At 43.2% G+C, this 136025-nt stretch overlaps 20 protein-coding genes across 26 annotated transcripts; 8 read left to right on the forward strand and 12 right to left on the reverse strand.

Annotated features, from left to right (window-relative positions):
• Positions 1–8174: 8174 nt before the first annotated feature.
• On the reverse strand, positions 8175–11034 carry LOC129595694 (centrosome-associated protein CEP250-like). The gene is made up of 2 exons (XM_055492773.1): positions 9348–11034; positions 8175–8242 (listed from the first exon to the last, which is right to left on the reverse strand). Exons 1-2 carry the CDS (start codon positions 11032–11034, stop codon positions 8175–8177), a joined length of 1755 nt encoding a protein of 584 aa, XP_055348748.1.
• Positions 11035–13689: 2655 nt separating this feature from the next.
• Positions 13690–15200, reverse strand: LOC129595665 (uncharacterized). The gene is made up of 2 exons (XM_055492744.1): positions 15056–15200; positions 13690–14867 (listed from the first exon to the last, which is right to left on the reverse strand). The coding sequence occupies exons 1-2, from the start codon at positions 15108–15110 to the stop codon at positions 13891–13893; spliced, it is 1032 nt and encodes a 343-aa protein (XP_055348719.1). The 5' UTR covers positions 15111–15200; the 3' UTR covers positions 13690–13890.
• Positions 15201–19407: 4207 nt separating this feature from the next.
• LOC129595666 (uncharacterized) lies at positions 19408–21890 on the reverse strand. The gene is made up of 4 exons (XM_055492745.1): positions 21818–21890; positions 20919–20993; positions 20549–20812; positions 19408–20466 (listed from the first exon to the last, which is right to left on the reverse strand). The coding sequence occupies exons 1-4, from the start codon at positions 21861–21863 to the stop codon at positions 20276–20278; spliced, it is 576 nt and encodes a 191-aa protein (XP_055348720.1). The 5' UTR covers positions 21864–21890; the 3' UTR covers positions 19408–20275.
• A 432-nt stretch (positions 21891–22322) lies between these two features.
• LOC129595669 (uncharacterized) lies at positions 22323–24110 on the forward strand. The gene is made up of 2 exons (XM_055492748.1): positions 22323–22497; positions 22650–24110. The coding sequence occupies exons 1-2, from the start codon at positions 22419–22421 to the stop codon at positions 23669–23671; spliced, it is 1101 nt and encodes a 366-aa protein (XP_055348723.1). The 5' UTR covers positions 22323–22418; the 3' UTR covers positions 23672–24110.
• A 3596-nt stretch (positions 24111–27706) lies between these two features.
• LOC129595695 (uncharacterized) lies at positions 27707–29625 on the reverse strand. Its single transcript, XM_055492774.1, has 3 exons — positions 29076–29625; positions 28035–28399; positions 27707–27715 (listed from the first exon to the last, which is right to left on the reverse strand). The coding sequence occupies exons 1-3, from the start codon at positions 29623–29625 to the stop codon at positions 27707–27709; spliced, it is 924 nt and encodes a 307-aa protein (XP_055348749.1).
• Positions 29626–32219: 2594 nt separating this feature from the next.
• Positions 32220–34042, forward strand: LOC129595711 (uncharacterized). The gene is made up of 2 exons (XM_055492793.1): positions 32220–32471; positions 32951–34042. Exons 1-2 carry the CDS (start codon positions 32408–32410, stop codon positions 33910–33912), a joined length of 1026 nt encoding a protein of 341 aa, XP_055348768.1. The 5' UTR covers positions 32220–32407; the 3' UTR covers positions 33913–34042.
• Positions 34043–36680: 2638 nt separating this feature from the next.
• Positions 36681–38214, forward strand: LOC129595678 (uncharacterized). Its single transcript, XM_055492759.1, has 2 exons — positions 36681–36859; positions 37041–38214. The coding sequence occupies exons 1-2, from the start codon at positions 36796–36798 to the stop codon at positions 38000–38002; spliced, it is 1026 nt and encodes a 341-aa protein (XP_055348734.1). The 5' UTR covers positions 36681–36795; the 3' UTR covers positions 38003–38214.
• A 3493-nt stretch (positions 38215–41707) lies between these two features.
• LOC129595696 (uncharacterized) lies at positions 41708–42601 on the reverse strand. Its single transcript, XM_055492775.1, has one exon. The coding sequence runs from the start codon at positions 42599–42601 to the stop codon at positions 41708–41710; it is 894 nt and encodes a 297-aa protein (XP_055348750.1).
• Positions 42602–44061: 1460 nt separating this feature from the next.
• Positions 44062–45633, reverse strand: LOC129595677 (uncharacterized). Of its 2 annotated transcripts, XM_055492758.1 has the most exons (3): positions 45433–45633; positions 44672–45376; positions 44062–44610 (listed from the first exon to the last, which is right to left on the reverse strand). In XM_055492758.1, coding segments are annotated over exons 1-3 (768 nt in total). In that variant the 5' UTR covers positions 45494–45633; the 3' UTR covers positions 44062–44608. The 2 variants fall into 2 exon arrangements, with proteins under 2 accessions (XP_055348733.1, XP_055348732.1); XM_055492757.1 differs by having other exon boundaries at positions 44062–45376.
• A 2253-nt stretch (positions 45634–47886) lies between these two features.
• On the reverse strand, positions 47887–49860 carry LOC129595671 (uncharacterized). The gene is made up of 3 exons (XM_055492750.1): positions 49410–49860; positions 48431–48492; positions 47887–48362 (listed from the first exon to the last, which is right to left on the reverse strand). The coding sequence occupies exons 1-3, from the start codon at positions 49636–49638 to the stop codon at positions 48189–48191; spliced, it is 465 nt and encodes a 154-aa protein (XP_055348725.1). The 5' UTR covers positions 49639–49860; the 3' UTR covers positions 47887–48188.
• Positions 49861–52056: 2196 nt separating this feature from the next.
• On the forward strand, positions 52057–57467 carry LOC129595697 (atrial natriuretic peptide receptor 1-like). The gene is made up of 20 exons (XM_055492777.1): positions 52057–52378; positions 53109–53483; positions 53844–53887; positions 53952–53990; positions 54046–54123; positions 54335–54478; positions 54552–54602; positions 54663–54836; positions 54894–55032; positions 55106–55178; positions 55254–55476; positions 55538–55714; positions 55847–56053; positions 56117–56400; positions 56459–56678; positions 56733–56880; positions 56943–56991; positions 57067–57116; positions 57199–57296; positions 57375–57467. The coding sequence occupies exons 1-20, from the start codon at positions 52057–52059 to the stop codon at positions 57438–57440; spliced, it is 2961 nt and encodes a 986-aa protein (XP_055348752.1). The 3' UTR covers positions 57441–57467.
• Positions 57468–64654: 7187 nt separating this feature from the next.
• On the reverse strand, positions 64655–67878 carry LOC129595698 (protein LSM14 homolog car-1-like). The gene is made up of 3 exons (XM_055492778.1): positions 67628–67878; positions 64967–65116; positions 64655–64845 (listed from the first exon to the last, which is right to left on the reverse strand). The coding sequence occupies exons 1-3, from the start codon at positions 67755–67757 to the stop codon at positions 64655–64657; spliced, it is 471 nt and encodes a 156-aa protein (XP_055348753.1). The 5' UTR covers positions 67758–67878.
• A 3490-nt stretch (positions 67879–71368) lies between these two features.
• Positions 71369–77113, forward strand: LOC129595699 (atrial natriuretic peptide receptor 1-like). Its single transcript, XM_055492779.1, has 19 exons — positions 71369–71768; positions 72214–72255; positions 72349–72690; positions 72751–72794; positions 72881–72919; positions 73057–73140; positions 73217–73360; positions 73607–73657; positions 73723–73896; positions 74005–74143; positions 74234–74306; positions 74500–74692; positions 74776–74952; positions 75031–75240; positions 75712–75995; positions 76079–76298; positions 76398–76545; positions 76611–76659; positions 77029–77113. Exons 1-19 carry the CDS (start codon positions 71468–71470, stop codon positions 77081–77083), a joined length of 2769 nt encoding a protein of 922 aa, XP_055348754.1. The 5' UTR covers positions 71369–71467; the 3' UTR covers positions 77084–77113.
• Positions 77114–77145: 32 nt separating this feature from the next.
• On the forward strand, positions 77146–87052 carry LOC129595668 (atrial natriuretic peptide receptor 1-like). Its single transcript, XM_055492747.1, has 21 exons — positions 77146–77239; positions 77628–78290; positions 78491–78561; positions 78778–79664; positions 79829–80071; positions 80458–80580; positions 80672–80815; positions 80881–81036; positions 81122–81259; positions 81347–81435; positions 82047–82203; positions 82570–82826; positions 82926–83141; positions 83705–84080; positions 84361–84529; positions 84606–84758; positions 84816–85008; positions 85274–85448; positions 86464–86512; positions 86577–86626; positions 86694–87052. The coding sequence occupies exons 4-21, from the start codon at positions 79388–79390 to the stop codon at positions 86834–86836; spliced, it is 3108 nt and encodes a 1035-aa protein (XP_055348722.1). The 5' UTR covers positions 77146–77239; positions 77628–78290; positions 78491–78561; positions 78778–79387; the 3' UTR covers positions 86837–87052.
• Positions 87053–88604: 1552 nt separating this feature from the next.
• On the forward strand, positions 88605–93906 carry LOC129595675 (atrial natriuretic peptide receptor 1-like). The gene is made up of 17 exons (XM_055492754.1): positions 88605–88810; positions 88891–89013; positions 89475–89618; positions 89687–89842; positions 89911–90048; positions 90160–90248; positions 90341–90497; positions 90560–90813; positions 90875–91090; positions 91472–91850; positions 92015–92183; positions 92262–92414; positions 92699–92891; positions 92953–93127; positions 93381–93429; positions 93500–93549; positions 93626–93906. The coding sequence occupies exons 1-17, from the start codon at positions 88624–88626 to the stop codon at positions 93766–93768; spliced, it is 2775 nt and encodes a 924-aa protein (XP_055348729.1). The 5' UTR covers positions 88605–88623; the 3' UTR covers positions 93769–93906.
• Positions 93907–97788: 3882 nt separating this feature from the next.
• On the forward strand, positions 97789–103016 carry LOC129595661 (uncharacterized). 4 transcript variants are annotated; one of them, XM_055492739.1, is made up of 4 exons: positions 97789–99539; positions 99666–99759; positions 101553–102374; positions 102519–103016. In XM_055492739.1, the coding sequence occupies exons 2-4, from the start codon at positions 99677–99679 to the stop codon at positions 102640–102642; spliced, it is 1029 nt and encodes a 342-aa protein (XP_055348714.1). In that variant the 5' UTR covers positions 97789–99539; positions 99666–99676; the 3' UTR covers positions 102643–103016. The 4 variants fall into 4 exon arrangements, 3 of the variants coding, with proteins under 3 accessions (XP_055348714.1, XP_055348713.1, XP_055348712.1); XM_055492738.1 differs by having other exon boundaries at positions 97789–99503; XM_055492737.1 differs by having other exon boundaries at positions 97789–98953.
• Positions 103017–103270: 254 nt separating this feature from the next.
• LOC129595704 (uncharacterized) lies at positions 103271–107483 on the reverse strand. Its single transcript, XM_055492785.1, has 7 exons — positions 107015–107483; positions 106626–106844; positions 106071–106192; positions 105644–105905; positions 104673–104786; positions 104252–104601; positions 103271–103735 (listed from the first exon to the last, which is right to left on the reverse strand). Exons 1-7 carry the CDS (start codon positions 107201–107203, stop codon positions 103426–103428), a joined length of 1566 nt encoding a protein of 521 aa, XP_055348760.1. The 5' UTR covers positions 107204–107483; the 3' UTR covers positions 103271–103425.
• Positions 107484–112121: 4638 nt separating this feature from the next.
• On the reverse strand, positions 112122–117320 carry LOC129595659 (mitochondrial chaperone BCS1-like). Of its 3 annotated transcripts, none has more exons than XM_055492732.1 (4): positions 117174–117320; positions 115786–116255; positions 113046–113660; positions 112122–112599 (listed from the first exon to the last, which is right to left on the reverse strand). In XM_055492732.1, the coding sequence occupies exons 2-4, from the start codon at positions 115998–116000 to the stop codon at positions 112305–112307; spliced, it is 1125 nt and encodes a 374-aa protein (XP_055348707.1). In that variant the 5' UTR covers positions 116001–116255; positions 117174–117320; the 3' UTR covers positions 112122–112304. The 3 variants fall into 3 exon arrangements, with proteins under 3 accessions (XP_055348707.1, XP_055348705.1, XP_055348706.1); XM_055492730.1 differs by lacking the exon at positions 117174–117320 and adding an exon at positions 116776–117109; XM_055492731.1 differs by lacking the exon at positions 117174–117320 and having other exon boundaries at positions 115786–116752.
• Positions 117321–120415: 3095 nt separating this feature from the next.
• Positions 120416–124360, reverse strand: LOC129595674 (uncharacterized). Its single transcript, XM_055492753.1, has 7 exons — positions 123890–124360; positions 123522–123743; positions 122873–122994; positions 122556–122817; positions 121809–121922; positions 121392–121741; positions 120416–120852 (listed from the first exon to the last, which is right to left on the reverse strand). The coding sequence occupies exons 1-7, from the start codon at positions 124076–124078 to the stop codon at positions 120543–120545; spliced, it is 1569 nt and encodes a 522-aa protein (XP_055348728.1). The 5' UTR covers positions 124079–124360; the 3' UTR covers positions 120416–120542.
• Positions 124361–125744: 1384 nt separating this feature from the next.
• LOC129595700 (mitochondrial chaperone BCS1-like) lies at positions 125745–127049 on the reverse strand. The gene is made up of 3 exons (XM_055492780.1): positions 126751–127049; positions 126302–126691; positions 125745–126031 (listed from the first exon to the last, which is right to left on the reverse strand). The coding sequence occupies exons 1-3, from the start codon at positions 127047–127049 to the stop codon at positions 125770–125772; spliced, it is 951 nt and encodes a 316-aa protein (XP_055348755.1). The 3' UTR covers positions 125745–125769.
• Between the last annotated feature and the right edge of the window lie 8976 nt (positions 127050–136025).

A 136025-nucleotide genomic window follows, 5' to 3' on the forward strand; every position in this document is an offset into this window, starting at 1 on the left:
TTTTGTGACCACATCCTCCGGCATTGTCATTTCTCTGCCGTGTAGCATATAGTATGCTGAATATCCTGTTGTGGCGTGCACGACTCTGTTCATCGCCGAAATAACATATGGAAGGTACTTATTGAACTTTCTTTCGTTTCCCGCTTTCAGGTATTGCGCCAAGCCATCAGCAATCGTCTGCATCTGTCTTTCAACTTGGCCTTGACCTTCTGGATGATATGCCGTTCCGAATGTGTGTTTAATCTTAAACACATTGGTGACCTTTGCCAATACTTCAGCTGTAAAGTGTCGTCCGCGATCCGTATGTAGGATGTGCGGTGCTCCGTGTACCAATATCACGTGCTTTACGAACACTTTAGCGAATTCTTTAGCCGTTGCTGTTTTCATCGGTACCGCGATCACGTATTTCGTCAACTGATCGATGAACACCGCTATATACTTATATCCCCGTTTCTTGGTCGGTAACAAAGGTCCTTTCAAGTCAGCGTATACTCGGAAGAACGGATGTCCGACCTTTATCTCCTGCAGTTTTCCCGGCGGGCATTTTCTGGGTGTTTTGCGGAACTGGCAACCTTGGCACGCAAGTATGTAGTTCTTCACATCTGTACTCATTCTATCCCAGTAATATCGTAGTCGGATTGCAGATAATGTCTTTTCGAATCCCAGATGTCCTGCCGCTTTCTCGTCGTGTAATGCGTGGATTATCGCTCTTCGCATTGACAACGGTACGACATATGACCTTTCAAGTTTCCCATTCTTATCCTTTACTCGGTACAATATACCGTTCCATAACTGGTAGTGCACTTCGAATTTCGATCTTGTTTCCGCGTCTGGTAGATGTTCAGATTCATCTATAATCATTGCCAGATGAGGATCTTTCAATTGTTTGTTTCGCAGCTGCAGATTGGAGTCATCTTCTTCGTCTTCGTCACCTTGCAGGTTAACGATGCGCACTGTTGCTGTACTGAGTTCGTTCCAATCTCTGATGACCTTGCATCGTGGTAGCGGTTTGTACCTCTTTTTCGTCTGTTTTGGGAATCTCAGCAACTTAATCGGACACTCGTTTAACGCTTGTGTAACTTTGTCCATTTCCCAAAGGTCATCTCCCTATTCCGCTCCTTTATCAAGTCCAGTGACCTTTCCGTTATGAACTTCGGCTTCTACTTCAAGTCCGGTGACCTTTAAGTAACTAACGGTGGGCAACCAACTTTTTACGCGGTTCACATTCGCTTCGTTTTCAGCCGACTCATTCGCCGTAGCTGAAGTGACCTTTAATCGCTTCTCTCTCTGTTCCACCATCTGCAGGAACAGCTGTCCAATTTCAATTGCTGGTTCCTTCGTGTCAAATTCCTTCTTATAATCCTCGAAGTTTGGAATCTCATCAAATTCCTCTTCTTGACACGTCGGACCTTCAACTGGCGCTCATGATAACGCGTCCGCGTTGTCACAGTACTTTCCAGGTTTATATTCAATTTTGAACTGATGACCTTGTAATGCCATCGCCCATCTTGTCAAACGCGGGTTCATTCCAACTTTATTCGTTTGTGACCTCAAAAGGTTGGTCAGTGCCTGATGATCCGTCCTTACGGTGAATTCTGCGTAATCAATGTACGGCTTGAATTTCCTGACAGCGAACACGACTGCCAGACATTCCCATTCCGTTACGCCGTAATTTTTCTCGGCTCCATGCAGGACGCGGCTCGCATATGCGATTGGATGTCCATCTTGTGACAGTACGGCTCCAATTCCTTCCTTGCTCGCGTCGCATTCAATGACGGTCGGTTTTGCTGGGTCAAACTTTGCCAGTACTGGACCTTCACACAACAACTTTTTCAAGCTATTGAACTCTTCCTCAAGTACTGCTGTCCAGTCCTTTTTCACGTGTTTATCTTGTCTCAGCAACTCATACAAGTGGCAAGTCTTCTGTGCGTATCCCATTATGAACTTGCGATAATAATTCGCCATTCCAAGGAATGACCTTAACTGCCTTTCTGTTTGAGGCCGTTTAAATTCTGAGACCGCGGTGACCTTTTCCGGATCCATACGAATTCCGTCTTCGCTGAGTATATGACCCAGAAATCCCATTTGTCTCATTCCAAATTCGCACTTGGTTGGTTTAATCGTGAATCCCGGTTCAACCAGACTCATTAAAACATTTCGCAGATTCTGCATGAAGATCGCCCAAGTTTTTCCGGCGAAGATTACGTCGTCAATGTACCCGAAAACGCAACCCTTTCTTTTCGCTTTCGAAAGTACTTTATCCATACACAATTGGAATGTTGCTGGTCCGTTGCATACGCCGAATGGCATTCTTTTAAATCGGTACATTCCATCTTGCGTTACAAAGGTCGTCTTGTTGATTGACGCTGGATCCATTGGGATCTGCCAAAATCCACTTTGTAAGTCCATTTTTCCGTAATATTTGTTGCCTGCACACGCGTCAAGCAATTCATCTGGGTTCGGTAGCGGATAATTGTTCTTTCTTGTTAACTTGTTGAGCATGATATAGTTGACACAAAATCTTGTCCCCATCGTTCCGTCGCCATTTTTCTTTACTGCCAGCACGACTGGAAAACTCCACTCGGCATCTGACGGTTCGATCACATCTTGTGCCAACATCTCCTCGATATGCTTCGTTATAAACTCACGGCCTGTCCAACTCGTTCTGGCCGGGTTACACTTAACTGCTTTCGCATCTCCCGTATCAATTACGTGAGTGACCCCTTTCACATCTCCATACGGTTTCTTTGATGTGGGTAGGACCTTCCAGAATTCCCAGAGCGCGTTATACACGTCGTTTTTCTGCTCTTGGGTAAGGTCAGGTCCCAATTTCAAGTTTTCGATTATCTTTTTCAGTTCAGCTTTCGTTGTATCGTCCACCTCAGGGTCTTCGAGTACGTTTTTTACTGTCCCTGCGTTGACCTTTACATTCTCCATATGTTCATACGGCTCCACATAGCCGAGTAGCTGATTTTTCTTCACGATCGGTATTTGCTACTATGATTCGCAATGACGATTTCGAAGTATTTTCCTCTATGGTCCGTCACTCCTGCCAACGGTTGAACTTCAGTTTCCATTTGTGGGACCGGTGTAAACATCAACTTGTTTTGGGCCGGTGCATATTTTCCCATCTTGACCTTTACACGTGTGCAGTTTGACGGTTTCAATTTGATTCTCTGGTCACTGTAGACTTTAATCACATCTTTCGACATTCTGGCTTTTTCCACTTTCAACCTTCTGACTTTAATATCCTTTTCTTTTTCCTCATCTACTTCGTCATCTTCATCCAAGTCCATTAAATCTTCTTGTTCTGAAAGGTCACTTACACCTGAATCTTCCGAAGTTGTTGAGTTATCACTTGAACTCGTCCACTCTGAATCCGAGTTACTGCTCTCATATTCTTGTGCAGTAGTTTGACCTTTGTTAGCTTTTTCAAGTGGGCGTTCGTCAACTCCTTCGTCTTCTGATGAAAGGTCACTTTCGTTTTCTCGCGAATCGCTAAGTTTTTTCACTTTTGAATTTTTGAGCAGGGGTTTGTCCCCTTCTTTTGCCTTTCGCCCATTTCGTCCGGCGACTCTCGGGTGACTCCTTGCTACTCGAATTCTCGTTGGTGACCTTTCTGACTGATCGGAGTTTGACCTTTCTTCGTTCGATTTTGACTTTTCTAATTCATTTATTTCTTCCAGACTCGACAGTGGCTTTTCGGTCGACTCGACCGGCGGACATTCCTCACCGTAATCGGGTGACCTTTCCCCGTTTTTTGCCTCCGTTACTGGGTTTTGCTGTTCATTCGATATTCGTTCAACTTCTTCTTTAAACTTCTTCCACATTTCACCTCTGTCCGTTAACATCTGTGCAATGTCGAATGCCGACTCTGAACTTTCTTTCGTTTCGTTCGATCATCCTTCAACTATCTCAACTGTTCCTCCTTCTCTGTTTCTTTTGCTGTCCCCTTATCAACTTCATCCTGTTGAACTGTTTCGTAACCTTTAGGTCGTTTAGGACCAACAAAGATGCAGTTTGCCATCAGTTCTTCCGTGACCCATTCATCATTTGGAATCGTTTCATACATGCACCATGTATCACCGCCTCGTTCGGGGTAGTCCACTCCATCTGGATCTGGTGCAAAGGTCACCTTTTTCTTTTGCATTAATCCCGGTAACCTTCTTTTCCGGGTAACCTGTAGTTCTCGCATCTCTTTCACATCAAATCTGGGGATTTCCTCTTCAAATTCATTCCAATATTTTTGGAATACTTCTTCGTTCCCCTCCTTTAACGCGTTGTAATATACTTCAAGTGATTCGTAGACAGGGGTACCAAGTCTTGCCGGGAAGATGATCGTTCTCCCTTCACCTTTATACATGTGGTTCACACGGAAGTCAAAGAAGAGGTCAACTCTCGCTTCTTCCCACATTTCTCCTTCCTCGTTCATCTCTTCTATCTCTCTTTCGAATCTCCTTTCGGTTGCTACCGGATCAAGAGGATCCTGGATTCCTTTCTCGACACGTTGTAACCAATGGTTTAGCCATCTTCCTCTCCCGATAATGAAGCTCTTCACGCATGACAACCAAGTCCGGTATCTGTTACAGTGATACCGCTCAATGTGTGGCTTCCACATTTCGTTTGTCCGCATGATACTTTTTACTTCCTTTTGAACGTGACCTTTAGGATCTGCTATTGCGGCACTACATTTCGGCCATTGTGAAAGGTCATCTTGGGAGGCATTTTCGCGACATTCAGCACATTCCCATTGTGGTTGTATTCTGCACGGGTCTTCAAAGTAGCCGTGATGACAACTACTAGCTCGTTCATCTGGGGTTAGTGTCCTTTCACTCGCTCGGGGTTTAACTTCTTCCTGTGCTTTAGTATCTTCCTCACATTCAATTTGGGTCACGCTTTTATCCTCAGAGGATATTTCGATAACCTCTGGTTCTTTTTGTGTTCGGTGGCCTCTCAACTGTTCGAGCGCCTTGTTACGGATTTCACTTGTAAACATCTGTTCCTCTTCGGCTATTCGTTTCAAGACTCGTAACCTTTCACTCTTTTTATCCTTCCATACTTTGGCCGTCTTTACTCCCAGTGCCTCTGGTACTGGGATAGGCTTTGCCCACTCCATGCCTGGCACAAGCGATTGTTTCGCCGCAGCTGCCGCTTCTTTCTGTGTGGCAGCTATCTCTTCAAGTGTTGGTGACCTTTGATTTTCGGTAGCAGATCGTGGTTCGAAAAGGTTCGAAGTGCGCTCTGGTTCCAAGTTCTCAGTCATTGGTGACCTTTCGCCTTCCCGTCCCAGTGCCTCTGGTACTGGGATAACTTTTTCAACATTTCCATTTTCTGTGGCTCCTTGTTCACAGTCATCTGCGATCATACTTCTCCCGTCCGGGAGAAATATGATCGCCTCATCCATGTCTGGCGCGAGCGATTCCCTTTTCCTTTCGTTGACTTTTTTGACATTTACGCTTTCGCTTTTCTTCTCCGGTGCCTCTGGTACCGGGATTATCCGTTGGCTGATCTCGTTCTGCTGCACTCTCGTCATTCCCGGTGCCTCTGATACTGGGATGACCTTTTCTCTTCCCTTTTGTGTCAGCATTGTCCGGTTTAACGTGTTTTCAATCTCCTGTTGAATCATTTGCAACTGTTGAAATGGTGACAATTCTTTTGGAGCCATCTTTTTCTTTTTGTTTCCCGGTGCCTCTGGTACTGGGATTAGCGTTTTATTAACCGTTTGAGCATTTCCCGTCTGTTTTACAAGTTCGGTGACCTTTCCGACTTGAATTTTGGCGACTGGTTTGGGGTCATCTTTTTTTTCTTCTTCCCCTTCATTATCCATCAGTATAAATTTCTTTTCTAAGAAGTCAAATCCCAGTAACACCTGTGCGTCGTCGCACTTCGGTCGGACGTAGAATGAATGTTCGCTAGTCTTTTTCCTTAAGGTCACTGGTGCTACGCAGTAGTGTGTCACCATGAATCCTGACGTTCCGCTAATTCCGTTTATTTTCACCAGTCTATCAGGTGGCAATGGGAGCATGTGGAGTCCATTCTTTTCGCAAAACGGTTTGCTGATCAGCGACGTCTCAGCGCCGGTGTCCAACATTGCGTTGACCTTTATGTCTCCCACTTTCACTTCGTGAGTGTATGCTTCAATTCTCTTGGGCAATTTTCCATTTTGAATCTTCAAGGTATGAATCTTACATTTCACAGGGATGAGCGATACTGGTCCCGGATCCATATCGGGAAGCACTTGCCCTTTAGCTGGAGTGCTGTGACCTTTCAGTATTTCACTCAACTTGTCAATCCTGTGTGGCACGTCAGTTTGGACATCGTAAAATTTTCGCGGCTTTTCTTTATTTGTTTGCTTTTCTACCGTCGTTTTGACACTGGTGACCTTTTCAGCATTCCGCACTTGCTCATTTGCTTTTGTGCTAGCTGTGTGACCTTTTGTCACTTCGTTTATCGCCTGATGAATCAGCTCCTCTTTACGGTTTTCATTTCGCTTATCTCGCAGCTTCTCAATGACTTCGCTTGTTATTTTGTCCGCTCGCTTAAGTTCGTCTTCTTCATTATCTTTCGTCTCATCTGATGACCTTTCATATGTAACCATATCGTATCCCTTTTCGGTCATCCACTGCATCACCTTTGCAGATACTTCATTGTTCGTTTTCGTTGGGTCAATTTGTGAAGACATTCCATCTGTTCGGGCTGGTGACCTGTCGTTAGCATCCTTCTGTAGTGCTTGCGATAAGTCCCGTGACCTTTCAACTGTGCTACTCTGTTGCGTTTGCGCCATCTCATTTGACCGTCCTTTTTGTTCATTTTGCGCTAAGTCCTGTTGCCTTTCGTTGCGCTTCATGACAAATCCGCCACCTGTCAACTTTTGTATGGGGACTTTTTCTCCATAATTCAGCGGTTTGTCCTTTGGCGGTGCATTTCGTCGATAATTCGCGTCGGTGAATGCCTTCTTATATTCAGCAGGATCAAATGCTGGGACTGGGTTCGGTGACCTTTGCGCTGGTTTCCCGGTAACCAACTCTTCTAATCGCTTTCTTTCGCATTGCGTTCGCAACTGTTGCATGTCCCAGTAGTCCTCTTGTGACATTCTCGCTTCCTGCTTTGCTTTCGGCGTTACAGGTATCCACATCCCGTGATTGCCATTCGGTCTGTAAGCCACTTTTCGCCAGGTTTCCTTCCGTTGCAACGTTACTGCATCGACAAGTGAGTCATCGGAGTTCTGTTGTGCCAATTCGCTATTCTTTTGCTGCGCTGTTCGCAGTGTCAAGTCTGTTTCTTGACCTTTTAACACGGCGCTTTCACCGTGACCTTTAGCGTTTGCACTTGCTCCTTGACCTTTCACTTGAACTTTTCCAACAGAAGGTGACCTTTCATCTCTACTAATAACGGTGATATTCTGCTTAATCCATTCTTGCCTTGCCAGCTTCTCTTCTTCGTCTTCTGAACAATTCCAAAACTTTGGCTTTGGCTCCCCGTAACAATCGCAACTTGGCTCATTCGCCTTATCGTTTTCTGCCAAAAATTTTCGGAATTTCGCATGCTGCTCGTTTCCTTCTTGCGCAGTGTCGTTCTGCGGTTTCTGCTGATTCAGCAGCGCCTGTTTAATCTTTGCGTTCCGTTGTGCGCGTCGTTGCGCTAACACTTCTTCGCTGCAGTACGGTGACCTTTCGTTTAGCTGCACTTTTTGCAGTGTCGCGCTACCGTCACGACAATTTCCACTCGCAGTACCATTCTGCGGTGACCCTTGGTCCCGTTGCGCGTTTCCACTCGCAGTACCATTCTGCGGTGACCTTTTATCCACTTGGACGTTTCCACTCGCAGTACCATTCTGCGGTGACCTTTGATTCTGTAACGGTATCCTTATAACCGTTCTATTTCCTTTTTGCGATGACGGCATCCATATAGCCGTTTCTCTTTGCTGTGGCGGCATCCATCTAGCCGTTTCCTTTTGCGCTGACGGCATCCATATAGCCGTTGCAGTGGTCACATTCACTGCAGTACCATTCTGCAGTGGTGACCTTTCCGTTCCCTCTTTATCCGGTGGTTTAGGGTCGGGTCGATCAGTAGGCTCACCGGTGCCTACTGATCTTGCCCGTTTCCCTGAACCGGCGCCCCTCCTTGTTGTACGCCTTGCACATTTCCTTGCACATTTCCTTGCACTTGCTCGTTTACTGGGCCCCCTCCGTTATTCTGGCCACCACCCTGTTGGTAGTTTCCGCCTCCATTTCCGCCGCCTCTATAATTTCCGCGGCCATAGCCTCTGTTCCTTCCTCTGAAGCCGCCGCGGCCGTAGCCACCACGGCCGAAGCCGCCGTTCTGGCCACCGCCATTTCCATTTCCATAGTTCCCGTTACCTTGCTGATTCTGAAAGTTCGCTTTCACCTGGTACCATTGCGTGATCAGGTCGTATCCATTTGCGACCGCTTGGCGCCAACCGCCAAGCCCGCGTAATCGTTGCCACTCGTTAAAGGCAAACAGGTTCGGGTTCTGTTCTGGTGGTGTATTGGCGAATTTGCACCCCTGTGTCTGATGGTTGCCATACATACAGTACTGGCACATCTGCACATTGTTCGCCACCCATCCGTCTATCATCTGGAACTTGAACTCTGTTCGTGACCCTTGATTCTGCTGAAAGTTATTTTGATTTTCTCTGTTTGGCTGGAAGTTGCCTTGACCTTGACCTTGACCTTGATTCTGGAAGTTTCCTTGACCTCTGTTCCAATTTCCATTTCCGTATCCGTTTCCGCCAAAATTTCCTTGTTGCGGTGCCCCTATGTTCGGGGGAGGCATATTCTGAGGTACAAGTGGGGCTATGTTCTGGGGGGCCGCATTCTGGGCTATTGGCCTCACTTGGGCCGCTGCCTGTATTGCAGCCACCATCGCATAAGTCATCGGTTGTCCTGACTGGCTGTCGATAAAGGTCACTCTTTCGGTGACCTCTCTGACTGGAGTTTCCACACGGTATTCCACTGGCAGTTGGACTGGTGCAGCCGCCATCCTCTGTTGCGGTACATTTTCAACTTGGCCTTGCCGGATGGTCACGTATTCCTGATTACGTTGACCTTTCGGCGCCTTGTACTTTTCTTCGCCCGTTGCCCAGTGTCGGAAGAAGTCCTTCGCGTCAGTTGGCGTTCTGCACTTTTGTGTACGCAAAGCCTTGTAGAGTTCATTGTCCACTCTGCATCCTTCGATTAAGAAGCCCACTGCCTGTTTTTCCGTAATGATCCGTTTTGCTTTGAACCGCATCATTGCCTGATAGTACTGATCAAGTGATTCTTTCCCGAGTTCAAATTTTCTTGCGTAGGCCTCTCGTAAGCCTAAGACTTCTTCATCTCGGTCACCGTATTCATCTTTGAATTTCTCCATCCACTCCGTTACCGAATATTCAATTCCGTCTTTTGATGCGATATCCTTTTCTCCTTCAAACCAGGTTTTAGCGGGACCTTTCAGTGCGCTGGCTATCTCGATCATGATTTGATCGTCGGTGAGCTGGTAGGTTTTCTGCGTTTCTTTTACCAATCTTGTCCAGCCATTCACGGTGTCGCGACTGCCGTCAAAGGTCACGAGTGTGTTTTTTCGAGCCATCGAGTTAAGCGCTTTTGTCAATTGCACCGCTGTATTTTCTGCTCTCTGGTCATCCTCCTCTTCGCTACTTTCATCATCGTTTTGATTTCGTTTCGCCTTTCCATAACGGGATTTCCTTGGACGCTTCTGCCGGCTGGAGGGTCTGTCCCGTCGTCCTTCGTCAATGAACACATTTGTTTCAATGTGCGGAGGAAATTGTGAAGGGTCACCTCGACTCATATGCGGGTAACTTTCCGAAGGTGGCTCTTTGTCTTCTTTGTCCTTTTCACCTTCCCGTTCCGTTTTCACGCTTCCTTTACCGGTACCAGTTCGTAATGGCATTTCAAAGTGAAAGCTTTTGCCTGTGCCCGTTTCGTGCGCCTTGCTGTAACCGGGCGGCGGTGATTCCACTGTTGTTGCCCTGACTCCATATTGTAACAGCTGTTCATCTTTATGTTTGTTCGACATGTTGAGCGCCTTATTTTCGTCTTCGTGGCGTCGGACTTTCAACTGGAATTCCTCTTTTTCCATTTTCAAATTCTGATTCTCTTCGTTGACCTTTAGCATGTGCTGATGGAGTTGGAAGGTCTTCTCCTGGATGACCTTTTCAGTGTCATTCTCCACCCTTTTAATGTGTTCCGCCAACTGGGTCACATCTCTTTCCAGTTTAGTGTATTCATCTGCTGCTACTCTTAGCTGGATTTTTGTTTGGGTGACCTCGTCCTCTCTCGTCATTGCCGTTTGGGTCATATCAATCAACTCCGTGTTGAGTCTGATGATGTCCTGTGTCTTCTGGTGTACCGTCTGTTGCCATTCTTTATCTTTCAGTTCAAGTGCCGTAACCTTTACGTCCAAGAGGTGTGCTTCATGCTCCCACCTCATGCCCTGTTCGGCAATTGTCTTAGCGGTTCCTTTCAACTCGTTGATCTCTTCGGTGACCTTTCTGTTATCCTCTTTCAACACCGTGTTCTCTTCTTGCTGTTCCTTTGCCACCCTGGCGGCTTCATTGGCCCTTCTCTGGTGATCATATGATTCCTTCTGGAGGATCCCGATATTCTCATCACGCAGCTTCAGGTCATTCCTGAGCTTAAACACTTCGGTAGTGTTTGTCAGTAGTCGCTGGGTAGCCTCGGCGAGTTTAGTCGCATAGTCATCTCTCTTGGCTTCTGCTTCAGTGACCTTTTGTTTCAGGGAGTCGCATTCGTCCTTCAATTCTGCCAAGTGCCGTGACCTTTCCGCTGTTTCCTCGGACATACTCTCGTTAAGGTCACTGACTGCAAGATGACCTTCCATTTCTCTGTCATCTACCATTTTCAGGTACTCCTCAGCGAGTTCTTTTTGGCGCTCGTATTTGATCTTCCATTCGTCCGCCGTGTTCTCCAAATAAGCCTGTTGTTGCTCCAATTCATAAATACGAGCATTGAGGGATCCCATCTGGTTTTGGTATTCCTGTCTCTTTTTCATCACCTGACCTTCCTTCACTTCGAGTTCTTCTTCCAATTCCTTTACACGTCTTTTCAGAGTTGACGTCGGACTGTTCGGTGATGGCGGTCGTACGTTGATGACCTTTCAAGTTTGTGTTCGTTCGATAAGGTGTTCCGGTATGTCCTTGAAAGGTGTCATTCCTTCAGCACGGTCAGCTAGTCTCATCGCAGATTGGAAGGACATATTCATCGTCGTTTCATCATCCGTGAAATACGATTCATTCGATTCATCTGAAACCATCGGAGTTGCAAAAAGGTCATCGTCTGCCGCTTTATCGTTCAGCGAAAGGTCATCCAGACCCAGTTGAGCGAGTTCCTCTTCGGTGACCTTTGTCTTATCAACTTCCATTTGAGTCAGGTTCACGTTTTTATCCTGCTCATTCATTCCGCTAGTGGTAGCATCCGACTGTGATGCCCCAACTAGGTCCGCTCCTCTTTCTGTGGCTTTTTCCTCCCCAGTGACCTTTGTCTGGTTCATCGGTTGACTTCCCGCCGCAGATGCGGGAGTATCCTTTCCGTCACCGCTGGAGCTCTCTTCATTCTGTATAGCTCCGAGCGCCGCTTGGTATTATGCTGTCACTGCCTTTGCTGTCCTTTCTTGCAAAGGTCACAGCCGCTCGGGTCTGTCTATCATGTCCGACTGGACGCGCGAGCGACTTGCATTCCTTCTTATAAGGATCAACTGTGCCTTGTTGTGATCCTCGGGAGCTCCTGCTTCCCTGACTGCTGGTGGATGTCAGTTCCTCTTTGTCCATGTTGATCGGATAACTTGGACGCTCCTGCCAATTGTTCTCACACAAACGTTATTGTATGGTTTATTCAATTATCCTAAAGGTCACTTTATACTTCCGAAATTTTTCTAAGTCCTTGTTAAAGGTCACTTTTCGGTTGAAAAATTTCGATTAAGTCCCGTGTAAAGGTCACTTTTTCGTTAAAAAGTTCGAGAGATTTGCCCTAAAGGTCACTTTTTGGACAAAACTTTCGAAACCGCTTTTACAGTTCAGAATTCGTTAGCGAATGAAATCCTACAGCTGCTGATATCGCTGTACTACTAATCAACTCAATTTCGACTTCGTTAAAGGTCACTGTTGGTTGCTTTCAGATCATAAAGGTCACTTAAATCAGTTTATCTCCTCAATTCCGACTTTTTAGTAAAGGTCACTTTTCGAAGTAAAAGATCACGTTCTAATCTTAAAGGTCACTTTCAAGCTCAGTTCAACTCAAAAGGTCACTTTCTAACTCAATTTCTGTTAAAAGGTCACTTTCCAGCTCAATTTCAAGTTAAGGGTCGCTTTCCAGCTCAATTCGATCAAAGGTCACTTTTCCTTTGTCTGAACTCAAAAAGTCACTTTCCGTCTCACTTATCTCATCTCAAATCAAATTTCCCATTACCGCTCAAGTTCAGCGGAAAATCCCCATTCGGGTTGTTTACTTCGATCCTATTGGTCAGCTAACTCGAATTATTCAGTTCAAATTTCAACCAATCACAGCTCAGATAACCGACCAATCACGTTGCTCCTCTAAAAATCTATATCTGCCTGACGTCACGGTCAACGGCCAGACATGCACGCCGTGTGCAAAACTCCGCCTACTTTTACGCTCAGCTCAGTACGGGCCAATAGAATTTGCCAAATTTACCAACTAGCTAATCCCGTAATTAATAACGGTTTTTCTACCTGTTAACCGTCCGTCCGTTCTACGTCCGTCCGTTCCACGGGGAGAATGATCCAGATGATCCAATTCTTCTTCCAACTCCGCTCCCGCGTCGCCGCTGTTCCGTAGCGTGCCTCGCGCTATTAGTCGGTTACTGTGCCGGCTGTGCCGTAGCAACAGTAATAGTGCTCTACTGCCAATTTGGAGGAGTCTGATCTGGCAAATCCGTCCGCCCCTTTCGGCGCTTCGTCGCTTGTGACCCACGGCTTAGGATTCGCTGAATCCTTGCCGAGTAGCAGTGACACCAGTGTAGGTCTTCGCTGAAGACTCTACACCGAGGAACACTGCCGCCTGAACTCTTGAACTCTTGCTCAGTCCTTGCAACAGTACAGGTCTTCGCTGAAGACTCTGCACCGAAAACAAGGCTGGAAATCCGATGGGAAACTTGCACCGCCTGTGGTGTTGCGCTTTGCTGTTGGACAGACCTGTGCCTTACTGGTCGGGTTTCACATCAAATAACAGGCCAACTTTGCCTGACACAAATCAATTCGAATCAGAGAACCGCTGTCGGCTCTGCTACCATCTAATGCTAGATCCAGAATGGGTCCAGAGACAGAGACAGAAACAGAATCTATCCTGTGGAAGCGAGCGATACGATATGGATCGCGAGCTATGCGGAAACACAAACGTCGCACCGTAAATCGCTGACTTTTAATAATATTGAAAGTCTGGAAAACCAAAAATCAACACTGATCGGCGCAGCTCGATCGTAAAGCGTAGAGCCAATTCAACAGTGTGCATCACTGTGCAGCACGTGCTATGCCGCGCCCACTAACACAACTCAAGCCAATCAGAAGCGAGACACAACACAGACACGTAATCCAGTGGCGTAGCGTTGCGGACGTGAACGCTAGTGAACCCCCGCTCACAGTTTTTTAATTGTTTTTAAGCAATTTTACTTCAGGTTTCGGAGTTACTGGAATCTCTGTTGCTTGTTTCACTTTTATTTCAATATTTTCTTTCAAGTGTGTAATTAAGCTACATTTTTAACATTGCACACGTAAGAAGTCAAACAACTGTAAAGCGTGCGCATATTGTTAAGTTAATTTTGTAATTGACGTCAGCTCCTTGATCTCCGAAACAAAGCCCGAAATTAATCGAATGCACGAATCAGCATGTCACATTACATTGGGTTACATTGGGTTACATTGTACGAAAACTCGCTCCCTATCAAAATGTTTTCCAGAGTGATATTTCGGGAACAGTCTACACTGAAGACATCCGTGGTATTTCTGTTTCTTTCGACACCTGCGGATAAGTAGTTCCCGATGATGAACACTTCTCCTGGTTCTTTTTCCCCGATTATAAACGGTTTTTGCTCTAAAAAGTTGCGCAGCCAAGCAAACGAGCAGTCGCAGTGCAGATTATACAGATAGTTGAGTTTGTCGTCGGTGGCGAAATAACTGTAGGCGCTTTCAGGATGCCCTTTAGTCTCCAGTGCGATGGTGAAATCTCTCTCCAGTGTTAAGCTGCGCAAATGGATCAAATCCGTGAACGTGCCCGGCTCCAGCGCGCTGATTGATGTTATATAGAAGGCAATCATTCGCAGCTGCGGCATCCGGCTGAAGTGCTTCTTCTGGATGGTCATATTGGTACAACCATTAAGCGTGAAACTGTACACATTAGGCAATAATCCCAGTTCGTGCACTTTGGCGGTAGTATTCGGCGTTTGACAATCAAAAACGCCCAGGTGTATGGTCTGATCCCGCACGGGATCGACTATATCAACGGTAACCGGGTCTTCTTCTGCCTTCCATTCGTACAAATTCAATAGTACGGCACGCTGCGGGCTGATTTGCCGTACTAGCTTGGTGGTTTTGGCTAGAAACGCGTGCGGCTTGTACACACAAGATATATCCACGTACGTGACTCCCATCTCGTACTGGCGAGGGTTTTCATCGTTAACGTCGCACAAATTGTGAATCCATACCGCCATAATCATGCATACGGATTTCTTATCTATGTGCTTTATATAGAGATTGCATTCCTCTACTGTAAGTAAATCCGTCCGGAAAGGATATGTCGCAGGCGGAGAAATTTCATCGTTTGAGGCTGTGGAATTCTTCTCACTGCAACCCGAATCGCTTTCAGCCTGCACACCTAGAAAAAAAACCTTTCATAAAAGTAAAAAAAATTGTAATTATGCAAATGCAGTACGTAGTGATAGCACATGATGCATTTTATCACATTGAGGACGTTTTAAGATGAATGTTTTGCGAATTTCCGGGTGTGTCTGGGAATGTGGCACATCTTGCAGACCTACGCTAATTCAGAGTCGCGTGACTTACCGTAGGTGTTGCAGACGAAACACAAAATTATTATTCCGTAACTCAGTTTTTCCATATTGGAAAAAATCTAATCGTGTAATACTGTATAGCAAAGCACGGCAGCATCAGCACTGACAATTGTTGGTGAAAAGTTTGCGCATGCTGATGCGTCCATTACCGTATAAATTTTCCGAACCTGCAATTATACCCTGCAGCATCACATGCAGCATGTGGGATTGATTAATGAGCTATTGAAAACTGATGACAGTGCACAAATTTCCGCCTGGTGCGAATGCAGTATATCCAGCTGATCAACCAACAGTTCTGCTTGACCAATCTTTTAATACAAAACCGAACAAAGTAATGGAGCAACTTACACAGCAATCCTGTAACGAATTGGCCGTACCGGTATTTCTGGGTCTTGAGGAAAATGTACCCTGAAGTTCTCTCAACCACAAATTTTACCGTATGTATTTTTCGTAGTGCAAAGCAGCATATCACAGCACCATAAGATGATAATATTTATTATTATTAAAGTCAGCAGGTCATATTATCGCAAATCGCATTGTACGAGAACTCAGCGCCTGCCGAAATATTTTCAAGAGTGAGATTTTTTGAACAGTCCACGCTATAACTCTCCGTATAGTTTTCGCCTTTGTTAACAGCCGGTGACATATGGTTCCCAATTACAAACACTTCTCCCTCGTCTTTCGCTTCAATCAGGTGCGGTTGTTTCTTGGAAAAACAGACGCAACCAGGCAAACGAGCAATCGTAATGCAAACGGCGAATATACTCGAGGTCCAGATTTCTATCAAAGATACTGACGTAGTACCTCTCTTTGGTAGAATTCATTAACGCCCAGAAGAATTCCTTCTCCAGTGACAAACTGCGCAACTGGATAATATCCGTAAAGTCCCCGGTTCTAACATGGAAATAGTTGACCCGATAAACTCGATCATGCGTAATTGGGGCATCCTGCTAAAGTCCCTTTTCCGCACGGTAAGATTGTAGCAACTGCGAGTGTTGAAATGGAATAGGTTGGGTGAGATTCCGAGTTCGTATACCTTGGCAGTAATATTTTTCGAATGACATTGAAATATATCTGCAAGTGTACGGTTTGATCCCAAAGCGGTTCGATGATATCTACGCTAAGCATATCTTCCCGGTTTTCTCCGCCTGGGAAGAGCAGCAAAACCGCGCGGAAAGGACTAATTTCCCGGACAAGTTCTGCAATTTCTTTTGCTGTTGATTGATTGTTGCAGCGATACGATATGTCAGTGAAGGTTTTCTTATCTGGCCCGAAGGGCGGGTTACGAAAGCACGAGGCAACGGTGGGAGTATCCAGGCATATCTTGCGTTCCCGTACGACTGTCCGGAAGAAACCACATTCGTCGTCCGTAAGAAGGTCTGTGCGAAACGGATACGTCACGTTTGAGGAAAAAACTTTTTCTGGTGCGGTTTGATTTTGGGCGTCGCTGCAGATTGTATCCACATCAGTGGCATCACCTAGAACTTAGAGAATAAAAGCCTGTCTCAGATTAGCAGTAACACGCATTTCGTGTTTAGAATGCGTTACCATTCATGATGTGGAAATAACAAAACGTTAATAATCCGAAAGTCAGGGAATTCTTCATGTTGCTGGCTCTACTCATCCTGCTCTTGTTATACATGCCTTTTTGAATATATTTCAGTAAATAACGTATCACCAGCTAATTCGGCACTGTTAAAAGTGTTATGCATGCCACCACAGTAATCATCAATAATTAGAAGTGTTATACTTGCTGATCGGTGGATAACTTTTGCCGAACCAGCAATACCTATTTTCCTGAGGCTACAGGTAGACTATTACCATTTTTGATTGTGAGTCCATATCCTTATGGTTGGGGACTTGTAATTCCGGTTTGGAAATCGCTTCAAACTGAAGTTTTTTTATTCCGTTTTCTTGTAATTGTTGATCGGTGGATAACTTTTGCTGAACCAGCAATATTTTCCTGAGGCTACAGGTAGACTATTACCATCGTTGATTGGAAGTCCATATCCTTATGGTTAGTGACTTGTAATTCCGTTTTGGAAATTGCTTCAAACTGAAGTTTTTTATTCCGTTTTCTTGTAATAAATTCCGCATGAATGCGCAGCTCATAAAATTTAATGAATGTTCTACTCTCACCTGTATCAGCAGTGAATGCTGTTTGCTATACCCTTTCCAAGCCGAAAATCTGTATTTTTCGCCCACCTCCACATTTGGAATCCGGCTTCCACTAAGGGCACTGAATGTGTTTAGTGTGAGTTTTATTGGTGCGCACGTGTAATGCGACCTCAAACATCATTTGTAGAAATTCAATGATAAATCGAAACACATAACAGTTGTTACATACTGATATAACAATATGTTTTCCGAATCTGGTAAGTGCTCATGAAACACAAAGTGGCCACCTTTATTCTCTCACTTCTAATAAATAAACGCTGCCGGAAATAGTCAAATCTTGAACTGCATCTGCATTAACTTAAGTTTTAGCTCCATTTTGGTCCTCTCATCCAACATGCAGCGTGCTAGCTGCGGTTTACTGTATTGTCTGTTGTTCTAAACAGATACTGAGCCCTTGCACAAAAGCTTTAAATCCTTATTATATGTTTACAGTAAGTCGTCAATATAATTAATGTTTATCCCGGATATCACACGACGACCGGCAAGCAACTGTGCAACGGCAACCAAAAGCGCGAACTTATAAAGCCAGATTTATCAGTTACAAATTTGTACCAAAATCTACAAACTTTAATGCTGAAATTACAGTTTCCGGTTGCCTGACAATGATAATTCCCGTTAGGTTATTGTGGGCTAAAAAAGAAAAATAAATTCAGATAAAACATGAGTATCAGCTTCGTTACCGCTGCCAGCAGAGGTGACAGTTAAACTGCTTCAAACAACATAATAAATGAAACAACTAACAGGAACATTTGTGATAACAACCAGTCAGATATGCTCAGCACAGCAAAACGATAGAAAGCCATCGATTTGTGGCCACATTATTGCTTTATGTATCAACCCGGAACTACGGCCAGTTAATGATGTGCAGCGGAAGCAGTCGCGTGCTTCAGGCAGTGACGGACCATCTTGACCGTCTGGCTGCTCCTAAACCGGCAATCGGCGCACACCAGCTGAGCGTTGCGAGCAAGACATTGATGTCCTGGGCTGAAAAGATGGGTGACCAGCTGCTGTTCGACATCCGCCGCGAACTGACAGGCGTCGCAGCGATACTTGTGCCGTTCTGTTAAACCATGGCAACCGATGGTGATCTTTTTGAGTGTCGATTCTGAGGGCTCGGTCGAGTGCTTATCTGCTTCGCAGTATTTCGGCACTTCTGTCTGTAGTTGAAAATGAACTATTTTCGAGTCGGTTTCATAATCGTATAAAAGAAACTGGATTTAGAAGAAATCTCGTCAGATCCCGCTATTTTGTTCGTTTAAAATATTCGTTTCAGATGAATTTACTTATATTCTGTACGTAAAACATTCAGTATTTCCATCCTAAATGCTAATAACTTTAAGCGCACGAAATTCTGTTTGATTTTGAGATGATTCAATCTGACACTGAAATTTTAAAAGCTGATTTGAAATTTCGAATCTCACCTCTGTCGAATCATCGGCGACACTAATGTCCTCTATTTCCGTAACGGGTTTCAAATGGTCATGAGGCTGAATCTCAGGGTCAATTGGAAGCGCCTCGGCAGAAGCATCCTCATCTACGACCGGGGATCGGTACCTGCGTGGTGTTGGGCGAGTTTCTGCCATGGTGCCCGTGTGCTGGCGTGATTGACGATGCCTGGCCGCTCGCTTCGCACCGCTGGCTTTCCACGCAATCCGTAGTTCTAAAACACAATGGCAACGCACTATTGGGAAATTCTTTCAAGAAGACAATATAGTTTATTACCATGTTCGTGGCCCTTGCGGCAGGATCGCTTATGGGCAAAGCGTTCGTATCAAAATCGTTACGACTCATCACAGTCAAAGTAGTCCAACTACACATTTGTTGTGAGGTGAGTGAAAAAAATTCCTGTTCTTTGGAAGCAAAAACACTTATTACTGAATTTAACGTGAAAAAATTATTTTTTTAGCAATGGTTTCGGGATTCGAAAAAATTCGCTGATTTTTAATACGGATCAGATTTGGCTTAAAAAAATGACTACATGGCCAATAGGAGTTGCACATAGCCTCTGTTCACTGGAAATTAGCACTTGGGATATATTCACTATGATGCGGCAGTGCCGCATCGGCTAAACTTACGGGCAGTATAAACACTGCAAATGCCGATATTTGCTACTTCGACGTTGTTCTCATTCCGGACGGTTTCACAATATGGATTCGCGTAACGGACACCGCATTCTCCGTGTTGTTCCACACGACAAAATTTTTCAAAAAGTGACAATCATGAAAGTTGGTGTCGTTTTACAAGCTTCTGAACGATATTACTAAACATTATCAAGTACGCTTATGGGAGCAACGAAGAAAATAACCCAGCTCTGGTGTGGGGTACGAGAATCCGTATCACGAAAGGTCCGCAGTTCGGTAAACGTCGAAAAACACAAACTCTGGTATAAATTTTGGACCGCAACAGCAGTAGGCATAGCCTAAGTATCCACAAACGCTTCCCAAGAGGAACAGCCATACTTCCTACGCGTAAAATCTGGGTTCGAACAAAGAAGCGTCGGCTTGCACAATTCGCTCACAACAAAGCTCTACATTTTTAGTCGTACGTTGTAGCTGGTTATAAAACTGAATTAGGGTTCTCACTCTGAATATGGCGTTGCAAAGACTGAAATAGTGTCCATTAATGGACACAGTGTCCATCATTGAAAATAGTTTGTCCATCATTGCTGCCAAAGGTGTCCATTTTTGTAAAATTCAAATAAATTGTAAAATTTAAATGGGGGTCTATTAATTTTAAATTAAATTTCTCGGTAATTGGGTTTTCTTTGTTCTTGCTGTTTGATCAGTTGAAATAATTTGTTTGGTGCATATCTAAGCTCATACTCTCCATACTCGTAGTACAGATACTGTCAGATCACCTTGTCGCTGTTTGCTAACTTGCCGGTCAAGGCGTATTTCGGCAGCCATCGGTCGGTCGGTCTGTCTTCTAAAGTACTAACACATACAGAGTACAGTCTGAGTACTTACCTATTTCTTCTTGCAAATCGCAACTGGTTAGAGTGAAGGTAAGAAGAAAAAAGCGCTGGGAATTGCGGTTATACCGCGGAACTGCGGTTATTATATATGTGCGGTTGCGGGTAGAAAGATGGATACAGTACTTTAGACACCGTCCGAGAGTGCAGGTCGACGCGACGAGCAATCTTGTCCAGGTCCATGTTCTCGTCAAACAGCTGGATGATCAGCTCTTCCTGTGCATGTGAAACTCTAGAACTGCTTCGGCTGCCACCTAATACAGAGGAATAATGCATCAGGGTTCCGTGGTTCCTGTTTTCTGCTAATTGTTAGGTTTGCGAGAATGATAAGAGTACCTCGCTGCGATAGTGTTTTACCGAGCAGCACCAGCTCCCTCTGTAGATCATATTGTGAGACCCCAGCGCCTGTGGCGATGGCCTTCCCCCTGAAACCCTGCTGGAAAAGGTCGCAGATCATCTGGCGCTGATGGTGCGTGATCTTACGCGGAACGCGTTGACGCTCAGCTGGACGCGGGTCGGTCATGTTTCCTTTTGGTACGGGAAATTCCGGAGACCCACGATCGTCAATCGCTCTTTCCGCTGCATCTGGGTTCCCGATAGCTGCAAATAACATAACGAAGTCATTAAATCGTTGCGATTAATCGCATGGGGTAAACATTCTCAAATTTGTTAGCAGCTATGGTTTAAGAGCCAATTATGGTCCTACCCTTTTGTGCCAGGCGACTGGAGCGCCGTCGCGAAATTCCCGATTCCATAATTTTACACTGCTTGTCTGTCAGCTCTATCAAAGTTCAAGCCAGATACAGGTACAATTGTTTTACGTCAGAATACATCAGTAGTTTTGTCGAATCGGTTACATGTAGTAAACGTTTGAAATAATCATCAAAATATAGCGCTGCTATATTTTGATGATTATTTATTATTAATTGACAGGCTAGAGTTACGACTGGGGAGAAATTCTAAATGAAACTGAATGTGTAGACAGGGCGCCTGCGCTATGCTATTCTACGAGAAAACGAAAAAAACCTTAACAAAGGCGCACTCTCGAGAAAGCAGATTGGGGCAGCGTTGCTGCACCGGTCTCTATCTTATGCTTGCTGAGCCGCTGACCCAGCCGGCTCACGAGAAAGAACGCTAAAGAAAGAAAACTGACAGCAGTCAAAAAGCTGTCAAACAAATGACAGAAGCCACAAATAAAAGCCGGATCAGTGTCCAAAGCGCTATTCGCTGACTGCAAAACCTGTGGTACGAAGTAGCGGTTTACTAAGTAGAGCATCCGGTAAAGTAAATTCTCATGAACATTTCACGCAACTGCTAACGCTGCTGAGCTTCATCCTACATCCGCCATGTTCGGGTGTTTTGTACAGTTACGATAGTTTACCTATTTTAATTTGTGCTTAAAAAGTTTCTAAAAATGTGTTGACATTAATAGTAACCGTCTTGGCATCAAAGAAGACTTTAGGAAGATATCAGCCGCTGTAGAATAATAGCACAACCGCCACAACGGGTTGAAATGTGTTAAAAGTTTTGTATCGCCATTGTGAACTTATAACAATAATGTTTATAAAAAAGGTAATATACCATATTTAACGGAAACTCGCTTACCGGCACGCTGTAAAATTGTAAAAAATGAAGTTTCAGCAATCTGCATCTTAGCTCAAGCTTAAACATAACGGCGTACAGACGCCCTCTTTAATGGCCGTATTGTTAAACTGCACGACCCGTCCCGGCGATATTACAAGGAAGCGTTGTAACTTGTAACACGATACGGTATTTCCTTTCTCCTTGGTATACAAATATGGGTTTTGTAATTCGGTGCTACTAGCAGTACCGCATTATAGCAAAAACTGAATCAGGAGGAAATCGCCTGACATGGTCCTAACAAAGCAGACACGTTTGTGACATGACAATACCGTACCTATAGACTGTAGCTATAGGTTTACAAATGACAGTCAAATAATTCAGGTAACATTAGCTTACCCAGTACCATCATTTATTACCGGAATCACGATCAGAATTCTCATCGTACTCAGACGACTCATAGTAGCTGTGGGGCAGCTCGTGCAAACAAGTTTGCACTTTGCACAATCTGCAGAGAACAAACGTAAAACTACAATTTTCTTAGTATACTTGACTTCACTAAGTCTTATACAGAAAACGCAGCTGAATATTAATAAGTTTTTTAAATTGGCAAGGTCTGATCTAAATGAATAGAATAAACCAGAAGGTTCTCATCTACACTTTTATAAGCTTCGTCACAAATGCGTTTTGTGAGAACAATCTCGGTATGTAAAGATTGCAAAGGAAGCAATTTCATTTTCTTGCAGAGAAGTGCAAATTCTATTAAAAACTCTAAGCATATAGCCATAATTCGGATGTACTCTGCCCCAAATATTCGCTCTACAGATAGTTTGTTTAATTTATTGATTTGCTACAGGCCGGACTGCCGATTTGGAAGCCGACTGCAGTGTGCGCAACCAATCGGTAACGAGCATTCCGTTTTCGTTACAAACTGTTCCATCTTTCCGCAACGACACATTAACAATGGACGAATGTATTGCGTACCATGCTCGGCAAGCCGATGCCCTCATGTGTGCTATCGTCTGGGAGCTGGAGATGTGCGCGTTGATCGGTGATGTCCGCCGGCAGTATACGCCGATGCTGAATACGTACATCCAGCCGGGATGCAAGTTTCAAGAGCGTATGGCGGTGGAAACCACCACCCGGGCAATAAGCTTGATTAGTCCGGATCGTGCGGTGGCGCTGGCATTGTGGGACTGGAACGGCCCCGACGATCCGGTTACATCGGAAGTTGTCGAACCGGTGCGCCAGCAAATCATTGCGTTGGACGTTCATCAGTGTTATACATACAACGGCACCAGCAACGTTACCAGCAAGATTCACAGCCTCGGGCTGCTTCCCAATCTACACAGTTTAGAAATTGTTCTATGCTTTAATATGACCGTTAAAAGAGACCATTTTAGCCGCATGCCGCGCGTGCGGATGATCACGTTTACTATGTCCACGATGGTGGCATTGGAAGCCGGAACATTTACCGATTTGCCATTCCTGTGGAGTTTAGTGTTGGAGAAAGATTTTGTCTCTCAACTCCAACATCCATTTCCGAAGCCTAAAGAGGGGGCGAGTGACAACGATGTCGCGTTTTATCGGTGGAAGAAATCTGAAGAAGACTGCGAACGGGATTATTTGCAACGTCTGCATTGTGACTGCTCATTCGCGTGGCTGCGCAATCTGTTTCGAAAGAAGCCATATCTCATATTCGAGAAGAACGCAGGAGAAGTTTTCGCTATTGGCAATTATCTATCACCGGTTGTTTCGAGACAGAAAGACTCTGCGGACGTTCTAAGTGTTGATTGTTCACAAAATCTGACCGTGGATAATTATTTTATGGGCCACGAGTTTTCCTACAACACTGTCTGCAGTAACCGGGCCTGTTGAGTAACAGTTTTCTCTGTAGGTGTTCAACGGAAACGAAAAACATTTGATGTTACGTTTGCTGGATTCGATCACATTTGCCATTTGCGTATTTTCCGACCATCAAGTGACAAAACACGATCGTTTTAACACGTGACTCACAATTGTTGACTCACAAATTATTTTCTTGTTTAGTTTGTTAGCTGCGTTACTGAATTCCATAGTCTATGTGTTATTATGTCATTTGTATGATGTCATCGGGAATGCCTTCACGCCCGTAGGAGTGTTCTTCCCATGAGTTTTGATTGCATAACCTGTTGTTTATGTTTTGCTATCTTTTTTGAAGCCTTTGATGTTTGGTATTTGCCGCCAATATAAGCGCGACTGCATCGCGAGTTTTAGGAACTGCTTTTTAGTTGAGAGTTTTGAGTCGAGAGAGTAACCAATAAAGTCCATCGCAGTACCCGCTGCAAGAGTCCCCCTTGTAACATATGCGTTTATTTATCATAACGAATGCTACCGCTTAATAAACTGCGACAGAAAGCTGAACAGCTTTTGTCCGGATGCAATATCCGAAAATAACATTTCTTCGTAACCGCAGACGCGGAGCATTGTATTGGTATTAGAGATGTTTTAAATGTACTGTATGTGCATGTTGAAGCATAAGCATAAACTCATGAATGCATGTATTGGTGTATATTTAATAAAAGCCGGAGTTAAATAAATGCAGTAATAAATGGGCGTTACAATTCTCGAAGCGTTACAATTGGCGGTGCTGGGTTTATCGTTTACGCGTACTGTTTGTGGCTGACTGTGACTCGGGTGTCACCGGCGAACTGCACGGGTTCAGCAGCCGACGAAAGAAGTCTTTCAATCCAATTCGATATTCTTCTCCAATTAGAAAAAATATCACCTACAGATAGGGAAACGGGAGAACACATAATTTCACCAACTTGCTAGAAACAATACTGCGTTCTTAACACTCGCACAATTGCGTTATTACGATGTGTGTTTCTGGGCAAATCGGCTGGTTCTGCGTAAACCTACTTGGGAACCGCGCTTTGTGCGGTTCCCAAGTAGGCGGTTTGTGCGGTGCGCTTTGTCATTGACCATGAAAATTCGTGTACTAATTTATCTTTAATTTCCAAACCATCGTTTTGCAAAATACGTCAGGTTTGGATACGATGCAAACCGGAAGTGGGCGATAATCGCTGCGTCACGTGCAGTAAATTAAAAAATTTTCTAAAAATTTTGTACCGGTAATGGAAATTGTGCGAGTGCTAATTAACGGCAAAGGTTAATTTACCGGTGTCCCCAGATAGCCGGAATAATACAGCGCCCGCAACCATATCTGCAGATATGGATTTCTAACAAGAAGATGATAATGAAAGCTCGTAACCACAATTATCGGTAAGTTGCAGGCCAAATACCACAACGACGACGCAAACAGCATTCTTCCTAGTAAAACTCTCCGTTGTAATTTTAAAAGGATTGTCCGGTCTGCGGGGTCGCGGTTGCGATGTTTCGATAGTTTGACTCGGAGTTGCGACAATAAAATCACCAAATAGCAGCAGTTCGTCCCGGTTAGCGGCAAATATACGCCCAGTATTCCGCCGGCATTAAAGATTCGCCGGTTGAAATATGTTGCAGGGCGAACCACGCAGATATTCCACGGGTGAACCAGTGCCGTCTCCCAGCCACTGTTCAGCACCATCGGCAGCGTGCACGCCAGCAGAATAATCCATCCTATCAGAGTTGCCACAATGGTGGCGCTGCGTTTGTTGAATTTTGCGTAGTGATGCGGGAAAACAATCGCAATTAGTCGGTTAATGGATAGCATAAACGCCGCCCACCGTTCGCTGTCGGCGCAGATGAGGTAGACGACTTAAAAATTACGACAGCTGGTCAACGATTGCGTAATCGAAGGGAAATAGACAGGCAGCGTTAGAGCCGGATTAATGATGGTTGTTATCAGCAGACTGACGATGAGTATCAGGAGAATTTGGGCTTGGGATTCCGATGGCGTCCGACGCCGGTACAGGATGGCGATAATGAGAAGAATTATCAATAAGGACGTGAGAAACTCAATGAAGGTTGTCACGATGAACCAAGCAGTGAGTGTAGCGGTGCCGGCTTCCACTGATTTATTGAAATATACGAGCACTGTTTGGTTAAACGAAATGTTCATCGTGTCAGATAAATACCGGCAATATCAGACACCAATAAATTATTCAGGAATGTCCCCAGCCGCAGTCAATTGTGTAAATTCAGCAGATAGACAGCATATGAATTCTTCAAGACGGACCTAGAGTAGGTGAAGCAGAAGTTGTGCGAGGTAATGGAAATAAACAAATCCAGGCACGACTAGCACGAAACCCGTGCGACCGAGGTCGATTTTTATGGGTTACCTTATAGATAAAGCTGTCTTTGCCAAGTAAAATAGCTTTCTCCAAATGCATTTGGCAGTGAATGCTCAAATGTTCTGTGAATGCCACACATGGCTGCCTTTCAGAAAGCAAGTTTGACTCGGCCGTTAAAGTGACAACGGTTTAGACGATTCATTGATCTGCATATTTTACATAATTACCATCCCGAGAGGTAGTGCACTACATAAAGAACAGACACAATCAGTTAATGCTACCAGCGTCGAGGCGCAGCCGCGCATTCTGGAGCACTGTCAATTGGTCGTAAATAACGATTTTACTGCACACCAGGCCACTGATAGCGGCTTATTATTTTGAGCAATGCAAAACGGGACTGGTATGATCGAAGAAACTTGACAGTGCATGTTCTGTTTCTTCTGTTTCTCGGCGCTCCCAATACGGGGGCGGAAGATTATGTAGTCGTGCGGCAGATAAAATGGGTAAGGAAGGATAATTGCGCAACGAGAGATTACATCATGGTAACTTGCTGATAATTTGCTTTTCTTGCTGATAAAGAATAATGTGCTTACGAAAATGTTTTTTTGCTGATTATTTGCTTACAAGTGAAGAATGTAGTAACCCAGAAAATACATCTGGAAAAGGTTTTCATCATTGCAGGCGATCTTATTGAAGTGTTTTTACGGCAAACAATGTATTCATCTAAGTTTTGTTTTTCTAGAAAGGTACAACTAAAGTATTCATATCATAAAAGGCAGTGCTTCTAAACGGTGAATCGTGTTGTCAGAATTCAAGTGGAAGCAGTTTGATTTATTGTTTCCGCAAGGTTTAAAATTCTAGACACGCAGTCAAAAGTTTACATTATGTGTACGTGGACTGTGTCTTGAATTCTTTGTATTAACTCCCTGGTCGAAAATCGATTACGTTCAGTGTGAGTGGCAAGGGGAGCACCTGGAAACCGTCTACGCTGTGCATGACCATCCAGAGTTCCGCGATGACGGCCAACATGCAGGCCATCAACATCATTAGTCCGGACCACCTTGTGGGAATGTAGGTATTCTCTTCACCTCTAGCATCCACTTCCGGAACCGAAAATCCGGCAGGACAAAATGGTATCGCGATCTATCAGTCAAAGAAATCCGATCAAATTATGAGTGGGATTAATTTCGGCACCCGAACTGATCACCCGAACTGCGCAATTGGGATTTACCACAAATGTTATTTCTGATCGCCGAAAAGAGCGAAGGTGCATTGTCTGGGCCTCAGGCATTGGAAATAACACCATTATCACGCAATGCGGGGTTATCAGATAAGCACACTCTAGAGATGTTAATATGGACTATTCACGGGACTTTAGTCCGAATAATTAACGGGCCGCTCGTAAGAATTCCTGCAACATCGTTTGCTACCCAACGATGTAACGAGCGTATTGATAATGGTAGCTTTCACTGCAAAAACGCGAAGGTTTCGCCACAGCTCATTCTGCCTGCACAAAAGTTTTTTAATCAACGGGAACGCAGTTGTAACAGGAGTCAGGAAAAACGCGCAGACAATGCTACTGAAGAAAAATCTATTAAAAAATTCAAGTGTGTGCTTGTTTTTGCAAAATCCTGCTGATGCCCTGCATACGTAATTAGAATAAGGTTTACGATGATAACAAGCCAAAAAAACATTTGTTTCAATGAAACTACAATTGACACAAAAGAATATCCACGAATCACGAAAAAAATAATCGAAAAAATGTCCAAGTGACAGAATGCATGAACGGTTTGAAAATGGCAATAAAAAGGTTTTCTAATTGACAAGGCTACCGGCTACGTATGAACTTCGTAATAAATGCTTGAATGACGAATTTCACAACAGTGTCATTTTGGCTTTTACGCAGTTTGGTGATTCGGGGATGCTTTACGACGGCCACAATACTGCATATGGCAGCAATGACATATCCACACCAATGGATCCAGTACGAGCTGCAGACTGAACAGTATCCGACCAATATTCCATACCGGCAGAGGAACCGTTATGGCGAAGAATGCGGAAAGAAAATAACAGATATCCAACGGCGCCCAGCAGAGAATCATGGAGATCGTAACCCAACTGAGAATCAGGAAGGGCTTAATCACAATGGGATGGCTGCGAACATTGTGCGCACTGGCCGCGACTGTCTGTTTGCTAGTCGATGCCATCGGGATGTCCCTGCTGGCCACCCCAGGGCGTTGTTGGACGGTCGTCCTGGTTCGTCGGCTGCGCAGTCGCTCCACAAACACGCAAATATAAATACCCACTATAAGACATAAAGGTAAGACGCGATTGATGATGTTATCCGCGCGCGTCCAGTGATAGATGGCCTTCAGGTTGTCCTCACATACACCTGCAACTGTAAACCTGCTTTGACATTCGTTTCTTTGGTCTTTGGGTACTTGCACGTAAGCGGTCATGCAGTTTAAAAAAATAGTGATGGAGACGCTAAATGTATTCGGCCCGGCCTAGAGCGAAATGTTGTTACATTTTATGTGCCGAAAAATTGGCGAGAAAACTTTTTTTACGCAGCGGTTTAATTTGCCAGTTATTAGGCTGTGATACGTACGTTACATTGCGACGGCTGTGATAGGTACTCATGGAAAGATAAGATTCTGGGTTTTTTCAGTGTTTGAATCTCAGCTACAGAGTATACCGTAATGTGCCCACGCTTGCGCATTGCTTTTGCACCGGGCATGCTGCGGTATCACTAGAACACGGGAAATACTGGGCTAGTGAAACTTGAAAAATTTTCCGCTACGCTAGCTAAACAGATGCCGTCCTGGTGAAGGCTTGACGGTTGCATTCGCAGGGTTTGATGCTGGCAAAAAAATTAAAAACTGAAATTTAATTAAAACCCGGTTAAATAGAGCAAAACTTTGGCTCAAGTCATTGTTGTGTGGCAACTATGTCAGTTATTTTTATAGTTTAAGGTTTCTCTTGCGGTTTTCCACTAAAACTATTAAAAAGACCCTTATAAAAAGTTTAAAACAGACGTTGTGAAAAATGAATTCTTTTCCTATACACACCGTAATGCGCCGTGATTGGCCGGTAACGGTGCGGGATGGTGGTGATAAATCCCGGTAGGCAGATCACATGCACAAGAACAATCGTGCCACAGCAGATCAGCAGCGCCATTTTACGGGTATGGTGGTCACGGTAATAGAACGGTGTGATGACGGCGAACAGCCGATTGGCCGCCATCTGCAGATGGGCCCATGTCGGGACCACACTAATCACCAGTTGGCAGTAGCGGTGGAGCAGACACACCGACACGCCATACATGCCCATATTAATGGCGTACAGTTCTGTGTACAGCAGCCAAGCCTGGAAACCGATCATGTACACACAGTTGAATACGAAAAGCGCTAAAATATACACGGTGAAATTAGTAATCAGTGATGGTTGGATGGCGTGGAAGATGAGGACGGCTACGTTGAGGACAAGGGCGGTTGTTGTGATGGCGATGCGGGCGGCAAGGTAGGGTGTCCAGTGTTCGCTCCATGACAGTGTTGCATTGGGCAACGGTGTTGTGATATTGCAAAGTGAAGAGGGATAAGAGTGGTTAATCGAGCACATTTGCTAATACTATCGAGCATGTACTGCTCCGCTTGTAACGCACGGCAACAAGAGGATTTTCACATAAATGCAAACCAGGAGCAAAATCGATTGCAGAGTCACGAACATTCGCTTATTAGGTCTGATGCGCCGAGCTAAAGAACAGGAGTAATTAGTAAATGCGAAAATAGCTTCACTTACGAAAGACGCTTGATCAACGCGGGATGAAGGAAATGCCACAATACTAAGAGAGACACCGGTCTTTCGCAAGAAGCACAAGCAATCCAAAAACGCTATCGTAGTGCGAAAAGCGAACATACCGTAGATTCAACATATAGGAAGGAAGTTCACGGAATAACATGAATCCTTTTATTGCGAAAGCCGTTACGAACTTACGCTTTGGAAACTGTTGTACAGAAAAATGATGCTGAAGTTTGCGACTTATGCGGAAATTAAATACGGAAATCTTCCGAAATTTGAAAAGGGGTTTAATTATTCTAATAACTCATTACTCAGTGAATTACTGTGAATGTTCTGGTTGACAATCTTTACTATCTAGCCGTGGAACATTGTTCAGTCTAATTCCCAGAAACAGCATTAGATCACGCTCCTATTTAAATTAAACATTTTTAGGCAAAATCATATGTGTCCTTCCCAGAAACTGCTTGGTAATAGTAGCCGGTATATTAATGGAAATGATGATTAATTTAAATATCCCGTTACATTTAATTACTGATGACAGAGCAGCTGTTGGCTCTGTTTGTCCCGTCGGTAGACTCATCTACGTACTACACGCTCTTGATGGCGAAGCAATCTTGCCTGGCTCCAGTTTTTATTCCAGGGAAAACCCGGATAACCAGGTGTACCGGTAATTTGCGTTGTTCAGACGCGGTAATACGTACCGTGGATACAGTACAGTTTCTTCCTTGACTTCGGGTAGACGCTGCAAATCCGCCTGTTCTTTAACTAATAACGAGACCAGCTTCCGATTTAATTACTTTCAAGCTACGGCTTAACTGATGTTATTCGTTGTCTCTGCACTGCGACAGTTTCTCTTTCCGCTTGTTGACTCGGCATTGCAATCTTTCGCCTTTTTCATATGATTGTAATTTGCACAGGTGTTTCTTTTTATGCAACCGGCAGAATCTTCATACAACGTCAAGTGCGAGTCATTGATCAAAATAATGACTGGATGTTTTCTCTTATAAAAAAAGCGAAGCAAAAGAATATTTTTTAACACAGCATAGGCATTTACCACCACAACAAGAAAGAATTTCGTATCTAGATGTTTCCGTGCGTAATTTGACGATGTTGAGCAAGAATAACAAGAAATAATGGACTAAGACAGCAACTTATTTGTGCGCGAGAATAAATTTCTAAACAAATTTATTCGTTGCAGCCTGCAGCCACATTCATACGGTTGTTATTTCCGGTTTGACTGTAACGATGCATTTTCTACAGGTACACACTTCATGTCGCTTCATGTGAATGATCATGAACTAACCGCTTATACCATGAAAATTCGTCTTTATCTGAATTACCTTAACCTGAAGAAATCTTTTTCTCCAGAATAGACCAGAATCGTTTGTTATTTCTCATACTAGCTGTTATTATTCGTATTTATTTCGCGATGGAAGCTGTCGCTAAACTTTAAAATACAATTTTAATCGATGATTAATTGTTTCAATACTTCATAAAAAATTGGCTTATGTAAAATGTAAATAAGCTAGCAGAATAGAAGATATTTAGTACTCGATTTGGATCCGCATAAACAAGTGTGATACGTTTGTTCGTATCGCATTCGTACCACAGAAACGCAAAAGCAAGCACACGTCTTGACCGATAACTTTTAACAAATCGTCATAAAAAGCGTATGTCGATCGTTGATTATCATTTATGGAAAGTTGTCGATTTATCATTTATGAAAGGTAACACAGGCAAGATAAACCAAAAATATGCCCCAGCAGGGCACAATATAAAGTGCGCAAATCCGGAAACCCATCGGCGGAACGATGACGAGGTAGATCCCGCACTTCTGTGCACTGTGTTAATCGACCAGTCGAGTACTGTACTGTACTAAACATTCGGCTCTGCCAAGACACACAATACCGGTATCTATAATGCAGCGTGGCGTATCAAGCCAAAACTGAGTGACATACCCACCCTCCTGACGAGAGACCTCGCCTCCTTAGTCTCGATTAAAGATTATTTACAACTAGTGTAAGGTTGGCGGTCGCGGCTGCGCAAAATTACCGTTGAATAACTGCGCGTGTCTCCGGCGACCTCTGATTGTCCGATGAATCAATGCCCCGTTAGAACGCTAGTTCTGAACTTTTGGGCGCATTATTCCAAAAATAGTCCATAAATCTTTATCAATCACTGTAGCTATAGCATAGAGAACATACCAAAGTCTTGGAGAGATTAAAGCAATCTTTTACTACAAAACTGGATTATGAACATTGGCCATCTGTGATTTACGACTCTGTTTACTTGTTGGTTGTTCTGTAGTGCCGTTATCTGTGCCATGAGAGCGTCTCGGTAAAGTGCGATTCGTTCGTTCAATCCCTAAATACCAGCTGGGCGAGCATTGTCCGAACTGCTGACTGGGTGTCGTATATTTGTCGTGGCAAATAAACGTAAAACCGGCTTATTGAAGTAAAATGCGCCTACAAATTTTTCTGCTACGGCATTTAGCGATAATACCCCATATAGCGGTGTAAGTTGTATAACGAACCGCACTAGGTGAACGATTTCAGCGCAAATCTCACCATTGACCTTTTTTAACAATCGCGATTTTTCTGTAATGGCTTCGCGATGGATTAGCGTAGCCCTGTGCGGCTGTCTGTACTTTGTTGTTACAGCGTTTGGTAAGTCTGGTTGTTTTGCAGATATCTAGATTTTTCGCTACTACCTGTTATTGAATTAAGTACAGTGCTAGTGAATTCTTTATAATATAAAATACTGGAAAACAGTACAGAAAATATAAAATATTTTAGAACCATCCGTTGGAGTCAAACAAGCAAAAAATATTAAAAAAGACACAAATTTAAACATTTTATTATATAAATACATTATATATTGCTATATTATTATTTAAGAAATAATTAATTGTAAAAACCGTTACAAAAATAAAACAGTGTTTAAAACGCAATTGGCACAAATTATTATTGCCGAACGTCGACGTACGTATGCACGTTGATGCACGTTGTTCACAAAGAAAATGTGTGCACGTTGTACAGATATTTTTCGTGAAAGTGAGATTGCATTGAGATTGCACAAATTACATAAATTAGAGTGATTGCCGTAAAACGATCGCATTAAAACTATTGTTATTCACTTATTCTAGACCTGGAAATGGACTGCAACTCGTACAACACATCCCAACCAGTCAACGTTACCCCGTTGACGGATGCAGTTCCATTCCGTCGCGATCGACTCAGGCTCGAAGAATGTATCGTTTATGCTAATAAAGGGTCGTCAATCTGCATGATAGTACCAGGCATCGAAGCCTGGATGATGATCGGCACCGATCCGCACGAGAATAATCCCACGCGAAGAAACTACCTCGCCGCGGAATGCCGCTTTCAAAAGCGTCCAGTGGTCGCCGAGACCACCAGGACCATCCGTCTCAACAATCCCACGGTAGCCGTAACACTGTCGCTCACGGACGGAACAGGGAACAACAATTCGTTGACCTTTGATGTGATTGATCCGGTTAGGAATCAAACAATTGACTTGGGGGTGGAGTCATGTGTGACCACTGACGTAAACCGGCGAATCTACGACGTGGGCGTGTTACCGAATTTGTTCGTTCTGACGGTTTCGTGGTGTCGGAACTTGACGGTGATGAAGGAGGATTTTAGTCGTATGCCGCGCATTCGGATGATACTGTTCACGATGTCAACAATTACGTCTTTGGAAGCTGGGACATTCATGGATCTGCCGGATCTGCACAGTCTCATCTTGGAGCGGAATCTGTTCATGATGGTGCCGGAAATGCTCACCAACATTACCAACCACCGCCAGGAGCAGAAGCTCTCCAGTATTGGCGATACCAGGGATTTTGTGCGCCGTCTACACTGCGATTGCTCATTGGGTTGGCTGCGAAACCTGCAGAAGAAAAAGCCCTATCTGATTGGTAACCGTGATGAAGGGGAAGTGATTACCGTTGGTGACTATAAATCTCCCGAGGTGTGGAAGAGCAGAGACGCTCTCAGTGTGGACTGCTCCAGAGAGGTGGATGCAGATAATATTTTCAATGGAAAGGGGTTTTCTTACAATACAACGTGTTATACATTGGTGTGCTAACAGCGGTAATGGAAATGACTCAGTTCATGGAGCCAACTTTTTGTATACAAGGAGTCCACTAAAACGCGCTGTAGTTTGGAATTGGGCGTAACCAGTGAATTTGTATTTATCGTTGTGTTGGTGCGTTAGAAATTACGGGACAAGCTTGAACACACAGTTAGAGACAAAGAGATTCCCGACGAAATTAACGATATGGACTGGTGTGGTCGGTCTCTTGATTAGCAGCTCATCTAGCTTCCGGTTAACTGCGGAAGGCTATGACTCAATAAGTGATGATTATTGTTCATACATTATTCATACATTGTTCATACAGATATGACTTTACGCTAAAGTACGTTCATTTTCCGGTCTTTTTTTCGGCATTATTCTTTTCTGCTATATCACCACCATTGCTCACATAATCAGATCATGCGCTTTTTAACGTAAGACCGTCGCAAATCGTTGCCTTTATTTTCGCTGATAACCACAGAACACAGAAGAAACGCTTAAACCACAAAGTGGAAGTGGTTATTATCAAGTACTGTCAAATTGATCTCATTCTTTTCCAGTCACAGCCCGAGAACTGGTTTCTGCCATGGCACCATCCAGAACGCGAATTCTCAGCTAAAGACGACGTTTATCTGAAAATGTTAGCCTTTTCTCGTGCGTTTTCGAAGCTCACGGCGAATTTCAAGTTATATGTAACTCAAAAAAGCGGTAAACGTATAAAACTTAAATACATCGTAAGTGATCCTGGTTGATTATTTTGATGTAAAATGATAATCCGGCCTTGTCTGGTGTCTATGTAGACACATATCAAGCCGCATTCGCTAGCAAGGCAATTTCTTTTAGAATAGACGGAATCGTTTACGATTATTTTGCTTATTGTGGTTCTTAATTCTCTTGCAGTGGATGCTGCCGATAAGTTCTAGCCATGTAATTTATGACGTAGCTTTACCGTAGGTCATAAAAATTGTTTCGCTATATAAACTTGAAAATACCTTTCCATTTCCTATTCCGAAATGGAAATACCGTAATTATCGAATTTGCAGCTCTCCCCATAATTAGGCCCCCCTCCGTAATAAGCCCCCCTCCCTTAACCAGTTCGAAAAATAGCGCCTCCCCCCGAATTTACCGCCCAGGGGGCGTTATTAAATGTCAAGCGCCACAAAATGATAGATATACCGCAGATTACTTCATAATGATAGTTATAATAAACGGTCAACAGTCACAAAAATAATGTGGTGCGATGCTTCAGAATGCTGCTCGTAGGGTAATGAAATTGCAAATACCGGCATCTACTGCTCAATATCAATAGAACAGGATTCGCAGTTATTCGAAGAATAACGGCCCCCTCCACAAAAATTGTGTTTGAAAAATAGTACCACCCCCAAAATAACGGCCCCTCCCCGAAATAAGCCCCCATCCTCCAGGACGTTTGAAATATTTGCACCCCAGGGGTGCAAATTCGATAATTACGGTACCTATTCAGTTCTAGATTCAGTCCCGCTTAAAACATGGCGATACGAGAATTATAAATGTACATTCATGAAAATCGGTAATATTGTTGAAATCTTTATCTTTATCATGATAGACATTAGACAGATACGTAATGTCATTCGGAAGATGACATTACAAGTCCAAGAACACCAAGTCCTCTTCAGCACACCGAAACCACTTCCGAAAGTTTTAAAATATAAAACCAACAAACAGTTTACGGCAGGAGCACGTACATTTAGTGCTCACAAATCGCAATTCGAACAAAAAAGCGGTTGTTTGTGCAGCTAGTCTTGAAATTGTTGAGTGATAAACACTTTTCTTAATCATACACTGTAGAATACACGATAGATCTGTTTACAGCTGCATATTGTATGCTTTGCTTTGAAACTTTTGCAATTACAAAAAAAAAATGAGTGCAGCCGAATGATGTACTGGAGAAAGAAGCATTAACGGCGCCTGTTTTCGGTATGCAGCCTAAAAACCAAAAAATATATATTAAGGAGTGATATGTGTATAATTCAGTACCGACTTGCATTTGATAGACATTTGTTGTTTACAGTAATTGCCCTAACTACATAATAGGCACCCAAGCGAGTTAAACACAAAGTAATAAATCAAATCCTATGTCACTTATCGCGGCATAAGTTTGCAAACTTTCATTAAAACACAGTCTGAACGGATCGTGGCGCTGTTAATAATCTGTAATCATGGCGATCGTAGATGAATCAGTCCCCTGTGGAACTGGTAGGTGGTTCCGGGTTGTTTGTATCGTTCGGAGGACAATGAATGCTTCTACTGAACTTTGCAAGCTAACAAAGTCATGCATACTTTCTAGTAGGGAAAGCAAAATGCGCACCGACGGTAATCTTGAAGATTAGGTAAACAAATCTGCCCAAAATCAGAGCGCTCCGTATCTTTTTCCAAAAACGTCTATTAAAAAAATGTCCTGGCAGAAATGGCGAAAATAAGATCAGTCGAAGCATGTTTAATTTCTTGTCTAATTAGTTAAACTCTGTTTCTGAATGCCAATGCAAAATATCAGACTCTGAAAATGCTTCTAGTTTAGAAGTAATTTTTCGACAGCCACTTTAAATTACCAACACTGACCGCAAAAATGCTCTTCTGTAATAATACTTGTCAGTTAATCTATCACAGCGATGTGAGCCGTGAGCGCTTTTCAGTTACGCGTGGCGTTCACTTAACCTGTGCTAGCTTAAGGAGCAATGTCCGAACTGCTGACTGCCTCTCCTGCCTGCAGTTTACAATCAGCGGCAAACGTTTCCGAAAAAACACGGCATTCAGCTGCATATAAAAGTGTAGATTACTGTATAAAGAAGCGCAGTTGGTGAACGAGTTTGACGAGAATACCAGTGGTGAATTTTTTGCCAATAAAATTTCTTACAAATGGCTTTTAAATGGACTGCCGTTGTCCTTACGGGATTCTTATGCTGTACCGTGAAAGCGTTTGGTAAGGTTATTTCTTCTTTGTGATATCTGCTGTATTCTAGGATCTGTTGTTGCTTATTGTTTATTTAGCGCAGTTGTTTATTGCGGCGCTTTCGTTCCTGTTGCCAGTATAAGTCAATTACTAATCAGTCGCGCGTTGTGCAGAGTCCATAGTCGATTGCTTACCCAAATTATGTTGCCAGATCTGGAAACGGACTGTAACTCGTACAACACATCCCAGCCAGCCAGCACCATCCCGTTAAACGATCCCGTTGAATTCCGTCGCGATCGGCTGCGTCTGGAGGAATGTATCATCTATGCTAAGAAGGAGTCGACGATATGCGCGATGGTCCCGGGCATCGATTCCTGCATGGCGATCGGCTTCAATCCGCGCCGGTACAATCCCATACGGCAGAACTACCTTGCAGCGGAATGCCGGTTTCAGAATAGCTCAGTGGTCGCCGAGACCACCAAGACCATCCGTCTGACCAGCCCCAAGCGGGCCGTAACCTTATCGCTGATGGACGGAATAGACAGCAATAATTCCCTGATGTACGATGTGATTGATCCGATTCGTAATCAGACAATTGATTTATGGATGGAAAGTTGTATAGCGACGGACCTCACCCGGCGAATCTACAACGTCGGCGTGTTACCGAATTTATTCGTCCTTGGTATTTCGTGGTGTCGTAACATGACCGTGTTGAAAGAGGATTTCAGTCGCATGCCCCGCATACGAATGATAATTTTCACGATGTCCACCATGTTATCCCTGGAGCCGGGAACATTCACGGACCTGCCGCATCTGCACAGTTTAATTCTGGAGCGGGATCTATTCATGTTGGTGCCAGAAATGCTGCCCAACAACAGAGGCCATACTCCGAATGAAAAGCTCATCAGGATGCTCGATACGCGTGATTATGTGTGGCGTTTACACTGTGGTTGCGCGTTGGCTTGGCTGCGGAATTCGTTGAGGAACAGGCCCTATCTGATCAAAGACCGTGAAGAAGGCGAAGGGCTAACCATAGGGGACTATAAGTCTCCGCAGGTCTGGAAAAACATGGACGCGCTTAGTGTCGACTGCTCCCAAGAGGTTGACGCTGGAAATATCTTCAACAGAAACGGTTTTTCTTACAATACATCCTGTTATAACTTGGTGTGCTAACTGGGTCACGGGAAGTGGCCCGGTACTGCCGGTACATACAACAAATTTCTTTTATCTGGCACATCCACTGAGATTTTTGCTCCCCTCAGAAGCCTGTTCGATATGTTGTATGTTCACCGCAAAATTACAAGTATATAATGGCCAAAATAGCGTGAGTGCAAAAAAAGTTGGTACTTAGGTATTGTGAATTTTTATTGACAAAAACTGTCGGGCACCGGAACGCATTATGTATTATTCGATCTTCTTGAAACTTTCCTTGGCGCACAAGTAACTACAGTGTAAGAAACGCAGCTCTACCGCTACTGCAGATGTATCTGCAGGCTGTAATTCAACAAGAGTGACTGGCACTTATTTATATCGAACTCGGTCAAAGTAGTTTATGAAGCCTCAACCCCCACCTTGTGATTTCTATGTCTCCTGCCGAAGAAGTTATCGGTAAATTGTTTACTACGTAAATTATTTAATAAATCTACAATGATCATAAACCCGTGGAGCGGCAATTCATTTATTTCGCCTATGGCGTGGTTAGTACACGGCAAATTTGTTCTTGCATGTGTTTTGACTTATACCCTGGTAAATTTGGAGGCACCATGAAGGAGAGGATGCTGTAGGATAATGTGGATACATCTTTAATTACTGTTGTATCCCCACCCACCGTGTCTGTGCAGTATCTTTTTTGTCTGTGCAGTATCTCCACTAGGAAACCAAAGGGATACTCGAAAGGTCAACGGTTACTGCAAGGTTCCGTTAATACACATTCGGATACTGCATTTACTGATATTCCTCAAAGCTGTATTCGGCCGGATACTTAGAGGATACTGCGTGAGGGATACTTCGATAAACCTCTTACTCCGGCACCCCTTTAACTTTTGTACTAGTATATTCCAGCAGCCAGCTAGCTGAAAATGCAGCATTAATTTTAACATCGGCATAGCATAGTTGAAAATTCAGCGTAGCATCTGTACCGACTGTACGTACAGATGGTACGCCGACCAATAGAAAAATTCGAAAAGCAATTGAATCGAGTGCAGATGATAAACGTGCAGTCGCCAAGGAGGGCGGTTGCTCATGCTGCATTTTCAACTAGCCGGCTGCCGGAAGGTAGTACAGAAGTCTAAAGGGTGCCGGAATAAGAGGCTTATCGAAGTATTAATATTGTAGGACATTCGGCGGCGATACAGATGCAAACATCACTTTGTATTTGCACATATTGCGAATATTGTTAATCTGGTCATTCTTTTCAGTTAGCGTATCCCACAGTATGCTTATAGTATCTTTCCTGTATCCCCCATGTATCTCATTAAATTTTTTTACAGTTGTAAGGTTTCTTTGGTTTTCTTTTGTTATTTTAATGGGACAAATGTGCGTTACGTAAAGGAGACTCCAGAGATACAATGGGATACGGCAATAAACCCAAAGAAGCCAGAAAAATTGTGAACATACATTAAGCCAGATACATTAGGGAAACGTAGAAGGTACCGTGAGATACGACGGGATAACTAGGGTACAAGTAAAGAAAATCATGTCTCGAAAAAGTTTCGTTCATGTCTAATTTATTTCTTTTTGTGTTTTATTGTGTTTTATCTAGGTTGTTTATACAGACAGTGGTTTACCGCGTGCACGCTAATGCAACTTTGCGGCAGCGATGATCTCCCGAAATTGTACGAATACTATTCCTTAAAGCTGTTGTGGTATTCCTGCTTAACAAATTTGCTTTTTGATATACCAAGTTCAATTTTTAGACCACTAACCAGGGCACATTTCGTGGCTTTCAAATCAGAAACGTAATATTTTTGTCGACGAGTATGCCATGGGTTTGCCATTAGATCGAAAATTAAAATTTACGCCGCTTTTCTGTGTGCGGAACTTCATTAAATTAAACGTTGCATCTAAAGCAACGAGTTTGGCGCTAACTAAAACCAATTTTATCATCTACAGAATTTGCATTTACGTAATTTGCTTTAATAATAAAATCAATAATCAACACTTCTGTTGCTTTTCAAGGCACGAATTTGCAGAGGTTTTACTAGTGAAATACTACTTCGTTGTAACATAAATCACTGCCTCACAGAGCAGGATTTCCGGCTTATTCGCTTTTTATCACTGCAAATAAAACCAGTACGATACCAATGGTAAAAGGAAGGCAAAATGTTTACCGGTTGTTACAGTCTATGTAGTCGGGGCCGGAAGTCTAGACATAGCAGCTTAAATGCCACGCTTAAACGAGCTTTCGCCTCAGCCACCATTGAGACTGAACTCGAGCCTTTGGGATTATCGCGAACCAACGGCCTACGCCCTGACGGCGTCACCTTAGTACCGTGGGAGCGAGGCAAAATGTTAACATGGGATGTGACATGCGTGTGTACGATGGCTCTCTCCCATATCGCTGGAACATCCACGCAAGCCGGCGCAGCAGCGGCTCAAGCCGAACGGAAAAAAGCCGAGAAGTACCAGGAAATCACTCACGATTACTTGTTCCGAGCGGTCGGCGTAGAGACAGTGGGGCCACTCGGACCGGAAGCCTCCCGGCTGATTAGCGAAGTGGGCAAGATGATTTGGCAGGAAACAGGCGAGAAACGTGCAACGGAGTTTTTGCGCCAGAGGTTCAGCATCGAAATTCAACGTGGAAACGCGGCATCCATCCTGGGAACGGCACCGGCCTCGGCTAATTTAGATCAAATGTTCTCTGTAATCCGGCCGCATGTTTCTGCTGTTTGTTAATATTAGGATGTGATGTTTCTGTTGTGAATTGTAAGCTTATCTTTGTATTCGATCAATAAAATAACTAGTTGTTACAGTGTACATTCGAAATTAAATTAACCATACAATACTCAAAAATTAAAGCGTTTGGCACCAATTTAATCTCACTTCTTCCTACAAAGGTCCTGTTAGAACTCTGAAAACATCAACAACCCCTATCCGTAATTTAAGGCTAATAAGACTGGAATCTGTGTTCGAATATCAATGCGAAATTCGTAGTTCAAATATAGAAATACGTGGCATTGGTAAGACCATTAAACTTTTGCTGGTAAACTTGGCTACGAGTATCATATTTTTTCGCTGCTGCAAATACCGGTTTTTTCATCATTGTGATGTAGGTCGTAAGCGCTCCTTGGTTTGTGGGTTGTGGGTTAAGCGCATAAGCTTTGAGAGCATTGTCGGACAAGACAGTATGTGTGTGCTGCAGTTTGTCATAGCACATGAACAAAAACCGGTATTTCAAGAGTAAATAAAACTGACTACCATTGTCCGAAAAAAGGCTTGAAATTCAACGGTGGACATAATAATTATTAACATAAAAGTAATGAACGGTTCATCGTTTTCGCGAAATATACAGGGCAAGACAAAAATACAGATAATTCGTTTTAAAGGCGTGTTGCGCAAATAACTGCTGTGTGTTGCGCAAATAACTGCTGTAATGTTCAACCGTATGATGGTGATATTAATTTATGTGCACTCGATGTGTTTCTGCTGCGCACTGTTTGTTGATTTGACTGAACTTTTGAACCGCGTACCAATTGGTCGACTTCCACTATTATTTTGCCCCGGCTTGTATGTGGCTGACCACGGCTCGGGTGTCACCGACCCGTTGCCGCGGCACAGGAGACGGCGAAAGAAGCCTTTCAATCTCAACCGATAGTCTTTTCCAATAAGGAAAAAAATAACCTAGAAACAGGTAGATATGGCTTAAAAAATAGCCCGCTTTTAAGAAAAGAACGGTGTGTTCTTAAAGCATACCGGTGTTCCAAGATAGCCGGAATAATACATCGTCCGCATCCACAACTGCAGATGTGGGTTCTTCACGTACAGGTAATAATAAAAGTGGGTAACAACAATCAGTGGTACGTGACAGACCAAATGCCACAACGATGACGCAAACAACATCTTGCCAATGAAAATTCGGCGCTGTATTTTCAGATCCATTGTGCGGTCAATGGTTGGTTTGGAGAACCTGAAGCGGAGCTGCGACAATAAGATCACCAAATAGCAAAAGTTCGTCCCCGCTATCGGTAAGTATATGCCTAGAATGCCGGTAACCCGAAAGATCTCAATGCTGACGGGCGTCACAGGACGGACCACGCAGATATTCAACGGTGGAGCCAGCGCCGTATCAAAGCCGCTAGCCACCGCGATCGGCAGCCCAATCGCCAGATGTGTGAGCCAACCAAGAAAGATCGTCGCAAAGGTCACGCCGCGTTTGTTGAACTTCGTATAATGAGACGGGAAAACAACGGCAACAAGCCGGTTAATGGATAGCATAAATGCCGCCCACTGCTCGCTGCTGGGGCAAATGATGTAGGCGACGTAAAAAAAGCGACAGTTGGTTAACGATAGTGTCAAAGAGGGAAAATAGAGGGGCAGCGTTAAAGCCGGATTGATTACGGCTGTGATCAGCAGGCTGACGCTGAGCATAAGGATGATTTGCACATGAGATTCCGATGGTTTCCCGTGCCGGTACAGAATGGCAATGATGAGGAGAATAATGAGTAAGGAGGTGAGAATCTCGACAAATGTTGTCACAATGAACCAACCAGTTAACGACGTGGTGCCGGTTTGCACCGTTTTATTTGCTAACGTATAGTTCAGCGATACATTCATCGTGCCAGGGAAAATATCGGCAAATTAATCAGGGCAATGAAATTGATAAAATGCCAGCAGCATCACTGATTAGACCAGAAACCAAATATTAGGCCATTGTGAGGTGGTTAAGAGTGCAATCGATGAATACACACTATGCACGACAAGCAGCAATTTTCTTGTTTTAGACTTTTATTTTGCGAGGTGGCCCTTTCTGGATAAAGTAATCGTCCTCAAGAATAATATCTTCCCTTATGTCGCCATTCGTGGTGCCTGCACGTTGTCGCATATTCAATAATGGATTGCCGCACCTGTCTGTTTTTCGGTGCCAAGAAGGATAATAAAGTATTCAGGTCTCGAATTATCATGGGAATTATTACTTTCCGCTTACTGGCGTAGCTGTTTCGCACGTTATTTCATTATTTACAGTCCCTAGTGGGTCCAGCGACTCCAGCGGTAGTTTTATTTACGAAAATGCGTTCCCGAGGCAGTGCCTGCGATCCACGCCGACATGGTTTCCTTATCATTCCTAAAATTGTATCCGTGAATAACGTACTGGACACGAAGGAACCATTGATGCCGACTTATTATGCAATACAGAATGTACATAAAACAGTACAATAATGAATAATTAAACTAATGAATGATAATGGATAAGTTGTCTTCTCGGTTTCTCAGCGATCTGTCGCACACGTGGGCGCACATATGAGTAGCCGCATGACTGGCAAATGGGAGCAGCTTTAGTCTCACCTTTATTCTGAACGCCCAAAGGGCACGTGGCATTGGCCAGGAACTGGGTGTCTCTTGCATTACATCGCACAATCACTGTGCAAAGATCATCCACGAATTTTCCCGCTCATCATCAGGGCAAAGCCAAATACGAATACCACAATACGGAGCATAATGTTGGACAAAATTCGAGAAACTATTATTTTCTAGAAAACACAGCATATTTAACCTACTTTCATTGGAAAAGTTTGGTACATCGCCTGGAATAACAAAAAGAAATGGTTCTGTTATTTTAATTAAGTGGAGGACTGCAGGAAATTTTCCTGGTTGACGCCTACTGCATATTTCAGATGTTACCGGTATTGCAGTAGCCGTAATTCCTTCCAGCTGTCGAGGATTGACATAAAATTATTGGAACGCGCGGGCGGTGTTAATATATACCCAATCTGTACGTAAATTGTTGAGAGTTAGCCGCTTAAGAGCTTGCAAAATGTTCCCTAATAAGTAATAACGAAAGTCTCACTAAGTAGGCTAATGTTTTTCCGGATAACTGATTTTGCAGAAGTTAACGAAGCCGGAGCTGGTATGATTGGATACCAGTACCGGTACCGATTGTCATTTAAAAACTAAAATTCGAAAATGATGCACTATGTTTGCGACCACTTTCGCCATCTCAATGATTCTGCCTTTTCTGTTGTGGTATTTTTGTACGGCGCTCCACCAAGTGTGGATGATTAATTTGCAGAACTAATTTTATCCATCGGCGCCGATGTTAGCAAATGGCAAAAGAAAATAAAGGATATAGGTACACGAATCATTTACTGGCAATTTTGGCACGTTTTTCCCAGCCGGCGAAACCGAACACACCATAATTATGGATTCGTGTCCAATTTTCACGTATCATTTTTGCTTCAGTAACAATCAGCGCCATTGGGTGGAAGTTCCAAGTGCAGAATTCGTCAAGGCGGTGAAGCAAACTCATTCTGACGCGGTGTCTTGGGCGACCTACCAGGTAGTATGCTACATGATGAACCATTTCAAACAAATAGGTAAGTACAAAACGAAAATGATGCCGCGCCAACTACCAATTATTCCTTTGAAATTAGCAAGCTGCGCTATAACAGGATGTATTATACGAGAATTCTCTCCCGATGCTATAGTTCTCCAGCGACAGTTTTCGTGAGCAGTCCACGCTTAAAACATCCGTATAGTTCGCCTTTCTCTGAACAACCGGTGACATAAAGTTTCCAATGACAAACACTTCGCCCTCATCCCTCTCCGCAATAAGGTACGGCTTGGTCCTGAAAAGATCGCGGAGCCATGCATATTCGCAGTCACAGTGCAAACGCTGAAAATACGCACAGTTATCTTCGGTGGCAAAATCACCGTTAGCGCTGTCCGGGTTTCCCTTCTCCTGCAACGCCAGCATAAAATCTTTCTCCAATATCAGAATTCGCAGATGCGGCAAATCCGTAAAGGTGCCCGGCTCCAGCGACGCAATGGTGGTAAAATACAACGTTATCGCTCGTAATTGCGGCAGGCGGCTGAAATCGTTCTTCCTCACCGTCAAGTTAAAACAGTCAACCGTTTCAAAACTGAACAGATTCGGAAATTCTCCAAGTTCGTATAACTTGGCGGTGACATTCTTGGAATAGCAAGTGAAGAGCGCGAGATGGACGAGTTGGTTGCGCAGAGGGTCCAAGACATCCACGGTGATTGGATCTTCCGTATCATCTCGCTCAAATAAACTCAGCATGACAGCGCGGTGCGGACTGATTTGGCGGATACGTTTCGTCGTTTTCGCCGCCAGTGTGTGGTTTTCCCATACGCACGCTATCTCGAGATAGGTACCTAGCATCTGGTGCTGACGGGGATTTTTATCACTGATATAACAGTCTTCTTCTTTCATAATAATGGGACAAATCCCTTTGTCAATCGTTGGCGCGGCGTAGGCTAAGCATTCTTCGGTCGTTAACAAGTCGCTTCGAAACAGATATGTTGGAGGGGCAAGCGTTTTGTCCGGTGCGGTCTGGTTCAGCTGGATACACGACGTTTCCAGTTTAATTCCTGAAATATGCTGTTTTGAATTATAAACGGGAAACAGTTATGCTGAAAAGTTTTACCGGAATTCTTCTCGATAATGCCCGCAATAAACACTGCAATATTAAGACAGGCAAGTCTCATGGCTTGATGGTGTTTTTTAAATGGTACAAAAATTAGCAAAATTAAGACCGTCAAGTCTCATGGCTTGATGATGTTTTTAAATGTTACAAAAATTATTTCTTGCACTCGCAGTTGTGAAAAAGATAAATGTGATCGTGCACTATTAGGTACGGTACAGTGAACGTACAGTGTACATAGATTCCGAATGTGTGCTTTTTGTGCACATAGGATGACATGAAGTGGTTATGCCAGATAGATATTGACACTGCCTCGAAGCGATCGTTTTCTGCTGCATACTTCCGCCTTCCTTGCACTGCTTTCTCATGCGACTAGATGACTGTTGCTGGCTTGTCTGCAATCTGGCTGCTAATTGCATTTATCATTTATTTCTTGTCAGCTCACACTATTAACGGATGTCACATTTACTAAATATGCATAAAACGTGGCTGCATGAAGTCTATTCCAAAAGTGCCTCCGATCAGAATTATAACGGCTGACATGTCCCGGGCAGAGATCTCGGGGCGAATTTCGGAATCCGGGCTCTTTTTAGTAATTAAACGTGCGCAATAAAAATACGGTAACTTGGTTTTCCCGACGGCAACATCGCGAACTTATTATTTTTCGTGACGACAAGAAATGAAACCGATGCGCCTTGAGTTGTGTTGTCTCGTTTCCTATCGCTCGCGCGCGGGAGCGATAATAATTGTATTTGCTCATATTACTTTGGCTTCACCAAATAATTAACGCAGTCAGATTTTATTTTATGTACATTATAATCATAGTACAGCCTCGGCAAAGCGAATATATTATTCGTAGCGACACCTTTTCGTCGATAGTCCTGTGTGTTACAAACGTGGCTTACCGGTATTCCTGACCGCCACGAACCAAATTAAAAAATAACATTGGCTAGCTTACGCTGTTACATTGAGCACCGTATGAGAACTCGCTTCCGGTAAGTTAGTTGCCAAGCGAATGTCCTCGTGAACAATCCACACTGAACACATCCGTATGCTTTACGTTTCTCTGAACAATCTTTGATTTGAGAGCCCCAAATACGAATACTTCGCCTGCGTCCCTTTCTGCGATAAGGTCTGGGTATTACTATTTCGCGGGACATGGACGGACGTGAACGGACGGATGGCTGGACAGGACGGACCCGGGATGGATACGGAAACGGATTGTAAGCATTTAGTGGATAGAAAGTACCAGTTCCAGTTTCCTGCCTTTCGATTTTGTTATTGTTGCCTGTTCAAATAAACATTTGAAAAATGTACCGTGCTGCTATAGGTGCATAAAAACTTGTGTGTAGCGAAATGCGGTGTACAAGCAACATTCAAATTTTTTTGGCTGTTTAGCTGGAGATACGCTAGCCTCGCGGATCACAGACGAACGTCGATCTCTTAAATCTCAATTCACTGTACATAATTAAAGGTTATTATTGGGTGCTTATATAACCGCCCCTCGGGAAAAATTGCCAACCGAGTGCTTGTCAAATTTTTATGAAGGAAAAAATAACTAAGCTATTGCTACTCGTAATAATCAACAACGCTGATCGTGTAAAGTTACTGCAAACCCAGTGGCATAGTCTGCGACAGCGTTGGAATCGCCGCTCGGTTAGAATGTATAATAATTAAGATGGCAAACGGACAACAGTCTACAAACACTTCCCGCTCTGAAAGGATCGTTTTGTATTTTAAAGCAGCAAAACTGGATGAGCAGAAGCAGAGATCATGGGTTTAGGCCGAAATCGTGGCACCTATAATTAGACCGCCTGCTTCCATCAGCTGTCGTTGCTCAAATAACCCCTGGCCCGAACGGCTGGGTTCGCAGGTAAGTGTGTCTTGTACAGAATAACTTATTACTGCAAAAAACATTGAAGTGTCACAGATACAAGCAGCCAGCAGGCACAATAAACTGGCGCGGCTTAACAAAAGATTCTAACAATTGTACAGCCTTTTAATAACTTTTTATTATTGTGACATTCCAGGCGTTGTAAATTGAACATGCTTTGGAAAAACCACTGCTCAGTTCATTTATTCACTGTGTGTGAAGGGGTTCAACGTCAGTATTTGTTTGAATCGCTTTACCGACCTACGTTGTGGCATATATGCAGAGTATCTATAACTTGTCAACTTTCCCTTTCTTTTCCCGTTTCCCGCTGCGCCATTGGCATCCCTGCTGTGTGTGTGAGGACGTCGTAACAGTGCCTTACAGTTATGCTAACTAACCAGCTCCCATTAATTCATTGAGCCATTGCTTCCGCACAGGGCGCACTAATCAATAATCACGGCGGTCGGCATCTTGACCGGCTATTGAGATTAACCGGCACTGCCACACATTTCTTGCAATTGTTTTTCCCTGTCGCAACCCGACCGCCCATCGCGCCCACTGGATACACAACATGAAACCGCACTCTCCCGTATTTTTTCACCATATTGCTTTTATAATGAGGACTGCACCAGAAACGTCAATCAAATAACAGGAGGTCATTTAAACAGGAACTCAGAACACGTTTAAATACTATTTTGATGCAAAGTAAAATAGCGCGTAGTGTAAATATTACACATTCTGCGATATAATTATTATAGTGTACATAATCTGTATGCCAAGTATCGCCAACAAACGGCCTCCAACGCCATCTGTACAATAATAACGTCTGTGCAATAAAGTGCCTGTTTTGCGCTGCCTGCCGAGAAGGATAATTCTCTTGCGTATTTTATCTTCCATCGCTGAAACGCAGCATGTCACGGTTGAGGGCGTCGTTGCGGTTGGAGAAACTGTCAGGATACATGGCGGCCCCGCGTACAGCGCGCTGATGGATGAAGGGAAGCGGGGCGATGATGGCGTCACGCGCGGAGAGCGGCTGCTGCTGTGCCGCATCGACAGCGCGCTGTAAACATCCGTTATGTAATATCGGGATATTTCGGGAAAGTTTATTTGCTAAAACACATGACTGACCTTTAATCGGTTATTAGTCATCGCGTCCACGGAGCGTCCCACACGCAGAAGCCGCGCGATATCTACAAAGTCGGTCAAGAAAGTGTGTCGGTTAACATGTACTAATACCGGACGTTGCATCTTATAACAGCTGTTATTGGTAAATCCAGATCATTTGCATGTGAATAACGCCGATGACGATAAAAGTTTGTGTGTCTGCGTGATAATGGAATATTGAGTGGTTAATTTTGTGCGTTGACGCGTGTGCAGTGTTATTATTGTGTTAAACAATAAAAACGGTTAAATGCAGCACGCTGTTTACTGTGCCTTTACGCAATTATAAAACGCCGGTTGATAGATACAGATACAGCTGTGACCGATTCCCGTGAGGCGATCGGCATATGTTCTCGAACGGATAGTGCCAACAAATGGGGGTAGCTGCAGTCCTTTGACTCTACCGTTGCTCTAATTGGGCACACTCAGCAAAGTTCATTCAAAGGTGGATTGGTTTCATCATTGAGCATATTCGGGGCGTGAGGTAATTACTGACCACACGAAGCCCATGCAGATGTACTTTTGCGATTTGGCGAAGCTCAAGCGAGACACAGTTATTCTCTTACTCTTAGCCGAAAAATAAAAATTCGAAAAAATCAATATTTTATTATAAATATTACGAGCTCTTGTAACTACATGAGCATAAGCAGTTTTTTCATCATTATGACTTTAATGTGGAACAGGGAAAAACATCGTACTTCGTAAATCAGTGCATCGCCATGCAGTTTGATTAAAACCGACTGCTTAACCAATCCGAATGTGAAAAGTCATTACCAACAAACAATTAAAAACAGCAACAATAATAGATGAAAAATATGGATGGTTGGATTTGTCAGTACACAAAAACGGGTCACCGGAGCGGGAAACCGTTATAAGGTCATCGAACATTAGGAATAAAATAAATATACGCGTCTTTGTTTCATTATGTAAAAGCAGTCACACCTACCTTTATAACGCGGTCGCTCCTCATCGGATGCATTATTCAGCAGAATCTCACTCAGCCGGTCCACGTCCTCGCGTGTCCGATACGGTACCTGTTCACGCCGGGCCCGCATCCCGTACGCCCCGTACAGTGACTCGGGATAGCCGTAGTACTGTTGCGCATTCAGCATCTTTACCACGCACACTTCCAGCAGCAACACCCCGGTCATGAAACACACACATTTTGTCGCCATTTTTTCACCATCCACACTAAATCCTTGACTGACCGAGAACACAAGGCACACCAGGAGAAAAAACTATACTTGTCGCCTGCGGCGTATACGCGTTGCCAGTGACAGCTGGATGGTTGCAATGGAGTGTCGGCCCAGGGGAAAGCACAGTGCTAACTGAGCGGGAGGATTAGCGCTGATTGTCCGTCACATTAGCCGGGAGAATGTTGGCATATTATACCGCCTTATAGGCCTATATATACCCGCGTTTTATTGAACTGGGTGGAGACAGCCCTATCCATTGGATGGCGGGCGCTAATGAGAGTGGATCAGGGTGACGTCATGCCCAGTGTGTGCAGTGGAGGGGAAAATGCCCGGCTGGGGATTTGCGTCGTTATTATAGTGCGTTATAGCGATCGCGGCGCTGATTATATTGTGCTGCCTGCTTTTGACGCACAACTGCCGGCTTATCGAAGGGAATTGGCAATGGGCACCCAGGCGTACAATAGGCGGATATACATATGGTATTGTGGGAAATTGAAAGTGTCGCTGGTATGGAAATAAGGGAATTGAGTTTTCTCTTAAGCGGAAAATGAGTTAAGACATTGTCGGTCAGGGTCAGCGTTCCAATCAGAAAAGGGTAAGTTATGGAATTATCCATGATTGGGTGATTAAACGTGGCATGAAATTGCCAACGCCTTTTTCCTGCCGGTGAAACTCATGCGACAAATTGCACCAAAATTCAATAAAAAATAGTTATTCTGCCATTATTCATAAAAGAACCTTTTTTAACAATTGCGTTTTATCCAGAAATATGTTATCGTATAGTTTATGCAACTGGAAACTTACAGCTGGTTTGTGGACGCAACTTCCAGCGCCTGTTTATTCTGCTAATGTAATTAATGCGCTAAATTGCCCGAAAAACAATAATTAATTAAAATATTTTATTTCACGCTTGTCGAAGAAGAAGCATAATAATTTCTAAGTTTCATGCAAATATTTATCGTATGTATGTTTATGCAAATCGACATGTCGGGGCGGTGGACAGACGTCAGCAGCTCACACGATGGCAATCTCGTCCAACACGCGGCTGATTAAGTTTGCCGAATAATCGATACTTTCCGCATACAGATACAGTTGACAAATAAACATAACTTCCGCATGACAGCAGCTGCAACTTGCTTCTATTTTCCTAACCGACTTGTGGAATTTAGCACATCAGCCACTCTGGTAATCGGACCCGATAATTGCATCATCGTTATCATGTCTAATGCGCATGTTCGGCGATTTGCGTCGGTAACCAAAATAACCACAACATCGCTTAGTTTTGGGAGAGAAAATTCCGGTTGCCAGTCATGATGAGTAGTTTGACCTTTCTGATCTTCCGATTTATAGCGCGTCACGGGTCTGAATTAATTAATCCAGGAGCAACGTGATAATGAATGTCATGTGAGGTGTGTATTGTTCGTTATTCCGTTCCTATAAAAATCTGCAGCACCTTCAGGATGTGCACGTGTCAACCGGAATTTCCTTGTTAACCCCGCTGCGCGCAAGTGCATGTCCTGCCCAGTGTGCAGCAGCGGTGACTAATTTGATAACTAAAGTAACTGTTAAGAAAAAAATGCAAGGGTGTGGTTACTTGCTAATAACAGAATATATTCACTAACGTTTAAGTTTCTATCGTCACGTATTTCTGTAGTGCAAACTGTGAATAACAGCTGAGCCTTTCAAATTAAGCAAAATATTTTCCAATTGGGCACAATAAAATTATTTTTATTATGTCTACATATGTTGTTAAACTTGTTTGCAAATAATCAGTACGAAACTATTTTCCTGAAAAAATATTATGCAAGGTCTGATCACGTTCCAGTGGTTAGCTGCTTTTTTGCAATATCAGAGAATGAATTGTGGCTTATTAAGACCCGTATATATTGCTCAAAGCGGGAAAATTAGTAAGTAACTGGAAACTGAAACGATATTAAGCCTTGCAAATAAATTTACAGTTAATCGTGTATAAAAATTTAACGTGTTCTTGTCTCGCTTGTCCGTATCGTTGACGCCACGCATAGATCAGCTGATCAATTCCTGTCTAATCGATCACCGTCACAACTTTAAGCGAGTTTATTGCTACCACAAAATACATCCTCTGTAAACCAAGACTAACGAAAAAACCCGTCAACTGACACATACACCTGGCTTATTTGCATAAGTATCCATCAGCTAAAAACTACAACGGATCCGGTTACGTTTAGACAAGCAGTTCTGTCCCGTTTGTAATGTCTCTAGAGCCGGTAGAAATATATACTCCACACAACAGTTTTTTAATAGAAACTTTTTGTAGAATACCGGAAAACCATCATGCAGTATTTTCCTGTAATTTTTTTCCTGTCTACTAATATTATTTCTAGCGACGCAGTGCGCATTAATTTCGTCTCGCTGGTTATGGAAGCCGATGGCCGTAATGGCTACCTGGAACGTGTACCGACGATGGATTTATTAGTGGAGCATTTGCGCCAACAGTATGATGTGTTTATCAATACAACACACATCCCGCTGAATTATAACAAAGCCCTTGAAGGGAACAAATCGCTAGTGCCGGCGTATTATAAAGAAACCGGCAATGATGGACGCTGTGATGGGCCGAAATCCAATATCCAGAGCGTATTTTGGCCGTTCTATTACACCCATCAGGATATGTTCGAGGCGCCGTGGGACGAGCAAGTGACGATCGTCATGACGTCAGGTGGTTACAGGGAGCTCAGAGGTTTGCGATGGCAATTAGACAGCGATCACAGTACACTAGCGAGAAACACCAGCAAAGCCATTATTAACCGTAATCACCGCCTTGTGTTGAACCGAATCTGTGTTTCGAGCGTAGATTGGATATAGAACGATGGGAGAATACATTTATCTGAAGGGCTTTATTTTTAAAGCGATCATAGTGACGTAAATTTATCAAAAGAAAGTTTCATAAAAATATACGTGTTAATCTTATTTGAATGTACGAGTACTTCATTGATCAAAATTTTTCGTATAAATTTATCATGATTATATTCAATTTATTGAATAAAAATTTCTGAACTGAACCATAATGTTTAACAAACCACGAATCGCTGTCTAAATGCCAACAGAACATAAAGTAAATTTTTAAATAATTGTTCACATGGACGAAGGTGTGTTTCGCCGAACTGAACAGTACGGGTAAACGCTAAAGATATTATTTTAAAAACAATAGTACTTCATTGAAAATGATTACATCCCAGCTGATCGTTAATTACAGCGATCCCCCTCGAAAACTGGCGGATTTTAGAAACTGAATCGCACTGCTCTGAGTGGTACAAACCGATTTTCGAAAACGTTAAACATAACAGCGCCTCACAATTTTTATCCTAATACGTAGTAGAAACAGAGTAGAGACGACTCACATTACAACTTTCTAGCAATCGTAGGATTGGTGCAAAGTTGTTATGTGTTTTGTTAACACCATGTTGCAGCATGCGAAGAAGCGGTAATGGAACTAGCGTATGCCACTACCGGCGTCAATGTACCGATGATGGTCACCGCACCGGATACGCGCCTGGCTGACGTCAAGCGTTTTCCCACGGTGCTGAACATGTTCTCCATGCCGGATTTTCTCTTTGTCGCCACCCTGACCACCATGGCTGATAAGTACAGCTGGATGGAGATGACGGTGCTGTGTACGCCGGAGCGTTCCTTCCAGAACAAAATGTGTCACGAGATATCCGGGCATCTGGCACGGATGAAAAGCGGACTGGAATTGTTTACCACGTATCTGGCGGTTGACAGCAGCAATGCCACCAGTGCCGGGATTTATGAAGCGGGACTGAAACTGGTTAAAGAACGTCGTGGTAATATCACCTTAATAGCCTTTTATTAAATGACTAAAAATTATTAGTAATATTTAAAATAATAATACGCTGTTACGTAATAATAGTTTGCAATAATAACAGAATAAAATAATAAATTTCATGGGAGCATTATTTTTGAAGTGGTATAACTTTTACATTGTTCACTTTCCCTTGAACCGCATGACCAATAACCAGTTGAACAAAACTCCAGTGGTAGCGTCCACTTAGCGGCCACAGGAAAAGACCGGTTTTTTTCGACATTCGTTCAAGGAATATTGTACCAAATTTTATACATATGCATAAATTTTCCCTTGCATTACCGTTTATGACATTAATCTTCTTCGTTTCGGTCCTTTGTAGTTACGTTGCTGTTACTGCCTCCTAACATTATCCGGCATTTCCTGGTAAGCGGCTTTATAACCGCCGTTCGGCCTTGGTAAAAACGAAAAGAAATTTTGGGATTTATAGATCGCAGCATTGGAAAATGGTCTCATCAACGGTGACTATGTATGCATTTATTATATTTGATTGCGTAAACAACGATTTAAATACTTTTTTTAAGGTGTTCATTGCCTTTCAAATTGTTGGAATTCCTGCCAACGACGATTTGTACCGACAAGATGACCACACCGTGAATGACGTCAGTTGCTTTAAGCCGTTTAGTCATCCTGCCATATTTCATTGAAGTTTAACTTCGCTACTGATTAAGGCTGGCAATTTAGTAATGGAATTGCAACTTGCTTTTTTGTGCAATTATTTTTGAAGTGAATGTGGATTTCCTTCCGTAGTTCTACGTAATATGTAGTTATGATTAGTTATGATTGGTGTAACGGTGCTTTTGCAATTGTCAGACGTTGCTGAGAGCAACCTTTAAATCCTTATTGATGGTGGCGGATGGATCGGCTGGCGCGGACAGCGGTATCAGTTCGTTTTTCCACAAATTAATTGAGGAATTCCGCAAGCGATACAACTGGACGCTGGATGTCGGCCACATGGTACTTTGTCAACTGTCTGCAGTACTCGTATATCAGTTATCGGGTTAAGTGAACACGTTGCAGCATGTTACAGAATGTCGCCGACCCTCTCTGGCTGTATGAGCAACTCCAAGTGTTTGCGCAGGTGCCACACTTCAAATAACTTGCATTATAAAAAATTTCAAGGTATTCCCGGGTGATGCAGGTTTTCCTAGAAATACAAGACGAGTTGCCGTACCTCCGCGGGAAAGACTTCATCAGAAAATTCCTGGATCGAACTTACACAGTGGCTAGCAAAATTATGACCTTGAGTCAGGAGGGACAGATGCTCAGTTTGGTTTCTATTCGACGATTCAACAACGAATTAAACCGATTCGAAGTAAAACAGTGATCAAGTAAAGTAGTCAATTCTGTTGTTGAAATTGAGTTTTTTTAGACGCAACTGACCTATGATCCGCAAAGTGGCTACCTTAACGACACGCAGTTGTCGTGGTACACTCTAGGCAACAAGCTGCCTGCGGATTTTCCCCTGTGTGGTCTGCACGGCGAAAACTGTTGGTACACTCGATCACCGGGTTCGTTGTGAGGATGTATATTCTAATTAAAAAAATATTCAAACGGAGTTTTGTAATTTTGTTTTCCGAATAGAAATTCCGATTATTCTGCCTGCATTAACTGTTGCCATCGTCATAACGGCGGTGTTGATTGCTCTGGTGATGCGGTAAGTTAGACAACGCCTGGATTGAATTGCCAACAATAAATATTTTTTAAAGACAACGTTGAAACATATTTGCAGCCAGAAGGCGCACCAAAAACAATTAGCCAAACTGTTCATCCCCCGCGATGACGTGACCTTTGATGGCACAACAGAGCCTGGCTACACGATGCAGATCAGCGAAGACTCACCGCTGGGAATTCTCACACAAATTCGCACGCATAAAGCGTTCTGCAAACTGCTAATCAATACACAGAAGCGTTATCTAATTCGAAACACAAAATTCTGCCAAACGCTGGCGACAGTAAGAAACGACATATTCGCTATGCTCGTACACGTAAATGTGACGGTCTCTGATTTTACAGGTTTCAGAGCTGCATAATCGATACATTGCACAATTTTACGGAATTCTTGTCGAGAGCACAACGTGTTATTTAGCATACGAAGCGACAGAAAAGGCGACCCTGCGCCACGTCATTCAACGAAGCAGTCATTTTCTCGACGCTGATTTGAAGACCTACTGGATTACCAATTTAATTGAAGTATCCGCAAAAACTGAAGCTTTAACTAAAAGTGCATGTACAGTATCATAAATAATTTTCCGAACCAGCTAACTTTGATACCATTTAAAAGTAACACAAGTTGACACGCATTGATTTTGATTTGAATTTTAGGGAGTCGTTTTTGTACATAAATCCCCACTGAAAAGCCACGGGATGTTGTCCATCGACGTCTGCCTCATCGATTCGCGCTATACTATCAAGATCTCCCTAACCGGATACAAGCAGTTATATGAAACTCTGTGCAAAGATTCTCCAACCGATGCCTGTGATACGCGTCAACTGGGATTGATATTCGCTCAGCTCTTTGGAAGTGCTAACGTATGTGTTGCTGCGTTATTTGCTCACGGTTGCATAGTACTGATGCAAAATATTTTTCAGCAGATTTCGGGCGAGGTAATACCACGTCCCAATGCAACCATTCCGCCACATGTGCAGAACCTAATCAATGAGTGCCTTGCCGAAGAAACCGACGAGAAATTGCGCAAGGGTGTTTTATTCAAACGCCTGAAATCACTGACGCAATCGAAAAATAACATAGTAGAATTGTTACTCCGCCGTCTGGATGAGTACGCGCAGTCGCTGGAAGGCTCGGTGATGGACCGCACCGAGATGCTCATCAAAGAAACACAGAAAGTCGACATCTTACTGCGGGAAATGTTTCCCAGGTAACGGAAATACAGAAACTCCTGAATTTTAGAAAGTTACCTGCATTACCGTCTTTAGCGCGATTGTATCGCGGCTGCGTAACCGGGACCTGGTCTTACCGGAACTGTTCGACTCTGCTACAGTTCTCTTCAGTGATATCCCGGCGTTTGCTGGTCTGGTGACGGTGCTGCATCCTATGCGCATCGTGGAACTGCTCAACACGATGCATAGTCGGTACGATGAGATTGTCGGACGGTTCGATGTGTATAAAGTGGAAACTATCAGCGATTCCTACGTGGTAAGTTGTTGCTAGTCTTTCCTTTATTGTCTTAACGCGCTGTTCACTAATCAGGTTGTCAGCGGCGTTCCGCAGCGAAACGGCATCGCTCACGCCACGGAGCAGTGCGCGTTCGCGTTGAATCTCGTATTAGTTGGTCAGAGTGTCAAGGAGCTGTTGCACGATATGGACTTCTTGGCTGTGCGCATCGGCATCAACTCCGGTAAGTGGGCCCATTCATTTCGGTTTAAACCTATTAAATTTTTTGTATTTGATATTTTATAGGTCCAGTTGTGGCAGCGATAGTTGGTTTGCGGATGCCACGCTACTGCTTGTAAGTTGTAAGAAACTACGAACCGTTTACTGTCATAAGGACAAATATACAGCTTCAATAAACACAATTTGTTAGGTTCGGAGATGCGATGAATACTGCAAGTCGCATGGAATCACATGGAGCTGGTAAAACTTCGTTGAATTTTCTCGAACTTTAAAGTGGATCTATTCGGAAAAATCAATATTAAATGTCCATTCACCATGGCAGCAAATATGGTGCACGTCACTACAACGACCAAACGCCTGGTGGAATCAGTGGATTCGCAGCGCTTTCTGTTCGAACCTCGTGGCTCAGTACTGATAAAGGTCAGTTCACCACGCTGTTGTTAAAACAGATGCATGTACTGAAGTGCAGGATTGAAACACCGCAGTGTGCATTTTCAGGGAAAAGGGCTATTGGAAACGTTTTGGCTGATTCATGATTCCGGCGCCCTGACAAGAACAAATTGACGGTTGTCATCTCTAATCTAATCTGTAGCGATATCTAATTTATTAGATTCTCTATCACCCCAAGAGATTTGAATAGTAATATCCGCAAAATAATGCATGGGATTCATATGGTAACGTCCTTGGCTTTTATAATCTGTGCTATGGAGCGAAACAAGTTTTGCAAAGGTTGAATTTAAGGTTCATCGTTCTTTCCACACAAATCAGTCAGTTTTCCAGTTTTTGGCAGACTCGTCGTGTTTTCAAAATCTTTCCCTGTGACCGTAGCACTTGCGTTAAGGTATATTCATACTTCGCGTATGCGCATACAAAATACAGAAACTTGCGGGAGACAAACTTCTGAAATATACTCGTATATTCATAAACCTGTATGCGGGACACATGTTGAAAGTCTGCTTTGTCGAATGTCTGCGCATACTTCGCGAAGTCTGTTGTTATCATTCACACTTCCACATAATTATATCAAGATACTAGAGGCGGTGCCGCGATGACGTAACATCGGTCATCGAAATTAGAAATTGAAACATTTAACAACAAAAATTGGGAACATTTCCTTTTCGACAACAACGTTAATTGGTGCGCTTAAAACCAAGAGCCATTTTATCTTGCCACTCTACTTTGCCGGCCGCACTGTTGAAGTATGATCGATATCCATCCCGGACTGCGCTAAGCTGTGGAGCTTTCTTTTTGTCCATTGCGCGCAAACAGAGTTCATACTCCAGAGACAAATTTTTGTATTTCGCATGTACTGTATTTCGCCAAATACACAAAGTATGAATATACCTTTACGTAAGGCGTATATTAGACAACATGGTTCATTGCTCATTGCGGTCATGTTGGAAACAATGTTGTATGCGAACAGTTTTACACCATTACATGACAGCCGAGACGGCAGAAAAGAAAAACAAACGAAAAACTGCAACAGTTGTATACACGTCCTGTTTAGTGAAGTGATAGGTTCACTAGATGACAGGAAAAACGCTATTTGAGACCTCTGTTAACTCCACAACTGATCGGATCATGCTAGCATATGGATGAAAGCGCAATGAAATACAAAACTAACTTTTGTTCTCGTTTCGAACATTCTACATTCTGTTGGCAGCACAAAATCGAGAAGAACATTAAACAAAAAAGTCTCTCCTTATTGAGCGACGTTGGCTATGTTAGATGTTAAAAATAGTATGGAGAGCCTTTTTATTGCGCTCACTTTGGTCGTCGTTTCAACGTTCACGTATGCAGTGAGAATCAATTTCGTATCAGTTATAATGGAACCAGAAGGCCGCAACGGCTATTTAGAGCGCGTTCCGACAATGGATTTACTGATGGACATTCTGCGAGATCACGACGCAGTGTTTATCAATGCTACTCACATTCCCTTGGGTTATGATAAAAGCCTTGAAGGCAATACCTCCGTGATTCCGTCTTTCTACAAAGTTAGAAGCGGAGATGGACGCTGTGATGAAGCGAAAGCTAATGTCCAAAGCGTGTTTTGGCCGTTTTATTATAGCCACCAGGAGATGTTCGATGCCCCGTGGAACGAGCAAGTGACCATCGTTATGGCAGCAGGTGAAGCAATGAATTGCGTTTTATGCAACGCCGCCATACTTCTACAACGTTTAGAAACGTAAATTAGGAAGATGGTATGTTCTTAAATTTTTCACATAGTTTTCTTGCCTTTAAGGTGTTACTGTAGCCGTTCTATTCTGAAAAGCGTATTCTTCAAATTGCCGTATAAACTGTAAGTAATACTTCGAAAATCACTTTTACAGCAGTTTGATCACACTGACACTTAACACAAAAATTTCACTGCTAAACAAATTTCGATATGGTCCAGCTTTAAGCCCATTTCCTATGCCCCGCATAAACCGCCTGATGCGAGCGTAATTTGACCCTAACTGATTTTGAAGTTTTTAAAATTCCCGCATTTTCGATTTCCGGCTCCTCATCTCATAAGAGGGTTTTTTTGCCAAAAATCGCTTGGAAAATAAAAGTTAATGACGAGGAATTACGAAGTTAAGAGTTAATTAGGAGAATTAGTCTACAAAGGCACGCGTGCCGGTTTGAACAAGTTACAAGACAACTCCTTTCCCCTGTGCGACGCACAAACAATGCGTTAGGAACCTCAGAACCTGCCCGGATTCAGGGCAGCATCCTATCGGCAAACTCCTTTGCATAACATGCAGGAATTAATTTTGTCCGAGTCGAAGGTCTGCTGATACCATAGAAAACTGTTACCGAGAGACCACGCACGAAGCTATTGTATCTGTACATGTACGACATCTGTTGTATCTGTACATCTGTTGTATCTCGTATATATCAAAAGCATGCACGGACCCTAAATAGCAACAATTCCAAGCATTTTAACCAGAGGTCTGCGTAATTTACCACCGTTTTTTTCTCTCGTGATTTTAACAATATTAAGTGCTAAACATTCCTCATATGACTGATGACCAAACTGCTCCACGTGTTTCAGCATGTGAGCAAGCAGTAATGGAATTGGCGTACGCCACAACCGGCATCAATGTACCGCTGCTGGTTATATCACCGGATACCCGTTTATCCGATGTCGGACGTTTTCCTGCCGTACTAAACACCTTTTCGATGCCGGATTACCTCTTCGCAGCGACCCTAGCTGCCATGGCCGTCAAATATGGTTGGTCAGAAGTAACGGCGCTATGCACATACGAACGAACCTTTCAGAATAAAATGTGCAACAATATCGTCGAATATCTGGCGTTGGTGAAAAGCGGATTGCAAGTGTTTTGCCATTACCTACCTATCGACCGCAGCAATTTCACGACGAGAGGAGTTTATGATGAAGGAATAAAACTGGCGAAAGAGCGGCGAGGTTTCTACATAAACTTTTAATACAGATACAGCTGTATCACAATTCGCAACTATCTTCTATTCTCTTTTGCAGTAACTCTGGTTTCACTTCCACCGTATATCATGAGACATTTCATGGTAAAATAATTTTAGTGCTAGACGGAGCTAGAGAATCTTTGCAGCTACGTTACGAATTGCAGATAAGTGCGCTGGAAAACAACCTCGTCACTGGCGAATATGTATGCATTCTTGCAATCGGGAGACAGTCATAAATGCTATCGAACTATTGTATACCTTTTATCGGCTCATATAGGTGTTCGTTGCGTTTCAAATCATGGGAGTCCCTGCGAGCGATGATTTATACCGACAAGACGACCAGAGTGTTAACATGGTTCGTAACAACGTATTTTTTATTGAAAATAATCATGCTACAGTTAGCGCTCTTGAATGATTTAATTTTTAATGTTATCTCCTTTACCAAATACCAAGTTCCGATAACAGAGGCAATCATAATTGTTAGACGTTGTTGAAGAAAGCTTTCAAATCCTTGGTGGTGGTTATGGACGGCGTACCGGAAGCAAACGGTACTTTGGCTACACTTCGGCAAGAACTCATAGAGGAATTTCACCTGCGCTACAATTGGACAATTGATATCGACCATTTGGTATGCTTTTTTGTCTTTAGTCATAATATAGGCTATCATCAGTGCTCGGTTGCTTCCAAAAATATCTGTATGTTGCAGAGTGTCGACCCGTTATGGCTCTATGAACTGCTCCAGTTGTTTGCTCAGGTGCGGCGTTTTGCTCACGATAATGTTATTAATGTATCACAGTCCTTTTTACGGGTACATACCGTACAGGTTTTCCTTGAAATTTATAACGAGCTGCCGCGCATCCGCGGACGAGACTTCATCGACAGATTTCTCGGACGGACATACATGGTGGCCACTAAAACTATGACATTGCGCCCGACCGGACGCATGCTGAGTCTGGTTTCTATTGCGCAGTTTGACAGCAACCGAAGCCAATTTGTAGTGAGTAATAATTGTGAAAATACTGATATTTCGCAACTTGCGCTTATAGTTTACTTTTCTGTTAGACGAAACTGACTTTTCACCCGCAAACTGAACAGATTGACGGCACCGGCTTATCGTGGCATAATATGGGTAATTTCTTGCCCCCCGATTTTCCCTACTGTGGTTTACATGGTGAATACTGTTGGTATACCAAGTTACCAGGTTAGCTGTCTCCCTGAACTAGCCACCATTTGGATCATAATAAGCCTGATAATCCTCTGATTTCCTGTATTAGTGTTAATCCAGGTAATAGTACCGACATTGACTGGAGTTCTGCTGCTAAGCGCGGTGGTGGCTGTTTTCGTTTTGCGGTAAGCCAGTATTATCAGAAACAGGAAGCGTAATTTTAACACGTTTACACGGATAAAACGTTGCGATTTGCAGACACAAGGAACAGCAGCGTCGGATAGCAGCACTGTTTCTTCCTCGGCACGATGTGGAATTTCGAGCTCCAATTCCCTGTACCGACGCAGCAGTGGTTCATAACGACTCCCCGTTAGGCATTCTTGTCCATGGCAGAAACTTCAGTGCCTATTACAAGCAGCTAGCAAGTGCTACCAAAGGTCACCTTGTCCGAAACACGGCATTCTGCGAAACATTATCAACTGTATGTATGTATGCAACTATGCATGCTTGGTGTCGGTACTTCGTGGCGTGATTTTTTTACAGGGCTCATGCAAGCCGATCTTCTTGCAGATCAGCAAATTGCGCAGTCCCTTTGTTGCAAATTTCTACGGAATTTTCGTGGATAATACTCTGTGTTACCTGGCTTATGAAGCCACCGAGAAGGCAACACTTCGGCATGTAACAAAAAGCAACAGTCATATGCTGGATGTGGATCTGAAAATGTTTTGGATTACGAATTTAATAGAGGTAATAGTTAGAAGTCTTTATGATTTCGCTGACAAATGGTTTAGTGCATTTATGCAACTTTAAGATGTGTCTTATCTGCTAAGATATGCGAACGACAGACAGTACGTTGTGCAGGGTATCTTATTCATTCACAAATCCCCGCTTAAAAGCCACGGAATGCTATCCATCGATGTGTGCCTAATCGACTCCCGCTACACCGTCAAAATCTCATTAGTCGGATACAAGCAATTATGGAAATCACTTTGCGGAGGCTCTCTAAATGACTCACGCGATACATACCAGCTAGGAGTGATCTTTGCTGAGCTTTTCGAAGGTGGTGACGAAAGATTTAATTGCGGAGTGAGTATCCCTCGTTAAACATTTGGCGCAACGTACCCGGCACGCAATAAACACGCTTAATATCTTTCCAAGGGGTCCGTTGAAATATCCCAACAAAATCCCACTCCAGTGGGGCCTGTATACGTGAAAAATTTGATCAACGAATGCCTGAGCGAAAAAACAGATGACAAAATAACGAACGGAATTCTTCGGCAACATTTAAAGCCGCTGGCTCGGTCAAGGAATAACATCGTGGAGTTGCTACTTCAGAGAATAGAGCAGCATGCACAATCGTTGGAAACCGCGGTAATCGACCGCACCCAGGAGCTAGTTAAGGAAACCCACAAAGTTGACGGTTTACTTCGGGAAATATTTCCTCGGTGTGTGTAAGAATTTGTCTGCAAGTGACTGCAACCTAGCTGCCCTTACTTTCACATGATAGAAAATTCGCTCTTTTAGCAATATCGTACTCCGGCTGCGTAACCGCGAACATGTCAGGCCGGAGCTATTTGATTGCGCCACGGTCCTCTTCAGCGACATACCGGCGTTTACCGGTCTGGTGACGGTATTGCATCCCATGCGCATTGTAGAGCTACTCAATGTGATGCACAGCCGGTTCGATGAGACTGTCGGACAATTCGATGTGTACAAAGTGGAGACCATCAGCGATTCCTATGTCGTAAGTTCTTCCAGATCTTGACCTTTGTTATATTTAAACTCTCCTTCGATCCAGGTTGTCAGCGGAGTTCCGCAACCAAACGGTATCGCTCACGCAACAGAACAGTGTGCGTTTGCGTTAAACCTCGTATTAGTTGGGCAAAGTGTCAAGGAGCTGCTGCCTGAAATAGATGTCTTGGCTGTGCGCATCGGCATTAATTCCGGTATGTACAAAACATAGATTTTAGTCTGAGAGGTGGAATCTCATAACCCTTGGTTACATTTATTAGGGCCCGTGGCCGCGGCAATAATTGGTCTGCGGATGCCGCGGTATTGCTTGTGGGTGATATTATTAAACTCTGATCAAATTAACTTCCCATCAGAATGATTTCTTAGGTTCGGAGATGCGATGAATACTGCAAGCCGGATGGAATCGCATGGAATAGGTGCATCTTCGTTAGCTCAATCCAGAAAACAATTGTCTACTGTGCGTATTTCCTTCGCGTTTAAGAAAATGATTTTCCATTGCAGTGAATATGGTGCATGTTAGTAAAACAACAAAGAACTTAGTGGAATCAGCGAATCCACAGCGTTTCCGTTTCGAAGCTCGTGGGTCTGTGTTGATTAAGGTCAGTTTTGCCGGCTCCGATACAAAACTGCGCGCCCTCTTATTTTGATCAGTAGCCGTTGGATTGTAGGGAAAAGGTATGTTGGAAACCTTTTGGCTGACGCATGACTTGGGCGCACTGACTAAAGCAGTCTGATGTTAGCAGCTTCAAAACAGCTTTTTATGGTGTTAACAGCAATTTTTTTGAGTGAAATGCATTGATTTTGGCCATTTTTGGGTATGTGCTTAACGCAGCGGAAGACGAAATTATTTTCATGTAATTACTTTCCCTCGTACAAAAGAACGCACTAACAATAGTTTTTGAATTGGGTCGTGGTTAAAGGGACACAATAATATTTATTTTTTCATACACGATGATTACACACAAAGATACTGTGATCTTTTTACTGTCTGCGAACTGGAATTGTTTGTACTATTCGGAAACTCCATGAAACCGTTAAGGGATATTACGTGTAATATAACCATCGGCTAGCTGTTGAGCAGAATCATAGATCTGGTCCATGATATTAACTGAAATTCCAAACTAGCAATCAGTGCGCTTATAAAAATCGCCAGCCACTGCACGGTCATTACGATTTTACTTCAGCTTATTCAGTGAGCAGGCAAGGTACTTTCCAGGAAAGCACTTCCCAGTCTGGTACACATAGTGCAAATAACCGAGTAAGAAAGGAGACGAGCAGGAGAGGAGAAAGTGGAACAATCATTTGCACCATAAATGCTTCACCATCATTAAATCATAACGACTGCTTAAAATGTAGGAGAAGCATGTTAAATAGTGTTTAACAAAGTTGCAGCTAAAGATGTTTTCTCCACCACCCGTGGTCTTCTCACGCACAGTTTTCAGCCACGGCGCTTGCGGACAAAACCAGCAAAAGCTTGGCACAAAGGTATACCGTAGACGGCGAAGATCATAACGGCAAGCATGATGTTGGTCTTGGCCTTGGCGTGCGGATCCCGGGCTGTACTGATCGACTGCCAGCGCACAAAGTCCATCCAACGCTTTCCGGCGTTCCTCGAAATGACGAAGAGAGCTGCGTAAAAGAATGCATCAACATATCACTTATAATGCATAGATAAATCAGATAGTTTGAAATATTGTCAAATGCCTAACCGAGAAGAGCTATAACAGCTAGCACAAACGAAATGTCTTACCAGACCGTCTTGGTGGTGGTAGTGACAGCGGCCCACCGGGCACGAAGATCTCCTTAATGTTGGACCGTTTAAATACAACAATTTGGTAAACCTCGTTGCACGGAGGGATAACCTGATTAGCCAGGCGATCCTCCGTTCCAAATGAGCGAGCTGTATAAAAAATGTAAAAGAATAGTAAAAAACATTTCAGTAGTGGGAAATTTTTCAATGCAAGGTTGGAAGGATGTGAATAAACAATTATAAGGGCCAAAACATTGTACTCAACCGTTTCCTGGTACTGCTGCCGTCCTCCTGCTGCAGACTCTAGACGTTGTGGCTGAACCTGACGTAAAGTTCCGTGCCAGATTTAACGGTATGTACTGCCGTAACGTCACTTTCCAAGTGGGTTACGGCAGGTACAAGAAAACAGCCCGAGCAAAAAGCTTTCTCCTTTGATAACAAAATGTCTGTCTGATTTACCATGGCGCGCTGGATCCGTCCAGTGCGTGAGTAACTGTCATCACTTTAGTTTCATTCGAAAGAGCAATTCGTTTTTAACATAGAAGGTTTAAGTAAAACCAAGATTATCTCAAGATTCAACTTTTTTATGAATTATTTTGAAAAATTGGATAGATTTTGAGCTGTCCTGCGGAAATTTGAAATTACCCATTCCGAAATTAAAAACTGCCGCTTTTCAGCTAAGTACAATAATTTATCTCACGTTAGTGTTTCGGGTAAAGGGGTTGTTTATAAACTGTAAAGAACAGCAATATTCTATCAACCGTTTTCTAACAGCTGTCAACGAAAAAACGGCAGTTTCGGAAATACAGTTGACGTGAAGAAATTTAAGGAATAAAAGATCGTGCACGCAGGTAAAGCTAAGAAATGTAGTACCGAAGGCCAGGGTCAAAAATGGTAGTGTACAGAGTAAAATATAGGAAAGGGTAATGTACGGAGTGGTCACCATAACTTAAATACGTGTACCCTGCGTTACACATAGATATACAGTATTTTCTTATAATATTATTATATACAGTACGTACTTTACGTGTATATACTACATATGTGGGCTTTTCCCACATGAAAACATGGGGCAAATCGGCGATATACCAGTTTTTCCCTTAAATCTTCTGCAAACCATTAAGCAGATAAAAGCTACCGCTTAAAACATAAGATAACTGGACCGTCTGCGCCAGCTGTTTTAATTAAACATACATACCTCGTTCGTAAAATTTAATATTATAAATGAAATTAATAAAGTGTCTGATATGCAGTCTTTCACCATTAATTAATACGGATATTACAGTCAGCGAAAGAAAAAGCAGCTCAGTGCTTCGTTACCCGTACGCGTAATTTGCTCTCCCAGTTCTAGATAATTTTCCAAATATTTCTAGCTTCGCTTCGGTCTTTCAGTGCTAGCGAACAGCGGTGCACTTCCCTAGTTTATTAACTGTAAAGAACAGCAATATGCTATCAACGGTGTTTGGCCAGTGCAGGGAATAACGGAAACTCCGCACGAATAATTCTCGTGAAATCCGCAAGAGGGGTTTTTGAAATTAAATTCCTGATCAACGCTTTATAAACCTATCTGGCTCAATCTTGTTTCTGAAAGGCCAATGTGAGAGCTACATTTCGAAGCAGAACTGGCATTTTTTATTGGAACCAATCATGCAGGCAAAAATTTTAACAAAAAACACTTATGAAAATCAAATAAAAAACCGGCATTTTTTGGAAAAGTCACACTGTCAGAGTGCGCAAACTGTATAACTCGCCCAGCGGAAGCCGTATGTCCACAACTGCTTTACTATTAAAAGAAGATGTATTCCTCTAAACAAAACAATAGAAAATGTTCAAAACGTCCATACCGATACGTGAAAGAAACGGCACGAGATAATATATTTTGCAACCTGGGATACAAAAATTTTTACACGGTTTTAACTGGCAGCGTTGCAAACGAGCACGGCTTGATGTTTTCAAAAATAGTCTGCTGAATTCTGTAGCTAATAAAATTCTCTATCGAACCAGCCTAAATAGTTAACGGTACGGCAACGAGCCCGCGAGAAACAAATCAAAACGATAGACCGACATTTTGTTCAGCCACCCGGGATATTAGGACCTAATTATTAGGTTCGCTAAACCTAAACCTAATACCTAATACCTAATACCTGAAATTACCTAATACATGTATTTGTAGTAAAGGCAGCGGCCTTTACTACAAATACATGTATTAGGTAATTTCATAAGAAATGTGGTTAAACTTATTATTTATTATTCACCACAGTTTAAAATTACATATATACGGAATATTTTTTAGATGCTTAATGTGTTCCTTTAGAAAAGCAACCAATTTGAAATTTCTGAACGATCTCTCAGTGGAATTTAACCGAGCATAAGGAAACATAAAAAAACTACCCGTAAAATCTGAACTCAATCACCCCTTGGCCGCCCCTCCCTCCCTCAAATTGTCGCCCTGGGCGGCCAATAAACTCGTCGCATTCGCTTTGTAAATCTGTTGTGTACAATACGAACGGAACTTCTTGCTAAGTCGAAAGAAATGTTAAATCCCCCCCCCCTTCCAGAATTGGCGTCCTCTCTCGAAGCTCTCGAAAACGTGGAAGCCCGGGCGTTGAATTCGCATTTTACGGTATAATTATTTAGAAATAGCGATCCTTACGACGTTACCTTCGCCAAGAGAAACGGATTCCTCATTCAGATCAATCACTGTTCCTTCGTAGCGAACATCCGATTGCGAAAGCAAATTAACTTTGCAACCGATGTATCTCTGGGCCCAAAAAGGTTTTTGTCCAGCCATGATTAACCAACAGTAAGCAAATACAGAGGCGAGTTAAAGGTTGTTAAAATACTGAAAATTTACATGCATTGATTCTGTGGATCTCGTGGCGCAGTAACTGCACAAACTGAACGGATCGAGAAACCAAGCCTTTACGAAGTTCTGATTAATTTAAATTGCTCCTACACGCCACGCGAGAACACCAAAGGTGGGCTCGGAATTTACTTCCTTTGGGCAGTTATGCCGAACATGGCCGGAAACGGCCCCAAGCCATCACAAGACAACAAAAACAGAAAAATTTTTATGCAGCAAGTGACACATGTTAGCGTTTAACATTCCCCATTTATAACAATTCGCACACACATACATACTGTAACAGAGAGACCACTAGAAAGGGGGCGTGTCGTGTGTCGCAATACCCGGATTCCTGCGTCCCTCTGAATCCAATCCATTGCTCCTACACGCCACGCGAGAACACCAAAGGTGGGCTCGGAATTTACTTCCTTTGGGCAGTTATGCCGAACATGGCCGGAAACGGCCCCAAGCCCAAAAAGCCAAAACAAAACACAAGGAGACGGCGGAAGAGATCCGATAGAGCGTTATGAGGATGGCAGTCGATAGAATCGGTTGCAACGATTATGCAGTTAAGTGAGAACGATAAGAGAGGTGCGGAGTTCCGCAAGTCTCTGCACATTGACGAAAATAATTTGTAAATTAAGTGATCCACAGAAAACGCAAATCAGTACGGCTTAGGGCGGAATTCCACCGAGCGAAGTACATCTGCACGAAAAATGTATAAAGCCGGTTACAAGAAAGTCTTGTCGCGTCCGGCGGTAATAAGCAAGACAGACGAACGATTTTGTTGGTCTGGGATTTCCACAGACTGAGCTAAATCCACGCCTGAACCCTGGATTGGGATGCTGCTAATAACGTAAAGTGCTGCACCGACGGAAATCACGTCCAGCACAGCACGGCTTAGAAAATAAATGTTCGCAATCAAAGAATTGCGTACACAAAGCAGGTAGCGACGGAATTCCTGTCGCATCCTACGGCTACGACAATAAGACAAAATTAATGGCAACCACGAAAACGATACCATATAAGATTAATACAACGACGCACTACTGGAAGGTAAAGCGCTGCTTTAGTAGGATTCACACGTACACGGTACATAAGAACGTACACAATCGGAGATGCTTGCACATAAAACAGGAAGCAATGGAATTCCTATCGCGTCCTACAATTAGTGGAAAATGATAAGCACAATTCTTCGGTAGATCTGGGAATTCCACAGGTCAACCGCAAATAGGACGGTTCCGGGAGTAAAGAAGTAATCTATGCCACGTAAAAGTTGTACAATACAACAAACGGGTTGAAGATCCGGAATGTGAAAGGCAGACAGGTCACGGCAGCAGAAGCGGTAACAGTTCAACGGCAACAGAAGACAATTGAGCGAAGACGAAGAATCCGGGTCAGAAGAAGATTTTATTAAGGTAGGAAGCAGACTGAAGTAACTCTCCAGGAACAACATACAGGTCGTGATCGAAGGATTCAAAGGTTACCAGTGTTTTGGTGTAAGAGGCAGCGCGGCGATCTCTTCAGCAGGGTTTGCGTAGGAAATCCCGGGAAAGTCCGTACGGTGGTAATTTGATGGCATCTCCCAGTGTTAAGGAAAATTTATGGACAGTGGACGAAAACTCCATGACCGGCTCGGCAACTGCGATGTCTTGGTTCGGAGCACTGGCGGAATTCCGCCCGGTAGGCGTAGCCCATGGAACCGAGTCAGCAAGGCTGAGCGACTGATGCAGAACAGGTGGCAACAAATAGTGGTCCAAGGCCGGTTTCCTTTCCATGTTCGGGTTACGGGCATGCTGTCTTTCCACATGACAAATGGGACGGTTGACGTGTTGGCGGTTCATGCGATCCAACTTCTTCTTACTAACTGGTCGAGCGCAATCAGCAGATACACATCCGGCACATGCTTTACCAAATGCAGACATGATGAAATTGATGCAATTTATACGTCAAAGGCATCTGCAAGCTGCTGTCAAACATACGGTATCACGATGGCGTCATAAAGCTAAAGGTCACGGGTCACCACACAACTTTGCAAAAATATACAGTAGAAAAAAAGTTTTTATAATTTTTATGCAGCAAGTGACACATGTTAGCGTTTAACATTCCCCATTTATAACAATTCGCACACACATACATACTGTAACAGAGAGACCACTAGAAAGGGGGCGTGTCGTGTGTCGCAATACCCGGATTCCTGCGTCCCTCTGAATCCAATCCGTTTCAATTATGTGCAATCAACAAATGCCCATTCTTTCTCTCCATTCACCTTTAGTGCGGACATTTCGTACAGCACGGCGTGTCTGCCTACTCCCACCCAGTCACAGTCACAGACTTTAGCAATACCCCTTGGCTGCTTGGTCACAGAGTACTAACTTCTAAGTGACACGCTGACAGTACATTCTAAATTTCTAATACGCATCCGTTAACCTGATGTAGATGCCTGACGTAGTTGTTTTGAAAAGGAAAAGAGTGCTTATACTGTAGTACAATCAGTGCAGTTTACTTTACTGAAAACATAATCGTGTTTAGTGACATGCACTTATTTTATTTTTGAAATATTTCTATACGAGTATGGTATTCTACGTAACTTTCTATAAAAAACAAACCACATTTTTCGGATTTTGTATCGCTATGTACCAATCATTGTCGCTATTGTTGGCTCCTAGTATACGAGGGAGAAGCATCGCTGAGCTTGAGCACTGGACCCAGCTTGTTTGGAACAGGACAATGGACAGTTTACGTCCAACCGAATTAAATCATGGCACGCTTAAGAAATTTTGTTGGGGTGCCTGCGTAAAAACGAGTTCCATAAAATGGCCTCGAAGATTCCATAGTAATAATAATAAGTTTCTAATTTCTTTAGTACTCTGTAATAATGTGTTCTGCATGGATGAAAGGTTAAATACAGGTTTTCATATGCAAGGAGGCCCAGCAACGAATTAAGCAATTAGAATGCACTTTCTTGGCTAGCTTTTAAGTGTAATTTCTATAAAGCCGCCGAAAAATGTCCAGTGCGACAATAAAATGGTAGAAAAGATAAAGTAATAAATCTCAATAAACTTCTTACAGGAGAAGCGTGAGATGTCTCAGTTAGCCAGCAAATTACCGGTACAGATACGGCTGAGGGAATCGAATTTGCTCATGGCCCTGTGCATCTGTTATGACCACAGTATCTGTACAACATCACAAAGTATTGTATATGTAGCGGTATTTTAAGCGCTCGATGTTTGAACGGGAAACGGAAGTGCACTTATGGACACACAGGCGGAACGACTGAAAGGTGTGGTTATTCCTTTCCGGATCATACAGCGACGCTGCACAGTGTACATCATTTCCCCTCAAAATATACCGGTACAGATACATGTTTGCACATGCTAATGAGCTGAGATACCTGAGCCCTTTTGCATTTCGTGAAAGCAATCGATAAGTGACTGTAAATAAAATTCTCCACATGTCCACAGAAAACATCAATCTTGATATTCATTTGAGACCGCATTGTATCAATAAGCGCAGTGACAATAATTATGGACTTACTGCAGCCGCGCCCGAATGTGAAATTTCTTGAAATTTGCCTGGTTTTGTTTGTATTTCCTGAATGTTTTTCTTTATCAATTAACGCTAATCAGGCTCCACGGATCAATTTTGTCTCGTTTATGATGGAAGCGGAAGGGCGGGGCGGTTACCTGGAAAGAGTGCCTACACTGGACATTCTGGTCGATCATCTACGGCAGCATGACCCACTGTTCGCCCGTGCCCGGCATATACCGATGCAATTTGATAAACGCGTGGAAGGGAATACGTCAATCGTACCCAGCTTTCTTCGCGATGCCAACGGGCAACGTTGCGATGGACCCAAAAGCAACATTCAGAGCTTCTTCTGGCCGTTCTATTACCAGAATGAACACATGTTCAATGCGTCATGGGATGAGGAGTTCACCGTTATTATGGCATCAGGTATAAAATTAAAATTATTTATCTTACCAGAATTTTCCAAATTAGAAAAAAAAGGAACAAACAACTATCACCAGTAAATAAACAATTTTCACCAGTAAACTGGTCTTTCAACCAGTTTTAAATTTTAATTAAAAACAAAATTCATAGGAATCGTATAACGCGTGTTGCTGGTCTTAAAAACTAAAATTTTGTAGATTTTTAGTATTATCGTTAAATGAAATCCTCAAATATGTATTAGGCTTATTTGAAAACTGCTTGTTTGGGTAACGGTTTCCTGTCTGTGCTGCATTTTAACTAGTACATTTTTATTTGTTATGAAATCAGTATCGCCGTTTCCAAAACACGACAGCCCGGAGTCAATCAATAACAATTTATGGACAAATGCGGCGACTCTGACATATATATACGTCAGATGTTTGATGGTTCACAAGATATTATTTTTTAGTGTGCGCTGACGCGGTGATCGAACTGGCGTATGCAGTATCGGGTAAAGTTAACTTACATTAAAAAATTTTGGGTACTTCTATTAATAATTAAAAAATTATTTTATCTGTCAGAAATTCTACTGTTCAAATTTCAGGAATCGATGCACCCATGCTGATTGTTAATCCCGATATCCGCCTGGCCAATGTCCAGCGTTTTCCTAACGTCCTCAACATCTTTTCCATGCCGGATATAACGTTTGTCGACACACTGACCACCATGGCGCACAAGTACTCCTGGTCCAGTATCACTGTGTTGTGCACTTCGGCACCGGAAATGAGGATGTTATTCTACACTTTAATGTGTTCGGCGCTGCCGAGTCATCTTGCCCGGCTGAAAAGTAGTGTGAAGGCGTTCATCCATTCGTTTCCGGTGAATCTTAAAAGCAATCGTAGTGAACAGTTTGCTGAGGCTTTGGTCGTTGCAAAGAAGCGCAGAGGTACAAGTCTTCGCCCAACTAAACGATGTCCAACATATATTATTAAAAAATATTTTATAGTGACGGTCCTCTTGTTTCCACCGGCGCTGACCCGCCGCTTCATGGTAACCTGTTTCCAAAATCATAAATATACTCGTAATTCCAGAAAGTCAATGTTAACAAAAACTTTTCGTAACTGCTTTACACTTAGGTTGCTGCTCTTGATGCGGGATTGATAAACGGCGATTACGTAAGCAATCCACAGCATTTCACTAATTTTTCTGTAAAATAAATTAATTTCATAAAATATCTTAAAGAATTCGCTCCACATATTTTAACATAATCCGAAGGCATACTCTGTTGTACGGTTGCCTGTACCTGATGCAGATATTTGTCGTATTCGAAATTGTCGCCGTTCCGGTTAACGATGACCTTTACGGGGATGATGCCGTGGATAATACCGTCAACCAGGTTAATAATTATTACTGTACAACTAAAGGTCGTTGTAGATAAGGCACCAGCGTTAGCGTTGTTGCTTTTGTTTCAGACGGCGTTGCGGGAATCGTTCCGGTCACTGCTGGTTATCGGTGACGGATCGGGCGGGCAGCCAGCTGCTGTCGACTCATTCTTCGACGATCTCATTGAAGCGTTTCTAATACGCAACAACTGGACAACAGATCGATCACACTTGGTATCTCTTAGTCAAAAATGTCGAAAACGTGTACAGACTAAAGGCTATCCAATACACAGATTATCCGGTTTTATTTTTTTTAAATTTAATGTTATGAAATAAATCAGTTTGTTTCGTGCTTTTTTTAGTGCTTTTAGGTGTTGTTATTAAATTTTTTCAGAGAAATTAGCTGAACCGATGCAAATTACATGATGCATGACGTAGCGGGCAACAAATGCAAATGATTGATGGCAGTATTGCTTGCAGAACATCGCCGATCCACTGTGGCAGTACGAACTGTTCGAAGTGTTTTCCCAGGTGCGCAGTTATTTCTCGTTTGCATAACAAGTGCCAGATTATTCATTGTTTTCGTCTTTCTACAGGTGTTTTTAGAAGTGCGCCAAGAACTGAGCTTTTTAACGGGCGCAACATTTATCAAGAAATTTCTCAACCGAACGTACGTTTTACCAACCAAAACCATGACGGTGGATGCTTCGGGAACTGTTCTCAGTGTGGTTTCCATTGGGCAGTTTAGCCCATCCTTGGGACGATTTGATGTGCGTACCTGACCGCTGCCGTAGTTGATTATCTGGCAGCCTGCAAATTTTGTATGACTACTGAACATTTAATCGACCTGCATAAAAATAAATTTTTATTTGTTGCAGACTGCTATTTCATTTGATACTCGAACCCGTTTCCTCAACGCTTCCCGGGTAACGTGGTTTAATAATGCTACCACCTTACCGGCTGATTTCCCACTATGTGGACTACATGGCGAAGATTGCTGGTATACGCAGTATCATGGTACAGTTCTTATATGGAAATGTAGATAAACGTCTATCTTTTCTAATTTTCCGCACATTTGCACCACGACCTGGTTTGTACTACACACAGAACTTCCGGCTGCACTTGGAGCCGTTGTCGGTTTAATCATCGTTGGAACCGCAGTAACCGTTGCTATTATTCGGTATGTTTCGACTTCCATTATCTTCCAGTGAAATGTTTGTTGAAAAGCAATAATGAGTTGTAAAAAACAATTATTTATCAGTTACCTTAGAGAAAGGCAAGTGAAAGTAGCCCGTTTTTCTTGTTTGTCTTACTGCTTTAATATTATTTTTCTGCTTACTGCTTTAATTTTATTACTGCCGTCTTTTACACAGGAAGAAATCAAATCGTGACCGTATATCGAGCCTATTTCATGTCCGGGATGCAATGCAGTCACCAGGAGGAACACCGAGTGATGAGACAAATGTATGGCTTGGTGAAAAAGAAGTCTTTGCCAAAGCTATCAAATCCGGCACTATCAAGCGCAATTTTATGCAAAACACCAAATTCTGTCGGACGTTGCTGACGGTAATATAAAGATACGAGCAATGCAAGATATTCTACAGAACCGAAAAATATTTTTGATCGGCGATCGCAGCATGCTTTTGCAGATCGAAGGCATTCACCATAAATATATAGCAGCGTTTCATGGGATACTCGTGCAGAACCATCAGCTCTATGCTGTATATGAAACCTCAGAGAAGGGAACAATACGTGCCTTTCTCCAGCGAAACCGGCACTTCTTAGATGTCGACTTGAAAACGTACTGGGTGACGAATATATTAGAGGTACACTGTACAATTGTACAAACATGCATTGTATAATTTACGACAAACGCTGTTACTACTTCTATACCTTTTCCTCAGGCGTTGGTGTACATCCACAAGTCGCCTTTGAAAGGGCACAAGATGCTCTCGTCAGAAGCGTGTTTGGTGGACGCACGTTATACAATTAAAGTCCTCCTAACCGGATACGCACACCTCGTACAATGCGCTGCCAGTCACGGAGCACCATCAGCAACGTGTGACACGTATCAAACGGGTCGAATTGTCGCTGAGCTGTTTGTAACCACCACCGTAAATTTTATCCCCAAATTTCCAAACGCTTATATATATATCAGATCTATACATTCAAGTCAATATATCATGCTCATACAAATGTATATCAAAATAATCAAATTCTACTTTAATTGTATTTATTATTAAAAATATTTTTATTTCAATGATTTTATTAGCTTCTTTTATTTTTTATTTTGAATTATTTCATTGAATACGTTTTGTAATTTTTATATTATTATCTTCATTATTTTTTTAAATATTATTTTACTTATTTTATTGTAATTTTAAAAAATTATTTTATTAATATTTTGTAACTTGAAGCACGGTGAAAAATGAGTCATGCCACAAAGGCCACATTAAGTACTGTACACTACTCACGTACAAATCAATATCAAGGTTTTCGTTCACATCATTGAAGGAATGTTTTCTCTTCAAATTTGCGATAAAGTTGATTATTATTATTGATTACGCATAATAACGCATTTCCAGGATTCTGATGGGTGTATCGTGGTGGACAACTCCACAACACCACCGCCAATCCATAACCTTATCATGGAGTGTCTCGCCGAGAAAACCGACGAGAAATTGCGCAACGGCGTACTGTCCAGGCGACTGCATTACTTTGCTCGTGTCAAGCATAACATCGTGGAGATGATGCTGATGCGGCTTGATCAGCACGCCCAACATCTGGAAGCCGTCGTGACCGACCGCACCGAGATGCTGATTAAAGAGACGCAGAAGGTCGACCATCTATTACATCAGATGTTTCCAAGGTGAATTTAAATACACAAAAATATATGTAAAAATTACGTAATTAAAATTTTCAAGTGAAGGTCTAATCAAAACATCAATGCAGTGGTCTGGTTCTCCGGTTGCGAAACCGTGAAACGGTGGAAGCTGAGATGTTCGAATGTGCGACGGTAATATTCAGCGATATCCCGGCCTTTACCGACCTGGCCACGGTACTATCGCCCATGGCCATTGTTCAGTTACTGAACCTGATGCATTCGAAGTTCGACGAGATTGTCGGACGGTTTGATGTGTACAAAGTGGAGACTATTAGCGATTCTTATGTGGTAAAACAGTAAAGACAATTTACGCTTAAAGCTTGTCAAAAATAAAAATCGCGGATAAAAAACATACCACGCATAGAATTTTATTTTTTGTCAACGCAGGTAGTTAGTGGCGTACCGAATCGTAACGGAACCAGCCATGCAAGTGAGCAGTGCGCCCTGGCATTGCATCTTTTACCCGTCGCGCAAATTGCTAATACGGTCTTTCTTGATACCGGTCTTCTGGCGGTCCGCGTCGGCATTAATTCGGGTTAGTGGTAACGAGCTGAGCCATGCTTCCTTTTTTAGCTCTTTGAACTCTAATTTGTCCTGCAGGTCCGGTTGCGGCGGCTGTGGTCGGATTGCGAATGCCTCGCTACTGTTTGTAAGAAAAAAACAAATATTCGTTCTCGCCTACATGGTTTTGCGCAGCGCAACCCGGTACTAGGCCGTTTAAAGAGGGGGCCTACTTGAAAAACGACAACTGATAAAAGTCAACCGATGTTTTCTTACATTTCGATTCATACAGCGCTTTTTGTGCGATTTTTAACTGGAAGTTTGTGGAGTTTTTTCAGGAATAAATCTTTGTAGCGGTAATAATTCTTGCTTATGCATTGGCAGAAGATTATTTGTTGTGGCTCAACACAAGCTGTTATAGTGGGTGTGTTCGTGCGATGCCATGAAGAAAAGGCGTTTCCGAAACGAAAAACATTGTATTATACATGGCTTTAATACATTTCTTACGGTATAACAGATTCGGTGATGCGATGAACACCGCCAGCCGCATGGAATCCCACGGGGCCGGTTAGTATCCGCGGCATAACACGCTATCCGCAATCTGCACACGGAGAAATGTTTTTGTAACAGCGCACCGAATCCACCTGACCCTCAGCACGAAGCGGCTAGCCGAGGAAAAATATCCCCATCGTTTCGTTTTCGAATCCCGTGGGATGATACAAGTCAAGGTGTGTCTTGACTAACTAGTGCGGCTTAAGCAAGCCACTTTGCGCGGTGACACGCAAAGGGTTGGGTTGGCCAAACGCAATCTCATACAAAACCAAAAGTAATTTTCCCAAAAAGACTGCCCACAAAAACTGGCACGACTGTTGCTATAGAGGCGCAGGGGCTTATTGAAAGATTTCATTGCCACCGTTCGATATTTATGTTGCATAAGCCGCCGGGCATCGGATTATCGTGTAATCAACAGGAAGCTGCAGTTAAATAGACTCAACACGCAATCGAGTTAATGCGCTAAGCTCCGGTAAATTTAGGCACTGTAATGTGTAATCCGCTTTCATGTAAAAACCCGTGCTGCATGAGCGATATAATTGCGTTTTGGCATCGGTTATACAGGGCAAAGGTTTAGTGGAGACGTTCTGGCTGCTGCACGATACGGGAACAACGGGGAAGGATTTAATCAGCGCGAACTGAAAGTGATTGCCCGACATTTACTCAGCATCAGGGGATCTTCAGTCGCACACATAAGCCAATTACCTCGAAGCATGTCTTTGTTTGGACCCGATAATTTTGGTCTACACAGAATAAGGTCATGTGCCCGGAATTTTACATGAATAGTCGCATTACACTGGAGACAATAGAACGACGCACTTGTCGGCGGTGTTTGCTGGAAGAATATTATTTCATGATGTCAGTGATGATGATGCTGAATATCCGTGGTATAATGGCAGCTGTATGAGCACTATAAGCCGAAGCATATTAAATTTGCATAGCGTATCATTTTCCCTGTGAATTTCCTCATTCAGTCGTATCGCTTTCTAAATAATAATAATTTTTTAATCTGATTTGTAACGGCTCCGGCGTTATAAGACTGGCCTCATACAATGTGGCTCGTGTTGTTTTCGTTGATAACCTTGGTATGCTGTGTGTGCCGTTGCCGTGCTGGATGGACAGACTTGCCGGAGACGGGCGAGGAACTGCTCCATCCGGATGATGAGCAAATTGTGATGCACAACGATTATGATACCGATACCGATGATTTTTTCCGGGATCGCAAAGGTATGCAGGCTTCTTCCTTAGTACTCGTACCGAGAGTAGCAACCTAGTGGCAGAACAAAATCCTGTAGCAAATTAAACTGCACTACACAAAATTTTAATCGCCAGTAGCCAGAGTTACCAGGCACTTAATCAAGCGCCCTAATCCTCCATAAATTATTTCAGTATAAATAATAACTTAACGTTATTTTATGGTTTTGCAGAATTTCGTCGCGGCTTCTACGGTTGCTGGAGCATGTTCTGTTTTGGATCACCATTTCGCGCTCGAAACAGGGTGCGCATAAAAAATTATAGCAGATTTTTCTAATGATAAATAATTATCATCGCAGCAAAGATTAGGTTCGCACAAAGTTTTTTACTGTGCGGATGCTAATTACAAAGTATCGTATTTTCGTAAATCAAAACGCATGTATAGTGTATACTCCCCAAAATAGTTAATCTGGTTTTTATCGCCAGCAAAATAATGAGAAATGTCTATATACGTATATAGCGCTTCGCCGACGTCATCCTCCCACCACGCCGCGCCAAGGTGATCCTCGGGACGCGCACCAGCCGCCTCGCTCCCGCCCCCGCTCCCACCGCCCCCGAGGCACCGGTCTCACCCATCGTACCGTCGGAATTCTACCCAAACCGTGCGGCTGCAGGCGGCAATCTCTTTAGTTTCTACAGCCTCCCGGTCTACAACTACCACGAATACAACCGCCGCTCCTCTGCAGTCGCCTTGGTGACGCCCAATAAAAATAAAAAACCCCCCGTGCCGCCGTTGTTAGCGCACTTACTGCGTAACGCGCAGCAGCAGTAATAACCTTCACACTCTGTTCTCCAAAGTCGTGAACACGCTGGCAAAATAATAAAGCGCTTTTCTAGTCTTGTATTCTGATCGATAGAGTGGTGTGTATAATCAATACTGGGCAAATAAATCTGGCTCGCTACCGGCATCGATTACGACGAGCAAACAATTAACGGCACAATGGATAATTGTATAATTGTGTTGTATACATATTTCTCCCGCGTCGGGCAGCGTTCGAGGAGGTCGGTGATCGTGAAGCGTCACAGATGGTGCTGAGAAACAGCCTTGAAAATATTTATTTCCCTTAAATATGTTGTTGACGGGTTTCTGCTTAATTATCTCGCTCCGGTTGGCCGCGGCGACCACCACCTTGAAAGCCGGGATTATCTTAACCCAGGGGAGTAAAAATCTGTACGATTATGATGTGGTGAAAGCCGCATTGCGTGCCGGTTACGATGATTCGTTAAGCCGGTTTGATGTGAGATTTGAAGAACGGTTATGCCTGTATAAAGGCGACTGTAGTGTCACGAATGCCGTGGGACAGACTTATATCTGCGGGGTTACGTATGCGGTGGACGTAATTATCGGTAAGCTAAGAAATTACATCCAAGAAATCCGATTAAAATCCAAAACATCAAAGAAACCTGTTTACGTTACGGAGTGTAAGAAAGCCTAAACAAAATACGAAAATATTTACTGAACATTAGGACCTTGTCAAGAAACGTGGATGTGGAAATTATGACCTTTACAGGGCCTGGCTGCACGGATGATATGATGGCGTCGCTGGAGCCGCAGACCTGGCTGCATATTCCCAGCGTCACGGGCGGCGGGACCCTGGTGGATTCCACAGCCAAATTCCCCTACATCACCCGGGTGTCGTATAATACGTACACGCAATGGGTGTTCTTCATCAATATGTGCAAGAAATTCCTCTGGACCAACGTGGCCATCATCTTCAATCGCGACAACAACGTCAACAAGATCAACGAACAAAGTACTCCTACAATAATATTTTAGTCAATACTTCGTTTCTTACGGCCTGTTTAAACACAGAACCACTTGTCTCTGAATTTTTGGTGGATAATTTATGTGACGGAAGACTAAAACTGCCCGAAGCGGTAGAATGTAGATACAGTGTAAGACTTGAAAACAGGAATCGGCCTGTCTATTCACCGTTTAAAAATTTATTAAAACAATCAGCAAAAAGTTTGTAAAGAGGATCACATCCAGCGCGCAAAAATAGCCAGAACTGGATTCGAACAGAGAAGTGCTTTTTTGCGCGATAAACGTTAAAACGATAGTGTAATGATTAATCCTTCAGAATCCCCGGTGCGGTCGATATTACTATGCATCAGGATCACGTGCTTATGTTGTTTTTAGGTTTAGTGAAGAATCTCAACGCCAACAACATTACACCCATTGAACTACCGCTCGAGGACGGTACCATAAAGATTCCCGCGCAAGCCGAGCAGTACCTGCAGAATGCCAGCTTATCGGCGCGCGGTATGTTCTCTCAAAGCCGGCTCTTGGTTTCTTCCTGTGCCGTCATTGATGTAGTCGGCTAACCGTCTAATTTCCTGTGCCTGTTGTGCAGTGGTGGTTATCTTAACCGATGGAACAGTATTGCGGAAGTTTATGCTAGCCGCTAGTAATCTGGGCTTTACCAATGGAGATTATGCCTTCTTTTCGTTGGATCCCTTCCGCGACGATATCCTTGGAAAAAACGGTTGGCAACTTGGTACGACTTTCCATTAAAAAAATTTTAAAATATTATAATATTTTGGATTATTTCTTAAATTGCAGAAGATAATTTTGATAATCAGGCCAAACAAGCGTATGAAGCGCTAATGGTCCTCACACTCCGCGACACATCGCGGACGGAGCGATACAAGTTATTCGCGCAGACTCTCAACGAGACCGCCGCTCGCGATTTCCCCGGGATGGCCGTGACATTGAACTATATCCTTTTTCTTAAATCGCGGCGTTTTAATGATAGGATTTCTGCGTAAAGTAAATAAGCGGTTTCGTTAACCGGTAAGGGTACATTATGTAGCGTCCTTCTACGATTCGATTCTGGTTTATGCGGCCTCCGTTAATCGCACACTGATGAACGGCCAATCCATCGATCTTCGCGTCAATATTGACGGATTGTCGCAGGCACAATGGAATCGCAGTCTGCCCGGTAAAAAGGCCCAATCCATCCTGTTTTATTTCATTGTTACATTTCACCAGCGCAAAGCACTGATTGGGCATGTGGCATGCTTTATAGGTGCCACCGGGGATGTTTACATTAATCCGCTGGGAGACCGCAATGATGACCACTCCATGTATGGATTCGATGACAAGGGGAACCCTTATGTAAGCACATTGACATGACTGTATGATATGCTGCCGGCATATAGAAAAGCTTTCGCATTAGCCACGTTTCGGCTGTAATTATGACTGCGCAAACAAAACATCCACGAACTCTTACACAGGAAAAGTAATTTCCTACGAAATACAAAAAAACTCGATAAACGTCGATCAAAAAAGCATGCGGCGAACTACAGAAATTAATTGTTTTGAGAAATGTATAATAAAAGTGTTTAAATGTGTCTGAAAAATTTCGATAATTTTTAATAGAATAGCAAACAAATACGAGTTTTTTGTCGACCATTTGCCAGTTCCACTAAAGAATCATTATTGTGGTTGAGGCAGTTTATTTTAGAAATTAGTGCGCAACGGTGCACTAGTATTACACTATTTACTTGCACAAACAAAATGTAGAAATATTTATGCGGTTTGAATTTAACAGTATTTGTAGCGCAACCGCATACCACCATAATTTCCGTCAGTACTCGTCGTTCAAATAGACGCCTAGCTGGATGGTTATCCAGCTGACTGCTTTACACAAAATTAGAATAATTATTCTAGCGGCAGCGTTGCCAATGCGAAAAAGATTAGACCGTTGATTTTGAAATAATCTGCAGATTATTGCCGACTTTTTTGGCTACAAGATTATCCAGAATCCCGCTTACACATTCGACCAAGTGGCGCAATTTCACTGGCTGTCAGCGGCGAAAACACCGCCGATCAATGAACCGTTCTGTGGATATCTGGGAGATAAGCCCATCTGTGATAACTCAAGTAAAGGACACTACTTAAAGTTAACAGTTAGCACCATACAGGAGAATTCTCTAATGCATATTCTATAATTAGTCAGACGAATTATTCTCTAATGGTTTAGTATTTACTGGGCGTTGTTAAGGTTAACGTAGTTAGAACAAAGTACGATATATAATACGACAAATTTTCTGTGTGATAAATAAGCTTTTTAACGGAATAACTTATTAATTATCTGGAATTTCTCGCTTAAGTTCTTGCTTGAGTACCGTAATCATTAAATCACGAATATGATAATCCACATCAGCCCAAACGTACTCAGGAAAATATTTAATTAATTTGTTTACATATAAGTAAGCAAATGTCTTAAACGGTATGCGGTGCCTGCAGAGCAGACACTGGGTATTGCGCTGGGCGCTGTGGCCGGTGTTCTAGTTATCGGCACCGCTCTGGGCATCTTCCTGTACCGCTACTACACCCGCAAAGCCGAACTGGCCCAGATGGATCTACTGGGTACCTGGGCGGATATCCAGAAGCCGCAGATCTTCCTGCCGCGCAATCACGGCAAAGACAAAGAGCATCAGCACGGCTCGGGCGGCAGTCATATCAGTCTGCAGATGAAATCCATGTTCAACGATATGAGCAAGGTTAGCATCTATACTAATCATGTATACCGTAAGGATGGATCATCTTTAACACAAGTTCTCAATAATATTACCGTGTCATGTGACCGTTTCCACTAACAGTTCCAAACCCGCACCGTTATGGCACTGTTCAAGGAGCATCGCGTTATTGTGCGGGTATGCGAAGTGTCGCACGTGGACATGAGCAGTTCCGTGCTGAAGGAAGTGAAGACCGTGCGTGCCATCAACAACGAGAACGTCCTGGCGCTACATGGCCTGTGCCCGGGACCGGGGCGGGCAGTGGTTATGTACAATTACTGTTCAAAGGGCAGCGTCAGTGTAAGTCCATTTATCCATTAAAAAAGATTTTCATCGCCCGGGATTACTGGTCCAGAATTCTTTAAATGTCGCAATGAATGTTGTCGCAGTGAATGAATAGTTAAACATCTAATGTATTTCTATTACATAGTTATTTAGTGTAGAAACTCGAATAAGTTCCATCCGCCTTAAAAAAACAGCTGCTTTTAATGGAAGCACAAAATCGTTTTTTTTACGGGCATGTACAAAACAACCCCGGGAACCGATTGATTCAGTACGATGGTTTCCGCAGCATTCTGCTACAAGCCTCTCGTTATTACTGCCTTCTATTTCGATCTATCGTCTGTAATTTATTTGTCACATCCCGTAGACTGTAAAAAGGCGTTGGTTGGTTAAAAAAAATTATCTACGTAACAGACTGACAGAAAGTGATAGATGAAATTGCTACTAAGTACTATCTTTTAAATGTTAATACACTTATTAATAGGAACAGTAATAGATGCTAATTAGAATGTGTAAAATGTACAAGCTTAATAATATTAAGCCTATTCACGACCAAACTGTATAAAAACGTGCCCCTGCAGGATCTGCTGGAGTCCAGCGATGTGAAATTGGACTGGATCTTCAAATTCTCCTTTATCAAGAACATTCTCAGTGGCCTATCGGTCATTAGCAACGTTCTGGGATGCCACGGTCGGCTGACCTCGAAATGTTGCTTCGTGGACGCGCACTTTATTGCGCGAGTGGCGGACTACGGCCTACCGTCATTCTTCGCTCGCACCGTACCGCTGACGCAAGACAGCGCCTTCTGCGCGACCCTACTGTGGACCGCGCCCGAACTGCTGTCGCGGCCGTTTGCCGGAGGGACCCAAGAAGGCGATGTTTACTCGTACGCCATTATTCTCTCAGAGATCATCATGCGCGAGACAGCGTACAGCTCCACCGGCATGGAACCTGACCGTATGACCGACACTTCTTTAGTTTTTTGTTTACTAAAATGTTATATAAAATTATAATTGTAAACCATTAACATAAGCGTTTCTAAAATGGGCCACGCGATAACGTACGGGTCATATAATTAAAGTACGACATTCTGAAGGGTCACAATAGATATTGCATAATACTCGATGGTTGTAGCAATTGGCAATTATCATAAGCGTCTCGGAAGCAAAGTCACTGGAAACAAGTCACTGTCACTATAAAAAATCTCTAACGTTAATTTAGGTTTACTTTTCTTCAGAGATCGTCGCCAAAGTGGCACAGAAAGCCTACAAACCGTTCCGACCGAAATTCGATGCCAACGAGTGCCCACCGGAAATCTCGGTGCTTCTTAAGCAGTGTTGGGCCAGCAATCCATTGGAACGTCCCCGTATAGCGCAGATCAAAAGCGCAGTAAAAGAAAGCGAGAAGTGAGTTATGCGAAAATGCTGCGTGCCCTTCCAATCGGTACACGAGTTTTTGAACCTATTTGTTCTATCTTCGCAGATCCAACGCCGAACAAGGCAGTATTCTCGACACGCTGATTCGTCGAATGGAAAACTACACATTAGATTTGCAAGCCACCGTGGAAGAAAAAGCGGCACAATTTCAACTGGAGAAAGAAAAGAGCGAGCAGCTGCTGTACCAAATTCTCCCCAGGTATTAATGCGAGATTCTCATGAAAATGTTAGCAAATTGTAAATATTTAGTTTGCAGAGTGGTTGTCGACCAGTTAAAACGCGGCGAACAAGTGAAGCCGGAAGATTACGACAATGTGACCATCTTCCAGAGCGATATAGTCGGTTTTACGACCATCTCGTCCATGAGCAGCCCAACGGAAGTGGTCGACCTGCTCAATGATCTTTACACGGCTTTCGACGGAGCCATCATGAAATTCGATGCGTACAAGGTACTCGTATGTACCCATTTTCAATGGGCAATTCCTCTCTCACTAGGGTATGAATCAATAATTACTTTGTATTATCGAAAGTAAGAATGAAATAATTTCCAAAAGCTTACACAGTAAAACCAGTTGCAGTCAAAAACCTATTGCACTAACTTGATAGTATATTATCCCATTTTTTTGCTATTACGTAATACCAAATAATTACCGAACTGTTCTTCTAATTACAAATGTAACAAATTCAATTGATACAACTTTATTCACAATTTAGGTGGAAACCATTGGTGACTGCTACGTCGTGGCGTCCGGTATCCCGGCACGCAACGGCAACAAACATGCCGTGGAGATCTGTCGATTGGCCATTATGTTGCTTGAACAGATTAAAGTGTTTAAAATGAAACACCGTCCGCAGGATCAGTTGCGATTGCGTTTGGGTGCACACACAGGTACTGCGGTTATAACAGCTTAAGCCGCGGTAATTTGCTTTAGCTGCTGTATTTAAATGAATCTTTACTTATTGTTAATGTGAAGTTGACAGCAGCGCTACGAGATACAGGATTCATTCATACTATAACTACTCGCAAACCATGTTTTTCTGTTATAAGGAAAATGGCCCGGTACACAGCGTCAAAACTGGGGTACATACATTTAAACTTTAGTTTTCCCGCACTCCGAATCATTTTTTGTAATACTTTATATCATCCTAAAGTTAAATGATTTGTATACTACATTGTTCTGAAAACCGCTTGCGCGCGCAACATCCGGTTCCCGAGATATGGCGTATTGAAACTGGTGAAAAATTTAAATGCATTGTTATGTACCAAAAGTCTGGTTATTACCCGATCTGCTTGAAAATTTGCTGCAAAACACACGTGGACATAAAGTCAAAAAAGAACCGATATCAGATTCATAGACTTTTTTCCCGGTTTCAAAATGAGATCCAAAAATTTTGGATTCATTTTAAATTTACGGGAAAGTGCTATGAACCTGAAATTGGTTTACTTTCGATTTTATGGCCATGTGTCCTTTATCAGAAAGTTTCAAGAAGATCGGGTAATAACCAGACTTTTGGTACACAATAATGCATTTAAACTTTTAGCCCACTTTAATACGCCATATCTCCGCAACCGGATGTTGCGCGCGCAAACGGTTTTTAGAACAATGTATCCAAATATATGAGCTTTAGAATGATAAAGTATTACAAAAAATTGATTCTAATTGCGCAAAAGCGAAAGTTTTACTCTATGTATCCCATTTCTGACACCATGTGCCGGGCCATTTGCCTTAACACTCGCTCACTTAACGAAACGATACGCCTGCGCACTTTCAGAATACTGGAAGCAAGTTAATACTTTTCGATCGGTTAAATTCTTTGCCTGCTTTATTTGTCAGTCAGCCAAAATATGCGAAATGTAATTTCATGATAACTGCGTGTTTTACACAAATTATTACGCTTTTCAGGTGCAGTTGTGTCGGGCGTAGTTGGACTGGTTATGCCGCGCTACTGCCTGTAAGAAGACAAATCAATAGAAAACTACGGTGTAATGTTTTTTAAGGGTCGGTTTATGCCATAGGTTCGGGGAAACGATGACCATCGCATCGAAAATGGAATCCACTTCACAACGTAAGCGGTGTTGTGGAGTGTTATTGCTATACTACAGAATGTTATTGCATCCAAGTATTTTCCCTAGCGATGCGCATCCAGATCAGCCAGGCCTGTGAGCGTCTGCTGCAGACGATCGGCCAGTTCGATACGGAAGCGCGCGATGATCCGGTGAAGATCAAGGAAGGCCTGGAAATCCAAACATACTGGCTGCAACGAGAAATTATGTAGTGCCACATCCGGGGCGGCAGTTACAGGGTTCACCGTTGAGACATCCCAAAAGCACAAGATTTTGCAATAGTTCGTGACGTTGCTAATTTCTCTCAATGAACGAGTTGAATAATAGCAATATTTGCTGAATGTCCCGAGAATGAATGGCTACACGTACAACTACAAAAGTGTGTGAATTTTTCCAGGAAGAAGAGTGGAAATATTTTGCAGTGTCATAGCGTGTGTGTGTGGGATGAAAATTAGGACAATAAACTTTCTAAACCAAAGCCTGCGTAAAACCGTGATATCATAAAAACACTCCCAGGTCACCGTGCGGTTAATCGGAAATCGGGTGCGCACGTTGCACAGTGCGCATCCTTTGTTCCACATTCTTTACAGCGGAAATCCAGAACAATCCATCAGCTGGACAAAAGCCTGTCTGATTTTCCCAATCAATAATGTTGTGCCAATGGAATTAGTCGATATATACTGAATGATGGTGTTCAACAACGCTTTAAAAATACCCACCATCTGCTCGGTGTGTAGTCATCGCGCTGTCGATAAACTGCACATTTTCGATCGCCGACAATATCAACAATGCATCGGTCAAAAAATAAGCAGCTAAGCATAAATGTGCGCAGCAATCCAATACAGCAAAGCTTCGTTACACTTTCTCTTATGCGCCCCGCGAAAACTTCAAAACTTTTTTTCGCCGGCATCTGTCTGATTTCCACCATGTTGTTTTTTATTTTGCGTTCTTGGATGTTGTTACTTTTGCATGTGCAAAGTTCCGCGTGTGTGACCATACAGAAAGCTGGGATAATATTAGCGCAAGGCAGCAAAGATCCCTATGACTACGATATCGTAAAGGCGGCATTACGCGCTGGCTACGACGATGCACTGCAGAGATTTAATATCAAGTACGAAGAACGGCTCTGTTTGTACCAAGGCGGTTGCAGTGTCACCAATGCCGTGGGGATGACCTATATCTGCGGAGTGACCCATGACGTCGACGTGATTATCGGTAAGAATGACCACATCGGTTTCTGAACGAATAATCAAAGGTTTTGCACTTTTTCCCAGAATAAAAATCGATTTGTAACAAATTTTGTAATTTTCATTTATTTCAAGTATCCTGCTAAAGTATTATTTGTGTTTTAAACTAAATTATTATTTATTTGCTTCGACGATCAAATCATTTATTTGTGCCATTTATGGAACAATTTAAAATGCATGTCCCGTCAAAGGAAACAAAATTTGAATCAGGATCTAACTATTACATATCGTTGTTCCACAACTTGCCTTTAGTTGTTAAAAATGTTAAAACAGATTCTCCAGACAGTCTTAATCGTAGCAAACGTTGAAACAGCTTCTCCGTTTATTTTTATGGTTGCATGCATAGTAGTAGCTTTTGTCGATTGTTTTATTTATTTTTACTTATATGCTTCCGTCACGATTTTTATTTATATTCGGTTGTCCTGTGTCCAGTCAGTATACAATTCCATGCTTTTTAAAATGTCCTTACGAGTTAGCTTAAGCCGCTGCTTAGCTTAAACTACGATTGCAAAAATCTGCCAAATTTCAAAATGATATTCTCGGTATCTCAAGTTTTATGCCACAGCTAAGAAGAAATTACCATTAAATTACGATTGCTCTCTGTCTGTCAGATCGGTGATTTTAAAGCGCATTTTTGGATATTTTTTTTAAATTTGCAAAACATTTTCTTGTTGAAGTGCATTTCCTTCTCATCAGGGCCAGCATGTACGGCTGATTTGATGGCCTCCCTAGAGCCGCAGACCTATCTCCTGATGCCAAGCGTGACCGGGGGTGGGACGTTCATCGATTCCACGGCCAAATTTCCGTATATTACCCGCGTTTCATATAACACATACACACAGTGGGCATTTTTCGTTAATATATGCCGGAAATTCAGCTGGACCAACGTGGCCATAATATACAGCCAGGATAACGATATTAATACGGTCAACAAAAACAGTACGCCCATTCATGTATTACTGGTCCAATGCTGGATACTCTTTATTTACATCCATTTCTTTTGAAATATAATTTTCAAGGTTTAATGAAAAATCTTAACGATCATTCGTTAAACCCGATCGACCTGCCGTTTCCACCTGGCACAATTCGGATGGCGGACCATGCAGAGCAGTACTTGGTGAACGCCAGTCAAGTGGCACGAGGTAGCTGCCGCAAATCCATGAATCTACAAAATTAAAATAAATTAGAAATTAGGATGAGATTCCTTTATATTGCTACTGCAGACCATAATAACCAAAGTGATAAAATTAATTTGTTAATCAATTCTAATTGCAAAAATAAATTTTATTCTACAGCCGGCGTACACGGTGGCCACAAATAAAACCGGGCAACTCCTTCTGTGACACTGTTCTACGTTTGGCACAGGCGTGCCAGACTGTTTTGTACGATGCCAGACTGTTCTGCGAGTTCACAACTTCACATTAGTTGCTATTTTCCATTTTGTCTGTTCTAGTGTTCAAATTTTCAGTTATTTTTATTAACGCAGGCATGCTGCGCCAAAAGTATTAATTACCTCTGGTGCCACATACTTTGCCACCTTTGGTGCCACATACTGTGCCACCTTTGTATCATCGGTATAATTATAAAACCCGACTAATTGCAGTGGTGGTCATTCTAACGGATGGCCAGGTCCTGCGCTACTTCATGCTGTCGGCGAAGACCCTAGGCTTCACCAGCGGCGACTACGCATTTTTCACGCTTGACCCGTTCCGCGACGATGCTCTGGGGAAGAACGGTTGGCGCCAAGGTCAGTTCTACCGGTGTTTGCTGAACCGTCTACCGTGCATCGATCGCCTAACCATACATTGTTGACAGACGATACCTTCGACCAGCTCGCCAAACAAGCGTATCAAGTGCTGTACATTCTGACACTGCGCGACACCACCGACACCGATCGCTATAAAGCCTTCGCCCAGACGGTTAACCGTACCGGGGAGCGGGATTTCCCGGGGATGCGTGTGCAGTTGAATTATATCCTTTTTTCTCGACAATCGAGTTGCCTGTGTACATAATCGGTTTCCTTAACGAGTGCTGATCACATTATGTAGCGTCGTTCTATGACTCAGTACTGTTGTTTGCCTCCTCGGTCAATCGGACGCTGGAACGCAATCAGTCGATTGATAATCAGGTTAATGTGGCTGGACTGTCGCAAGCGCAATGGAATCGCAGTTTTGCCGGTAAATCAGAGCACAGCTGTAATAACATTGCTACGCTAATCTACTTCAGTTTGTTCCCAGTGCGATATTAAAAAACATTACGAAGAATTTAATCGAAAAATCTTTTTGAAGGCGCAACCGGCGATGTGTACATTAATCCCCGCGGTGACCGCAATGACGATCATGCCATTTATGGATTCGACGAAGCCACTAAAGCCTACGTAAGATTTACGAACGAATCGACTTAAATCATTCGCGGTTGTAAATACAAACTTAAAAAAAAACATTGTCCTTTATTGTGGTTCAGTTGTAGGTTGTTGCGGAATTTATCGGCTATAAATTCGAGCTGGTCCCCGGCTATACGTATGACCCGATCGCACCGTTCCGCTGGCTCAATCCGACAAAGACTCCACCCGCCAATGAACCGTATTGCGGATATCTTGGTGACAAACCGGTGTGCGACACGTCCGGTAATTAAAAAGGACGTTTTTGAATATTTTTTATATAAAAAGTTGGTGACCGGTGCATATAGGCCAAACCATGGGCATCGCGTTGGGCGTGGTGGCCGCATTCTTATTGGCCGCGGCCGTGGTTATCTCCTTTCTGTACCGGTACTACACCCGTCGTGCCGAACTGGCCCAAATGGATCTTCTCGGCACCTGGGACGACATCAAAAAACCTCAAATCTTTCTTCCGCGCACTCGCGGTACCGCCCGCAGCCAGCCGGGGGTGAATGACAGTCATATCAGTCTGCAAGTGCGCTCCATGTTCAACGATATGAGCAAGGTGGGTTATGCTTTTGAGCGGAACGTTTCTGCAAAGGTTTGCTAATGAAGCGGCCTGATAGTTTTCCGACCGCACCGTGACGGCGCTTTTCAAGGAAGTCAAGGTGATGCTACGTGTGTGTGAAGTGCAGCATGTGCCCATGAATAGTGTGGTACTTAAGGAGGTCCGGACGGTGCGCTCCGTTAACCACGAGAATGTCCTGGCAGTGTATGGGCTGTGTCCGGGACCGGGCCGGGCGGTGGTTATGTATAATTACTGCTCCAAAGGAAGCCTCAGTGTAAGGGAAAACTGTATGGTAGCATTACTACGGTAAATCCTAACAATGTGAGATTAAATAATATTCAATCTGAGATTCCATATTCAGTTCAGTATTCAGTTATAAATAAAATTAATCGCAGATTGCAGCAACCTGCGATTAATTTTTTTTAACGCCTACATAAATTTAAAGATTTAGAATAGAGGATGATTTTCTTGGACTCAGAAGTAAACTAAATATTAAGATAGACAATTTTTTGTTTTAAATTTTCAAATGTGCCCTTGGTAGTTTTGTGCCTTGTAGTCAACTCTTCGTAAAAGACGAATCAAATAATAATCTAACGCAAATGTGTATAAAAAATGGTATGTGTCTGATTAATAATGATTATTGCGATTTTAAAAGGATCTGCTAGCCTCGACGGATGTAAAGCTTGATTGGATCTTCAAGTTCTCCTTCATAAAAAATATCCTGCATGGCCTGGTGGCCATTTCCAGCAGTCCGCTGAACGTCCACGGACGTTTAACGTCGAAATGCTGTTTTGTCGACGCGCATTTTATAGCGCGCGTTGCCGATTACGGGCTGCCGTCCTTTTTCGCCCGCACGCCGCCGTTGAACCAGGACAGTGCTTTTTGTTCCACCCTTTTCTGGACAGCACCAGAACTGCTCAGCCGGCCATTTGCCGGTGGCACTCCGGAGGGTGATGTGTACTCGTATGCGATTATTCTATCGGAAGTGGTTATGAGGGAAACGCCTTTTCATTCAATGGGCATGGAACCAGAGCGTGAGTATGGCCGAACATCTTATCACTTGTCTGCATATTTTATCATCACCTAATTTGTCGGTTTTCTCTGCATTTTCTCTTTAAGGAAAAGTTACACTTTATTGTCAGTGTGTAATGAAAAGAGCTCTTATTTTTAACAGTTTTCATGTCATACTTTGTAACAGAAATTATCGCGAAAGTTGGTCAGAAATCCTATAAACCCTTCCGGCCAAAATTCGACGCCAATGAATGTGCGCCGGAAATTGCTGTTTTGATGAAGCAGTGCTGGGCGGCCAATCCTATGGAGAGACCGCGGCTGGCGCAAATACGCAGCGCCATTAAAGACAGCGAAAGGTGTGTACAGGCCACCGCGTTGATTGTATTAACAATAGTTACTGCAACAAATACCGAAATGAGGTGGCTTTTCTACAGAAACAATAACGAGCAAGGAAGCATTTTGGACACATTGATTCGCAGGATGGAGAACTACACCCTGGACTTGCAAGCCATCGTCGAAGAAAAAGCCGCTCAGTTCCAAGTGGAGAAGGAGAAGAGCGAACAGCTGCTCAACCAAATCTTGCCCAGGTCAGAAAGTAACATTAATTTAAGGGCAAAAATTCTTTTATTTTCCACAAATACTGTTATCATTTTCGTACTTGATTACTATCATTATTATTCATTTTAAAATTTTTCAAGTTTTTTAATCTATTCAGTGAATGTGTATTGAAAGAATCGTACGTAAAGTACAATAAACCGTTCGTTTTGCAAATTATTTTCCGTTTATGTTTGTATTACAAGGAAAGCAGAATATTGTGCGCCGATTGATCTATTTTTAATTTTTGACAAATTATCTGGTTCTGAATTGCTAGAGTTGTTGTGGAACAACTAAAACGCGGCGAACAAGTGCAGCCAGAGGATTTCGACAGCGTCAGCATCTTCCAGAGCGACATTGTCGGCTTCACTACCATCTCATCGCAGAGCAGTCCCACGGAAGTAGTGGCGCTGCTCAATGACCTTTATACGGCGTTTGACGGTGCCATCATGAAGTTCGAAGCATACAAAGTATACGACGCTACGGAAGCATTTTTACACTGCAAAATCCTGACGTGTGTGATCTCTGAAGGTAGAAACCGTCGGGGATTGTTATGTGGTAGCATCTGGTGTACCGGAGCGTAACGGGAACAAGCACGCACGGGAGATCTGCCGGCTAGCTCTGATGCTGCTGGAGCAGATTAAAGCCTTCCGCATGCAACACCGGCCGAACGAGAAACTACGGCTACGCTTGGGAGCACATACAGGTAATCACGTTTTTAAGTGGCCACATAAAAGAAGCCGACAACGGCGAAGCGAAAAGAATTCCAGTACAGATTGCCGCCGCCCGGGGATGGTATAGCGTTGCGGCGAAGTTTGACGCTTAATTCAAGCACCGTGTCTTTTCGCAATACCTTGCTCCAACCGGGCGGTGGTGGCGCATGCAAGATGTCTTTAGTGCCGTTATCTGTTCTTCTGTTCCACAAAAAAACTGGACGGCCCGGTTGATTTATTTATTAGGTCCTGTTGTGTCGGGAGTGGTTGGGCTGGTGATGCCTCGCTACTGTTTGTAAGAGCGCAGACTTTTTTTATGTCCTCTCATGCTCACTTTTATCTATAACAGTTTTCATTAATGCCAGATTTGGCGAAACGATGACTATAGCCGCAAAAATGGAATCTTCGTCGCAGCGTATGTTTAAATTCAGTTTCAGTATTATATATATACACAGAAAATTTATTTATTAATTTGTGGTTGAATTTTGTAGCTATGCGAATACAGATTAGTTCGGCTTGTGAACGCCTACTCCAGACCGTGGGAATGTTTGAAACGGAAAGCCGAGATCTTCCTGTTCAAATCAAGGACGGACTGCAGATCCCCACGTACTGGCTGAACAGGGAAATTTTGTAACGAAACGGTCGCTTATTTTGTCGTGGAAAGTTTAGCCAAATTGGTTTTTATTAAAAAAACTGGAAGCGACTATTGTGCGATAATCATGCAAGCTATTCGTTGCAAACCTCTAATAAATTATTTGAAAAATGTTTGATGATTGTACGACCATCCTGTCTAAACTGAACCATGCGACAGTGCAAGGTATCAACATTTTCATAAGAAATTATGCAAAATTATGCTTGAATTGACTACAACAGAAAACATTTTGCCGATAAAAAACGTACAGCGGAAGCGTGGAAACTCACGATTTTGAAAACCCTCGCTACGCAGTTCCTTGCTCAAGATTTGGAGGTGTTTAAAGTCGGGGGTTCCACTTTGATCACCTTAAAACTTGAATACAGCAAAACATGCGCAGACTTGCAAAAATTTTTGTTTCGATATTGCCTACCCCAAGATTCCGTCCACAGAAACTTCCGCCGGCGTTTCGACATTGTCCCTTAAGATGTATTACAATAGGCATACCCACAGCGAAGCGTTCTTCCTCTCGCGATGTGTACATCTTTGACCACTTTCTTAGTACAGTTTGTACGAGTATCAAACAATTTAAGAGCAATTTGCCGGTAGTCCAGGATTTGGCCAGACTATGCCGGTTTCGCCAAAATCCATGCAGAACGAAACCAAGATGTACTGCATCCTATCGCAGAACAGCTGTCGCCGGAAATTTGAACTAGAGACTGTCGCAGTGGTAAGCTTATGGTGTTATTTTGCATATATATTTGCATCATATTAAGATTGTATGTCCTGGGTTAGATTCCTAGGTGGATAACTTTTATCTCATAAAATCAAACCAAAAAAAGTATAAAATTTTCAAAATTAAACAAAAAAATTTTCCAATAGCCTAAACACCCAAAGGTTTTCACCTTAGGGTTAAAGTTTCCTTTAATGGAGTTTGGCTACTGTAGTTGCTATAATAATAATAATAATAATAACAATATGCGGGAAAAGGTTGAGGGAATAACCAAAACGTAGTGAAAGGTCATGGCAATAGCCAAAGCTGATGTCACGGACATGAGAGTAGTCATATCCTACCATTCAGTTAAGAACACCAAAAAATCAAATAAGCCAGTTAATATAATTAGCAGGTTAATTTGATTAGCTAATGTGCTGTCGTAATACTGATTTCCGGCCTATGTGGTTACCACAAATCATTTACCGAAGTGCGGGGATGCTTTTACTGTAGGACGCCACAGTTAATAACGAAATCACAAATTATGCATTATCGTTAATACTCGTATAAGGCAAACGCAGCGCATTTGAAACTAAATATTGCCATAAATATGACTACTCAGCTAATCCGTCCGGACTGCATGATATCTTATTCCATCTAAATCCACTCTAGCAGCTTTCTTCGCTAAAGAAAAGCAGGTTCACGGATAATTGGCAGGGTCTATTCCGTCGAAGATCGAATAAGTAAAGGAGAAAACAATTACTTTTACAGTGAGACATCAAACAGTTTTTTTAAAACCAGAAAAAACGCTAACACCATTTAGCAGAACAAGTCCAATAAGCGTCTAAGCAGACGGAAGGCATGATGCGATTATTCGCTTCCCTGTAAGAACCTGCTCTATGTCGCACAATGTTGTGGCAATCTGCGACATCGCATTGTCGCATATCATGCCTTCCTCTGACTGCTTATCCAATAATGCAGCAAAAATAGTTCGTGCTTCGCTACCAAACACCAAAATATCGCCGCACACGCTACCACTGAGCGCTTCAAGCTCCTGCTTAGCCGGTCCCGAAAGGTTACCAATCTCATTCCGAACATGTTTTTCCAGCGCTACTGCGGTAGACAGCGCGACGGTCAAAAGCAGTGTAGCGCGAGATTTGGCAAACTTTCGACAGATTCCTGACAACAATTGCAAATTACAATCATTATTGCGAATACGTACAGTACAGTTAACTGCAAATACATACAGTACAGTTAAATTAATCATTGGATAATTTCTACTAATTTATTCAGTGGGTTATAAGTACATCTGTTTCAGTTTTCAGCAGTTACTAACTGCTTTCAATTTGATAGAGTCGTTGTTGTACTAAAACGCGGCGAACAAGTACCATCAGAAGATTTCGACAGCGCCACTATCTTCCAAAGCGATATTGTCGGCTTCACCACCATCTCTTCGCAAAACAGTCCCACGGAAGTGGCGGCGCTGTTCAATGACCTTTATACGGCGTTTGACGGCGCCAGCATGAAGTTCGAAGCATTTAAAGTGAGCAGCGATGTGGAACCATTCGTACAAAGTAGTTTTCTCACTTGTCAGTTTATTTCTCACTTGAGTGCAACTCTGTATGTGGAAACCGTTGGCGACTGTTTTGTCGTAGCATCCGGTGCTCCCGAGCGTAACTGGAATAAGCACGCACGGGAGATCTGCCGGCTAGCGTTGATACTACTTGAGCAGATTGAAGCCATCTCTTGCGAGACCGGCCGAACGAAAAGCTACGGCTTCGACTTGGCGCCCATACAGACACATGATCGTTCTTTTTCAAATGGCATCAACGGTGTAAGCACTGGCAACCGCCACCCGGAAGGAGTAGGCCGTTGCGGCTGAACGTGGCGCAGAATTCAAGCATTATAAAAGCAGTGTGGTTTTTTAATATTCATTTATACTCGCTTGCGCAACGCTTTTCACTAATAGGTAATAGATTTCGCGCAACGTTGACCACAGCCGCACAAATGGAATCGTTGTCGCAGCATATGTATAAAATTCAGTATTACATACAGATTACTTCGCAGAATTAAGGTACTCGTATGCATATTAATTTCCGAGTTGTGGTCGATTTTTGCAGTTATATGTATAGAGATTTTTTCGACTTGCGAGCGTCTACTCCAAACCATGAGACGTTCGAGACGGAAAGCCGCTTTCTACGCAAATTTTTCTTCCTGTCTCGAGACCTTACTTTCTGGACGGCCTGCAGATCCCGACATCCTGGGTAAATGGGGAGATTTTATTGCAAAAACGGCGCCTGAATTTAGTCATGAGTATGAGAGCGAGGATATCTGTATGTAAGGCAGGTTTTATTAAAAAAACAGGCATACAAAACAATAAATCGACGGTAATAAAGTGGCTGTATGAAGAACTGTTAAGATCAACATTTGTAGAAATCTCCAGTGATGTTCTGATTGCGACTATCATGCTCGACAATCATCAAATCTATGGATATACGTGTTAGATATACAGATCGTCCTGTGCGTTTGAACGGAAGAACCAGACAGAAAGTCGGATTCGGAACAGCATGGTTGCCTTCTAATAATATTGCGGTCACACGCTGCACCCATGGTAAGATGGCCACGAAAAAACATAGTAAACCGATTACACAACGTCACAATAGTACAGCTACTCTGTACTTCCGCCGTCACGATCTGTAACATGGATTGTATGATAACGCCGTTGCTAGAGAATTCGAAAACCGCGGATCAGGTTTACCTATATCTATTTAAAACCTGCGCCCTTCATGAATCAGACGCCGAGCCCAGAAATGTGCTATTTTCAGGAACTGTCAATATCCGTACGTTGTTTACTTCGGAACGGAACCGCGTATGTAGTTGCGGAAAACTTGAAACCAGTGATAAGATATTCCCAAATGACATCAATTTAGCTGCATGCGATGGCAACTCGTAGTAGTACACACGTACATACGCAATCAAACCGTTCGTTTGTCTGTCCAGGAGGAAAATTTTGTTGATAACACACGACGAGAATCGTACCGAGTCAGTGAGTCTACTGACCATGTAAAAGCAGAGCGTTGATAACACCGCTCCATCGCTGCTATGTATAAAATACATTACTAACCATAAATTAAATACTTAATACGGTGCACTGCACCCTACCGATATCGTAGGTACACACTGCTATCAGAACGTAAATATTGGAGCGGAGACTGGAAAGGAAACTCGTACAACTTTTCCTACACCAATTATCGGAGCAAACGCGATGCTAACACAAACAATAAAACTTATGTATTACGCGTGTACGACATACAGTATCTGTTATAAAATCGGGCGATTAAAACCGACACGTTGAATGTGTTTGTGAGTAAAGAAGCTGAGTAAAGAAGACAGTATTATTTGTAGCAACTGGAATGCTTTTGGGTGTCTTGTAGGATTAGTTAGGGAATTTCGCGAAAAATCCCAATTGCGGACGGCTCATCCGTATGATCTTTTCGGTTTGGAACTCGGCTGCCAAGTTACAGCTGCGGCTATATTATGCCATGAACGCAACCTCACTGTACCTTCGCAAGTTATTCTCGGGTTCACGCGAGTTGAACTACGGGAATACGGTCCTGGTGCAACGGGATAACGGCCAATGGTGGTTGGGATACGTGCAGGACATTGATGGCCCTAACTTCTACGTAGACTTCGATGCGAGTGGAATCAGTGCCCAATGGATCCATTCCAGCGGTCTCTGGCCGCATCATTTTCTGCAAAATAATCTATGTTGGTACACAGCTCCTGTTCACGTAGCAGTGAGACACACCCATGCAGATCCGATGGTTTTCTGCCAAGGTACCATTCTGCGCAATAAAGAAAGCTATCCATTCTGCTTTGTTTGTGTGGATGATCCGGGCGGGGTACATCGCCACCATGTCGTTCATCGAAATAATATGATCGCAGCACTGCCGACGCCGGATGATGGGGAGAACTTCTTCGAACGAATTACGGGGTTTTTATATAAGAAATACGTTATCAGTTTTCCCAGAGCACGGCTGTTATTAGACGTGGATTTCTTCCCGATGTTCTTGGCCCGTTCATGCCGATTCCAATCGGACTGCGGTGATCCTGGACGTGATGCCAAATGTCGCTTTGGCACAGTCACTGCGAGGGACCAGATGGTTTTTGTTTGTGAGTCCGGACGATGCCATCATCGATTCCATCTGAACAGAAGCACTTTAGTCGACGTCGGTTGTCGAATGTTCATGCGAGTGTCATTTGATACGATTACATTTGTCTGCGTCGAAATGCATGGTGACAGCGCATTTCAAAACCAAAGAAGGCGTCACAGTATGTTCTGGGATGAAACCTCCCTGAGGAAGGCTTGTGATGATTACATTACGAAGTTACGGTACCGTCGACTTAAGCTGGCACTCCGACCACGGCTTCTATACGGCTCCATCTGTAGGTGGATTTCTCATAACAGACAAGCAGGCAAGTTATTGCGGTTCTGCCACTTTAACCTGCGCCATGTATTTTCTACAGTGCGCTGGCTCATTAGTGTGGCCGAAGTGAGGATGGCCGAAACCAGTTGAACGGTAGAAAAGTTCGCTCTATATAGAAGTCACGCATTTGACGGTTACATTGTTCTTAGTTTCACAACGGTCTTAGTCTTATTCTGTTCTTAGTCTTAGTCTGAACATTGTTGAATGTTCGGCCTTGAAGTTTCCGTAAACGTCAGAGTTTTTTAATTTGTACCAGAATCACGCTTGTCAGATCAGGAAAATACATTTTTGTGCACTGAGATAAACCGGTAAAGCCATCAAGGTTTTTGTCGACGTAATTCCGATGGTTGTCGTATCCAACCGCTATACTGCGGCCATAGTGAGTTTTACATTAATGCTGGATAACGCTCTGAAATATGGCATTTTCAGACGCACGGCTGGCTGAATTTGTTAATGTATAAAGTTGAGAAAGTAGCAAATGAAGTGCTTCTACAGCAAATGGATAAGAACAAGTTTCCACGGCACGTCGCTCTGGCATGGTTAGTTCCACACCGAGTGTCAGCGTGACGCTAAGTGTGAGTGGGCTGGGGAATCATGGTGACATATGACAGTGTTGTAGCTAATTCTGTGTACGACGACAATTCCCTGTATGTTTGTATTCCCTTATTGTTTCTTGATTGTATCTACTCTATCCTCTGTAGAAGTGGAGGAAATGTCCATTACTGAGCTTCCACTTCCAGTCATGGTTTCTGTACTGCTTTATTTGGATGTGGATTCCCAGTGGCGAACAAGCAGGCAAGTCATGCTTCCGACTTTTTAAAAAGCGTTACTTGACGGCCACAAACTTGGTTTTTGGCCGTTTGGTTCGGTTTTTGACATCTCTTACTCTTTGAGTCACGTATTCGCTCTTGTGCGTTTGGTTTGCTCAGACGCAAGTTTCAGCAGAATAATTTCGTCACGTGTCAACACTATTCGTACAATTTTAGGCAATAAGGCGCAGTCAACAATTGTAAGTTGACAGTGTCCGATGTCGTTTTTAGTATTGTATGCAGGACTAGTGGAAAAACAAAGCAATTCAGTTACGCGCTAGTTTTGACTGTCATTGATAAAGAACCGCGCTCTTAGTCTCAGATAAACCTCTTAGACAATTGAATTATGCAGTTAATCTTTGTCGCCATAAGCACATACGGCTCATTGCTTTCGGCTCGGTGCATTCGCTTCTCGTAAGTCGTAGATACTGTAAATTAGCTAAAAAATTAAATAATTCACGAAAACATCGTTCTTGAAAGGGAACGTCATCCTTCACCCAGTTTTCCGTGTGGATCGAAGTGACATTGACATAACCGTCGCTAATTATTTTGAACAAACCATGTAAATCTACCATACTTCGATTACCATACTTCGATTTTTCTCATACTTACCTCCCATTAAGTTTACGTATTCGTATTTTGCTAACCAGGTGTTAAAATTTCTAACAAAATCGAACTGTTAGAAAAGACTACCTTTCATATTGAAAACTTCCCCCATCACTTCTGAATCATATACAGCGTTCATTTAAACAGACAAGGGAAAACAGGAAGTGAACTGAGTGCAATGGAGAAGAACGGATACACAATTTTAGTTTGTATCAAATTCGATATGTTCTGATAACACAGAGCAGGGGCAAAAACAAGTCAAAAGGCACGTCGTGCGCTCAGCAGTTATTTATATAGCCCGCCGCATGAGGGGGTGGTGCTCTTGACCGGTGAGCAAAATATGAAATCTTAAACTTAAGGAAATGGCTGTTCCCACCACCGTGGCACGCTGCTCTCACCTCCCTTCGCCACTTTTTGTCTATTCGCACCCCCTTTCGTAAAATATGTTTTTCACCACCATTTGCTATTGCCGCTACCTTTTTACACCTCTTTTCAGCTCCTCGTGTTTCCACCTCCTGATACTGTATATGTAATTTTAAATACAAAACTGCTGGATTTCCAAGGAGGCCAGTCGATTGACAATTTGTGTGTTTGGGTACAGAAGCAAAAAAATGACTACGACTGTGGCGTTTCCGCAATTTTTTTTTTGCAATCGAAATCATTGACATCCATATGTTAATGCGAAATACCGGAAGGACGAAACAACGGGCAATTCAGCAATAAAAAGATGCGAGAACCTTTGGCGAACAGTTGCAGCACGGACTGCGTGTACCCTAACCCTGCACTTGAAGGAAATTTGTACGCTATGAGCGGCACGGTGCTGTATAGCCGGATAAACGTTCAGCCAATTCACGTTTTAACATGCACTAGCTGCAAGCCGTGTATGTGAATGGTGAATGGGCTCGTACAAGTGCGTGTGGCTGCACTGTACAAATTTCCTTCAAGTGCAGGGTTAGGGTACAGTACTAGTAGATTTCCGACCGGCGTCATATTTATGACTGGTCCAGTCAATTCATTTCAAAAACGTAGTGCGAATAGCCAGAAGGTGGTGGAAGGTCGTGAGTATAGTCAGAAAGTAGTGCGTGGTGGTGGGAATATCCACACCCTAAACTTGAAGTGAGCGAAATATGAGAAAAATCGAAGGAGTTATTGTAAGTCAGGAGTTATTTCTAGGGTTTGTGCGCTGTGGAGAATTCTTTTCCGCCAGGACGTGAACCAGAGGCACATTGTGTTCGATCTCTGCACAGTGTGCGAAATAAAACCGTATAGTGTGCCTGACAAAGACATTCATGCACTTCACGGTATCGATTATGATACCGTAAGAGACTATGCTGCATACCTTACGTACAAAGTGGCTGTCATGTTGGACCGCGTAAGTCCTACGCGTACGCAAACGCTGGCGCTGACAGAAGAGGGGAACCACTTTCACTTTTACTTCGATCTTGCCCAGAGAATGACACTGACTGCAACCGTGCTATTCCGCAACGGCGTACGTCTGCCTCTAATTATTGTAAGGAACGGCCGGGACGCTACACTGGAATGGGAGAGCTGGGATGCTTATTTGAGGGAGACAGACTGCTTCTTGTTTGTCTACATGTGCCATAGTGGAAGCCTGGTATGCGCCGGGTTGCCGGAGTTGATGACGGTGTGTGAACAGTTGGTGTTAATCAACTTCACTGTGATGCACTTACCCACCCAAGCAGCGGCCTGGATACTGCGCCACGATCCTGCATCCGAGTTGCCTGTGTCCGAGAGAGCGTTGATGCGAAGTGAATATTCGGGCGTTCTGCGATGCCCAGTTATCATTCCGTGTGTACGCTTTCGTTCCGTGGAATCGGCAGATGAGCAAGCCCGCAATCTGCTAGCTACGGTTAATGCCCATTGGCCGGCCGTCAGCCAGCGAGTATACAAAAAGGTCACAGCGATGCATGCGCGCTGGGTACGGACGTTGGACTATCCGGATCAGTGGACCGGCATTCGCATTTTTCTGCAAATGTACGTAATTGTGCGGGAGAAGCCTTAATGATAAGTTATTTGAATCCAATAGTACTTTTTTGGCATTGCCAATTACGGTATTGTCGACAACATCGTAGTCCGTTCTTTAGCATTGTCGGCAGGCGGACAACTTTTATTTGGCAGGTTCAATCCACATTGCCCTGATACCACCTCACAGCGATGGGATTCGATGGACCTTCGCCAACTAGACATTGCTGGACTGAACAATATCACCTTTGCAGCTCTTGATGGATTATTCCGAGAATGAAACATGACGCTTTCACGATGGTCTTCATTTCAGCGCTTCTGGATTCGAGGGTTCATTTATTATTGCTCTCCACCGGACGAGGCTGAATATGGCCAGTATCAATTTGTAATTAATCAAAATTTGTGTTATGCATAGCGAAAAGAAACCATTTCTTAATGACCTTTCAATAAAGTGATACACTGTAAGTGCATGTATTTATGGCGTGGTATATTTTTATTCTACTGAGGTCTTTTACACCTTCTGTCCAGAATTCATGATACTGTATCACGGCCCTATGGTTCATGATTCCTCTTTCTAAAAGTAGGTTAACAAAGTTGGTGATAGACAGGAATGTCGTTCTATAGAGAATTCGATTGACCTCCTCCAAATGAACGAAAAAGCAATTTAAAGAAAACTACAGTATTTTACTTGTGACGAAGAGACATCTCAGACATGCTATCCATGCAGCGGTGCAGCATCCCACCGATTTATTCGGTATTGTATAGTCCAGCGGTGTGTTCATCGTGCCAGATACAAATACCGGCAACGCGATATTAGTCAACCATTATTGAAAACGAAAGTTTTGTTAACAAAAGAACATAGAGTGTATATGACAAAAGTCACTTTAATATTTTGCTTAAAACGGCTAATTGTTTCCATGCATACAAAGGAATTTGGTTAGCGAAAACTGGCTGCTTTTGCGCCAAAGCTCAAATAAGTAAAGTAATGAACACCAATTAGAAGGCAGAAAATGCTAGCGATGGACTGGTTTCAGCAAAACAGAAAGCAGAAAAAATCCGCAGGCTACTTGTTATCGGGAAAATACTGTTTAATGCGGCACACCGTCGAAGCCACGTGCCCCAACACAACATCGGTTGTGCGGGCAACCCCTTTATCCTTACCGAACAACAAATCAAAAATATCCTTCGCTTCTTTACCAAAATCCAGGATGCAGCAGCACACGTGACGCGCCAGCGTCTCCAGCTCTTGCTTCGCCGGTCTCGACAGCTTGCTAATACAATGCCGAACTCGTTTTTCCAGCGCATCGGCGGTAGATAGCGCAGCGGACACCAGCAGAGAGCCGCGGATATCAGCATACTTTGGACAAACGTTCCTAAGGACAATAATGCAATCATGAGAATTACGACTGCAACGAACTTTACATCATTATTAAGATTACAACTATACTTCGAAATTCCATTTTACTCACTTCCGCTGTGCAGACCAACATATGAGTCACTGAGTCGAATTGACGGCTACATAACCACAGCCGACGAAAGGGTCTACGCGCATTTTTTCTAAACATTTCTTTGCACTGCAGTCCGCATCGTGAATAATTTTTATTCATCAGGAACCATCATCGAAATTTCATTCATAATCGAAATTTCATTCATCTTTTTTACTGTTTCTGTTATATTTACTGTTTTTCGATTACAATCCCCAGGAGTTGTAATATTTACTCATGTAGGTACAAAAATTATTTTTATGTACAGACCAACACGGAGAAATTTGTGTTGTTGGTGATTAATGTGCTGATTTATACATCGGAATTGGTTAACCTGATGAACGTGTCGAAGTAGCAATTCAGTTTTACGAATAAATATACGGTTTTTCCAAACGTCTTACTTACCGGATACAGGCGACAAACTCCTGCATCATCTTCCAGCCCTCTTCGAAGCGGTATTCCTTGTAGTACTGCTGCGCTAATTCCCAGCCGCAGATATACCGGAAATGCGCATCGGGCTGCAGAATGCCGGCAGCGTCCAACTCCTTGCCGAGCTGCATGACCATGGCCTCGTGTTGCTCCCGCGGGTGGTTTGTCTTAATGCTCTTGTGCTGCTGTAAGAACCCGCGAAACTGCACCAACCGGTCACCGTTGAGGGCACCGCATTCCACGCAAGGTGCCAGTGCGCGGTTGTCGCTCGGAATTCGACTGCTGCATCCCACCGTCACGCACTGCAACGGATTGATGTCCGCATCCTAAGAATAGGCAAAGACCTTGTTAAGTTATCAGTGCCAGTATTTGTCTTTGCAGGATGTGGATAACGCACATATTCTTCCGTGCATTTGCGACAAGTACATGGAAAGCGGTGACGTCTCTCAAATTCGGCGCGTCGCTCGACTCGTGTCAGGCAGAATGCATCTTCCATGTCGCTGTAACGCAACTAGAAGAAAACAAATTTACATTAATACAAAGGCACTGAACGGCACACCGGAAGTAAATCGGTTCATGGCACGAAAATCGTGTGGCACGAAAAATTTTGGTTTCGTATTCTCCCGAATACCTACTTGCAATGTTTTAGTACATTTTGTTGCCAAATTATTTGTTCCAATGGACGCAAAAAAACCGTTCGTGCACGCAACATCCGGGTTGAACAGTTATGACGGCGTGAAATTCCCTTATTTGAAAGTCTCCGTTTGGGCGAACCTCGAGAAATTTTGCATGGAAACGTACGTATGCTTTACGCTCGTTTTTACGCCAATCCACTGTTACAGCGTTTTTTTCAAATTCTAAAATGAAATCAAAAAAACAAAAATTTATTTTAAGATTTGGAAAACAAGGTGGATTCGGTGTATTGTAAGAACGAACTACGCAGTTAATGCGTGTCGAGCAAATTTGAAGATCGGTTCGTAATGTGACTTTTGGTACCCCTGAATGCATTTCAACTTTCTTGAATTTTTGTACTGCCATAACTGCCCAACCGGATGTTGCGCAGCCTTACAGAAAGTCATTAATTAATCCAGAAAAAGTGTTTGAAAGAGCGCGAATGCAAGTGCACGATTTTAGTGCCTTTTAAAAAAACTACATCTCTGAAACTGTAAGAAAATTTTACGTTTTCCAAATTTCGTGTCTCGACTCAAACCGAAAAAACTGTGACCTGAAAGTAACGCTCGAAGTTTTTCATTTCAGAAAATCAGAGTTTGTTATGGAGTTATCTAACCTGGGTGACCCGTCCAAAGACATTAGTTTTACTAAAAAAAGTGACCGAAACATGGGTGCGTGCAGACATTTACGGCTTACATCTCGAAGGCCAGTATACTGCGGAATGTCTTCCACGGCATATATAACCATCCGACGCTCGCGGCGGTGTAGCTCCACATTGATATCCATGCACACCGGCGTCATCCGTCCCACCGGTGCTTGCGCATACACAGCTCTGCCGATCGGTTCGGTAGTAGTCGACAAATCGTACAGGTCCACCCCGTTATACATGAGCATTCCACAATAAGTCATTACGTCGCTGCTAGGAGTGCCGAATGTTGTGGAATTTTTCGTATCCATACTGTAAAGGATGAACTGTAAACCCTCCAGCGGGCGGTACAATGCCAGACACCAATGCCCGTCAACGGGTTAAAGCCCTGCCACATCAGTGCTGAGATTTGAACTAACGTCGGTTGAATGACTGCTAAAACTTGCGCATAAGCGTTTTGATAAGTATATAGCTTACGTCGGTTGCGTGACTTGCACTATCCGTTCGGCTCGCGGTTGGAAGGGATTTGTGGGGAGTAGGGGCAGAATATCTTTGATTGATTTGAGTCCCATTCCCGGCATGTCGATCTTCGCATTCTTCTGGAAAACCATAGAATCATGAATATTTTATTACAAAATTATTTGAGCTTCCACATCGAGCGAAGTATTTCAACAGGATTTTTCATAAATATGAAAAATCCTGTTTAAAGTAGCAGTAAATTTGTGCAGGAATTCGTGGTGTAAGTTATTTACACCACTCGTACGTATTTTTGCCCAATTTCATTACAGTACGATACACCGCAATCGCATAATTAAAATTAATTGTTTTTTTGTGTACGGCCACAAAAGTTCTCCATTCGTTTAATTTTTTTACAATTACGACCATACTAATCGGCAGCCGAGCAAAGAAAGCGACCGTTTCCCCAGCTGGATCGAAGTCATTTCGTAAAGACCTGCTTTTGAATTTCAGAGGCTTGGCCCCTCTGGGCACGCCTCAACCCAGAACTTCCCGGGGTATTCGTTACTTTCTTACCTCAATTTTATTACTCAACTTCCCGGTCAGATCAGAAGAGACGACACTGAAAGAAATAAGGTCTACGGGAGGGGTAGATGGTGGCCCTGGCGGGGCCGCTGCCCCGGAGCCCCTTCGCAAGCCCGGTGTTAAGGCCTCCACTGTATCCATCGGATCTGTGCTAACGAGCGCCTTCAGCATAGCGCATTCCAGCTTGTGTTCCACCTTCCAGTCGGCGACCTGTATCCAGCCAAAACGCACAATCAACAGTCCATCGGTAACAGTATGGGGCATTCTCGAACGCCTTGCGTGCGAATCGTGCGATCCGAAATTGCTATGCGCTTACACCAACCATGCTGTTTTACACCATACTTGTTAGACCACTCTCATTCTGTAAACAGTTACCGTACCTGGCAAACAGAGTTACAGTAGCGGTGCAAGTGGCATCCAGAACATGTGCGTAATTCTGGGCTTTCCCGAAAGCAGTAGGCACAGCGTGTTTTGTAGGCGCTCCTTCTCAGCATCCACACCATCGGATCGCAAGAAATCACCACGTCGCCCGCAACGAAAGATTGATTTCCAGCTGATTTGGTCTCCATTTTCCCTTTTGACCGTCAACGACAAGGAAGATTGACAGACGATAGTGGAAAACTACTGAGGACAATACAGTGATTCACAAAATCGAGATCGGACCAGGGTAGAGGTGGCATGCACACTGGCTTGAGTGGCAGCTGTGCTTCCACAGCACAATTTTACCGTTCGGAGCCCCCAAATTATTAGGCTCGCTACGCCACTGAATTCATATACAGAGTAGATCGATACTGAAGTATTTGTAAATGGATGTTCTGAATCAAATGTTTGTAAATAGATGTTGGCAATTACTCCTAAGGTAGAAGTTCGTGAAATTGATCTCAGTTTTCGTGTTGATGTTCCTTTGCATTAGCCATTTAACGTGATTGCCACCTCGTGCACCGGAAGCGTGAATTTCGTACAGAAACTTTTTTGCTTCTTTTACTGTTGCCGCAAGTGCTCGAAATTGCATGTGAAAGAATTTCGATACCAATTCCGATTACTCGAAATCCAAACGGTAGTGTATTTGAATTTCGAATACTCGAAATTCATTTTAGATTGGAGCACTTCCGGCAACATTACTTCCTTAGTTCCAGTTCCATTATCTCAAATCCTAATTGTTGCAAGAAATTTACTGAGAATCTTAACTCTCCGCATTTTACCAAACTCTGGAAATAAAATTACCAAACCAATAATTTATAAAATCAAAACTCGTTAATTTTTTTCTACAAATTTCCTGCCGTTTTTTATAGAAGTTGCTTGCCTGCCTTGTAGCAACATAACTATACAGTAGATGAAGAACAATAACATACCCACGCTCTGTAAATATAAATTATATGATTGCAGGTTAACTGCCGTTGCTGTATTAGTACGAGAGGGATGAACGATGATGAATAAACATTCCTTTCATAATAGTTTCGTTTTTTCCTCTCCTTCTGCAGAAACTAGAACAACTGCAATGGTAGGCACCAGAATTTCCACTTCCGCTATTCAATCAAATGCCGGTTACACCGTTACAATTATTTTTTCCCGTTTGCTGACCGCAGTACACGCATTTTCTATTACCGAAACGGAAAGCATACTCTGTACAGTGTTCAGCGTTGCAATATTTTGTTATGCCTTGCCGCAGAGGCAAGACCAGCGGATAAAGGGTAGAAAAATTAGATTTTTTGTAATAGTCAAGGCCAAGGTCGACATCATAATATGTTCAATAATTTTACGGTGATACACAAGGTTAACTTTGGAATATGGCTTATTTTTGTTGAATATCATAAATTTTCTGAACGAAAATGCATCGTCAGCATCGTGGACCGCGCGAAGGATGACTGACAGAGCCTAAAATAGTGTCATATATTAGACACAAGTGTCAATCTTTAAAACTTTCTGTCAAACTTTACGGGAAAAACTGTCAATCTTTTGACTGTCAAAAAATGCAATAAAAAAGACTAGGGGGTCTGCGATTTAAAAAATAAATTAAAAATGTGGATTAAACTATTATTTGTTACATTAAATCACGCGAAACGCACTGTCAGTTTAATCATTGATCTAGTATACAGTCCGTATATTAGCATAATGCGCTCAGTTCCCAAGAGCACATCACAATACAGAGCCGTATTTTGTCAACGAACGGCAGTACGAGTATTGAATGCTGGTCAGGCATTAATGGCTTGTCGACGTCGTTGACTACTGTACTGTCGAAGAGAAATAAACCGGCCCAAAAAGACTGAACTACCGACTAAAGACGCTGCTTATTTTAATGGGGTGCATCGTTAGTTTTCATGTTGAATCTGATTTACTGATTTGGAGTACAGAATTATGTTTTCTCAGGCTATCCAGTTGGCTATATTTTACACAGGGAAATATGCTAAGATTTCGAGTTACGAAAATTAACGGAAATGCGTTACAAAGCGTATCGTTGCGGTTACCCCTATGTACAGTCTGCACAGCGTTTGTCATTCACAATACCCACAAAAATCTTTGCGCATGCTAGAGATGGGCATCGGGTCGGAATATCCGATCCCATCCGATCCGATCCGAAATTCGGATCGGATTTTCGGATAACAATCCGAACGAATTCGGATTCGGATGGGGTCGGATTCTGAAGTTTCAACCTCGGATCGGATCCGGATTTCAAAACGATACCGGAAAAAAAATCCGACTGCCTTTTTTTAACGGGAAAAGTCGCTTAAAACAGTCGATCTCCAGACATTTGCGTTACCTTCTCGCCGTTGCGAGTATTCTGCTGCATACAGCAATTCAAGGAAGGGCACAGCTATTTGCAACTATAAACGGTTGCAGGCTGCAGTAATTAAACTTTCCACATTTTACAGACTTTAAGCGTTTATAAATTTTAAAGATTTTCGAACTGCTTTAAATTTGGCGCTCAGAAAGTATCATTGGCAAAAATTTCAATGCAATAGGCCATAGAGCACATAATCGAATGAACTCCATAAATGCTCGAACATGCACAGAAAGCAAATTTAAAGCAAATATGAAGTAAAAGTGTTATTCACACTTTAAAATATTGAAATGCCGTTTATTATTCAGTCATTCAGCTCTTAATAAGATTTTACCATATGCAGTATTACGATTGTGCTTGCTGCTCTTTAAATACAATTTTTAATGGTAAAAAATAATATTAAAATATTCAAGTCGGATTATCCGATCGGATTCGGATATCCGACAGTCGAATACGGATCGGATTCGGAAAGCAGAAAAGACAAAAGGTCGGATGCGGGTTGGATTCGGATTCCTCAAAAATTTCTCGGATCGGATTCGGATTGTAAAATTGAATCCGATGCCCATCTCTAGCGCATGCTTTTGGAAGTTTAAGAAACCTGCGCCCCCCTGGGGGTGTCCCCCTCACTCCACCCCCAGGGGGCGTCAATCTTTAAAATTCCACTATTTTAGGCTCTGGACTCCGATGACAAAGCTCATTACACTACATACTTGTTCAAGCAGCGAAATAAAGATACTTCGTATGGAATGTTCAGTAAAACCCATAATGCTACAACAGTATCACAATCCCGTACAGTTGGCTTCCACAACATAAAACGGTCTGCAAGTCACATTGAAAAAATCACATGTAATCAAAATCGAAATTCATCGCAAGAATAAATATAGCGAAATATTTAAAAATCCGCAAACAAGTTTTGCAGGTTCGCACCTATGCAAACAGGGTAGGAAAACCCGCAATGAAGTCAGACGGACGGTGTTTCACGTGTTTGTAAGAGATACCGGCACATTGTGTTCGATCTCTGCACAATGTGCGGAAGAAAACCTCATGGTGTGTCAGAAAATGGCGATCAGACCTTTCATGAAATCGATTGGGATGTAGAAACTAACAAGAGACTATACTGCATATCTTACGTACAAAATGGTAACCAAGTTGGACCCCATAAGTCTTACGCGTACGTAAACGGTGGCGCTGGCGGAAGGGGGGGAACCACTTTCACTATAACCTAGATCTTGCCCAGAGAATGACACTAACTGCCACCGTGCTGTTCCGCAACGGCGTGTGTCTATCCCTAATTATTGTAGGAGACGGCCGAGACGCTGCACTGGGAAGGGTTAGCCCGAATGACAATCTGGCAGACTGTTTCTTGTTTGCCTACGTATGCCTTAGTGGATTCCTCGCATGTGCCTGGTTGCCGGAGTTGATGACGGTGTGCGAAGAGTTGGGATTGATCAACTTCACGGTTATGCACTTACTCACCCAAAAAGCGGCCTGGATACTGCGCTCAGCTCGTGCATCTGCGGTGTCCGAGAGAGCGTTGATGCGAAAGGATTATTCAGACGTTAGGCCATGCCCAGTGATCGTTCCGTGCCTGCGCTTTCGTTCCGAGGAAACTGCAGATGAGCATGCCCGCAATCTGTTAGCCGCGGTCAATGACCAGTGTCCGGCCGCCAACCAGCGGGTGTACGAAAACGTCACGGCGATGCATGAGCGCTGGGTACCGACACTGGCATATCCGGGTGAATGGACCGACATTCGAATTTTTCTGCAAATGTACGTATTTGTTCGTGAGAAGCCTTAATAATAAGTTTTTTACATCCAATCGAACTTCTCGGTATTCGAATCAAGCCAGTGCAGTATTGACAATCCTTTAGCGTTGTCGGTAGGCGGTTAACTTTTACCCGATGCCACCCCACAGCGATGGGATGCGATGGATCTTCGCCAACTGGACATTGCAAGAATGACCAATATCACCTTTCACTATGCAGCATTTGAGTGGCTGTTCCAAGACTAGAACAGGGCGCATTTCACGATGGTCTCCGTTTCAGTGCATCTTAAATTTCGAAGGTCCATTAACTCCATTTTTTACTTACCAGTACGAAATAGTATTGGATCACATTTCGTATTTGTCCAGCGGAACGAAATAATTTTTTGTTATGGCCGTTCAATTACGACGCTATACTGTAAGTGCAGATATCTGTCGCGTGGTATTTTATTTAACTTTTGTCTACTGTAGCCTTTTTAGTTTTCTGCGCAGAATTTTTGGTACCGTGTCATGGACCCATGGTTCATAATACTCAAAAGTGCTGATGTGAATTTTCTATATAAACTTCATGATTCATAATGCCTCTTTTTTGGCGCAAACAATATCTTTGCTATGGCATCTAGACATAAAATTTAGTTACAGAAATAATGGTAGAAGTGCGCAAAGTCAAACGCTGCACAGTGCTTCCCAAACAACGACCGTTGAATGGCGTTCGATTGTTATTCGGTTTTGTTACTATTAGTTAGGCCATTACGGAGATTGAACACACCATAACGAGAAATGATATGTTTATAATTTTATATAGTTATGTCTATGTTGGTATGTGTACTTGCGAATATGCATTGCAAAATCACATAAAGTGGCAACAAATGATTTTATAAAATAATAAGAGTTACCTTGTGTAACTGAACAATGTGGCAATATGGCGAACTGAACAGCGCGGCGATTATTACAGTAATTCAAATTACTTCACATACTCCTCAAAGACTGTGCGCTAACTGCACCACAAACAACGGTCCGGAGATCGCAATAAAAAATCACATCATGCGGTAATCACACATACAATGAAAGAATAAATAAATATAACAAAATATTCATAATTCGGTAAACAATTTCTGCGGGTTCGCACCTATTCAAACAGTGAAGGAACACCCGCAATTACTTCAGACGGACGGTGTTTATATGCGATAAACAAGTTCTGAATTTGTGCCGGACTAATTTGGGGATTTTCGGAGTGCTGGAAAATGGCTTGCAGAAACTGTTGCACTTGTTCGTCAGTATACTGGCGATGGAAGTTACGGAAGATACGGAAGTTCTGCTGGCGATGGAAGTTACGGTCCATTTGCTCCACTTGGAACTTGGTGGCATAGTCAAAGAGCTGATGGTGATCAATGCGCCCGGAATCGATCAGCGTTTTGTCCACACTAAACATTATGTGGCTATTACGAAAGTTTGTTCATAAAATATTGGACAACTTTTTGATCTTAAATAGACTAGAGTAGGTGTAAACTCGATTTGAATCCGGCCATTATATAATATTAATAATAATAACAAGCAAATTTAGTTGAATTTAAGTAATGGCAATGTATAGTTTGTTTCCTATTTTCCGGTTCAGAAACAGAAAAAAGGGGTGTGGCTTATACGCACCTTTACACAGAATGAGAATGCCTCGCTCTTTGCATTCACATAAATACATCTATTCAGGTTTAAAATCAGTGGGGAGCAGTAGTACTGAACCAGTACAGCAAGCACAGTGCGCATATGACCACACTCGCTACAGTATAAAGTTTGAACCAAAGTAGGAAAAAGGCTGTAGTTAAATTATTTAAATGGCTTTTTAGTATGATGGTCGAATAAAATTATTATTTACCGGTCAAGCTTGCTGGTGGTCAGAACGATAATTCTCCCATCAGATAATCCTACTCCATCCGCAACATTCAACAGTCCTCGAAAGGTCAGGTTAGTGTCGGCCACATTATCGATCGCCGCGTCCACATTCTCTATCAAAATAACTGCATCCCTCGGCGCATCGTCCACAAGGCGCCGCAATACGTCATCCGTTAACGTTCTATCACCGAGACTGATAACACAGATATCCCGGTTTAAATATCCGGCTAGCGCTGTGGCAAAGCTGGTCTTGCCGGTGCCGGTTGGGCCGTGGAACAGATAGCGGCGTCGATACGGAACATGCTTCTGCTTGTAATATTCGGCGTTGTCAAGAAACTCTTGGACATCATTGATTATTTCTTCGGCGATGCTATAATCCAGACTAACGGTGTCCAGTGCACGTTTTATAATTCCTTTGGTCGGCTTCACCCATTTATAATCCTGGACGGTATACACAAAAGTGTGGTTCTGGCTTTTTATCGCGTGGAATCGCTGCACGTCGTCCTTCATTTTCCGGAAGACGGTGGTGTCGGAGCCGGTCGTGGTGAGACTGAGGCTTTCCTGTCCTCGTTCCAGAGTGATTTTCTTTCCCTCATACCTAATCTCCAAAGCTTACATTACGAAGAGTCAGACATCTTTCTCTGTTGGCTGGTATACGGCCAGTGCAGCGCACCATGGTGCATAAGCTATGATTCATAGAGATAAGAACGGGTATGTTAAAAAACGGAGCTCTGCAGCGCGGTATCTCGAATACGTGCGGTATAAGTTGCTGTCAAATATTACCACGTATTGGGACTCTGATGCGAATTGTATCAAGGCAAAACTCTCGAGTGCGCAACAACTCACGCACTGATTTGTGTGTCAGACAGATTCACTGATAACGCTGCGCGCATTGGTCAGATGGAGAATCAGTTGCTGAATTGGAAAACCGAGCTGTTGAGCTCGGTTTTATAATTCGCGCTTACATTCATGACCGCTTGTCAACTCTTTAAAATTATCCTGCGCTGCTAATAAACGTTCGTAGTGATCCAGGCTGCATTAAACTGTATGTAATTACGCTGTACTTACTGTACTTCGTCATTAAGTTTTAAGATAATAAGGTTTAATTAATTAACTTAATAATTAGTAATTGAGCGAAAGTTTGATGATCTAACTAGTCAGTCACGCCTAATTAGGACATTTAGCACCTAATTAATTAGCGAATCTGCCACTAATTAGTAATTGCGCACCTGGTTTTTTTAGCACCTAATTAGCAAATTTATTACACATGAAGAAAATATTAATATTACATGTCATTAAGCTATGTGAAATTATTTTTCTTAATAAGTTTGCGCTTGTTATGTTGCGTTGTCCATGGTAGTGAACGGCACTGAAGGCCAATTTATTGCAGAATTCACGGTGCTGTCAGATTTGGTGTTTATTTCTACGAGTGTATCCGTTATCACTGGTGGGAAAATTTTTCAATTTTTTTCTCTTAGTCATAGCGGAAAGATGAGTAGCCGATACGTGCGCAGCAGTCGTGCCGCAGATACAAACGGGCTGCTGATATTTGACAGTCCTAATAGTTGTTTTGACCATTCAGAGCATAGATAAGCTCCGGATCGTGATGACACACGTTACCAGTCGTTTCTACTGCGCATAATGCACAAAAAACCTACATAGGCGTTGGAAGATACCCGAATGTCTGAATCTGAGCATTATTTATTATCACACTGTGTATTAAAGAGAAGCGGTATGTCAACAGATTCACAGACACATGGTGATATGGTAATAATTTCGTATACTCTGTAAATCCACTGAAATTGCGCTTTCACGTACCGCCGAGACAACTGATTGCACTGCGTTTTAGCGCACGGCAAAATAATTTGTATAATGCAGAGGCGCTTTCTATAATGAAGAATATGGAACAATATTTCCCGGTATGTATGCGGTACATTGGCACGAAACCGTTTGTGCTTGCAACTTCCGGTTACAGAGATAAGATGGGTACATTAACACACAGGAAGTTTAAGCACGATAACGTACACCAAACCTCAGGTTATCTTGTTGTCTTCAACCGATGCTGTAAACATTAAATAATAGCACGTAAACGCGCTAAGCATAAAAACGCGTTCACGGCATGTAGCGCAGTCAAGGAATAAAAAAAGAATTTCAAATTGTCTTAAATTCTATTTGATCTGGAAAAAGGCGATAAAACTGGCTTCGATTTGACCTCGGTTTTAATTACGTATCTTCTACAGACTGTAGATCAGAGTTTCTCGAATACCAGATGAAAGCCTGACGTGGTGCAAGACAATACGTTCAAAGTGTTATTTGTTTGTTTTACTGTAGCCGCCCGCACAAGTTAGACCACAGAGTCGGTATACGGGGAAAAAGCACAGCAAATATACCTACTCTAACCGGGCAAAATGCACGGCTGCCGTACCAAGCAACCATTTGATTGTCAGTGATTATTTTTTCTTGGAAAACTGTTAGAACGTCTGAGAACGTAGTCAAAAAGCCGCGCATTTTGCCCGGTTAGAGTAGGTATATTTGCTACGCTCTTTTCCCGTATATTGACTCTGTGGTCTAACTTGTGCGGGCGGCTACAGTAATTCGGAGTGCGCGAAACCAGGAGTTTCAGTTTTCATTGGATGTATACGCTACCTGCACCATACGCTCCAACCAACAACTAATTAAAAAATCCTAAAACTTGCACGCGATAAATATTTACACAAACTTACTGGAATACATGCTTTCCGGTGTCGGTAAGAAACTCACAAACGCTATTTCGGGGTTTCTTTTTGCCCTGCCAATAACAGCTCTGCAGGCCGACATGTCGTGGTCCTTTGTGTTCTTGATACCAGTCCAGAATCAGACCGTACATTGGACCGTGGCACGGATTGCCACGGAACTTTCCAGGCCACTGTAAAGTGAGACTGGTGCACCTTCCATCCATAATTCCACACGCACTGCAGCGCCGCCACCAGGGTGACGGCACTCAGGACGCCAAAGATGGTAGACACGACAGAATTGGTGCCGGCAATGCCGTTGATGTAATCGCTGATGTGAAAGTTGAAGTGCCGTAACAACCGCTTGTCCACATACGGGAAGATCACGATCAGCAAACCGGCCAGTCGCAGGCCGCCGCTGATCTTATTGAATCCTCGAAGCAAGCCGTCCAACGCCATGACGAAGTCCATGAACAACTCAACTGGAAACCCAAATAACTCAGACATAGGACATAGTCTCTACGTTTTGGATTATTCGAATTATGACGACTTTCACCGTATTTTTAATAATGCATACTAGTAAATACAGTCTACAGACCAAATGCTAACTTCTGCCGGTGGAGCTGCGCTGCGGAAGTAAGGATGCTTCGTACGGAAATCGCATGACACAAACAGCGAATAGCTAGTAAAGTGGGCGGAGTCATGAACAGAAAACTGGCTCAACTTGCCACCAGAAAACGTGCAAGGGTATCAAATGAGATTCAACTAGGAAAATAATTTCAAATTTTCACCTATAAGGCTGCCGGTTACCGTGATTTCACAACACAATATAATTATAATTCGACCAGCACTGCACTATAAATCTGTTATCAAAGCAATAGTAACTGTGAGCCTCGTTGGTACAGAAAAGACATGTGGATTTATGTTGTATTTATAGAAGTACCGACATATGCATATTTTATATGCACTACATACACATTATTTTCCGGAAACGTTACTTACAAGAGCACAGCCCAAGATGAACTACGTAAATACCACTTATTCATCAAAGTTTCATTGGACAAATGCAAGGTGAGTGCTGGAACAACACTGCAAAAAACCATCTCCAACCGCTTTATGATGGCAGATCGGATTTCTTCGTTTTGAGCGTGTTCTTTCCTCAGTCAGATGTATTAATTATTTACAATACGCGCTGTAATGTGCAGCACCCAGTAAATATGATCAAATAAAGAACTTGTCTCAGTTGACATGAGAAGGGACTGTGCACAATACACTTATAGCATTTCCACGCACAATCTCCAAACTTAATCGTTGAAACAAAAACAAGTGGAACGACTCTCGCCCGTCAATCAGATATCGAGGCTAGCATAACAATTCGAAGAACTCTCGATGTACCCTACCTTGTTTACTGCGAAACGTAACCGTTCATTTGTCAGTGGTAAGTGTAAGTTAGTGATAACTTAAAACCAACGTTGTACTCAAGGGGCTTTCTTGTATACTAACAGTAAACAGCAAAATGAGTGCGGTATTGGTTAAACATGAAGCACTGCTTTGCTAGCACAGATGCGACTGCTATAGCATCTGCATACTGCACCCAGTTAATATCGTGCGTAAACAGTGTTATCGGGAATGTAAATATTTTAGTCGAGCAGTTAGATAGCATTACGGGATACATACAAATGATACGATTATTACAATACCGTGTAGCAATTGATGTACCGAATACTTGATTTAGCACAGCGCTCAGTGTTGGTAAACTTCTTTTATGAATATGTGTAAGAGCACGGTCGTCAAAATGGTAGCATCCTGTATGAATCTGTCAATTAAGATTGTGTTGACAAGGATTATACCGTGCCAAGCCCAATTAGTAAAATTTGATATATGTTTGTATGCCGGCTTAGCTTACCATTCGTGTAGCAAGGAGAGACCCAAACTGCATCCGCTGGCCAACTACAATTTTTTGGAAGACAGTTGCCTTGATGCGAGCTCGTATTGTTTGTTTCTGCGCCGATGTCCAGCTCAAGCCGGAAATGTAGCGGGCATTTTGCCCACTTGCCGTCCTGACTCTATGATGGGATAGTCGAGAACAATAACAGCTTGTACTGTACCGTTATTTACTGTTCCTGATTCTGGTTTGATAAGCACCGATCCGGGCAATGCGCTTCAATGTATGTACTTCCACGTAGCAATTTTTCACATCACTCTGGCACTCAGCTTCTTTTTTGTGCCTGCCGTTCACTATCGACAGCGCAGTACGACTCGTACGAGTATTCCTTCTGCGCAGCAGTTCGAAGTCGTCAGAACAGGTGGTTTCTTTTTGACTACTCGTACAGAACCATGAACGCCGTCTTATAAGCCTTTTTACTGCATTAGAGAACATGATATCTTTGCAGTTGCCAGTTGCCAAGTGTACCCAGTAAGCTGCCAGTGCAGGTGCCACTGCCACTTTTTGCACCCTGCCCGATTGCAGACTTGGTGAATTGCCACAGGGATCGATAATTTTGTGTCTGATAGGCAGCACTGCCCGTAAGACATTTTGTGTAATGTGCATAACTGCATATACAGATTCACAAGACCGATTGCTGTCCGTTCGGGCAATAAAATTTTAATAATAGACTAATAGACTAACAACAGAATGATAAGTGTTGAGCATGAGTCATGACAGCAACGCTGTGCTTGCACACGATGCTATAAAATACTGCACCCAAACCAGTATTGCGCATAAATAATGTAATATTATATTTTAGTCGATTGTTATAACACATTCGCAATACAGATGATTATTAGAGAAGCACTGGATACTACAAAACTAGATATATACCCAGCACAGAGTTGCTAAACTTGCCGCTTTCAGTAGTCCGCTCAACGTCAGGTAAGTATCAACATTTTTCTTGACAGCAGCAGTATTTTCTTCTTGACCTTTCCTTTCTTTCTTGCCCGATAAGGTGCACCGTAGTCCGCATTCCATTCCGCCGTGTCAAAAAACTCCTGGATGTCCGCGATGATCTGCTCGATGATGCCGTGGCATGGAACCCAGATAAATGGAATCCAAGGGGCGTTTACGCTTTCCGCTGTCACTGGTCGGCGGTCAGTTGCCGTCTTCGTTGATGTGTAGCATACACAGGCCCAGAGTAGGTGTAATTTTCTTATCCTTAAACCTACGACACCAAGGGAAGTGTTTGCTTGCGTATATAAGCCTGATGGTTTAGGCGTCACGGTAGCTTTTGGTTCACAAGAGTACAGGATACCAATCGATACTAGTGTGCCGATAAATAGCTTTTGTTACCAACTGCGTCGACAACTACAGAGACGTTCGCTTTCTCACATTACAGAACAATGTTTTTGCATTCATCTGTGTCGTTTTACAGTGAAACGTTCTACAGCGAAATAACAATAAATACTCCTACGCGTTGGCCTGAAAGTTTTTATAATGGCAGCATCCGAATGCCCAGATCTGGGCTGCTAAAAAATGGACAAAACGTTGATGTCCAACGCTGGTGCCACTACCTATGACAAGAAATCGTTATTTTCACTACAAGAAAGATTAATGGCTGTACAAAGTACAGATAGCGATGGTTGGTCGTTTCACATCTACCGCCTAACACTACTGTTGTACACTGCTACTAACGCTACTAGTACTACTGGTGGATTTTATCGAATTAATGACCGCCCTATAGAGCCAGCAAACCCCCGAATTTTGCCACTTATATTTTAACTTTTTCACTGGAAGTACAACATCACAGCTTGGTTCACTAAATACAGGACCTGTATTTAGTTAGTGTCTTGTTTACTTCGAATCAGCCAAACAGTACCTTGTCGCCAGCAATAGACATAGCCGTTTACTTACTTGCCACGTGCAGTCATTATTGCTGAATGATGATGCTGTAGTACGTACAGTGCACGATCAAAATTATTGATTTCAGCATGTTAAAAATTGATGATAGAATTGTATTCCGATAAATAATTTTTGTGTTTGATTTGCAACACAGCCGGGAAGATATGATACGTACGAGTAAATCATTCCAGTGCTGTTTTGTACTGCGCTCAGCAATCCGCTGTCAGTGGGTCCTTTGTGCACAGCACAATCGTTATCTCCGAATAACTGAGTGTGCCAGGCGCTGATGACCTACAGTGCCCACTGTTCTGTACTGATTGTATCTGTATGTAAGTGTAGATGAGCATTTTTTTTTCGTAAAACCGTCACAAATTTAAACGTCATAACTTTGAATGATGAAAAGCTAAATCGTAATCACCCCCTTTATGACTGAGGTGAATTTCTTAAGTTGGTTACCTGATAGAAGACATACTTATCATTTCACAGAAAATGACCTCCTCCAAAAGAACGAAAAACCAATTTAAAGGAAATTATTTGTGACGATGAGCCATGCTATCCATGCGCATGTTTAGCGGTGCCGACTTTCACCGACTTATTCGATACCGCACAGTTGTACAGTTCAGCGGTGCATTTATCGTGCCGGATACAAATGCCGGCAACGAGATACTGTATATTATGATATCAACCATGAAAACCGAAGCTTTGTTTATAAGAGAACACAGCGTACATGTATTAACAATTGATAAATGCAACATTAATTTGCCATAACACGGCTACCTGTCTCCATGCACGTACAGGAGACAGGTTTATAATGAAACGTGACTGTATTTGCGACGAAATTCGATTAAGTAAAATAACAAAAAGTGGTCAAAAGGTTGCAAATCGGAAACTACTAGCACTGCGTTGGTATCAGCAAAACAGAAAAATCTGTAAGCTACTTGTTATCGGGGAAATGCTGCCGAATACGACACACCGCCGAAATCACGTATTCCATCGCATTATGGCTCATCTGGGCTTCCGTTGAATCTTCACCGAATAACAAAGCAAAAATATCCTTTCCTTCGTTACCAATATCCACGATGCTGCAGCACGCTTGACGAGCCAAAGTATCGAGCTCTTGCTTAGCCGGCCTCGAGAGCTTGCTGACGCCATGTAGAATTCGATTCTCCAACGCTTCTGCGGTAAACTTCGCAGCGGAAACCAGCAAAAAGGCGCGCATATCAGCATACTTTGGACAAACGTTCCTGAGGACAATAATACCAGGAATGAAGGATAAATATTACGACTGCAAGTTGCAGTCGTCTAAACTAATTTCATTTAAATCATTATGCAACTAACGTATTTTATCATATCAGTATATGCCCCCTCCCACCTCTAAAGAGCTGGATTTCCCGAAATACAGGCCCCTCCCATACCTTTATGAAGTTATTGAGTTCACCCCTGAAATTGTGTACCGGGAACTCAATTGCCTTGCAGCAGGTTTTCAAAAAAATTTCGCGTTTTTTGTAACTTTTTGCACGATTTTTGCTCAACATTCGGGAACTTTGCGGATTTTTCACACGAAAAGCTTCTCGTGTTTTTCGTAGCTAATATGCAGCTGCGCCAGGATTTTGAGGAAGATCAATCAGCAACGAAAACCTTTTAAAACCTCTCGTCCCCGAAATAGTGTCATCCTCCCGAATGAATTACGAAAATTTAGTAACCCCGGAACATCAATTGTTAAAGCATGGTACATTAAATCGCTTTAGCCAGAAATTTACGGTTTGGAAGTGCCCAAAGTTACCTGACACAGGTCACAAACTCCCTCATCATCTTCCAGCCATCTGCAAAGCGGTTTTCATTGTAGTGCTTCTCCGCTAACTTCCAGCCGCAGATAAATCGGAAGTGCGCATCGGGCTGCAGGATGCCGGCAGCGTCCATCTCCTTGCAGAGCTGCATGATCATGGCCTCGTGTTGCTCCCGCGGCTGGCTTGTCTTAATGGCCTCGTGCTGCTGCAAGAAACCGCGAAACTGCTTCAATCGGTGACCGTTGAGGGCGCCGCATTCCGCGCAAGGTGCCAGTGCTCGGCTGTCGCTCGGAATCCGATTGGTACATCCGACCGTCACGCATTTCAGTGAGTTGATGTCGGCATCCTAAAAATACACAGGTCTGGTTACGCTACAAGTGCCAATATTTGTCTGCAAGATGCTGATAACGCACATATTCTTCCGAGCATCTGCGACAAGTACACGGATATTTGTGGCGTCCTTCAAATTCTGCACGCCGCTCGGCTCGCGTCATACAAAATGCTTCTTCCATTTCGCTGTAGCGCAACTAGAAGAACATTAATTACATTACAACAGTAAATGGTATGTAATTTCACTTTCTCGTTTTCAGTCACCTAAAGAGTGCAGATAGGTATACCGGTACGTTAACATAAAAAGCTTGAAATAAGAAAAGAATGTGACTTGAAAGTAACGCTCAAAATTTTTTCATTTCAGAAAAAAATGGGTTTGTTAGAAATCAGCAAACCTGGACGACCCGTTAACGACTTCGGAATTATTGTAGCCGCCGGCACAATTTGCACCGCCGAGTGAGGAATACGGATATTTAGACCCACAATGCTCCCTGTTCAGTGCAGCGTGTGCAGGGAGAAGGCAACGGCCGGATCTGTCAGTGGTGCCACTTGTGCGAGCGGCTACAGTACAGTACCTTTACTGGTGCAATGAAAAAAATACGGGAAAATTCAAAGTACTCGAAAATAGGTGACATGCTATTCGTCGATGAAAATTCGTCGATCGTCACTAAGCCAAATGTCGACCCATCATGAAAATCTAAGGGTATAATAATTTTCTTATGTGTCCAGATTCCTAGTATTCTTAGCCATCGCGCTCATAACGGTCGAGGTTATGACGGTCGACGAAGTGTTAGTCAGTGCGCGCTGCGCATAGTGACAGTAAGGCTCACATCGCGAAGCCCAGTATACTGCGGAATGTCTTCCACGGCATGAATAACCAACCGTCGACCGCGGCGGTTCAGCTCCACATTGATATCCATGCACACCGGCGTCATTCGTCCCACCGGTGCTTGCGCATACACCGCTCTACCGATCGGTACCGTAGTATCAGGCGAATCAAAAATATCCACACCGTTATACATGAGCATTCCACAGTAGGTCATTATGTCCGGGCTAGGAATACCGAATGTTGTGGAATTTTTCGAATCCACACTACAATGGAGGAACCGCTAAAGACGTGGCACACCAGCATGGAGTTTCAGCTTACTTTGGTTGCATAAACTGCACCATCCGTTCGGCTCGCGGTTGCGATGGATTTGTGGGGAACGTGAGCAGAATATCTTTGACAGATTTGGGACCAATCCCCGGGATGTCTATCATCGTATTCTTCTGGAGAACCATAGCAGTGTTAACAAGATCACACCATTTCAAGAGTATTCGAACTTCCACATCATAGAGAATACTGTACTTCAAACGCATTTGTAATTTACACAAGAAATTCTCATTCAGATTTCATCACCGCACGATACTGCGCATAAATAATTAAATGATCTTTTTACAACCACAAAGCATTCAACTCGTTTTTCAAACCTAAAAATATTCCAGAAACAAGCAACAACCATTCTGCTTCTTTCTCACTTTATTTATCAAATCAAAAACATAGTATACAAATACGGAGAAAAACAAAACAGCCCAAACTATAAAAGAAAAAATTTCGTTTCGTATCATTCTGATCTGCGTCCGAGTAAATGCAACACAAGCGATTGTTTGTCAAGCGGGATCGAAGACGTTTCAAAAATATCGCGTTACGTTTCCGCACTATCGCCTGATGGATCCTCATTCCTCCATGACATGAGTTTTGAGTAACACGAGCTTACACTTAACCTAAAACGTCCCGAGGACCGTTATTTACTTACCTTGATTTTATTAGCCAATTTCCCGGTCAGATCCGAAGATACCGCGCTGAACGTGAAGAGGTCTACGGGTGGGGGCGGCGGAAGGGCGGTGGTGTTCGCTGCCAGGGAACCCGCTGGTAAGCCCGCTTTTAATAGGGCATTCACTGTACCCAACGGATCTGTGCTAACGAGATCCTTAAGCATAGCGCATTCCAGCTTGTGTTCCACCTTCCAGTCGGCGGTCTACATCCAGCCAGACCATTGGTAACGCTTTTAATAAGTGAGTTGCAAAGGCGCACTCATACCAGCATGCGTATTCGCCATTGTTACGATTTTATACCTACACTGCTGTTTTACAGAAAGCTATCTGTAATACGTAAGCACCGTACCTGGCAAGCAGAATTGCAGTAACGGTGCAGTTGGCATCCCGAACATGTGCGTAATTCTGGGCTTTTTCGAAGGCAGTAGGCACAGTGTGTTTTGTAGGCGCTCCTTTTCAGCATCCACACCAGTGGATCGCAGGACATCACAAGGTCGCCAGCAGAAAAAGAACGGATTCCAGCCGATTTTGTTTCCATTTTCACTGACACCGTCAACCACAAGGCATATCGATAGCGGACAATTACTGTGGATAAAAAGTGCTTCACAACATAGAAGTCCTGGTGTTTTGCGGTGCTGTGCAAGTATGATCTGAGTCATCTGACATTCTGACCGTAAAATGAGCAGCACAGAGACTGGCAATGAACCTCAGTGAGGTAACCTAAATTACGGGCACGATCAAACACGCGCAGTCGCTCTTGCGCAGCACCGAGCACGTATGACATTCAAGACATTATTGTAGTCAAAAATTGAACCGACTGCCCGCGTCCTTACACACTTCGGTAATAGCATGTTCTGCTCACCATGAAATGCGTATTAAAATAAATCATCAACCAAGTTACTTACATTTCTCGCTCACGGGAGGGCGGCTGCCATGGTGACAGACACGCGTTATTGTGTGTTTTCTCAGCAGAGTCCTTTTCTCTTCTATTTCGAATTCGGGACCCCAAATATGGTTTTAAATATTTAGTACGATGTGTTAAAACGTCAGAAAGCCTTTGATGAGAAAGAAACTTGAGAATATCTTTAAAGAGAAGAGCAAATTTGAGAAATTATGGCAAGCAGTAGCACATAACTGCTTTCTGGCTTTTCTGTAGTCGATCGTTGCGCAGTCAATTCCCAGTCCCTACAGGAGTTACAGCGACTTACTGCTGGTGTACCGTGTACCTAATAGCTTTAGTAAGTTCTTGCGTGTTTTTATTAAACAATTTGCACCCGAAGTTATAATTAAGTACTACTAATCAAGCTTGATCCATGGCCATCCAGTATATCTAAAATATCTTGTAATATCTGGAAAATACATTGGAAATGCAATTTCTATTTTGGTCCATTTAAAAGTGACTGCAGGAAGTTGATTTATTTAATTTCTTTTGTTGGGAATGGTTGGGCTGATAATACCTCTCTACTGTGTAAGAGCACTTCTTTTGATATTCAGTCATACCTGCTTGGGTAACGCTTTTCGTTAATAATAGATTTGGCGAAACGATGACCATTGCCAAACAAATGCAGCAGTACATTTATAAATTCAGTACGTGTATTAGATATAGTATATTTACGGAATACTTAGTTATAAATTGTGATTTGTGGTTACTGGTTTTAGGCTTGTAGCTATACGAACACAGTCATCATACCGATCAGTTCGGTTTGCGAACGCCTACTCCAGACGTGGGAAAGTTTGTAATGGAAAGCCGATTTCTTCCGGTACAAATTAAGGCTGGGCTGCACATCCCGGCGTACTGGCCAAATAGGGAAATTGTTTAGCATAATCGGTGCTTAATTTGTGCCATGATTGTACGAATGAAAATGTACAGCTAGATTTATTTTAAAGAAGATGAAGGCAGGAATAGCAATAAATAAATGTTTACGCTGTGGTTGCATTCAAAACTGCAAATGGCGGTAGAAAATATTGATCGCATAAAAACTTAAACTGCAAAACGCGGCGATGAACAATAAGAAGCTAATTACTCGTTTCGCAATAAATTTTGTGCTCATGGGCCATAACAGAAAAGCCTGTCGTATGTAGATCGGTCTAACCGAAACTTTATAGCTATCGGCATGAGTACAAGACACAAATATCGGTCAAAGTACCGCAAAAGCACAATTTACGCTACATATTTATTAGTGCGCATTTGTGGAATAGCGACACAATTAAATTTTCTTGTTATTCCTCCTAAGAAAACAGTGCTGAAACGCCCTGAATTACTTCCGCCGGATTGCGCTTGTATGAGATAAATAGGGCCTGCAGTTGAGCCGGACTAATTTTGGGTTCGGGACGGTCAAAAACCGTCTTCAGAAACTGCTGTACTTGATCATCAGTGCACTGGCGATGGAAGCGGCGGTACATCTGTTCCACCTGGTAAACGGTGACGTAGTCAAAGAGTTGATAGTGGTCGATGTGCGTGTGTTGAGGACTAATAAGCGCTGCAGCCACACTAAAGCAATAATATATCGATGTAAACACTTATAATATTATTGGATTAATTTGAAAATGGTAATTTCTGTCTGCTGATAAAACTCTGCCGTGTATATAATCACGTAAACAGACGACCTTTAAATATTCATCGCAGACAAGGCATCGTTTTTACAGTAGGCTAAAAAGTATGTAAGTGCGCCGAATTTCTACTTCCCTCCAGTTTTTTTTCTGTTTTTCTTAGTAATTTGTAATGTTATAAATCGACGTTTGGTCACATTTATAGCCTTACCGGTCGAGCCTGTTGGCCGTCAAAAAGATCAATCGTCCATTTTTTAACTGTCCCACATCCAGGGCATTCAGTAGTCGCAGAACGGCCAGGCCGACGCCCTCAGGATCACCAAATGCCGTATCCACATTCTCCATTAGAATAACCGCATCCGCTGGCGCATCGTCCATCAATCGCAGCAACACGTTATCCGTTAACGTCCCATCACGGAGATTAAGCAGGCAGACGCTCCGGTTGAAATACCCAGCTAGCGCCATTATGAATCTGGTTTTGCCGGTGCCGGTTGGGCCGTGAAACAGGTATATGCGCCGATACGGGACATTCTTCCGCTGGTACCATGCTGCGCTATCCAAAAACTCCTGGACATCTTGAATTAATGACTCAGCGACACCTCTATCGAGAATAACGGTATCTAGCGGAGGTTTTTTATTTCTTTCCTCGACTTCACCCACTGGGAATGTCGGACGGTGTACAGGAAAATGCGGTCCTTGTCGTAGTGGGACAAGAATATTTCACAGACATAGTTCCACACTTGCTGCAGTATCGCCACCAAGGCCACGGCACTGATGACGCCGAATATAACGGACAAGGCATAATGACGGCCGACAAGACGGGTGATATGGAAGTGGAAAAGACGGAGAGGTACGAATACCCTCTCGGCGCACAGGAAGCTTATGATCAACATACCAGTCAGTAGCAGACCGCCGCCGAACTTATGGACTAATCGAGTGACATCGCTCCACACCTCCATGACGCAATTCACTCAACGGCGAAACTAGAAAGTCAGCACGCAGAGCATTTATTGCACTTATTTTACGTTCTGCCGAAAGTAGCTTAAAGTAGATATCCTTTTTTTAGTCAGTGCTGGACCTTTATAATGTATATCCAGTGTTTTTCTAGTGTGGGCTGAATGAAATGAATCTATGGACATAAGGGTCGGGAATACATAAGTCGGGAATAAATGATACGAGTACAAACCTCGTAATTTGCATAACTTGTAATATACGATATTGACTTTTCACCTGTCTCGTGAACGGATTACAAAATTAATAGTTAACATATATTATAACAGTCGGTACGTGCAACTGAGCATCCATAAGGTGTACGTAAATTGCGGTACCTTGTAAAGCATTCGGGGCCCGGGCACTGCAGATTTTCCGGAATATGTGCTAAAGGAAAATCTATGGATAATAAAAACAGAAGAAGCGGATGCTTATGTGAAAATCTCCAAGGATTTCTTAGAAGAAAAAATTACGCAGGTAGTGCTTAGAGAATACAAAAAGGATAACGCAGTTAATTTATTCGTAGCACTTATCATATGTACAGACTACAGAATACCCTATATAAATACACAACACACTACTACGTATTAATTTTGACAGTGAGACTGCCACGAACACAAATATTTGTAGTACGAGATATTATCGTTCCTGCATACATTGTATGCGACAGATGACAGTTGCAGTCGACTGGTGCGCAGCGTGCACCGTACCCGGCAATTGAACAAGAATCCGGACCAGAGTCCACACAATAGTAGCAGTATACGCTGGAAACTGATATCCCTGAAATTTATCTTGCACCTTTGAAATAATTTGTGATAATGAAGCCGAAAGTTAGGCTGACTCGTCTTCGTTATTATTTAAATTGTAGTGGAAACTGGTTTCTACGCTTGGATTCTTTTAGGTTTATCTAATATTTTCATATTTTTAACACTCAGAAATATGAAAATACAACATCCTTTGTACAGACCAACTCGTAATATGCAGCCAGTCGACCAGTGCTGCGGAAGTGTCGGATACGAAAAACGCATGACTACAAACAGCGAATAACTGGTTAGGTGAGCGGTGTTATGAAGCTGGCTTAACCTTCCACCAGAAAACATGCAAGACTATCAGAACGAAATTCACCATATGAAATCCTTCTAAGTTTTTACTAACGAAGCCGCAAACGAGATGGCCTTTTCACCAAATCCGTTGTGCACTTTTTGTCGTAAAGACCTGTATAAACGTTTTCAGTCATACAGAAAGAGCCACTTATATTGTCCGATAATGTGAAAACTGCGCTAGCTAATTTTTTTTTAATTATTAGAATTACGTTGTCGGTCTTAATTCAGTTAAGGCCGACAACGTACAACACGCTTTTGAAAATATATTACGTTTAATTACGGATTGGACAAAAGCTAAAATGTCAGTCTGCAAAAAACTGTTAAAATAACTTGTAATAAACCTGTTAAGACAAACAACGCGATAGTGGTTTACATAATTTATCAAGTCCGAAAAGATATTCCTGTTATGGTGTACAATGTCGGCATCAAAGTGAGCAGGAAGACAACGACTCGCGCTATCCGTTGCACTAATTTTCGCTCCGATATGGCTTCGAGTTCGCACGGAATTTTGGCTTAAAATTTTGTTTTTGATAGTTCTTCAGCGTCTTTTTTCGAATTTTCGAAAACCCTCCCAGCAACGGGCTGTCGAAATCAAGATATAGACTGTCGAAATCAAGAAATCATAAGGTGATGTATCCTCCTTACCAGTTGAATAGCGAATATTTTTGTCGGGATCAAAGCGAAAAATTAATTTTCTCCTTAGTTTGTTAATGACCGTACAAAACTTTATAAAAATTATCAGATGATACTCATGATAGCACAGTACAGTATCTTGGTGGCATACGCCAATAGTTAAATTAACCCTATATCACCGTGGACCAGGAATGAGTCCAGGACGGAAGTCCAGACTGACAGGACTCCGTGTAGTGTAGAACGTGACGTGTTAGAGGAAGAAATGCACAACGCACGATATCCAGTCTACGTTATACACTTTATTAGCGTTCTCTATCGTGAAAACCAACACACTGACGTTCAATGCTCGGTGAGCTAACGTCTACCAAATATCTCATATGTAAACTGCACAGCGCATAGTGAACACAGTGAACAGCAGCCGTCAGCCAATCAGAAAAGAGACACGCCACAGACGGTAATTCCACGGGGAATCCCCAGTGCGTAGTGCAACGAAGCACTCCCCCAACTCCAGTAGCGTCACTAAGGTGGACGCAAGGGAGCCATCGCCTCACATGCCTCTGGGTGGGAGGCTGAGCTCCGTCGAAGCTAATTCCATTCCGTCTCGCTCCGATCGGTGGTCTGTGCGCGCGCTCGTAAACAAAAACAACATCAAATTCTCTCTATTCCTTCTTATCACATAATTCCAAATGCACAATGTGAATTAAAAAGATCTGTATAAAAATACTATTCCATATAAACAGATCAACAGTTATAACAGATCAACAGAAGCAGTTAAATGAAACATGTAGACTAGGATCCTCCGTTGACTCGCGTAGGTCACTGGTCCTGTCCACCGTTTTCCACATCTCTTTGGCCCATTCCGCTCCATCTTGAGCAACTTCACTCCGCTTGAGCATCTCTGCGCATCTTCGTGCGACTTTTCATCACATCAGCTTTTAGGAATAAGGTGCGTATCGAATGTACGTCTTAGGAATACTGCTTCACTTTTGGAATAGATGCGTATCAATTGTACGACTTCACAATGAGATCCGGTTAAGTCATGGAGGGACGTCATATAGACAAGCGAAGTTCGCTTCCTCCCTAGTAAGATCATCTTTCTGATCATGGATGTGCGACATCATCTGGTAAGGTTAATTCAGCATAGGTCATGGAGGAACTTAGCCATTTTTCATCGGCTTTCAAGCTCATCTCAGCTTGCCTCCCTGGTAAAGTTCATCTCGTCGCACAATCCATCTCTTCCGCCTTATTTAGAGAGCCGGCCAAGTGTACCGTAGCTACTCTTAACTAAGATGAGTCGATATATAGGGATGCCGACATAAGCCGTAACAACTCCTATCAGATCGGTTTTTACTGATCCATCATCTCGTTCGACCCATCTCCATCATCTCTGTCTCGCGGTGGACGTTTCCGAGTTTAGCCCGGCTGATTTCTGTCGGAAGTCCGATCAACTGGTGCAGCTGATCCGGTAGGTACGTCCTCGTCCGCTTGAACTCGTAAAACGATGTTTCGTGGACCGCGACCTTTCCCTTGTCGTGAACGTTTGATCGCGTCCAAACGATGTCGTGCATCATTCTCTTCACGTTGCAAGTTCCGATTTTGAGGATCTTCAGCCAATCGTTGTCTGGCGTCCTCATACTGATTCCGGATATTCTGATTTCGAGCAGCTCGTCTGCCCGGTGTATTCGGAACTTTGGAAGTTGTCGGCTGTTTCGGTCCCTTCCATACCAGGTGATCTTCGATGTAGTCATGGACCCGATCTTTCGGCTCGATATACGGCGTGTCCATGGTGTCTCGAATGCGATTGAGCCGCTCCTGGTACTGTGCTTCATGTATCTCATGGAGATTACAATCATCGAATCGCTTCTTGCAAATCGTCAAGCCTTCGTTTGCTTTTCTCGCGATCTCCTGATGTTTCGACGGCATTCCAAGTTTGGCAACCTTTTCCCGGTACACAGGCGGAACTTTCCCCTTCGTAAAGTCCGAAAATAGCTGATTCTGTGTGGGAAAATGGCCCAATCTCGCAGCAAAGACCTTCTGACCGAAAACTCGCGATTTGTAGTCGGTAGGGTCAACCGTCAGTCCAATGGCTGCTCGTGCCGCAAGTACTTTGAATGCCGGATTCACGTTGCGTAGCACAAATTGTGCTACATATAGACTTCGCTCCTTATTTTCTTGGTAGCGGAACTGTGTGAGTCCCGTATTGTCGATTGTATCCAATGGGACTTCCCATAAGCTCAAGTCGAGGAGACTCGGTAAGCCACATTGTCGGATTGGTGTATAACACACCATCGCAGATTCGGTGGTGATCTCCAGGCGACCGAGGTTGCTCTCTCTGAGATCCGTTTCGTAATTAGAATCCCGTAGAAACTCGCGTAGATTGTGGAGCTGCGCATGTATCATCACTGACTGCTCCGATTCAATTTCCAATCCGAAGTAGCGACAGATTTCCGCTCTTTGGGTTTCGATATCATCCATGTCGTACATTTTGCTGATCAACCTGCGTCGTGAATTGTCAAAGCGCGAGTGATCTCTCCGGTGACCATCTTCACGTCGTCGTTCTGGTCGTTCCTGTTGACAATCCGGTTGATATCGATTCTGCGGTTCTTGAGGGCAATTGTGCGATTCGTGAGGGCCTTCCTGCTCACGTCGCGCCGATGTCGATGGTTCAAGATCGCGGTCCAATACCACATTTCTTCTGTGGACAACGTTGTCAGTTGATGATGTTTCCATCGGTTCGTCTTCGTCCATCGTCACAATCAATGGTTCTACCATATGGACCACTGACTTCACTTTCGGCTGTTTTGGTAGAGTATCGTCGCGTTCTCCGCTCAAAGTTCGTTTGTGATTTATCGGGAAACTTGCGAAGTAATTCATATCTTCCTGCCATCCCTTATCGTACGGGCTGCGACTTCTGACAGGTCCCGCTAAGGTTCCTTCTCGTCGTTCCGGTGTGAACCCTCTGACTTTTGGATGACAGAAACCAACTCCCATCGGTATCTGCTGATGTGGTTCATCTCGACGCGTTTCTTCTTGACGAGGTTCATCTCGTCGTCGGTCAGCTGGTATATGGCGACGATGTGCGCTGGTCTCAATTACTTGATCTCCATGGCGCACCCATGATCTGCCGCCACGGTAATCGTAATCGCGCGAGCGTGATCTATCATCTCTTTCGTTATGATAGTCACGGGTGCGTTCACGGGAACGTTCTCTTGACCGTTCATTCCGAGAGTCATAATTTCGCTCATGTGAGTACTCTCGTGATCGTTGATGTTCCCGTCTCACTGGTGATCGAGGTCGTTGGAAACCGTCATCGCGCCGAAAACTTTGAAACGCCTTCATAACATCTCGTTCCATTTCATGTGTCTTTCGAACCTCCTCGGTCATCTTTTCGATGAGCATCTTGGTATCGGGTTTAAGTGCTTCGCCTCTTTCCAACCTCATCTTTTCTCGTAAAAGGAGTTCGAATGTGCTTGCGCGGATCTTTGACGGTTCCTTAATTAATTCATCGATCTGGAGGAGAATGGCCTTCACTCTAACCTCCGCTTCGGCTGCATTCAGTTGAGCCACAGGAATAGGAGCTTTGCCCTGCACCGACCTTTCTCGGTAATCCTGGGCTGCCCGTTGTTCGGCACGTTTCCTATTGGCTATCGTTTCATCTGCCAGATCTTTCTGTCGTTTCTCCTCCATCATCCTTGCTTGATCCGCCTCGAACTTTTTGCGGAAAGCATCACATAAGTCATCTTGTGGAGGTTCGTACGTAGCGTCCCAGCCGATCTCACCGTTCTTGATCGCCTGACGATATCGATCTTCAATCAGCATCTTTTCTCTTGGTGGGACCGTCTTCCATGCCTCTGCTGATGTTATGGCTCGGAAAACATCTTTATTCCCACGAATAGCTTCAGTATATGCCACCAGAGTTCGATTCGGTTCTTTAAAGATGCAGAACCAGCAAGGGTAATCTCCTTTTTCGACCTTGTTGTTTCTGATACAGTCCGGACATTTAGAATTATAGCCCGTAAACGGATCAATCCACGGTTTTGGCTGGTTCACGGCGGGTGCGGTCGCAAGTTGAGATCGCGGAGGTGCTGGTTGACTTCGCACATTTGTAGGTGCGACTTGATTCTTCGCAGCTGTCGGTTGACTGCCTTGAGGCGCAGGTGCTGCCTGACTTGTGGACGGTACCACCTGACTTCGCGTAGATGTCGGTGCTGCTTGGTTTTTTCCGTTTGTAGATCGGGTTTGGTTACTCGCGGCTGCTGCTGGTGCTGCTTGACTTTTCACCGCCGGTGCCGCCGCTTGAGTGTTTGGTTTAGTCGGACCTTTTTCCGCCATCTTCGGTTTTAATCTGCAATGTTAAGGCATGTCAAAATATCATTTCGTAACCATCTCCCGATCATTCTTATCGTCTTTTACGCCTATTTTAGGCTATCCCCGTACTGAGCTGAGACCTTCCTAGCTCATAATGACATTTTTAACACTGTGACATGGTGACCTTTCCATGTCGTCAGTTCTAAGCTCATTCGCCTTTTTGACTGATGTGGTTATCTCATCTTCTCATCTCGTGTAGCACATTTGCTAAGTCGTTTCAACCATCTGTTTCAACGTTTTTCATCTCGGTTATTTCAACTTTTCTCTTTCGTTAAACTGATATGATGCTGTTTCGTCTGTGATATGCGGTGGACCTTCCTGACCGCATATCACGCATCTCGCGTTCACTCTTTTGCCGATGTGTCAGCCGGCTCTGTTGTCTCAGTCGCTGCTGACACCGTATCTCCGGTTGCAACTGATTTCATTTGGGCATCGCCAGCTGCGGGCTCGGCAGATGCCGGCTGTTGCGATTCCAAGGTAACTTCCTGGGATGCCGGAATGTTCGCTGAGTTCACGATCTCCTTCTCTGGAGTATCTTCGGGGAGCTCCTCGGGTTTCGAAAAAATTCGCTTGTTTTTAATCTCAAGGAGATTATCATCGAGAAGACTTTCAACTGCTTGTCTGATTACATCCCGATCTCTTTCGATGTTGTAAATTCCCAGCTCGTAGTTAACGGCAAAGAAGTTTGATAGGTCATCCCATGTGACTCCCATCGATCCGCCAAGTCTCGGCATTGCCGCATCGGTAATGGCGATTTTCCAATATTTCAGTTCCATCTTCAGTCGAGGGTGAAGCGTCGGTTTTGGGAGGTAATATGACCATCTGTTAGAATCCGAGTAACAAAAGCCCAACTTTCCTTCTTTGTAGGCCCTCTTGGTCATTCTGTCAAAGCTCACACCAGATAATTTCAGGACTCGGTTGGCACAGATTGTCGCTCTGAGATCCTTTTGAGTCATCGTCTGAAATGGCTGTCCCGCCAAGATGCTCTTCAGTTCGCACCAAGCGTGGTTCTGATTATCCAGTGGTATTCCGAGCATGTGGTCGCGATCTTCTGACGTCGACTCTTTTTCATCAATTACGAGCTTTGGAATTGAGCTTGATGAGGACTTCGTCGATTTGGGTTCGTTTCTCTGGGTGGGAGCTGAGTCCGTCTCATCATCTTTCGATGCTTCTTCGGCTGCTACCCCCTCTTCTTGGAAAGTTAAATCGGTTTTCGATTTGCCGCCACTAGTTTTTGCTTGCTTCGATGTTGGCAACAGCGGTGCCTGTTGTCGACGACGGCGCATTTCTTCCAATTCCGCTTCGGTTTGTACCGTCAGCTTATCCATGGGAGTTACGGCCTTCGTTTTCTCACCATGTGACTGTTCACTCGTCGTAGCTACCTCTCCAGGTGTTGGAGGTGCGTCGTGTTCCTCATCCGATCCATAGGCAAGTTCCAATATACCCTTCGGCGTCAACGATTCCTTCAACTTATCTGCCTTAATCTTTTCCCTGGCAGCCCGTTTCTGATCTCCCTTCTGTAAGAGCACATTCAGCATGGGAGTTTCCGGATCACTTCGTTGAGGAATTGGAAGTTTTTCCATGACTTCGCTGGACGAGAAGTTGCAATAATCATGTATATCCTCCGGTATAAACCCCAACATGGTATATCTGATCGGAGATCCTTCGTAAGCGTTGGTGGTGAGTAGTTTACCCTCTTGAAGCATCTGCGCTAGCATTGTCTCGTTACCCGCTTCGATCTCAGCGATTCTACCCATTCCGCCTTGCCATACTCCATTCATATATTGGCTAATACGGTGTCGGGTAGACCCTACCGGACTTCGTAGGCCTGCGATGGCCGATTCGATCTGTCGTCTCTTATCAGCGGACTTTTCAAATAACTTTTTGTCGATTCCACCGGTTCGAATCAGCTTTGACTTACAGCGCCAATCGAGATGTTTTTTAATCAGTCTACCAGAATTCAAGGCAAAATCGATGATCGTGTCCAACTTCGATGGAGTCAAACGTCGCTTTCGTTTATTCAACCATTCTTTAACACGTATTCGGAACCTTACTGTCACCGAGGTATCACCTCGCGTGCGAAATGTAGCCATTGCGAAATTTGTAGCCTCAATCAGATCATTCTCTGTTAAGGTGTCGTCATCATCCCCTAATTCCTCGAAGTCGGGAAAGGGTTCCTCATCTTCTGGTTCCGAATATTCCAAATCGCTATTCCCCTGTCTTCTGGTGTAATTTGCCAATCCGACTTCATCAACTCGTCGGACTGCCGCGGGTTTAGACTTCTTCTTAGTACTTTTCTTCTTGGCGCTTTTCTTCTGTTTCTCCAAGGCTGCTTGTTTCTGTTTTTCCAATGTCGCTTCCAGACTGTTCGGGGCCGCCACCTTCGGCTCCGTTGTCATACTCCTCGTAGCGCGAACTGGGATGCTGGGTTTCGACTTCGAAGCAACTGTCGATGTACTCGGACGACTTGCCTCTGATGCTGTCGACTCGCGGGATGTATCACGTTTCCCTTTTTCCTTCTGTACTTTCTCTCTACGTTCTTTTTGGGTCGACGCGGCCATAATCTGTCCCATATTGACCACTCTCTTTATCGCGATAGATTTCGGTTTTTCTTCCGGCGAGGTTGCTGATTGTATAACACCCTTTTTCGGTGTGGTCGTCGACGATTTCAAGCTCTCATCAATTTCGAGGACTTCATCATCCTCTTCTGATTCCTCGCTCACGATATCTTCATCATCAGATGGGAATCGGTCCTTCCTTTTTCCCGCTTTCTGTTTCTGATCTTTCCGAGATTTCCCTCTCGACTTTTCCGTACCCGTCTTTCCGGGTTTATCAGTCCCT

Source organism: Paramacrobiotus metropolitanus, unplaced genomic scaffold (assembly GCF_019649055.1).
Source record: "Paramacrobiotus metropolitanus isolate TYO unplaced genomic scaffold, Prichtersi_v1.0 Parri_scaffold0000081, whole genome shotgun sequence".
Classification (NCBI taxonomy): Eukaryota; Metazoa; Tardigrada; class Eutardigrada; order Parachela; family Macrobiotidae; genus Paramacrobiotus; species Paramacrobiotus metropolitanus.

What these genes read in the sequence shown, in the direction of transcription:
- LOC129595694 (XM_055492773.1), bottom strand. Translation starts at nt 11,034, where the DNA reads ATGAAAAAGAGACAGGAATACCAAAACCAGATGGGATCCCTCAATGCT. An exon ending in GAAATTCAAAGATGAATACG is followed by an intron (nt 8,243 to 9,347) that starts GTGACCGAGATG and finishes CGGAAATTATAG; the next exon opens with AGGCGGCGGAAATGGAGGCG.
- LOC129595665 (XM_055492744.1), bottom strand. Translation starts at nt 15,110, where the DNA reads ATGGAAAAACTGAGTTACGGAATAATAATTTTGTGTTTCGTCTGCAAC. An exon ending in TTTCGTCTGCAACACCTACG is followed by an intron (nt 14,868 to 15,055) that starts GTAAGTCACGCG and finishes TTTTTTTTCTAG; the next exon opens with GTGTGCAGGCTGAAAGCGAT.
- LOC129595666 (XM_055492745.1), bottom strand. Translation starts at nt 21,863, where the DNA reads ATGCAGATTGCTGAAACTTCATTTTTTACAATTTTACAGCGTGCCG. An exon ending in TACAATTTTACAGCGTGCCG is followed by an intron (nt 20,994 to 21,817) that starts GTAAGCGAGTTT and finishes GAACTTTGATAG; the next exon opens with AGCTGACAGACAAGCAGTGT. An exon ending in TAAAACACTATCGCAGCGAG is followed by an intron (nt 20,467 to 20,548) that starts GTACTCTTATCA and finishes CCTCTGTATTAG; the next exon opens with GTGGCAGCCGAAGCAGTTCT.
- LOC129595669 (XM_055492748.1), top strand. Translation starts at nt 22,419, where the DNA reads ATGAATAGAATAAACCAGAAGGTTCTCATCTACACTTTTATAAGCTTC. An exon ending in GTTTTGTGAGAACAATCTCG is followed by an intron (nt 22,498 to 22,649) that starts GTATGTAAAGAT and finishes GATTTGCTACAG; the next exon opens with GCCGGACTGCCGATTTGGAA.
- LOC129595695 (XM_055492774.1), bottom strand. Translation starts at nt 29,625, where the DNA reads ATGTGCTCGATTAACCACTCTTATCCCTCTTCACTTTGCAATATCACA. An exon ending in GCCAATCACGGCGCATTACG is followed by an intron (nt 28,400 to 29,075) that starts GTGTGTATAGGA and finishes TTACAGTTGCAG; the next exon opens with GTGTATGTGAGGACAACCTG.
- LOC129595711 (XM_055492793.1), top strand. Translation starts at nt 32,408, where the DNA reads ATGGCTTCGCGATGGATTAGCGTAGCCCTGTGCGGCTGTCTGTACTTT. An exon ending in CTTTGTTGTTACAGCGTTTG is followed by an intron (nt 32,472 to 32,950) that starts GTAAGTCTGGTT and finishes CACTTATTCTAG; the next exon opens with ACCTGGAAATGGACTGCAAC.
- LOC129595678 (XM_055492759.1), top strand. Translation starts at nt 36,796, where the DNA reads ATGGCTTTTAAATGGACTGCCGTTGTCCTTACGGGATTCTTATGCTGT. An exon ending in CTGTACCGTGAAAGCGTTTG is followed by an intron (nt 36,860 to 37,040) that starts GTAAGGTTATTT and finishes TTATGTTGCCAG; the next exon opens with ATCTGGAAACGGACTGTAAC.
- LOC129595696 (XM_055492775.1), bottom strand. Translation starts at nt 42,601, where the DNA reads ATGAATGTATCGCTGAACTATACGTTAGCAAATAAAACGGTGCAAACC.
- LOC129595677 (XM_055492757.1), bottom strand. Translation starts at nt 45,493, where the DNA reads ATGAGACTTGCCTGTCTTAATATTGCAGTGTTTATTGCGGGCATTATC. An exon ending in CATTATCGAGAAGAATTCCG is followed by an intron (nt 45,377 to 45,432) that starts GTAAAACTTTTC and finishes AGCATATTTCAG; the next exon opens with GAATTAAACTGGAAACGTCG.
- LOC129595671 (XM_055492750.1), bottom strand. Translation starts at nt 49,638, where the DNA reads ATGGCGACAAAATGTGTGTGTTTCATGACCGGGGTGTTGCTGCTGGAA. An exon ending in GGAGCGACCGCGTTATAAAG is followed by an intron (nt 48,493 to 49,409) that starts GTAGGTGTGACT and finishes CCGACTTTGTAG; the next exon opens with ATATCGCGCGGCTTCTGCGT. An exon ending in TGACTAATAACCGATTAAAG is followed by an intron (nt 48,363 to 48,430) that starts GTCAGTCATGTG and finishes GGATGTTTACAG; the next exon opens with CGCGCTGTCGATGCGGCACA.
- LOC129595697 (XM_055492777.1), top strand. Translation starts at nt 52,057, where the DNA reads ATGGAAGCCGATGGCCGTAATGGCTACCTGGAACGTGTACCGACGATG. An exon ending in GTCTCATCAACGGTGACTAT is followed by an intron (nt 53,991 to 54,045) that starts GTATGCATTTAT and finishes ACTTTTTTTAAG; the next exon opens with GTGTTCATTGCCTTTCAAAT. An exon ending in CTGCGGGAAATGTTTCCCAG is followed by an intron (nt 56,401 to 56,458) that starts GTAACGGAAATA and finishes TACCGTCTTTAG; the next exon opens with CGCGATTGTATCGCGGCTGC.
- LOC129595698 (XM_055492778.1), bottom strand. Translation starts at nt 67,757, where the DNA reads ATGGCTGGACAAAAACCTTTTTGGGCCCAGAGATACATCGGTTGCAAA. An exon ending in ATCCGTTTCTCTTGGCGAAG is followed by an intron (nt 65,117 to 67,627) that starts GTAACGTCGTAA and finishes TTTTTTATACAG; the next exon opens with CTCGCTCATTTGGAACGGAG. An exon ending in ACCACCACCAAGACGGTCTG is followed by an intron (nt 64,846 to 64,966) that starts GTAAGACATTTC and finishes TCTTTTACGCAG; the next exon opens with CTCTCTTCGTCATTTCGAGG.
- LOC129595699 (XM_055492779.1), top strand. Translation starts at nt 71,468, where the DNA reads ATGATGGAAGCGGAAGGGCGGGGCGGTTACCTGGAAAGAGTGCCTACA. An exon ending in CACCGTTATTATGGCATCAG is followed by an intron (nt 71,769 to 72,213) that starts GTATAAAATTAA and finishes ATTATTTTTTAG; the next exon opens with TGTGCGCTGACGCGGTGATC. An exon ending in TGTTCGAAGTGTTTTCCCAG is followed by an intron (nt 73,658 to 73,722) that starts GTGCGCAGTTAT and finishes GTCTTTCTACAG; the next exon opens with GTGTTTTTAGAAGTGCGCCA.
- LOC129595668 (XM_055492747.1), top strand. Translation starts at nt 79,388, where the DNA reads ATGTTGTTGACGGGTTTCTGCTTAATTATCTCGCTCCGGTTGGCCGCG. An exon ending in ATGACAAGGGGAACCCTTAT is followed by an intron (nt 81,436 to 82,046) that starts GTAAGCACATTG and finishes AATAATCTGCAG; the next exon opens with ATTATTGCCGACTTTTTTGG. An exon ending in CACCGGCATGGAACCTGACC is followed by an intron (nt 84,081 to 84,360) that starts GTATGACCGACA and finishes ACTTTTCTTCAG; the next exon opens with AGATCGTCGCCAAAGTGGCA.
- LOC129595675 (XM_055492754.1), top strand. Translation starts at nt 88,624, where the DNA reads ATGCCAAGCGTGACCGGGGGTGGGACGTTCATCGATTCCACGGCCAAA. An exon ending in TGTTCAACGATATGAGCAAG is followed by an intron (nt 90,814 to 90,874) that starts GTGGGTTATGCT and finishes GCGGCCTGATAG; the next exon opens with TTTTCCGACCGCACCGTGAC. An exon ending in GCCATTAAAGACAGCGAAAG is followed by an intron (nt 92,184 to 92,261) that starts GTGTGTACAGGC and finishes GCTTTTCTACAG; the next exon opens with AAACAATAACGAGCAAGGAA.
- LOC129595661 (XM_055492737.1), top strand. Translation starts at nt 97,963, where the DNA reads ATGATCTTTTCGGTTTGGAACTCGGCTGCCAAGTTACAGCTGCGGCTA. An exon ending in TTCTCATAACAGACAAGCAG is followed by an intron (nt 98,954 to 99,665) that starts GCAAGTTATTGC and finishes TATCCTCTGTAG; the next exon opens with AAGTGGAGGAAATGTCCATT. An exon ending in ATTCGCATTTTTCTGCAAAT is followed by an intron (nt 102,375 to 102,518) that starts GTACGTAATTGT and finishes TTTATTTGGCAG; the next exon opens with GTTCAATCCACATTGCCCTG.
- LOC129595704 (XM_055492785.1), bottom strand. Translation starts at nt 107,203, where the DNA reads ATGGAGACCAAATCAGCTGGAAATCAATCTTTCGTTGCGGGCGACGTG. An exon ending in ACTGTAACTCTGTTTGCCAG is followed by an intron (nt 106,845 to 107,014) that starts GTACGGTAACTG and finishes GGCTGGATACAG; the next exon opens with GTCGCCGACTGGAAGGTGGA. An exon ending in AGTATACTGGCCTTCGAGAT is followed by an intron (nt 104,787 to 105,643) that starts GTAAGCCGTAAA and finishes GTTTTCTTCTAG; the next exon opens with TTGCGTTACAGCGACATGGA.
- LOC129595659 (XM_055492732.1), bottom strand. Translation starts at nt 116,000, where the DNA reads ATGGATGGAAGGTGCACCAGTCTCACTTTACAGTGGCCTGGAAAGTTC. An exon ending in ACCGGAAAGCATGTATTCCA is followed by an intron (nt 113,661 to 115,785) that starts GTAAGTTTGTGT and finishes TTTGGAGATTAG; the next exon opens with GTATGAGGGAAAGAAAATCA. An exon ending in ACCACCAGCAAGCTTGACCG is followed by an intron (nt 112,600 to 113,045) that starts GTAAATAATAAT and finishes CATAATGTTTAG; the next exon opens with TGTGGACAAAACGCTGATCG.
- LOC129595674 (XM_055492753.1), bottom strand. Translation starts at nt 124,078, where the DNA reads ATGGAAACAAAATCGGCTGGAATCCGTTCTTTTTCTGCTGGCGACCTT. An exon ending in AATTGGCTAATAAAATCAAG is followed by an intron (nt 122,995 to 123,521) that starts GTAAGTAAATAA and finishes ATGGTTCTCCAG; the next exon opens with AAGAATACGATGATAGACAT. An exon ending in GAGTTTGTGACCTGTGTCAG is followed by an intron (nt 120,853 to 121,391) that starts GTAACTTTGGGC and finishes TATTGTCCTCAG; the next exon opens with GAACGTTTGTCCAAAGTATG.
- LOC129595700 (XM_055492780.1), bottom strand. Translation starts at nt 127,049, where the DNA reads ATGGAGGTGTGGAGCGATGTCACTCGATTAGTCCATAAGTTCGGCGGC. An exon ending in TACACCGTCCGACATTCCCA is followed by an intron (nt 126,692 to 126,750) that starts GTGGGTGAAGTC and finishes TATTCTCGATAG; the next exon opens with AGGTGTCGCTGAGTCATTAA. An exon ending in ACGGCCAACAGGCTCGACCG is followed by an intron (nt 126,032 to 126,301) that starts GTAAGGCTATAA and finishes TTATTGCTTTAG; the next exon opens with TGTGGCTGCAGCGCTTATTA.